At 40.0% G+C, this 109,699-nt stretch overlaps 4 protein-coding genes and 1 long non-coding RNA gene across 6 annotated transcripts in view; all 5 read right to left on the bottom strand.

Moving 5' to 3' along the window:
• Positions 1 to 12,950: 12,950 nt before the first annotated feature.
• LOC124148443 lies at positions 12,951 to 14,885 on the bottom strand. Its single transcript, XR_007223248.1, has 3 exons — positions 13,936 to 14,885; positions 13,280 to 13,428; positions 12,951 to 13,189 (listed from the first exon to the last, which is right to left on the bottom strand). It is a non-coding gene; the product is annotated as an uncharacterized LOC124148443 (long non-coding RNA).
• A 1,201-nt stretch (positions 14,886 to 16,086) lies between these two features.
• On the bottom strand, positions 16,087 to 22,970 carry LOC124148457. The gene is made up of 4 exons (XM_048403493.1): positions 22,738 to 22,970; positions 19,295 to 19,433; positions 17,901 to 19,074; positions 16,087 to 16,784 (listed from the first exon to the last, which is right to left on the bottom strand). The coding sequence occupies exons 1-4, from the start codon at positions 22,886 to 22,888 to the stop codon at positions 16,188 to 16,190; spliced, it is 2,061 nt and encodes a 686-aa protein (XP_048259450.1). The 5' UTR covers positions 22,889 to 22,970; the 3' UTR covers positions 16,087 to 16,187.
• Positions 22,971 to 25,319: 2,349 nt separating this feature from the next.
• On the bottom strand, positions 25,320 to 39,922 carry LOC125384307. Its single transcript, XM_048403232.1, has 10 exons — positions 39,504 to 39,922; positions 34,429 to 34,496; positions 34,071 to 34,178; positions 32,978 to 33,124; positions 31,989 to 32,136; positions 30,142 to 30,325; positions 29,058 to 29,106; positions 28,501 to 28,603; positions 28,225 to 28,338; positions 25,320 to 25,456 (listed from the first exon to the last, which is right to left on the bottom strand). The coding sequence occupies exons 1-10, from the start codon at positions 39,835 to 39,837 to the stop codon at positions 25,320 to 25,322; spliced, it is 1,392 nt and encodes a 463-aa protein (XP_048259189.1). The 5' UTR covers positions 39,838 to 39,922.
• Positions 39,923 to 46,676: 6,754 nt separating this feature from the next.
• Positions 46,677 to 73,934, bottom strand: LOC124148456. Of its 2 annotated transcripts, none has more exons than XM_048403540.1 (17): positions 73,539 to 73,934; positions 70,870 to 70,986; positions 69,650 to 69,913; positions 62,782 to 62,920; positions 60,097 to 61,270; positions 58,132 to 59,332; positions 55,850 to 57,261; positions 54,982 to 55,675; positions 54,711 to 54,827; positions 53,946 to 54,259; positions 53,744 to 53,851; positions 53,321 to 53,477; positions 53,029 to 53,212; positions 50,162 to 51,765; positions 48,752 to 50,035; positions 48,124 to 48,630; positions 46,677 to 47,378 (listed from the first exon to the last, which is right to left on the bottom strand). In XM_048403540.1, the coding sequence occupies exons 1-17, from the start codon at positions 73,861 to 73,863 to the stop codon at positions 47,113 to 47,115; spliced, it is 9,867 nt and encodes a 3,288-aa protein (XP_048259497.1). In that variant the 5' UTR covers positions 73,864 to 73,934; the 3' UTR covers positions 46,677 to 47,112. The 2 variants fall into 2 exon arrangements, with proteins under 2 accessions (XP_048259497.1, XP_048259498.1); XM_048403541.1 differs by having other exon boundaries at positions 55,859 to 57,261.
• Positions 73,935 to 99,871: 25,937 nt separating this feature from the next.
• The window catches only part of LOC124148453, a 14,367-nt gene continuing 4,539 nt past the window's right edge, over positions 99,872 to 109,699 (bottom strand). Inside the window, exons 4-14 of the mRNA XM_048403231.1 lie at positions 108,623 to 109,699; positions 107,747 to 108,440; positions 107,476 to 107,592; positions 106,646 to 106,959; positions 106,444 to 106,551; positions 106,034 to 106,190; positions 105,728 to 105,911; positions 102,840 to 104,443; positions 101,430 to 102,713; positions 100,802 to 101,308; positions 99,872 to 100,561 (exon numbers count right to left, since the gene is read on the bottom strand). The exon at positions 108,623 to 109,699 is cut by the window's right edge and continues 323 nt beyond it. Coding sequence (XP_048259188.1) covers positions 100,293 to 100,561; positions 100,802 to 101,308; positions 101,430 to 102,713; positions 102,840 to 104,443; positions 105,728 to 105,911; positions 106,034 to 106,190; positions 106,444 to 106,551; positions 106,646 to 106,959; positions 107,476 to 107,592; positions 107,747 to 108,440; positions 108,623 to 109,699 — 6,315 coding nt within the window. The 3' untranslated portion in view covers positions 99,872 to 100,292. The remainder of the gene's footprint in view (positions 100,562 to 100,801; positions 101,309 to 101,429; positions 102,714 to 102,839; positions 104,444 to 105,727; positions 105,912 to 106,033; positions 106,191 to 106,443; positions 106,552 to 106,645; positions 106,960 to 107,475; positions 107,593 to 107,746; positions 108,441 to 108,622) is intronic.

Below are 109,699 nucleotides of genomic sequence, written 5' to 3'. Positions count from 1 at the left end.
TGCTACGACATGCCAAGATTGACAAGAAATTAGCGACACCAAGCCCGTGGACAATTGGAAGCTGCACAAACCGCCGACACTACAGATGACCGACCACGTAGCGGAAGACCAAGGGTCAACACCCGACGTCAGGATCGTCAGATTGTGCGACAGCATTGTCGAGATTGCTTTGTTACTGCTGCGGAAACTGCTCGACAGACCATGGGGACACACCAGCGACACATTAGTGCGGACATCGTGCGTCGACGATTGACGAGCAGACACCTCCAATGTCACAGGCCACACCGAGGACCCATTCTGACACCACGTCATCGCCGGGACCGTCTTCAATGGGCAACACAACACCAGCATTGGCACCACCAGCAGTGTAGAAGAGTCCTCTTCTCAGACGAGAGCCGTTACTGTATCTCAACAGCAGATGGCAAAGAGAGAGTCTGGCGACGCCGTGGGGAACATTACTCAGATGCATGTGTTATTGAGAGATGATGCTCGTGGGGTGGTCCCAGCATCATGGTGTGGGGTGGAATTGATCTTGCACAGAGGGTCGGCCCTGTGGTCTTCCAGAACATCGGTCCAGAAAGCTCGGTACATTGATCAAGTCTTGAGACCACACGCCATACCTCATTTGGCAACCACGAGTTTCAGCATGATAACGCCCGTGCCCACACTGCAAGAGCAACAAGAGACTTCCTCCAGGAGAATGGCATCAGAACCTTCCGATGGCCTGCCCTCAATCGATTTAAATCCCAGTGAGTACCTGTGGGACGAGATTCAAAGACGGCTGAATGACGTCCGATCAAGGCCAACAACTGCAGCTGAACTGCGTCAGGCGTTCCTCAGAGTGTGGGCGTCGAGTGCCTATGGCCTTCATCAACCACCTCATCCATTCCATGTATCGATGTTGAACGGCAGTCATCAATGCACATGGCGGACACACGAGATACTGACTTGCGATGCCATTTTCTCAGAGACTAGTGTTGTATTTCACTTTAACAACATTTGACACTTTAATTTCAACTGATGATCAGTTTTGCCAAGTTTCATCTTTTTAATATATCTCAAAGTATGTTTACAGTGTTTGGGCAAATTAGGTTTCTCATATATCTATCCATGGTGACGTTTCCGTTGCGGTTCAGTATATAAAACACTCACAGTTGACTGAACTTCTAATTATGTACTGGCAGTGATTCGGTCATCAGTGTCAAGTGCGTTATGGTTGAAGAGCACACGTGTACATGTATTATATCTAAATGAAACACGTCAATAATTTTTTAAGAGCATATGTTTCGTTTAAATCGCAAAAATGATAATTGTAATTACACGCTGTAGAAAATATGATAAACATAATACCCACTTCCATATGAAACCGGAACACGTGAGTCTAAGTCATATTGGGGGGTCATAATTTGCTTTACAGATTTACGTCCCTTATACATGCCAGAAACCCATAGTCGTGGGTTCGAATCCAAGATACTCTCCGGTTATGTTTTGTTTTAAGCTATCTTCTTGGGTTTCACCATATTGGTACACGTTTAGGACCGACCACACTACACTGCATCAGCTGACAAGCTGTGATACTGTTCAAAGCATTCTGTTGTGTCAGAAATAACATATTTGATCAACTCGCCATTTCGTACATGCCTGTTCTCTCTGTCGTACAATCATGTTAAGTATTACTTTATCTTTCAAAAGCTTTGAATGGAAAATGTTTGTATTCTATTTACCAGATTGAGCCATAAATCTTATTTTAATGTGTATACGAGGTAGAATGAAGAGGTACAGGCTACAGCATAACACAAGGTTATCAGTAAATCAATAAATTCACTAAATGGAGTGTGTTCAATGGCCTAGTGACGTCGCTTTGACTGTAAGAAGGGGCTTCGAATATCAACGTTGATTTAAGGTTTGATTTATACATACCTTTCCTGAGCAACGTGGACAAACAGGGGTGAAAGATCAACACGTCATTAGATTCACGCTTGATATCGAGGGTAGAGTGAGTTTGGTTGGTTTGTTGTGTAACGCGGCACTCAGCAATATTCCAGCTGTATGACGGCGGTCTGTAAATAATCGAGTCTGGACCAGACAATCCAGTGATTGACATCATGAGCATCGATCCACGCAATGGGGATACAATGACACCAATTTAGCGAGCCTCTTACGACAAGCATAGTCGATGTATGTCATCCTGATTGTTTAGATCGATTCTCATGATGTCAAATACTGGATAGTCTGCCCAGACTCGATTATTTACAGACCGCCGTCATGGCATTAAATATAAAAAGTCAATGCAAGAAACGTCAACGTCCAGATTAATGGCCGAAACAGATTCCATTGGGCGTGAAGGCCAAAATAGTTGTGGAAATTATATGAAAGGACCACTGAAAAGCAATGATGACACCAGGTGTTCAAGAATAGGGTTAGCATGTCTTGCCCTACCGTGGCAACCACCATTCACAAAATGTGCATACATATGTAAGTAATCCTGCCATGCGACGTCTGCCTGTAAATAACCAGGCAATCAAGTGATCGATGAACAAGAAAACCCAGCCTCGATTTTTTTTAAACTAATACAAACGATACGAATTGCGTTTGCTGTGTACAAGGGAAGAGATTCTGTAGCCTTAAAAAAAGGAAATACGTTTCAGAAATATATCCATTCAGCAACAAAGTGGTGATAAAGTCGGAGATTTCAGTCTACCTCCAGAAACATCGACCTTGTTCAAGTAAATATAAAACGTCAATGTTAGCGAATAACCAGTCCGGAGTATTCTCCGAAAACAGATTCCATTTCTCGTAATGGGCAAAACAGCTGTGTGAATTATATGAGTGAACCATTACAAATCAGTGATGACATCAGGTGTTCACGAAAACAACGTTAAAAAAAAGCATATCACAAGAGTGCAATTTTCTTTCGACAATACTAAGCATAACACATGACGGAGAAATATTCTGATTCACATTAGCATTTTGCTTGGAACGATTATGCATTCGATACTTTGTGTTTATGTGTCTTGGTGTTTTCATTGTGGCATCCTTTTACGTGTAAAACATGATACGATGGATGAATCTATTCTTTATAACAATTAGGAACGACGTTTCGGGGTAGGTTCTAACATCTTTATCGAGCAAGTTATGTACAGAGAATGGTTGAAAAACATATATACGAGGCAGTATTTATACAGTTGCGTAGATAGGGGTGTAATTACAATATCATGTAGACAATGCGGGTGATGTAAGGTAAAATCTATAACAGGTGAAACCAATAGTATTGAAAAAATGGATAAGGACTTATTAGAGTCTTTGATGAATTGATGGTGAACAGGAGGTATGTAATAGCCTGTATCACGGTTGATTGATGGTTAGAGTCTTTCGATGTGGATTGCTTCTTGGAGTTTTCTGATTTTGAAGTCTTTAGGGTTAGTTGTAAATGCTTTTATTTTATTCCGTCGCTGTTTCCAATATATATACAATGCACTTCAATCCCGATCACGACCAGAAGAATCTGTTCTTGTAATACACTCTTCAGATATTTGCACAAGCTGGTATTCAGCAAATGAATTTTATCGATCTTTAATCCACGGTTGTCCTTAATCCCGTTGTCTAGTGCTTCACAACAGACAAAACACATCAATTACTTTGTAAGTGGCAACTGACCTATATATCAATTTTCAGTCACCATAATTTATTTATTGGCGAATACGCCTGTCAAAGTGATATAGTAGTTTTGTTGACAAACTACATGCTAAATTGTTATTTATACTTGTTCATTATTACATTCCTACAAGGGTTCTTACGTAAGTGTATATTATATTTTTCCATAAAATAGCAATATATTTGAAAATTATTAACTGCTTCAACTTATTTACAACGTTATATCTAGTAGTAATTCACATAAAAATAGAAGGTCAACGCCTGAAAACAACGAGTCTCGATGAAATTAAATACATCCTTTTTAGTAACACTAATCTTTTATTAAAATTAAGAGCCTGATCTGATGGCTGATACCTTCAATTTGTGGGTACTCGTAAGGCTTTAACATGTTATGTGTTATGTTTATTTGTTGTTTTATCAATATTCAAGCCTTACCACGGCATCCTGAAATTAGTCATCACATCTTGGCAAGAAAACTAGTGGCTGATATTATGAGCAACGTACCGCGTCTTCAGGGTACTGTGGCATGCAAGTAATCAAGTCACATCTTTAGTTGCCTCGGATGGTAGGCAAATATAGCTTTTAATGCAAGTCTTACAAATGAGTAATTGTTTTTCATACCTTTCAAAGAATCAGAATTGAATGTTGCAAGTGTCTTTAAGTTTTAAATTTATGCAAATTATTTCGGGCACATAGGTAATCTAAGTCATCTGATATGATGTAATATATTGCCTGCAATAACAGGGTTTTGTCGCTTTTATATATGAATACCGCTAAGTTTGGTCTCCTTTTCACAAGCCTGGTTATTCAACAATTTCAAATGTAAGTTAGAATATTATGATATTCGTGTAATGTGCCATTCATTTATCATATCATTGAACCTGTAAAACCGTCAAAAGGGCTACCCTTTGGGTCGTCCATATACAATAGGATGTAGATCTAGAACAAGACGTTCATTATCAATATGGTAGTGCACCGTACTCAGCGGAGCAATATATCAGTATCTGACACTGTGGTCATACAATAACGTTGGTTGCCCAACACGAGGTGAACAATGTGTTTACGTTCCCAAAAACACCCGACCACATGGATTAATATGTCAACGTAGATCAATGGGTAGATTATATCGTTACCTACCTGAAGTTAGCCTGTTCAAATAAGATAATACTGGAAAGGTACAATACAAGGGACACAGTGTCTATGTTTAATCACAAAATATGCGAGGATTATTTCAGAAACAAATAAGGGATTTATGTCACTGAAACTCACGAAAACATATAGACACAAGTGGAAACGTGGTCATCGACATCTGCCAAAACAAACCTATCAAGAATTGATATCATGGACTCCTTTTTTTCGATCGAACCACACAAGGATAACATTTTTTGCATTTCATAACCATATGCATTAGCCTTCGAAAGAGATTGTTTTATCATAAAGATATGAATCGAGAGGTTATCCCTTTGCTGTCATGATAAAACAGTTTGAGATATTTTCCAGTTAATACTCGATAATATTTCTACTTCACTGTTAAAAAGATCATCTCTGGTATCAGTAATCAATTTGACGTAACAGTTTTAACATTATTTCAAATTTTAGTCCAATTCTGTATATATCAGTCTTACAAGGTTTCCAATTTATAACAAAAGGTTAACCCAGAAATTGGTAACGCCTTTGAATGTCTTGACAGAGGCCTGTTTTCGCTCTTCAATGTAGAATAGTGATGTAAGCTGGAAGGAATTCGGTGTCTAGAAATAGGTATCCAAAGCGCACTTGGCAAGTAGATATGAAAGACATACCACTGGTTCGCTCTTGTTAAGCTACAGCTAACAGTTAGAAACTGTCCCACCAAGAAATTTCTTGCACAATCAAGTCTTTCATGTGCATGTACACTACAAGGACAAATAATTCTAATTCGAGTACAAATCAACAGAACCACTCGCTGCCGACAACGATAGCACTAGATTTCTTAACAGGAAGTTGAAACATTTGCTGCCACTTACACTGACTTAAAAAACATTTTGAAAAAGTCCCATCGCTAACCTCGTGCTTTTAAAATACATATGACAGGTGTACAACCCCATTAGTCCCCATGTACAGCCCTTACCAAACGTTGTCATTACAAACCGGAGCCGACAAAACTAATTGATTTGTTGCAATACATGCCCAACGGCAAATGATGTTCGGAGCGGTGACGTTTTGATGTTTGCAGCGTCAATAAATCCATAGCACTTCTGTGCAGGAAAATGAAAATTACTGAGTCGGAAAAAAATATGTATGCATTAGATCCCATTTGTAACCCTTTTAGCCTCGTGAACTAAGTTGAAACAGTAAATCAAATACATGGAAAATATCAAATAGGTAATTAACTAGCGCTTGCCGTGAAAGACTGTATTTGGAAACAAATATTGAAAACTCTCAACGCTGGGCTTATTCAATGACATTGCATGTAGAGATGATGTGATCACTGTGTGGAGTTTAAGAACTCTCGATGATCCCCAGCAACCCTGTTGCTAGGCTGACATCAGAGGCATTGTTTCGCCTGTGTGTCTGGCAACATCATTTTCACAAATTAATTCATAGGGTATTATGACCTGTTCGTAGACTTTGTAGTGCTAGATTCTAAAGGTAGGCCCTGGCTACTTTCACGTAATCTTATCCCGATCCAGTTGGGACGCTGGGAAGAATGCGTTCCCGGCATTGCATTCCTAGTCGTAAGATACGACACAATTGTGAACCCGGGACCGCTTCAGAGTGAAAACTGTAATAAATAAATCTATATAAACTGACGTCCAAAAGAAACATTACCAGAGTTTGAAATCACTCTTGCTCAAAAACAACAAAACAGACATGCATGAAGTAAAGTGTATTGAGAAGATCAATATATCAACATAATCAACACTGAAAATGACAATCATACCGCGACCGAGAATGACGTCAGAGCCCCCCAAAGTTGGGTGTGCTACAAAACTCGAGCTTTCAGATTCATGGACAATAGCAGAGTACATAAACAATCACTCACGTTCAATAACAAGTCATTAGTTGCGTGTGTGACCACCAAATGCCTCAATACACGCAAAAACTCTTCGACGCACAGAAAAAGTCAGTCGTCTGATGAGGTCACGTGGGATTTGACGCCATTCTTCTTGGAGGGCCAAGTGAGTGAGTGAGTTTGGTTTTACGCCGCTTTTAGCAATATTCCAGTAATATCACGGCGGGGGACACCAGAAATGGGCTTCACACATTGTACCCATGTCGGGATTCGAACCCGGACCTTCGGCGTGACGAGCGAACGCTATAACCACCAGGCTACCCGACCGCCTCTTGGAGGGCCAAGATCAGTTCTTGCCGGTTGGCTGGAGAGTGTGGTCGATGTCGAACACGACGATCCATCAAGTCCCAGAGGTGTTCTATGGGGGACATGTCGGGTGAGCGTGCAGGCCACGGTAGGGCGTTGACGTTGTTGGCTGCGAGGAAGTTAGTGGCAATTCTGGCTGTATGGGCTCTAGCGTTGTCATGCTGATAAATAACACCACGTGGCTGCTGTTGGAGAAATGGTAGGACAGCGGGACGAAGAATGTTCTCCAAGTAACGCTGCGCTGTCAAGTTTCCGTAAACGATGACCAGCGGTGTCCTCTCCGGCCCACAGATCCCTCCCCACACCATGACACTCCCTTCACCATATGGTACGACCTCCTGCACGTAACACGCCGCCGTTCGTTCACCCTTTCGGCGGTAAACACGTTGTGTACCATCAGCCCTTAACATACAGAATCGTCTTTCGTCAGTGAAGACAACCCTCTGCCAGTCACGTCGTTGCCAACGTCATGCAGTCCGGGCCCATCTCAATCGCAGACGACGATGTTGCGCTGTCAATAGCTGTCCTCTGTATGGTCTAAAAGCCCTGATTCCATGAGCCCTGAGTCTCCTGGCCACTGTCTGTCGACTAACCCTGTGACCTAAGGCATTTGTCGCCGATGACGTCACTGTCAGGAAACGATTTCGGAGATGCAAGGTACGCAAGTACCGGTCATCATTGGGCGTGGTCACCCTGGGTCTGCCTGTTCTTGGCCTGTCAGCGATCCGCCCTGTCTGTCTGTAACGTTGCATCAAGTTGGTAATGGCAACACGGGCGCAACCGAAGGTTCGTGCAATATGGGCGTGAGTGGCTCCCATCTGTACCATACCCAAGGCTCGTTCACGTTGTGCGACTGTGAGTCGTGGCATTTCTTTTGGTTTTTGTTTATGACTGTGGATGTCTGACTTGCCGTTGCAATCGTTTTATACCCTTACCCGCACGTGCATTTGCAGGTATCTTTTTCGCGTGTTATCTCGCAAACATGTAACAGACGATTAACATTTTCTGCATACACTATTGTTGTATTTAGGTTATGTGTTTCAGATAGACTTCATCGAACTAAAATAATACTTTGTCTGAAATTTATAGTTGGTAAAGTTTCTTTTGGACGTCAGTTTATTATATATAGGGTTGACCTTAATCCAAAACTATCAACTATCAACAACTATCTTATAGTATATTTATGTATTCTGTGGTATATGTTCATAGAAAAATATTATTGCTATGAAAGCGCAGCTTTCATTTCCATTTAACCAAGTAGGAATGAGGTCAAGGGAAATGTTCCCCTTCATTGGTCACAGAATCGATATCTAGAAACCTATGCTTGTCGTAAATTGATACGGAATGATAGCGTGTCATCGTTCCCGGACGGCTTGGATCGTCGCGCATAAAACCAATCGCTGGACTGTCTGGACTACCAGACGTCATCATAAAGGTGGAATATCACTACGTCCGGCTTTAAACAACACGCACACACGCACACACAAAACACGCACACAAACACAGTAATACGCGGGACAGGATTCAATTATTCACAGACCACAGTGATTTATTTTGAACGTGTAAGTCAACATCCACTTACGTAATTCAAGCATGAAAGCATAACATATTTCAAGAGATACTTTGATCAAATAATTTCAGCAAGAGACTATCTGGCCAATACAAATAAACATTTCTCAAAAACGCTCAAAGCTAATAATTCCTTTTTTATTGTTGCTCACCGAAAACAGTTGATACTGTTATTTCTGTCACACGAGTTTATGAGTGTGTATGATTTATGCCACTTCTGGCAATATGTCACATCACGAAGGGGGGCGCTAGAAAGGGTTTTTAAACATCATACTCACGTGGGGAATCGAACCAGGGCAAATTACGTGACGTGTGAACGCTACCCCGCAGCCGACTTCCGTCACAAGATAATACGTAGACAGTATGTGCAAATATAATGAACTCCTGGAGTTTTCATCTGATGTCTGAAGTATTGTAAGGTGGGGTTTATTCTACAATATCGATACAATGGCATGATGTACCTGCGCGCTCTATAATTAACCGTCAATTCATACAGATCAACCAAATGTCCTCAGGTGTATTTGATCAAATTATCTCCAATAACATTATCCATCAATACATATTTATTTGACTACTAAACAATGGTGGTATTGCTTATGAATATGTATTATTATTATTAACAGCGTCACGTCTACGCGGGAGATTAATTACACACACCAAAAGACCCAAAAGGATTACCTATGTCAGACTTCAAAGCCAAAGATCCGGTCTCTCACAGGAGGTCGTCGTTACGGAGCATAGTGTGTCGAAACTGGCCAGTAAGCCTTCTCACATATAACTGGTAGGGTTATTATTGTCAGTCATGTTTGAAGTGATTGCTCGTACAAAAGACAAGTAACATGTTTCACTCTTTTGCCAAGACTGCCTCAATGATTATAAACATTCCATATGGAGTTGTAATATCTTAGCAGTGGGAAGTGGAAGACGCATCGAAAATGCTTTCTTAGATATTTGTCTGTATGGACGGTTGTAACATTTATCTATAGTTTCCAAATTGCATAACTAGCACCATGTCCAGTATTGAATCATTGTATACCATGCGTCCTTTAACGCTAATTTAACACACAAGAGCACGGGATTTTTTCATGTCGATGACAGGTCTTGGGTCACCCATCTCAAACAAATATTACGAAGTTTTCAGACAGAGGTCTGAACACAGACACATGACAGGTAGGCATAGTGTTGTACAGCATCGTCGTCGTTGAGATCACTGCACACACCTGCGACAACGTCCACAATGAATTAGCAATCATCTAGCTTGTTATAAATGGCAATGTATTGGTCTTCTTTAGTTTCCCTTCTGTGAAAGATGTCATACATAATGGTGTTGCCTGACTATATGGATTGACGCCCTATACATTCGTTTTTGGTCTTCATTATGTTTATTTCTTCGTTTGTTTGTTTGTTTGTTGTTTAACGCAACACTCTGCAAACTTCCAGCTATTCGACGGCGGTCTGTAAATTATCGAGTCTGGATCAGTTGATCCAGTGATTAACATCATGAGCATCGATCCACGCAATTGGGATACGATGACATGCATCAACCAAGTCAGCTAGCCTGACCAACCGATCCCATTACGACAAGCAAGGGTTGCTGAGGACCTTTTCTTTACCAGGATCTTCACGGGTTCGTCTCTACTGGCTGGTTTTATAGTCGCGTGTGGACATTGCATCAGACGCAGAAGTGGGGAGAATCTGCCAGTCAGTGAGCTGCAGTTGTAAAGGAAGTGAGTCCCGTCATTGCAGCTGATGCTAACGATCCAAGTCGCAATATAAGCTCAATCATTTTGATCTCAACGTTAGAACCCAATTCATCTCACACTTACCGGCTGACAACCCCTGACCGTTACACAATGCGTAAAGAACAAGTGGACTAAAACGTTGACTATAAACTGAACATTTAAAAGGTTTTCAATTAATACCCAATCTCATTTTGCATTTTATTATGAAACATATTAACTTCCATTTGAGGATTAAAAACACATTGTATTCCTTCTTTGTATTAATATATGTGGATGTAGAAACTGTCATTCTCGACACCTTTGAGGTTTTTGTGATGGGTATGTGGCCTTGAAACTTTAGTTAATATATTATAATATCAGCAGTATAGAAGTTGTAGTTTTCGTAGATATAGAAATATACTTATTTGAACAATGCCCAATATATTTTTAATCAGTTGAAAGGATCAATGAAAACCTATCAACAGTTTTAGTCGCCTGTCTTTGGAAAGTATATTTACGGATTGATACTCATGTGGTAAAAGTGTTATGTAAAGGGAGAAAAATGTTTCACGTTGTTTTGGACTCTAGATATGTTTTCATTGCCTACCGTAAAGACAATTTAGCAAGCTAACTATTGTATATTACATTTGGAGAAATCTATGCGATACCAAATATTTATTTCACCATTGAAATTATCCTATACGACTACAAGTCGGCAAACCATTTATCACGACAATATCCTATAACCTTCAGATTATTAAAACTGACAGGATCATAAAAATGCAATACTGACAATATGGAAGACAACATGGACAACATAGGAAATGTGTTTCGATACAACAAATTGTATACATGTTACAGTCAATATGTGAAATGTGATTCACTTAGGAAGTTTACAACACGCCTATATTTCCTCTCCTAAAATAGAAACGGGTAGTATTCTTTCGGTAAACTGTCTACTGAGAGCACTTTTCGATTGCAACTCGAAATAACGCCATCGGACGTACGGAGGCTGGATAGTCTCAGTCGTAAGTAGCCTGATCGACATTTAAACACAACATACTTTCACGTGTTTGTGACAGATACCAACGGTATCGCCTAAGATCTGGCAAACTCAATGATCCCAATGCAGCTGAGGACAGGTTCATCCGGGTCTTCCAACTTCGTCATTGGACCGTTACAGCGACAGACACACCTCCAATGTGCCCAGTCTGCGTAGAGTGTCGTCGCAAACAATGTGTTTCGTGAGTTGGCAGTATTGCGGTACTATTATACGATTTAGTGATAAATCTCGTTGTTTCCTTCAAAGTCGAAATGAGCGAACTCGTGTCTACAGACGTAGAAATGAAAGTTTTGCTAAAACATTGTTGTCGGAGTGGATAGATTCGGAGGTGGCAGTGATTATTGGAATATCTGTTACAAAATACAAAACAGACACTTTCCATCTCATTAGACACAATAACAGAGGATGCGTCATATTCACTCAGTGTGTCAATAATACCTGATGATATAAAAACAAAGACAAAGAGTTACCATTCATCTTTACTGTCAAGAGTGACACGCGAGGGCTGCAAGAAACAGCCTTCACGATTGTAGAATGCTGCTATAGTTAAATGCTAACAGTATAAATATATAGTGAGATGAAGGTAGTGCTGAAATTTGACCTACATAAAATAGCTGAATTTGCAATATTTCATATGGCAGCAGGTACATCAAAATGACGAATATCGTTAGGTTCCTGTGGAGGGACCTGGAACTGGAGTATTGACATGCAGTACTATCTCAGATCTTATTGAAAAATCTGCTGGGCCAAGTCCTGGACATGTATGAGATGAAGCAGCCTATCTACCTCTACACTGGCCATGGGCCATCATAAGAGGCAATGTACCTGGGTCATCTAATACCATTCATCCTCACATCATGTATTTTCACTGTCGTTCTATTAGTGGCATGCAGTACTATCTCAGCTCTTCTTGAAACAAAGGTGACAAGTGGGGACAAACATTGTATCGTTGTTTTCTAAAACATCATTCACGATTATAGAATGTTGCTATGAATACATAGGTAATAATAGTGTTGCAACGTGAGATCTATGCACTAGCTGAATGGGCAATATTTCAGATGGCTACAGGAAACTTTCGACGTTCCGTTGGTGATACAGATGAGTGAGTCAGTGAGTGTGTAGGGTTTTACTCCGCTTTTAGCAATATTCCAGCAACATCACGGCGGGGGACACCAGAAATTGTCTTCACACATTGTGCCCATGTGGGGAATCGAACCCAGGTCTTCAGCGTGACGAGCGAACGCTTTAACCACTAGGCTACCCCACCGCCCGGTGATACAGATTACAGATGATGAGAAGTTCCTGTGGAAGGACCTGGAACTGGAGGAGGCACACCGCCTCGCTCATGAGAACGCCAAGGACATCATCGCTTGTGGATTTGGAATACCGATCTGGAATATCTTGGTACACAATAAGGGGCGGTCGGGTAGCCTAGTGGTTAAAGCGTTCGCTCGTCACGCCGAAGACCCGGGTTCGATTCCCGACATGGTTACAATGTGTGAAGCCCATTTCTGGTGTCCCCCGCCGTGATATTGCTGGAATATTGCTAAAAGCGGCGTAAAACCATATTCACTCACTCACTCAATAAATGCGAAGCACACTGGTTCTATTAACATATTCCATAACATTGAGGATACTTGTCGTCAAAAAATGTATAGCGCTACATTTTGCTTTGCTGTTTCGTCCCTCCTTTCCAGTTGATCGTGGGTTTGAAGACCTGTCAAAATGATACCCATGAATCTGAGATACTGGTTTGACACACCATAAGAACAATTACCACACCCAGATCCACGTTTGTGTCTTGGCAGCCTGGTACTTTTTAATCTGTAAAGAAAAACGTTGAACTGCTTAGCTTATTTGATAGGCTAAGTGTACCAGCAGACATATACAGTGTATCTGCAGTTGTCACTTTACCATGTCAGCAATCTAATTGTCCGAGTCCGTTGTAAGGTTGAAGATGTTGGGTACCCGGTGCTCGGCCCACTTCAGATCAGGAACAAAGAACGTTGAGTGAACCAGTAGTATTTGTTACGTTTCATCCGGGGCCGATGTCATCCGGAATCCTGTCAGCAAAGTAACACACACAGTTTTTTGTCACTATAAATCTTAAAGTGCGGATCTAAATATAGAACTGGTCGTTTATATTGTAGTTCAGGTGATTAAATCAGTCAAAGTGAATTGCTATTTGAACAATATTGCACGATATTATCTTCCTTTTTTATTTCTTCTTTCGTCTCTTGAATATAAAGTGACAAATATAAATCCAATAGAAATCTCTGCATAAGGGAAAAAGAAGAAGAAAAATTTCAACGATACAAATGTATTCTGTCGAATAATTAATGTTGATGGTTATGTTACAACCGGACACAAATCTTCTTTCGAAAATATTGATGACTTAGTAGATTGTGCCAGCTCTGTAAAAACTAAATTAACAATTGACGACAACACTTAAATCTATCAGGTAAATTAAAAGTATGATCACCGTACATAATCTCTAAGGATAGTGTTCACGTGCAATATGTCTTATTAGTATCTCATTTGTGATCAAATCATTACCACTTAAATGTTACCATATATTACTTCCCATCATTCAAGCAGGGTCGTCAACGTTTGATCCGCTTGGTTTCTGTCATAATCCGGGACCCGACAGTCAGGTTGTCCTCAAAATTGAATGTTAAAATTCATATAGGCGGGGCACACACGAGAGATCTCTAAAAGTAAGGATTGGAAGGATTTTAAAGGAAAAGAAGTTATTTAAATAATAACATTGCATATAAAATATTTGAAAAATATGTAAATGTCATAGTTTTCACATTGACTATTGTTGGAAAACGAAAGAGTGTAAGTATATGTGAAGTAATATATAAATTACACATGACTACAAAATTCATGGTATCTGGTCACGAAGGGGAGATTAGAATCAGATTGACGATCATCTGATTTAGATGCTGGTACGATTCATATAAAGATGCGTTTGTTAAATATATTCACGGCAAACCGATGTAAACAATAGCTTTTAGGACCGGCATTTGCTGTCGCAAACTGTCTGTAGTAGAATCATTCCGTATTATATCCGACACGGATACAGGATGTAAATGCAATAATACTTGACAAGAAATTTACATAGCAATAATTGGATATATATACTCAGCGCCCTTGTTCATGTGTGAACGTACCTGTATATTCGTGTGTGCAAGCGTTAATGTTTGAATACTTATAAATTACCAATGCTGTATTGTGTTCTCCCTGTCGTGATAAGTACAACTGCTCTGTTACATAACCTTAATGTACATAAAATATGGTATATGAATACATGAAGTATGTGGTATGTTGTAAGCATTTCAGATATAGCACACATATCATTTACACAAAAACACAACAAACCGAATACTATACACGATAGCCATTAGGAACAGCCCAGCAACAGCCTCGGATCTGCAAATAATCTTATTTGTATAATATTACTATTTTATACTCTGCTAAAAACATCGTACGATTCCGACTATACAATAAGCATGTGTTTATGAATCACTTTCAAGTAGAAATGATACGGGATAGTCGCGAAAAAGTGAGTGTCGTCTACTCCACTTATGGCACCCATCACAGACAAATGCAGAGGCAAGACAATTGTTCTCCGGAGAAAAGACGCGAACATAACATACAAGTAAATATAGGGAATGGCATCTGACATCATTTTTGTCCATTTTGAAATGTTCCTCACCTATCTATCATAAAACTATTTGAGACCTTGAGGGTATTATCATGATCAAACAGCTCTTGAGCAAGAGTTGTATGACGCTCTTTGAATTCGTGAAAAGAACATGCTTTTAGTATTGCTCTGCACAAAGCGCAAGTTGAAGTTATCCCTCTTGTCATACAGTTATGGAGAGTTTTGTCACTGTGAATCTTTACTCATAGATCTCAATATGAAACAGATGAGGCGGTTTCACTGGTCCCCTTTATTTCTAGTTGAGGTTATTAAATCAGTGGATGGTAACTGCCTATTTGATCGTTATTGAACGATATCAGACCATCGATATCCCTGAAGCACAACATCTAAAAATCAAATATCAGATTATAACTTTGTTCTTTTCCGCGTTTGCACAAATTCAAGCAAATTCTTTTAATATTTGAGAATACTAGTCTCAGATACTTTTTGTGAATGTAAAAATAGTTGTACCCGTCTTTGAACCTTCATAATTCGCCTCATTCTGACGGTCCGTTGTACTTACCTATCATAAAATATTGGCCAGACTTATGACTTACGATCTCGGATTTACTTACCTTCACTCATACAGAACCGACATCTTATGATCTGGTAATTATCACCGTACTATCAATCATCACATTCGTTCCATTCACAACTCATTCTCCTTTAAAGCTGCTCATTCACTTTTTAATACCACCATTTCAATGTAATGAAAAAATATTTTCTGTTTGCAACGTAACATAGAATACATTTGACTGCAGATGAAATTGGTAGCAAACCATGCAAGTCAGTTGTTTGTTTGTTTTCATGTCAAAGGGCAGGAGGCACTCTCTACTTTTACTTTTGACACTGGCAGATCTTTAAATAAGAAACCATTGGTATATATATATATATATATATATATATATATATATATATATATATATATATATATATATATATATATGCAGCAGATATTTGGAAATCTGAAAGGTTAAATATGTAAACTAACATACACAGTTAGTATGTGAAAATCAATATGTATTGTTATAGTTGATAGTTAATTTTCATAAGAGTCAATGTGAATTGATAAATTGGTAAAAACACTGACTTCTTGTTTTTACAAATTATTATTTACATTTTCAACTTACAGATAATCACAGCATTGGTTTTCTCAACATCAGTATCCTCTAGGTCTACAAACACACCATCAGAACAGACCGCGTCAGAGGGTTCAAGAGCATTGTTGATTGCAAGAACAGACGAGAAGTATTTTCCTCTTTTAGTGACGTTGAAACTGGTCCTTTGTGACTTGACAACCATGAACAGTGCATCATACTCTGGTATCTGTTTATTGAGTTGTTCAGCCGTCAAACAACGATTGTTTGCTAAGCTCACTATGTAATTCCGTATTCCACTTTCACGATCAAGGAATCCTTTCCAACTGACAATAACATTGGTGTCACTAGTATAATCTAGATCATGTCCGCTCATCACACCTTCCTGAATGATACCGATCTCTGCTGGAGTCACATCAACCAGCACGTCAAGATGTTCAAAACTTTTCAACAAGGCTCCATTGGAGAGAACAAGTGTGAAATAGTACAGTGTATTATGCTGTCCAGTGATGCTTTTATTTCTAACAAGTCTGTTGAGGCTTAGTGTGTAGTTCTGATACTCACACGGACCTACGTCTGGACAGTAACAGTCATCCCCCGGCGGACAATATCCCTGAAAGCATATGAAAGCGTATGAAATAATGTTTGCTGAGGCGCTATGTGGTATGTGATGATGCATGCCTATGACATTAATACTACATTAAAAGCTCGAGTCAAACTTTATTTATATTCTGATACCCAAAATTGGCGAGGTCGTTTCTGACTTATTTTAAGGACACATCGCTAGGCAACCTGACTTCAAAATGGCTCCAGAAAAGTTTCCTGTACTATTTTCAATTCCTGCAGAAACAGATAACAGTGAGTGAGTGAGTGAGTGAGTGATTTGGGCTTAACACCGCTTTTAACAGTATTCCAGTCATATCACGGCGTGTCAGCTTAATGTGGGAGGAAAGCCCAAAGTGTTGCAGGTCTCAGACGTTTACCACTTCGGTGAAACCCACGAGCACGGGTATGGTGTTGACAAACCTAGAAACATAATCGGGGCGAATCGAGATTCGAACCCACAATCATAGTTTTCTGGCGTGCCCAAGGGACACAACTCTGCATAGCGAATCGCGGCGACCTAGACGACTGGGCCACACGTGCCCCAGAAACAGATAACAATTGAAACCAGAAATAATTTGGTTTTGAACGGCATTACACATGAATCAATCCGAAAAAGAAATAGTAGGGTATGTTTGAATTATCTTCACAGTTGTGTGAATACATCACTATGATGCAATAGTGATACCCGTTTGAGCTCTCTGACATCAAATTGACATCAACAAATTTGCAACAATAACACTGTTAAGTATTAAGTATATTTCTAGTCATCTTATTGGATATTGCTTATTTTTATTGGAATGCAATTTCGGTAACTGTAACATTCAACCTGATACCTATAATGGTGTCATTAAGAAAAGGGATATATAGAAGTCTTCAGCAGATATGAAGGTGGGCAATGAGATCATATAATAATGAGCTGTGATTTCGCCTCAAACAATTGTAGTTCGTATTTCCCAACTATCGACAATACATAAAAAAATTAGACATGTTGAGTAATCCAAATAAAAGTTTTAAAAGCGATTGTGCTGGGCCGAAAGAAATTATCCGAATATTGGATGATCAGCTTTTAAACATATACAGTCACACACCTGAGGTAAAATGTATTACAACAATTTGCCATCACCTTATCCTGAAGTTTCATTACTGGTAGGGTCCCTGTTTCAAGATCCAATCCTGTATAATTTGAACCTAGTGCCCACGATACGGCGGAAATACCACTATGGACATCAAAACCACGAAACTGAAGAACCATCGTCGAAAGATCTGTGTTGCTGTGAACGTATATCTGACTCGTTCCATCTCTCACCAGCCAGGTATCAGCAATATCAGCCACACTCCTGTCTATGTGCACCACAACGGACTCCACTATGGTGTTCAGCATGATATCCTGGGCCTCAATCCACACTTCATATGTTTCACCATCCGTCAGATTCAGATTGAGAGTCAGAGACTGGTTGGTGAAATCTGGAACTGATTCCCACGGCGATTTTAAACCATTATTAAGGCACCATTGATACTTGAAATTTGTCACGCCGTGGATGCTCACAGTGCCCGTGACAGGTAAAATGCCCGTTAATTGATCGTATTCACCTGATATACCATTGCTTGTGTCTGGTTTTATCTGACAGAAACAATAATTATTTATGCAAAAATCATTATAATAACGTTCGTTCCAATCTAAAAGAATGTTCCGATGGTGATTTTGCCATGTATACCCAGACTCGATTGACGCAGATGTGACCCTCAATACTCGAGCTGTTCTGACCCCAAGTTTAGATGAGTTATCATACAACAGAAAACGCCGACCATATCGGATATTTCCAGCAACGTCATGAACTTCCAACTTTGTAACATACATGGCAGGTTCTATTGGGAGTGAGACTGTGATATTCACATCGTTTTCTATCAGTTTGTCTGAAGCAAACACATGGTTAGCGTAGTCCACCTCCAGAGTATCAAGGCCAATTTTCTTCATACCATAAACATCCACCCTAAAATACTTCACTCCTGAGGCTTGGTCTGGTGACCCGTCTACTGGCTGGGGATCTACCCAGCCTGACACCCCTACAGTGATGTTGGGCGATTTAGTGGTTCTGGTGGATAGACGCAGGGGACTGTCAGAGGAACACGAGAACCTTGAATCTGTTGTACAATGGACAGGGGCAACTTTGTCGTATCTGAAGCAGATGGTCTTGCTTTCGACAATGGGAATAAACCTCTTGTTGCCAAGGATGTGTCCATCGAAGCTCTTGTAATCAAATGAGCCCCCCGAGAAAACCTTAATTAGTCCACAAACCCTGAAAGCATAAGTTGAAATAGTTATTGTCACGTTTAGTGTTTGTTATCATTTTGGGATGATAATGTTTATGCGTGAGTTGGCTTTACATGTTGTCTAAGTGAAATCACTGGACAAGTTTCTATAAGTCAAGATGGTTTTATTCATATTTCATAATTGCCGTATGACACATCTGAAAGTATTACGAATATAGTTGTACACGATCATTGTTAGAAAGTTACCATTCTCCATTTTGCAGGGAGGATGAACCACTTAATGTGATGTTACATGAAACAAGCGCTGAAGGTGTGGATGATGACAGGGTCGTGTTGCAGTCGCCAGCTCCCCTCAACGTGGTGGATGACAGAGTTTGTTCTGTACCTGTAACATGTCAAAACATTGATTGAACATTTTGGTTTGTTTTCGCTTTCAAGGTTCACATATAGAATATTCACAATGTGTTTCCGCTCAGGTGAACAGCTGACTTGCCTTTGCAAGAGTTTGTGACCAGTGACACTGGTGGGGCAGGCTATGCTCACCTTTTCACATCACTAATTGATAAATGATTCATACACATGCTTATGATATAGTCGGAATTGAACGGGCTCAGATAAAAGCAGAGATAAGGCCTCAAATATAATAACCAGAATATGTAAGCATCACCTCTCAATTGTCTCACTAAAGAACTTACAGATATTACACATTGCCATTAATGTTACCAGTACGTTAACTGAGGAAGAAAACCACGCATCAACGCTGTGTACATTTTGACCCTAAAACATACAGACGTAGCTGTAAAACCTGAAGACATGGCCATCACACATTTTGTACTGGGATTCCAATACTTCATAAAGATATGTACAAAGAGGGATATATTGATCCCTGAATCCCTGTCTCAAAGACACCAAGTTCAGTTAAGGCAAAACATTTGATTTTGGACACCACTATCCCGTATTTCAAAAGTTTTGAAGTACAACCGAGAATGGTCAAAGAGTATCATATGACTCTTGTTCAAAATATGTTTGATTATGATTACAACGTTCAAAGCATCAGTAAATCTTTCAAAATGTTTCAAGGTGTTTCTTAATTTGATGCATCAGTGACCAAAATAACGTCCAATATAATTCCCGTTCTTGACTCGTTCCACATGTTCCTCGTCTTTTCAGGTGAACAATAGACTTGTTTTTGGTTTGTTTGATGTTTAGCGCAGCACTCAGCAATATTCCAGCTAAATGACGACGGTCTGTAAATAATCCAGTCAGGACCAGACAATCCAGTGACTGACATCATGAGCATCGATCCACGCAATTCGGATGCAGCAACCAAGTCAGCGAGCCTGACCACCGGGTCCCGTTAGTCGCCTCTAACGACAAGCATATTCGCCTTTTATGGCAAGCATGTGTTGCTGAAGACCTATTCACGGGTCCAATAGACTTGTGTCTCCATGTGTGTGATCGGTACCACTTGTGGTGCAGGATTCGCTCACCTTTTCGCAAACACCTGGTATCATCATTATTTGACAGTAATTCATAAACAAATGTTTATGATATAGTAGGATTCGTGTAATGGACTCTGCTTTCACCTGATCTATATTATTATTATGTAAACGGTTTTGTTGCTTTTATTTACCAAATCTTTAGTTGATATAGCATATCTAAATGTTACCTGCAAACCATCACAATGTGTCAAGTTCTTTGGACATTTATTACTTCCGCGTATAATAATCCGTATCTATACGTTTCTGTAATGATCATATGTAAACTGAGGGCCAAAAGAAACGTTACCAACATTAACTGATTTGCCACTTTGAAACAAATATGCCAACCTGTTCAAAAACAGTAAGGAACACATCTCACGAATACAGCCTTCATGTTCTCGGTCGTTCTTTGCACGTTCATTGCGGATTTTGGGAGATATTGGTGTTTTTCAGCAATTTTTTAAAACATTCTTTCCCAAATTATCTTATAATTTCCGGGTATAAATTACGCACGGATCTGTTCCCTATCATTGGTTGCGATGATTAATACCAACGAACATGCCAACACTGGCCGGTGTCCAGAGTGAGAGAGCGATAGGTATGCTGCAGATGGGAGCGACACAGAGAGAGGTTGCCATTAACATGAACTGCTCCAAGATGACCATTACCAGACTGTTCGCACGTCTCCGACAGACTGGCAGAACCGAAGACAGACCACGGAGTGGCAGACCAAAGGTCACGACCCCGCAGGATGACCACTTTTTACGGGTACTTCATCTGAGGAACAGATTTCTTACTGTGACGTCATCAGCTGCCTCCAGCTTAGGACATCCGGTCATCAGACAAACCGTGACAAGACGACTACGACATTATGGTCTCCGGGTTTATCGCCCTTTCAAGGGCATGACCTTGACCCGCCAACATCGACGTGCCAGATTGACGTGGTGCAGGCAAACTCAGCGATGGCAACAAAGGCAAAGGCGGCGAGTGCTGTTAAGTGAGGAGAGCAGGTTCCAACTCTTCAAACCTGATGGGCGGACGCGAGTTTATCGACGACGTGGTGAACGTACGGCTCCTTGTTGTGTCCAGGAGGTGGAACCTTACGGGGGCAGAAGTGTGATGGTCTGGGGCGGCATTTGCGGGGACGAGAAGACGGAACTTGTCAGCATCGAAGGCAATCTGACAGCACAACACTACATTGACAATATCTTACGGCTAGTGGTTCTTCTTTTCATCCAGCGTCAACAACGGACGGTGTTCCAACAAGATAACGCCACACCCCATAAAGCCCGTATTACTAGAGACTTCCTCAACACCAACAACGTGACTGTCCTGCCTAGGCCAGCTCGATCACCAGATTTTTCACCCATAGAACATCTCTGGGACCAGCTGGGGCGTCGTCTTCGGAAACGTCAACACGAGACAAGCGTTGATCGTTGCCCTCCGTGAGGAATGGAATCGGATACCTGCAGTCGATGTTAGGGCGCTTGTCAACTCAGTTCGACGCCGCATTTGAAGATGCATTGCCGCTCATGGAGGTCATATCCCGTATTGAACGGTCTGGGCCGTCGTCACCTTAAAGTTGTAACCAATGCTGTTGATCGAATACTGGACGAATGTCCCCTTGTCAAGAAATGTCCCAGTTGGAGGTCAAGGACTTTGTTGTTGAATTAGTAAATTCGCATTTTACTGTTCTAAATGACGAATTTCTACAATGCAATTGTTATTGCTGCTTCTAATTGTGTTGGTCATATATTATCCTACAAGTAACGTTGGTAACGTTTCTTTTGGCCGTCAGATTATATGAAATCATGTGGTATTATAAGAGGTTCAGATAATGTTCACGTACACCACGTTTAAATGTATATTATGCCCTGAATACTATTTGTCAAAAATGACATACTCTATGGTATAATCGTCTTAGTACATTGAAACAACTATATAATAATTTTGTTCCATACAAACACCATCACAAAGGTCCTTTTCGATTATGTACCAAAACAGATTCTATTGGGCGAAAAAGGCAACATTGTGCTGAAAATAATATGCATTAATCACCGTGGAACAGTGATAACCAGGTGTTCGCGAAAACTGTACAAATGTCTACCGGTAGCAACCGCCACTCACGCCTGTAACAAAAGCGACCATTTTCATATTTATAATAAATCCTTAATAAATGAAGAGTCATTTTGTCTATGGTCCATTTACCTGATAGGGTCCTTCGTGTAACTGTCACGTTGCTGTCCACGATACCGATATAGGTTCTACTGATATACACAGGCGGAGATGATGATACTTTCGTTTGAAAGTCAGCTTTGATGCTGAAGTACATAGACTCAGGCTGTATGTTGATATACATTTCTGCCAGTGAAGAGCTGCTATTGCCAAAGCTGTTGCTGTTCCCGAAGACACCTCTGTGGTCTGCTATTCTAACGTTGCAGATAAGCAGGTTTGCCTTCGTGGCAACTAGAAAATAAGGTAATTTATTAATAATATATACATGTATGATTAGCGATGACCGGTCAACATAGGGATATTATGAGGAATGATTAGAATAAATTCAAATGGTTGTCATAAGGTATTATTCCCTTTAGAATGTACCCATACGAAACATATTCGTTGGTAATGTATGCAGAAAGCATGTTTGCGTGATGCTGGCAACCATGCATTGTTGTGTAAAGTATGTGAACGGTAGTAAATTGTTGTGTTTCAGTAGGAAAATTAATAACAGAATCACTCAAATGTGAGGAAAATACAATATTAAGTCAGGAACTTCCAATGATCTAACCATATCAATAAGAATAATGTCAATGTTACCAATATTTCATAGGAAAACCACTGAGGTGAGACCATGATCGTGACTGACGTTTAAGAGGCGACCGACTCTGAAGACCGCAAATTGTAACTAATTCCTTAAGGGAGTTTGGGGCTTGCTCCAACTGTTGTGAGTTGCAGAAAATAAAGTCTTTACTGTGTATGAATTGAGTGGGAACGACGTAAGAGCGTTAGTGAGTTGTGGTCTCGGTGTCACCAGGCTAAATGGTGATATCTCTACTTTACATATGTCCGGAGTCATGTTTGGGGATGTTCTTATATACGAGCACTTCCAACAGCGTACTATAGCACAACATGGCCGATATGGTGTGTGCTGAAACCACCTCCAACTACACGACAGACCTCATCCATCTTGATGGGGGGCACTAGTGGCCAAGTCGTCTAAAGCACAGCAATACGCTATGTAGAGTTGCAACCCTTTGGCACACCAGTAACCCATAATTGTGGGTTCGAATCCCTCTTCGCCACGATTTTGTTTCGAGGTTTGTCAGCACCATACATGTGCACGTAGGTTTCACCAAAGGTGTAAATGACGGAGACCTGCATCACCTCTTCAAACATAAAGCTGACATACTGTGATATGACTGGAATACTGTTCACAGCGATGTTAATCCCAACTCACTAACTAATCTGAGGTTTTGAAGCCAGTCACGGTACCATTTTCGCATTGGGTCACCGTCAGTTTGAATTCAGATTGAATAACGTCCATCAACACATCCTTGATCGTGTGTGGGATGAACGTGTGCGACAACGTTCTGTACCATTATCCAAAACAAACCCTAAGACTTCAGCCAGTATTCCAATTCCAATAGTGTCACAAAATTGATTTACATTTAATTCATGTTATCCCTTGTTTTCTTGTTACTTGTTTTAAAGGATATCTAGAAAGTCACTCACATTGAAAAAACTGTTATTAAACGACTTCAAAAATATTCTATTGGTAGAGTTTGGCAGCATTCAATGAACAGTATCAACTATTTACGCAATTAAGTAACGTATGCAGTCTGGTTCGTTTAGTACGGGTTAGAATATGATCTATGCAAAACGGATTGACAGTGTCAGTAGTTTTGTAACAATATGAGTAAGAGTCAAGCTCCTGACCACAAACACCGAGTGGCACAAGCAGCTAGACAGGCTAACATGTACAAATTGAGTCCAACAATGACACGTAAGAAAAGTGTAATGAACGAATAACGCACACCAACCACAAGAAATTAACGTTTTATTTGAGAACCTCTCAGATGGGCTGCAGTTATTAAAGAAAATGATTACTGTATGCTCACTGATTGTGTGCGCATGTGCATCCTGGGCAGCCAGTTTTCAAAACCAGTACCACTACTACTGCCACTACCACTAATACCAAAATAAGGACACGTGAAGGTCCATTGTAGAATATGTCTTCAACAACCAATGCTTGCCGTAAAAGGCGACTGCACTTGTCGTAAGAGGCGACTAACTGGATCGTGTGGTCAGGCTCGCCCAAGAAGAAAAAGAAGAAGAAGAAGAAAAAGAAGATGCACATATGCGGACTTCAATTACGAAACGTAACCCTTGAATATCCAGGACGAAGTTGTCTCACTCTCCTTAGTTCTCGGTGACTTAGATTTAGTACCTCCCAATCGAGTACTTGCCAGGAACACCACTCTTCCGACAAGCTGGTTAATGCAGAAGGCTCAATGTTGGGCAGTCTTCACATTTTCCGAAAGTTCTTGGTTGGTTCGAGTAGGCAACGCTTCCTGGGAGAAGTCACATTCCCTGTCTGGGCTGCGTGTAGAGGGGGCTTGAGTCCTGAGCTGATGATAAGACCTAACACTCTTCGTTGCTTTTATTTATTTATTTTATGCTAGTTTCTGTAAAATACTATAACACATTGATAATATTAACCTGCTGTGATCCCTTATATATTTGTCATGCTTAACGTACACCGTGACCACTGATTTCAAATGTTCAAAACATTAAATTGTAAAACACTCACTGTCACACGTGGACGTCCCTGACTTCCTGAATCCACTATCACACGAGCAGGATGTCAGAAGACCATTGTAGCAATTGCCAGGCCAGCACCACCTGTTGCTTACATATGAGCAGACAGCTGGAATATAGATAAAAGTTAACTCTTCTTATTGAATTAACAAAATTATTTAAAGTAAATATGGATCTAGACGGTATACTTACAGTGCACATTCGATAGAATTTTTTATGTCTGATTTTATGTTTTATGTTTTGAACAACATTATTGAGGATCGAACGTCTGCATGAGTCCCAAATTCGTTTGATATAAAATGCTCAAAAGCAAGAAAACCTTGCTGCACCACTGGGTTTCACTATTATTTCTAGTTCAGGGGGGTAAATCAGTGGAAAGGAATTGGCTATTTCACAAATTTTGAACGAAATCGGGGGCACGGGTGGCCAAGTCGTCTAAGGCGCCGAGATTCCCTGTGCAGAGATACGTCCCTTGGGCACGCCAGAAACTTATGATTATGGGATCGAATCCCAATTCGCCCCGATTATGTTTCTAGGTTAGTCATCACCATACCCGTACTCGTGGGTTTCACCGAAGTGGGACCTGCATCACTTCGGGCTTTCCTCCCACATTAAGCTGACACGCCGTGATATAACTGGGGTACTGTTAAAAGTGACGTTAAACCAAACTCACTTACCTACTCACTTGAACGAAATCAAAACATCCACATATCTGAAGCTTAACTTGAACTTCTTATTAATCTTCCATTGTTTTAATTTTGCATGTGGGGATACCCATTTCTTGCCTAAATGTCCTATCCCAAAATTCAATATAAATGCTATCAATGTTATCTAGGGGTTATAATAGGTGAGGTGAGGTGAGGTGAAATTGGTTTTATTGTACTTATACACATGCACAAAAGTTAAGCGCCACCATATTCATAGTCTATTGATTTTACGTGTGGGAATCAGAAATACGAAATATGATGAAGTATGACTGAATTAGGCTTCCATAGTTTCATGAACCCAAATTTGTCCAGATACCACAAGGAAAGCGTGCTTTACGTGTTGCTGCAGTTCCCCTACCCTATAAATAGTGAAATTCAAATTTCAGACACGTGGTTGCATTTTGCTCCTGTGTGAGATTCCCCTTCCAGTAGAGGTTGAAAATCAGCCATGGTGAGGAGAAAATTAACAAACGCTGATAGATGGCAAGTGATAGGCATGAAAAATGCTGGCATGTCATGCAGGGCCATTGCAAGACAAATGGGTCGTCATTACAGTGATATCACTCGTTTGATTGTCAAACATGGTCAAACCAATGATGTCAATGACGGGCATAGGTCTGGTAGGCCAAGAAAGACCTCTAACAGAGAGGTTAAACGTCTTTTCAAGATAGTCAGACGAAATTCATTTGCCACTGCAACAGATTTAAGGCTGCAGTGGATTACCCATCAGAGACTCTCGACGATGACCGTAAGGCGTCGTCTCAGAGCGGCTGTTTAAAACGCCAGAATCCAAGTAAAACGTCCTAAACTGACTGAGAGGCACATGCGGAATCGTCTGATATGGTGTCGTGCCTGTCGATGGAACTGGAGAAGGATCCATTGGTCTGACGAATGTTGAATGCTGCTACGAACTGTTGATGGTCGAATACGTGTTAGGAGGCAACGTAACACTCGTTTTGCACGAAGGAACATCCGGAAGACCTTAGCATGTGGCGGGGGGTCGGTCATGATATGGGGTTGTTTCCTTCGGCTGCAAACCCTCGCTGTTGACAATTCGTGGAAACCTGAATGGTCAATAATACCAAGATGCCGTTCTTCGTCCAGTGGTAGTCCTTCATTTTGACAACCATCCTCTTCAGACAAGACCTGTTTACATGGACGACAATGCTAGACCACACAGATCTCGGGCAGTTTGGGCTTATTTGCGTCAAGAAGCTATTACCACTCTTCCTTGGCCGGTCTGTTGTCAGGATCTTAATCCGATTGAGCATCTCTGGGACATTCTTGGCCAGAAAATCAGACATCGTGATCCCCCAGTTCAAAATCTCGCTGGACTTGAAGCTGCACTTCATGAAGAATGGATCCGTTTGCCTCAGATAAGCATTCAACGACTTGTAATGAGTATGAGGCGTAGGGTTGAAGCTGTGGTGAATGTCCGTGGATCATACACACGTTACCGACGTTTTTGTCTTGCAATAGACTCTGCACTCACTAGGGTTTCTATGTGACACCTGATATGGTCTGCTGATATCATGACAAGAACAGTTTTTCAATCCTTCAATTTCTGGTCTTCGGTAAAATTCTTTTCTGCTCATATTCTTTTGGAACACAAGATAAACTTGCTTTGGGGCAACGTTTGCATCACATGAGGTTTACATATACGGCTTATAACAATCGTACATCTCGTTATAATAGTCATCATTAAGTGCCAAAAGTAACAAATCACAAATATGGTGGGTGGCGCTTAACTCTTGTCCATGTGTATATATAGCGACGTGGATGCACGTGTGTGTGTGGGTGTATGTGGCTGCTTTTACTAGTCCGGACTGATGCCGATTTATAGTGCTAGCCCACTGAGATACCATGCCGCAGTTTAACATGAATACCCAACTCAGACACAGGATACTGACTCCGAGCTGACAAGTCCTTGTTTTAGCCCCTTAATGCCGAGCGCCAGACAGGGTAACAACAAGTACCATCTTTTAACGTCTTTTGGTATGACGCGGCCGGGGATCGAATCCCGGACCTTCCGCTCTCCCTCTAGACCACGGAGGCGGTCGGGTTATAACAGGAAATTATGAGTGGTAAACATTGAGATGTTTAAAAGAATGTAACTGATGTCTCTATTTTTACGAGTCAATAACTGCGTATCCTTAAATTATAAACTCACTGTCACATTTGACTTTGTCGGCAGATAATCTGAAATAAAAATCCTTTGAGGGCGACTGGCATGCTGTACAGGTACGACAACGCTGCGTTGCACAATTTGATATGGACGGACAAGCTGGAAAGGAAACATGTTAATCACATATTAAATATGACAGACACAACTGGGGTTATAATATTTGTTAAACTTTGTTTCATACTGAAAGTACAGCTTTTATTGCTTTAAGTATGAACTATATATGATCTTAATGCTAGTATCATATATTAAGTGTGTGCCTACCTGTGCTATGTCTGAGGTCTTTTCCATTGTTATTGTCCTCTAACCAGCAACTACATCCAAACTCGTATGTTACACCCGGTTCAGAAAGTTCAGAAATACGCACCTGTTAGAGAAAGGAAATGTCAGAGATAGTTCAACCAGCGACCTGTACTACGTGTATGCACAAGTGGTACTTACTGAAAGGTACTAATACTTCCCGGAAGCCTTCTCGGGCCATGCAGGTAGTTTTCACAATGTTTTGTTAAGTGTTTTGTCAGTGCCGAAATGCAACATTCTATATGTCACATACTTTTATATGCACAATACCATGCAACATTTATTTGTTGGTGAAGTCATTTTCCTTTGATCTTGTGCATAAAAACACAAAGCTATCTTGTCGTGGAAGAGCTCCTAAACGTCCCTGCCAGAAAACTTATACACATAGTTCAAACCTTGTTTGTCTCCTAATACAAGTAACTTTGCAATGATGCAACAATGTGGATACAAACCTACCACTATTCACAAGCGGGTGTTAATAAAAACTCTCAAGGAGGCTAAGAATACAATACAAATATTACCCAGTCCAATTTCCAGCCAGCATTGGTCCCCCTGTTATTATGCCATATCCTGAAACAAACGATAACTGAAGTAATAATTATAACCAATCATTTGACAAAAATCAAAACAACCCCAACGTTATTAGGCCCCACCGCCAAAAGAGCATCAGCTGTGGCACATTTCTGGTCCTTACTGGTAACTAAAACCGACACACAGCAGACTCCATTGTTCGACTATCTTTAACTGCGCAATGGAGATGGCAGCAGGTGTACACTAAGGCGAGACTATCCTGCCTCACCGTTTGAATCCAACACTGATGCGTCTATTTTGAAACATTGTGAAAACTTTACTAAGCGATTGCATGCTGTGACCCTGATAAAACAACGTGTGAGTAAGAGTAGTATGCTGGATTGCTTCTGGAATATCGTATGTCATTGTGACTGACTGTCTGATCACGGGTAACTAAATAAGCCCATGTTTACAGCATAGACTTAGATATAGACATAGATAGTGTGTCGACGGACTGCCAGTGTTCACGTGAATAGGTTGGTATGATCTCCTTGTATTCTGGGCATTATTGTGTCCCTGCTTGGGAAGCATTGATGTATTATAGGTGAAAGAATAGCATAACCACATTTTATTCTTACACACACTCAAGTGTTGGGAACAGAATCATATCATCGTTGTTCATTTGTAATTTGTGTACTGTAATTATGTATGACGCTCTGTACCGACTCAGAATGTCCCTCCCACCTGTACAAACTGGAGCATTACGCTCAATTAGTAATGTGCTCTATGCACTTTTATGTGATTATGGAAAGAGTTTTGTCGTTTTTATTGATCAGTTACATTTGGTGGGCAGTCATCCCCAAGCGTGACTTTTATCTTTTCGTATATTTCTTCTGGTGCCTTGTCCTCTTTACCCGGTATTTAATCACAGCTTGTTTCTCAGTTTTTTCCTTTTAAGCAATTTCTCTCACCAGTGTCAAATTCTCGTTTTCGCAAAGGAGCAGTCATTAGTTTGTAAAGCTTGCCTTCCAAGAATTGAACGAACGTTTCAGTTAGCTTTCATAATCTGTTTACACAGTAACAGTTATATATTACCTAATGCTGCGTATTCTTCCTATTTCATTGATACTTCGCATACTTGTATCAACATCTCCGCTCTCAAAACTTCCATCCATGTCCATGCTGCGTGAGCTGCCTTTGTCACCGTAAATTATCATACTGACGGTGGCATCAGTACCAGCATAGTTGCTGTCACTTGTTTGGATAAGAATCTGAAGATCTGGTAAGAAAATGGTAATGTTCAGGTATAAATGGAACTTGCTTCCCGTCAGTGTGGCAAGGTAAAAATTTCACAATTGGTACTAATTACAACGGGCCTCTGACCGCGAATGATATTCCCCTGTATTACATTTGAAATTTTCTTTTTGAATGTACTGTCGAGCATATATAATGTATACCGGGATCTCATGGTACTCTGTTGTATTGTTGATGTATACGAAGGATGACTTTATTTTAATGCACTTGATCAGTTAATAAGTTTGTCATCTTGCAATGGGTACTTAAATGTCAATTCAATTATCTCTCATCTTGCATCAAGTTGCTACTCGTGAAAGGTTCATGTTTTACGGTACACCATTTAGCTTAGGGTCTATATTATTTGATCTATAGTAGTAGCCGTGTGTCATTGCTTCCCTTCTCCTTAGCAGGTTTATCCTTTATCTAAAGTTCAACATTATGCTAAACGACTTTTCGCAGCTGTATGGGAAAAGGATGTTAGACTGCATACAGCAAGCACAATTAGAACCAGAAAAATATTACTCAACAAAAGAGAAACGCAATACGGATAATTTTGGCAATAAAAGCAAGATTAACGGACCAAGAGGTGCAAAATGAAGCGGTTTAATGTGTTCTGGTGTCAGTGACAAATTTACCGGTCAAAATGATCACAACAAGGACATGCAAACCATTTGTCGGGTAACACTTACGATTCGGAAAAACGCACCATGTTCATTAACAAAAGGGACATGGATCTGCACGTACTGCACATGCAGCAGCACTATTGTCGGTCTTAAATTGCAGGGTTTCTTATTGCGTAGCATCTGCGTCAATCGAATAGTGACAGTTCAACAACATGCCAAGATTAACAGAAGTGCAAAGAAACAACGTCATAAGCCGCTTGCAGGCAGGGGAATCCCGATCAGCAGTAGCCAGGGTTTTCAATGTTGCGTCCAGCATCATCACAATGGTGGTTTCAGCAGCATGGGTCAACAAATGATCGGCCAAGGTCGGTCGACCAAGAGTTACCACTCCCGCTCAAGACTGCGCCACCTGCGTGAATGGACGACCACAGCCACCTCAACCGAATCCCAATACCCAGACTGCACAGACTCTCCCACGAGACCGTATGAAACCGTTTAAGAAGGTCTACCAGCAAGACGTCCTGTTTGACGCGTCATATTGAGTCAACAACATCGTCTACAACGACTGCATTGACGTCGTCAAAACAGAGTATTGCTTTAACTGCGGTGTAAAGATTTCTGGTTCAGCGACGATTCAAGAATTCTCCTCCTTCGAGGGGATTGGAGAGCACGGGTGTACAGATCGGGGAGATCGTTACGCCGGAAGTTACTGTGTTCATGGAGTGGACAGGTTTGGTGGGGGTAGCCAACGGAGGACATAAGCGTTATTGATCGTAGCTGACCTTTTACCTTTGACGTTTCCTATGTACCTATACCTGAGATGGCAACAATCACCAAGTGTTCTCTCCACAACATTTTTGCTCAATACCTTGTACGGTTCCTTGTATAAATGTATTTTCCTATCTCACACATTCTGGCTTTGCGTCTCTTTTTTTTAGGAGTATATTATTCCTCTCCTTGTTATAAGTTTTACAAACATACAACTTTAAAGAACCAGAGGAAGTTCAGGTATACATATATTACCTCGACTGGCCCATCGTCGGTGACGAAAAATGCTGGGATGCTGAATATGTGACATCTTTCTTGAACAGTGTAAGTGTGAATACTGGTCACTCACATCGAGGTGTTCTGGGACCCACTCATACTCTACCAGTCTTTCCTTCTGAGAAACCTGCAAGTTTAAATCTATTAATTGTCAATAAACAATACACTTATACATTGGGCGCTACATCTTAATAACACGTGTTACATAACGGATGCAGCAGTCGGCATTTGGCTAACAGACATGAATAATAGCCAATGTATTATTGTTATTGGTACACAGTACACAGTTTCGAGATAAGATATTTTGTTCAGCTACATCTCAAAACCCAGTAATTAAGCCTATGACCCTAGATGCTTATAGAAAAAAATAACTTGCAACAATGTCATTTTTGTGGCAGTAAATTTATTTTTTCTCAACAGCCTCAAGCAGAATTATTTTTTCGGGGACAATATATTTGCTTTCATATAATCCCCCACCACCCAAGCATATCAAATTACCGGCCGCTTATTTACGAGTGACAGTGGCAGCAACAAAGCCTAGGTTTTGGCAAAACAGTCTCACAAACTGTGACGTGATGTCTTTCATACTACGATGCTTCGACTTTCTATACAGAGATTATTTTTGAAGTCATCATGGTGGTGTTTCATTTTCTCTAGGGATAGCTGTTTGAATAATGCTTACATGATCCATGTGATGTGTCTTATTGACGTGGTTTAGGTATTGTAGACCTAATTATGGTTTGAGTTAATGAAAGCATATCATATTGATTCTTGTCATTGGTCACTTCCGATACTACCAAAGAGTTCCACTTGTTTCATTTTTAAAACTGTTTCATTGGCATAAAAATGTCAGTGGAATGGCAAAAGTTATCTAACTGGCTTTCCAGATGGGAGAAAAGCCAATTGTGATTTCAATGTGTAGTGTCATGCGAACCTCATCTTAACACATATAACTAAGTACACCTCACCTCGAGGAAGACGCTCCTTATTTCACCAAGGTATCCCCCATTGTAGATTACAGTTCTGTTACGAAGTAAGTCCCGAGAAGTAGACATGTGGTCCACCATGCACCCATCTTTACTGTAGACATTATGTGAGCATAATCTCAGGACTATCTGTGAAGAAAACACGAAACCTCAAATATCGGTTAACCATAGAACAAAGCATAGGCTCGGATCAGGTTGCCTGTTAACATACCAAAGCTGTATCTTCAAAGGTTAAGGATAAGTTGTGAGAAATGGAAGCAATTGTCATCTAAAATGGAATAAGAAACGATATTTGAAATGATGGACATGCTCATGGATAACATAAGACATTTGAGCAAGAAGTAGCCCCCACAAAACAAGGGAACTTGGCCAAGATGTGTATGATAAGCATCAGGTTTAAAGGTATGAACACAGAATGCCATTTAGAAAGGTGATCAGATATAATTAAATAATGGTCAATTCGCCAGCCACACCACCTCATCTGTTTCATACTTAGATGTATGCATGAAGATTAAGGGTGACAAAAACTGGCCACAAGACATTCCTTTTGTCAACGTTCCCTTTATGTACATACATATTACCGCAGCTTCATCCGTTGGTGTCCTTATTTTACAAATTTGGAGATACGATCGAGCATGCTCTTTCCACCAAGATTTAAAGAACGTCGTGCAACTCTTATTCAAAAGTTGTTTGATCGATGTTGCAATATTTAGGCCCGTTAACAGGCTTTGAAAACGTATAATTGTACATACGTGAAGGACATTTTCAAATTTGACGCATCAGTGACTAAAATGATGTCCGATGCAATTCCCTATTTTGACTTCTACCATAACGTTCCCGCGCCTTTCAGGTGAACAGTAAATTTGTCCTTCATTGTGTTTATTCTGTACGGGTGCCATCTGTGGGGCAGGATATGCTTCCCTTATCGGGAATGCGTATCATCAGCAGTACATAATTTACAAATGCTTACTATATTGTCGAAATCGTACAATGGACTCTTAGAAAGACATTTCTAATGATTATGGAAAGGGTTTTATTATTATTCAATAAAATATGTAGCTGCATTAGTACTTACATTAATTTCCTGGGGTATGTAAGTTTCCACAGTGAAAAGTTCATTCGCCAGCTGTGCTTTCACAACATGGAATCTACTGAGAGCAGCAGACTCTGGTTCACCTGCTACCTGTAAATATATTGGCAACACAATGGTCATGAAGGCAGAAGTTACCTATGGATTTCTTTTTCTTAATATCCATGAAAATTTCATTGACAATGCTTCTTGTATTTGTTCTCATTGAATATGCAAAAAAGGCTCGAATCTATTTGTCTGTCGACGCGAGTGTATATCATTGACAACAAATACTATCCTTGTATCTTCAAAACAAATGTCACCAGCATGCAAGAACACAGGATTGAAAACAGTGTTCAATTACCTGAGAAAGTATTTTCGGATATGTTTTCCTTGTGGAGACGCTGCAAGCGAATTTATAGGACGTAGAAGCTGAAACAACAATGGGTAATTTGGCATTGAATAGATAGTTTTCTATGTTACAACTGTTGCTGTTGGTTTATTGTTTAACACCGCACTAAGCAATATCCCAGCTATATGACGGCGGTCTGTAAATAATTAAGTCTGGACCAGACAATCCAGTGATTGATATCATGAGCATCGATCCACGTAATTGGGATCGATGACATGCATCAACCAAGTCAGACAGCCTGACCACCCGATCCCGTTAGTCGCCTCTTACGACAAGCATAGTCGCCTTGCACGGCAAGCATGGGTTGCTGAAGACCTATTCTATCCCGGATCTTAACGGGTCCTATGTTAAAACTGTCCATACCTACAGGGAAATTAGTAAAGTTTATGTCATGACCTGCTTGTTTGTTCTTGTCTTGACTTGAGGAAGTCCAGCATTTCACATAGTATTTTCTAAGTAAACTTCAGATGACATTTGCATTTATTTTTGATTAATTGTCCTGAACCACGGAATATAGACTATGTAACTATATCTATTGTCCCGACATCTAGTAATTAATGCCCAGTGAGTCGAGGAGTGAAGTATTTCCTTAAGTTTGTCATGTTCAAAGTTGAAAACTCAAACGTCTTGACAGAAGTGAAGTTGGTTCTTTTCTGAGATTGCAAGCATTCAAGTAAATCACATTTCCTTAGTAAAGTGAACAACCTAGATCGGTAAATCAACAGTCCATTAGTATCACGATTTACATCAAGTACATTTATTGGCACTATGATTTAAATCAACTTCAAACATTAAATAGAATCTTACGTGCTCTAAATAAATAAGATTAAAATAAAGGCAATACAGTTTAATCTTATACCATCGTATTGAAACATATCAACTATATGAAATGCTTGTTTGCTTAAAGGGTGCGTCACAAGTTTAGTTTATTATGAGGATATCCTTACAATGTATTAAAACTAACTCTGTCATTTATCTTCTGGTATTTATTGTCGCCATAGTCCCTTTGGTTTCTGGTGGTTTATAGACAGCGTTTAAAACAGTGAAAAGTATGTTATTGCGCTTGAAATATATACTCACACGCAAAGTCGAGTATGCAGTATACATGTTATTTATTTTCAACAGTAAAGACAAGAAATAATAATAGGGCAAGATTGACAAAAATTTGACTGAAGACAGTATAATGGATTAAAAGGCAGATGGCATTATTGTTGTTTTTTCAAATGTTAAGGGCTTACACAGTTTCGGGTCAATACCCAAAATGTCAGTCAATACCTGGTGTGACCACCATTAGCATTGATCACTGCCACACATCTCCTGTACATTGGGTGGATCAGACGATTTGTGAAGGCCCTAGGGATCCTCCTGCACACAACCAGAGCAGCTGTGCGTAGTTCATCGGCAGTTGTAGGGACTGGGCGCACATTGTGCAGACGCCTTTGAACCTCATCCCACAAGTGTACGAAACGATCACCTCGACGCCGCCAAATTCTGACTCTTCCGTCTGCATTGGAGACACAAAAGCAACTTTCATCAGAGATGACACGCCCCCACTCATGATGACGCCAATTGTGATGACCCTGTGCCCACTGAAGTCGTGCTTGTCGATGCCGTGGTTGGAAAACAGGACGACGTGCTGGTCGGCGACATCTGAGGTTGTTGGAACGGATCAGTGTCCCGGCTAATGTGTCGATTATGTGTTCCTATGGTCTGTCGAGCACTTTCACTTGCAGTTAGGAACGGATGTCGCTGGTGTTGACGGATAATCTGCCGATCTTGTTGAGGTGTGGTGACCCTAGGACGACCGCTCCGAGGAAGGTCATCTGTGGTCTGGGTAGCATTGTATCGATGCAGGAGACGGTAAATTGTGGTTATGTTAACGTTGAAATGATAGACTCTCCAGCTTCCAAACGTCCGATAGCCTGGTTTCTCTGATTTTGAGTTAGGCGTGGCATTGTAGGAGTGGTAGGTCATCGAATCGGCCACAGTTTTATACCCACTACAGTTCGTGACAGTTCGTGCATTCTCGATTTCGCGAGAAATAGATGCATGATACCCACATATTCATTAAAATGGTGCGTTTTGGCGATTCGTTTTTTATGTTGCGTTTTTACTCGGGGCTTCCACAATTCAACCAAAAATATTGATAATACCATCAGGCTTCACTACATGCTAAAACTCGTATCAATTTATGGTTCCGTGTTTGTTACCTATTTGCTTAAAACCACTTGCGTTTCTTTTGCGTGTGAGTATATGTGTGACGAACGCCAGACAAACAATCGTGAGGTAAAACAAACCCTTACAAGATTGAAGTGTCTGGTGGTTAACAACGAACCATGTTTATTCTTGGTTAGGAATTCCAGGGACTTAAATAATTCCCAAATAATATAGAAATAGCCAGGGAGGGTTTATGTCATTTCGACCCTCTCGTGAATAAGAAAAATGTGTCGTTCGTTACTTGTAACGTACAGTGGCGTGCGTATGTGTTATAAAGTGTAAAGGATCCTGATCCTTTACCATGGGTCAGTTAACTCACTCACTTTATGTCGAGCAATATTCCTGCAGCTCCAGCCCTTGGTGTCTACATTTCACAACTTTTGAGGTACAATCGAGCATGCGCTTTCAACGATAATTGCAAAGAGTGTCATACAACTCTTGCTCAGAAGTTACTTGATCACGGTTACAACAGTGACGAACGTGATATCCGATGCTATTCTCTATTTTAACTTGTAACTTATGTCAAAAAGAGGATTGCCTTTGGATGTGTTTGTGACGCTCACTTTTTCGCGAACACCTGGTATCATCACTATTGATAGTGATTCATGAACATATTCTCATGATATTATCGGAATCGTACAATCGACTGTTACAATCGAAATTTCTTATTAATATGGAAAGGATTTTGTCGCTTTTATTTATTAATTAATTGTTGTTTAGACAATGCGCAATAAAACATGTAATTAAACATCAAGAAAACTAGAGGCTGTTTTCTTCATTAGAGTTGTTGTTTGGTCAATCAACAAGAGTAATACTATTTAATGTTATTAATATCAAGCAACTATAGTTTGTAACAAATGTTATATTAGGGATTACACTTTCTGTGTAAAGTACAGGTTCTAGTACTTTTAAGTTGAGTCCGTCCGCGATTCAAACCCACACTGCCAGAGTGAGGCACCTAATCGCCAGCACACAAAGATTGTGGCATTGTGTGTTCATGGCAACTGGTGGGTCGAGCTTCTGTATCTCACACCCTAGCTATAGAATGGCCCAGATGTTACATTGGGTTCCATCTGTTCTAATGGCGAACCAAGGGATGGTCGTGATGGCGTTCAGCTGGAGGAACGATGTTGTCTCGCTCTGTCCCTGTGGATGGTTCTGGTTAGTAATTGGCATAGAACGAACGGATCAGGATGTGACGCCTGTACATGTCACAAGTCAGATTCCCCCGCACAATGATCAGGGGCAGTAGGGTAGCCCAGTGGTTAAAGCGTTCGCTTGTCACGACGAAGACAAAGGTTCGATTCCCCACATTGGTCCAATGTCTGAAGCCCATTTCTAGGGCCCCCCGCCATGATATTGCTGGGATGTTGCTAACAGCGGTGTAAAACCATACTCATGCTTGTCGTAAAGGCGATTAACGGGATCGGGTGGTCAGACTCGCTGACTTGGTTGATGCATGTCATCGATCCCAATTGCGTGGATCGATGCTCATGATATTAATCACTGGATTGTCTGGTCCAGACTCGATTATTTACAGACCGCCGTCATATAGCTGGAATATTGCTGGGTGCGGCGTTAAACAACGAACCAACCAACCAACACTAATGGACAATGATCATGTCAAGCTTGCAGTTATCGGACAGGAAACCTTACATCATGACTGATTTTTGAACGAATGTTTTGGAAACGTGTATGCCGTGTTTCTTTGCCGCCAAACACGACACGCAACAAGGACCTGCTCTCATCCAACAAGTGGATCTTCCTTATTGTCCTCAGGTTCCAGCCACGCCTCGACAAACTCCATGCCGCATTTAATCAGCCTCCTTGACCTCAAGACCCGTGAAGATTCCGGGGTAGAATAGGTCCTCAGCAACCCATGCTTGCCGTAAAAGGCGACTATGCTTGTCGTAAAAGGCGACTAACGGGATCGGGTGGTCAGGCTCGCTGACTCGGTTGATGCACGGGCATCAATCCCAATTGCGTGGGTAGATGCTCATGATATCAATCACTTGATTGTCTGGTCCAGACTCGATTATTTACAGACCGCCGTCAAATAGCGGGAATATTGCTGAGTGCGGCGTTAAACAACAAACCAACCAACCAACCAACCAACCTTGACCTCAAGTAGATTTATCAATGTCCGTGATTACGTTTGCCGATGTTTCTGGGCCAATCTGTTCATAACCAAATGGTGATAACTGAGCTGACAACTAACAGATTGAAAGGCCACACCCTGAATTAAGAATGCATTTCGCCACCCGTTGTTGTCAAGTAACCTCCAACGAGTCATGTTGAACACGAACTAAGACTACATTTCAGAATTTCAAATTTTTCGTGGATTTAGCGTCAACTGATAGTGCGTTTTTAACAAGTCACGTACTACATGCACGTGCAGTTCGCGAAAGAACCGCTAACAAATATTCACATCTTAACTATGGATAGTTAACTATCAGTTCGTGTCATTACCAAAATAATTTCACCAATTACATTCGCGGTCGTGCGACATTGATTAACCTTTTCAGAGGCGCTTAACCATTTTCCAGGTGTTTATATAATATATAATATGTCTGCATGTGTATCCTCTTATAAATTAACTAAGAGTAAAAGGAGCAAAGAGAAACAGGCCAGGTCCACGCTTTTTTACTACTTGTAGTGTGCAGACTCGGGGTGTGATATCGTTGTAATTTATCTTTTAAGAAGAACATATCCAAGTGCTTATTTCACTGCAGTCATGTTGAGTATAAGTAGTGAGAAACTACAGATAATATATATTAACTTCCTAAAGAAAATTAAAGTATTTGTCTTACCTTCTTGGCAGCATGTACTTATCCATCCCTGATTGCACCAACACAGACCAGTATTGTCGTCAAACTTCCCTCCATTCAGACAAAGGTTGTTGCACGTTCTGTGGGTGTCTGGGGCACCTGCATAGGACTTGTTGTGACATCTCTCCAGGCATGTTTCTGTAGACTCGTTGTCATGACAACACAGGGTCCTGTTTCTGGTTTGATACCCTCCGCCACATGATCTACTGCATTCTCCCCACTCTCCCACACTCCAGTCACAGTCTGCCACACATGTTCCACAAGCAGAGTTGGCCGCAAGTCTTGCAAGTATGAATACCAATAACAGTGTCGGCATTTTCGAATTAATGTCTGAAATGTCACTCGTACAGTGTCACTCGCATGTCAATGTGTTCGTGCATACGTTCAGACTGTTTTAGTTTGCTGTTATGCACGGGTTTGTCTTGGGCAAACGCTGTGCATGTTATCGTTGTGTAATCTTAGAAATCAAACGGCGACAAGGAAAGTAAAGTGTTATCACCTTGAATACGTCAATCACGTATTGTTAGACATGGGAAGACGGAAAACGAAACATTCCTCTGTTGGCAGTTCATTTAAAATTGAATCAAGGCTTTTGATAAAGTGCTCCAAATGTCAAATCTGCCTTGTAAATTAAAAATGCATGTGCTAAATATCGAAACAGTGTAACAACGATATTGTTCACTCACTAACACCACAGCGTTCCGTTAAATCAGCTCAGGTATGAAATTATGAATGCATTCTGGTAGTGATTCCATCTTGTAAAGTGCGTTATTGATGAAGAGCACACAAGCATCTGTCTTATATCTAAATGAAACAATGACGTATTTAAAGACCGTATGATTGTCGACAAGAGTTAAACTGCAGGCTGCACATTGTTGTATAGATTGCATAATGACATGCGTCTGCACAGCAAAATACTTCAAACACATTTTCAATATCAAGTTGAGATGTGGTGTACACTAATATCCTCTCCAATGTGAATGTGTTCTTATCAAGCACGGAACATTACATTAGGCAATATTTTATGAACAACCATCTGCAACTCAATATTTACTACATGCCTGTTCACATACATCTGTATCATACATCAATTTAAACGTTACAAGTAAATGTTGAACACTCCCTTGGCTTTACGACATGCCACAATTAGGGGAACAGGATATAATAAGCAAGCTTAGGGGGATATACATACTGTCAGTCACAGGATTGTCTGGTCTAAACTCGATTATTTACAGACCGCCGTCACATAGCTGGAATATTGCTAAGTGCGGCGTTAAACAACAAACAAACAAAACAAAACATACTGTGATTTTAAAGTAGAGATATCTTTAAATATTTTGTTAAACTAAGAACGTCAGAAATATTATATGTCTAAAGCGTACACTATTCAATTCCATCTTCAATTTAGAATGGTCCTATATGACGTCTCACAGGTTATTTTAACAACGGACGAGCTGTGAGTCGGGTTTTACGCCGCTTTTAGCAATATTCCAGCAATATCACGGCGGGGGACACCAGAAATGGGCTTCACACATTGTACCCATGTCGGGAATCGAACCCGGGTCTTCAGCGTGACGAGCGAACGCTTTAACCACTAGGCTACCCGACCACCTCTTTGGACAAGCTGTGAACAACCGTTCTTAGTGGTTGAAATACTGCCAAGTGACCTATCACTTAAACCACTTACTCACCTAAATATAAGCAACAAAACCTATTTTCAAATGTTAATATATCCCTGTCCAGTGCACACTTCCCACTGTATCATAAGGCTTCGTTTATGACACAATATCAAATATCAGTAAGAAATCTATCGTATTTTGTCAAGTTTAAGTGCATGATATATCGGCTGATGCGTTAACCTTTAATCTGTTGATTTCATGAAGGTACGTGTCTTCTATATTTCTTCGTTATTTAACGTCTCAGTCCATTCAAGCCATATCACGAAAACCTGTAAATAAACAAGTCTGGTCCAGACACCCCAGTGATTGTTGCTATTAGGAAGAAATTAACCCCACACCTTTAGGTGCCACCGGTGGGACTGGATAAGCTCACCGTTTCGCCAACACCTGGTATTTGATTGTGATTCATAAACACATGCGCATGATACAGTCAGTTTCGTCAAATGGGCTGTCATTTTAGCAGAGATTTCATTCGAGTGTGGAATGCCGTTTTTATTTACATTATTATATAATATTGAGAGCATGGTGCATGTACACGATACTGCTCAACATATGTGTGTGTAAATGGCTTTATGATGCATTTCTGATACACACACATTGCCACACTCTTTACATTCCCAGTTGACATGCATGATATAAATGTCCTTTTAATTGTTAAATAACTAAATCAACCATTCCGTCGATGATGCTTCACATGCTTGTCATTGTGATCTGAATTTAACACCCTGTATTCGTTTGGAAGATTCCCTTTTTTTCAGATGGAGATAAACTTGTAACTATCTCAATCTTATTTCGCTTTGATATTGTCCTAGATATTTAGCCATATTTTTTGTAGGCTTGAATATGAAGATAATGACATCTTATACAACATTTAATTATCATATTAAAAAACGATAATTTTAGTAGTGAGTGAGAGAGTGAATATGGTTTTACGCCATTTTAAGCACAATTCCAGCAATATCATACGGAGGACACAAGACATAGACTTCACACATTGACCCTATGTGGAGAATCAAACCCGCGTCTTGGCGTGGCGTGCGAACGCAATAACCATAAGGCTACGCCACCGCCTGTATAATGTTAGTGACGAGTAGGAAAAACTTTAACTTTTAAATCCTTATAAGGGTTATCACATGTGCTGGTCAACATACTTGAGCATAAAGAGTTAACAACAAGACGTTCACGATCAACATGGCAGTGCACCACACACACCGGAGCAATAAATCAGTACCTGTCACTGGGGTCATGCAATGACGTCAGTTGCCAGACACAAGATAAATAATGTGTTGACGTTTGCGTGAAACACGAGGCGACATGGATCAATATATCAAAGTAAATCGATAGACTATATTGTTATCTACCTGAAGCTAGCCTGTTCAAATAAGATAATACTCGTAAATTACAATGTACCCGAGAAACTATTGAGTATGAAGGACATGTTGTGTTTTCATATAATCACATAATATGCTTGGATTATTTAGAAACAAATAAGGGAATGATGTAACTGAATTTCACGTAAACATGTAAACACAACTAAAAAAGTCATCATCGACATCTAATGCCAAAACTAATTCTAACTGAAAGATCTCTCATTTTCTCATTTATATTGTTTATGAATTGAACCACACTAGCGTAAGAGATTGCAATTTGATCCTCAATACTTGGAATATATGTATGAAACGAAATTGTTTCATGGTGTATGAGGGCAGTCGGGTAGCCTAGTGGTTAAAGCGTTCGCTCGTCACGCTGAAGACCCGGGTTCGATTCCCGACATGGGTACAACGTGTGAAGTCAATTTCTGGTGTCCCCCGACGTGATATTGCTGGAATATTGCTAAAGTTGCGTAAAACTAAACTCACTCACTCACTCACTCATCGTGTGTGAAAACGTTTATATCACTTTTCAAAATTAAAAACTTTGCTCATATACGATAGTATACGATCGGGCATAACGAAACGATGTCATTTTGTTAGAACGTTTCTTCAAGTTCAGGACATGCCTACCCTTTTCGCTAACGCCTTGTACCCATGCATATAAGTTTCCCCCTTATTGTGCCTTTTATATCAAATGGAATCATTCTCGGCAGATTATATTGACTAATAATTCTCTGGCGTTGACGGGTTTCTTTTTCTATTATAAGTATCAGGGGGCGCGGGTGGCCCAGCCGCGATTCGCTGTGCACAGCTGAGTCCCTTGGGGACGCCAGAAACCTATGATTTCGGGTTTGAATCTCGGTTCGCCACTATTATGTTTTTGGTTTTGTCAGCACTATGCCCGTGCTCGTAGGTTTCACCGATGTGGTAAACGTCTGAGACCTGCATCACTTCGGGCTTTCCTCATACATTAAGCTGACACCCCGTGATATAACTGGAATACTGTTAAAAGCGGCGTTAAACCCAACTCACTCACTCACTCACTCACTCACTATAAGTATTAAATACAACTAAAGCTATTTCTGATTCTGACATATAAGGGCGACATTGTATTTACTTTGAAAATTATTTATTTCAATCTGATTTTATTTAAGATTTTAGGAATATGAAAAACCCATAGCGAACGTTTGGTCTGACTATATATTTTGAATAGCTGTACAATCAATAGTGTAAATCCGTACACATGCTCTCAAGTGAGTGAGCAAGGTTTAGAGCCACTCGACTTTTCATAACAGGCGACACCAAGCACGGGCGTCCTTATACAATTAGGGCTTAATCTTCCTATAGATAACAAAAATATCACGTACATTTCCTCTATCCTTATTGTCAGATCATAAAGATTAATTTCATATAATTTCACTTCATATCCTCACCTACAAAACGATAATCAATCAACATACTATATAAATGTATTATTAAGGAATGGGAAAATTGCTTGCTTGTCTCGTGTTGTAGGTATTTCACACTCACCGCTAAATTTATAATATTCAAAAAGACAAGTAATGTCAAATTCTATCTTAAAAGACAACAGTAAGCTCCTGTCTCACCCGGAGATGGTCCTCATAATATAGCATAGTAAGGTGGCACTTAGTCGAAACTTAGGAAGCCTTCTCGCATTTCGGGTTCTAACCAGAAGAAGAAATACGTGTGTTGGCTGGGACTTGATGATTGGATAAAATAACAAGTAACACATCAGGCAAAAAGCCTTGGGAAGTGTCTTGAACACCGATTTTCCCTCAATCTGTATACATTTCATTTAGTTGTAATTTGTTGTCATTACAGTGTAATCTCTTAGCAGGACGTCAACGTTCATCGGGTTGATATAAGGGTCCAGTGTCACAAGGCCATCTGAGCTGTTGTTGGCATATGATGATGTGAAGGTGTTAAAACTGTCATAACGCTTAGATCATAAAAAAAATTCATACAAACTACTTAATTCAGTAGGAGCAAATTGATCAGCTGTATCACAATACCATCCATATATCTAGAATTGTTTGCAACGTCAGGCTATTTTCGCTTCCTCACAAGTATAAAGGCAGCCCAGAACACTGTTTGGACGTTTACTAAATTAGGGTTGATTGGCCAACTCTTGAATTTCTGCTGCCAAATGTTATAGTATGAAAACAAAGACAACATACTAATTGTTCAGTATTTTGTATATTTGACAATATTGATAAAATGCTCTTTGGTCCATTTCGTCATTTTAACACACTTCATTTGAGATGAAAAAGGTCGATACATTTTGCTGTGAGGCCCTTTTATATGTAACCAGATGACATAGTTTAAAACAAAAAATCTGTCATTGTGTTGCAACACGAATACATTTCTTATATGTTTTTTAAAACTTGTAAGCAGCATAATATCTGCACTTGTACAAAGCAGACGTAATTCAAAATTAACACAGCGTTTTTATTAGTTTCACCAAAATCAGTAAACACACTATCGTGCACTGGAATCGGTTTGGCAGGACATGCTTTCCCTTTCTGCGAACACCTGCTGTCATCACTGATTTTCTGCCTATCAGTTAGACGTATCACCAAGTACAATGTAAACGTGTATGTCTCTTCGGCAAAATGTTCTCCGTTAGCGTTATCATAATACTTCTGAAAATCTATTTCAATCTCCGAGTTTAAGTAAATAACATACACCCAGAATAGTGTTACTTGAATACCCATTTTTCATTTGCTTTGCACCCCGTGCAGATCAGTGTTTTATTTAGTCTTTAGCAACCCATGCTTGTCATAAGTGGCGACTGACGGGATCGAATGGTCAAGTTTATTCACTGGTCCGCCATACATCCGGAATATTGCTGAGTACAGATTTAAACAACAAACAACACTTGCTTTGCACCTAGCTATGCAACACCTCTCCTCTCAAATCCTGAGTTCTGCAACAAACTAGAGAGATGAGCACTGACAATGACATACTAACATAGATCTATGTTACATCTTCATAGTTTAAGAGTTACCGAAAAGTTACTGTTAATTTGGTTATGGCGTAGTGGCAGAATAAATCGTTACGACAATAATGTTGACCATTCAGTCTGGTCCTGGTATGTGCTTCTAATGTGATGCCCATCCGTACATTGTACTGGGTTCCAATGTACCATAAACATCAATACAATGAGAGAATTGCTGGCTCCAGCAAGTGTACCCGATAATCCATGTCTCAAACATAATCCGAGTTTCAAGCAAGTAAGTCCGAAACCGCATCAACATCCTAAATCGCATGGTATGAAAGTTATACACGGATATATGTTTGATAATTGTTTGATAAATCAGTCAGCTGTCACTTATATTTAGAATTCATGAATATGAGGATCACGAAAAATGTCATATTTGATGAAGTGTTTTCTCATATCAACGGATAAGAGACAAACAAGTTAAATGCATCTACTATTTTACCCAATCTGCAAAACTTGCAAATGATTTATTATTCCCTTCACGTTCAGGGGGCACGGGTGGCCCAGTCGCCTAAGGCGCCGCGATTCGCTGTGCAGAGTTGCGTCCCTTGGGCACGCCAGAAACCTATGATTGTGGGTTCGAATCCCGGTTCGCCCCGATTATGTTTCTAGGTTTGTCAGCACCATACCCGTGCCCGTGGGTTTCAACGAAGTGGTAAACGTCTGAGACCTGCATCACTTTGGGCATTCCTCCCACATCAAGCTGACACGCCGTGATATAACTGGAACACTGTTAAAAGCGGCGTTAAAACCCAACTCACTCACTCACTCACCCTTTACGTTCATGTCTCCTGTTTTCGTGAAGAGATTGTGGCACCTAAGCCAATCGAGGGCTTTTCGGAATCTGTTTAAACTTAACTCGAACAAGTTTTGCATTTGAAAACTTTTCTGGGAAATGACATGTTGTCATATACATGTAAACGTGAAGTTTCTCCAGATTTCGAAGACGTGCTGTGTCTTCAGCAGAACACATTGAGTGAAATGAAGGGGAGAGGAGATGCGGGGTTTGTCTCGCATTATGATATACCTGCCAGCTAAGAAGCTTTATATCTAATCTAATTAAGAAAAGGAAGAAACCAACTGTTACTCAATTTAATTTTAATCATGATTAAAATTATGTAAAACATTATTCGAAGATTTGATACACACACATATATTTTCTGAAATTACAAAGTATGACAGGTTCTAATCCTGTTTATAGAATCAATCCACTAAATATTTACCTTCTTGTAAATCACATCTACATTCATCAGATTAGATACTCTTCCCAGGCGATTCATGATCACACACACTGACATCAATAAATATATGCGTTTCTTCATTGATCAACAGGATATTTTTTACAACATATGTTATCTAAATATAAGCGAGTACATGGTAGTGTGGCGCAATATACTATGAACAGCAGCCATATTACAATAAAACAAGAACTACAGAATAATCAAATCTATGTTATATTGCTGGTGCTAAAATATATGATTAATACAAAACAACTATTCACTGAAATAACTCGATTATTACTTCCTTGTGAAAGTACCGGAATAGGATTCGTATGTGCCAACAGGTGCTTGGGCTGTTATTGTGGCATGAATCTCTGATATGGTGCCCGGCACGTTGACTGTGACGTCAGTGTGACTTGTAGTGTACAGCTGCATGTAGTCGCTGTAGCCCATGCTGGAGCCCACACTGATGGTGTAGGTGAGGTGGTTTCTTCTGGGATAAAACACATCTCCAAAGGATACCGTCACACTGTCCGAGCTCCAATGAACTAATGCGTTCCTTCCTGTGTGTATAAACATGAATGAAACTGATAGAGACGAAGGTGTGTATGATGTGTAAATTCAAAAAGTGTATTCATGTCATTGTAAATGTGTGTATGGTAATTTATCATCCAAAACTGGCTCCCACAGGAGATATCTCTTGGGTGAGACCAAGCGATATCTACATTGTAGATATCGCTGCAATGAAAATGCATCACAATGCTTTGCAGACCATTGTGATGTCATTTGTTACCATGGCATCAAATGACATCACTAATGGCTTTGTGACTGAAGCTGTTAGCAGTACGTTTTACACTTAAGCCACTGCATATTCAGCGTTAGAAATTGGCATTAGTACTGCAGGCCTTTCAAAAATGCCCAAAGGTAAATGTATCCTAAGGACTAGTAGAAATTGGCCAATTTTAAGGGTTTTGCTATATGTTATCATTATGGGGACTAGTGGACAAACACTGTTAGTTTCTAACCCTGCATATTACTGTCTACAAATTGAAAAAGTTGGAAGAATGATGTTGGATGATAAATAAAATCTCAACCTAGTGTCTTTTTATATCAAATATATGAACATGAGTTGATAAACGTGGAAAAGCTTTGAGGCTTGCCGCACACGCGGACAAAAGACACTCGGGTCAGATTCTCTATTTACTTCAGTCAGAATACTTAAATTCTAAAAATGGAACATATGCTTAGCTACCATCGCACGATTAGTGTTGGCACTATATGTAGTGATGGTACAAGGTTCAACGGTACCTGTCAGTACTGGTGCTGAACTGTCTGTAGCCACTGAAGCTGATATTACTTCACTGATTTGCTGGCGCATGTTTACAGCTCGAACCATAGCTGTATAGTTCTCCCCATCCTTCAGCTGCATGCTTGACATCTCACAGTACCTCAAGGTGGTGTTCGTCCATACCTCAATGCCTGTTACCCGACACTGGTAGTGACTGACGGACTCCCGGTCTGGCCATGTCCACTGAAAAGCAAGAGAGGACATAATAGATTGTGGCACATCTTTCCCATGCTGGCTGTAGCTGTTCTGCACCACAAAGCCAACACTGCTACCAGCAGCCGATGGTGGTCTGAAGAGAATTTGTAGTTCGTCTGATGCGTCAAGCGAGCCCAATTCGACGTTGTTGGTGCACTGAATGTTCATGTACAGTCGGAGTCCATGGGATGGATGTGGAACAGGTATCTGGCAGGATGTACCACTCTCTGAAGTAACCCAACTATGGAGATCAGATGCCAGTCTCGTGTGACCTAAAAACACATATCACGTTTTCAGAACAATATGTTGTCATGACACATCTAGATGGAATACTATGCATAGTGTTGGCATACACAAGTATATACATGGAATATATTACAACACAAACTTTACCTAGAGCACACCAGCATGTATCAATTCCTGATTCTTTGTCTTCAGTTGACCAGGATCCAGATGCGTGTGTTGTTTCAGAAGGTTTGCTACCTGAATAAAAAAGTAGGACTTTTACATCTGATATTGTGGGTGGAGTATGGTCGAGCACAATGGGGTCAGAAAGATAATGCGTCCTCAGTCCGGCACCATTCTCAGCTATGACTGTTGTATAAACTGGCGTTCCATGGGGGGCGGTGACCTCCAACAACTGGTGGAACCCAGCTTCTGCTCGGCGAAGGGTCTGTAGCTGAAACCCTCCTGGTGTTGTACCAACTCCAATCTCTATGTTCTTTAAGCCGCTTTCAGGGTCCATCAACCTTGTGCAGATACCTAGTAGTGAGGGCGTAAGTTGTCGTGTTGTTATTGCATCTGACCCTTGTGTTCTCTCTTTGTCTGTGCATAGCTCCATTTCTATATTTGCATCCTGGAAGGTTTCTTTACTCTGAATAGTAACTTCTAAAACAGCTGAGACGGGCATAGTTTCTGCATCAAGTGTAAACTGGTATTCAGCACAGTACAGTGTGTGATTATATCTCAGAACAAATGGGATCTGGATGTGGATGCCACTCACTGAAAACAGAGCCTCTTCATGATTAAGATGATCACGCTGAATGGAAACCCTCACACGATAATGTGAACCAGAGTCTCGAGGTAAAGCAACTTTAAATACATTCAGGAAACCAGATGGAAGATCATTTTTCTCATAGGTCATGTTGGTGATTGTGATATTTGTGAAGTTATTACACACAAATCCATATGGAGGAGTCGCATCAAGTAACGCGGGGAGGGATGTTACTTCGTTACTGAGATGTCCAGCAAAATCCTCTGCTACTACAGACGCTGTGTAAACTTGTCCATGTTCTAGATTCAAGGCATCAAAGACAATCGAGTTCCTGAGTGTCAATGTGGCGTTAGCTACAGTATTTGATGAGTTGTCCTCCTTCAGGTGAACATGATACTGCTTCACACTTGAGTGATGGTCTTGAAATCCATGCCACGAAACACCGAAAGATGAGTTATCAGACTGTGTCAGTCTACTTCGATGATTTTCAGTGTTGAAGACGTGTCCACCAACTGGAATGTCTGCATCCACCACAAAACCGTCTGAGATGACAGTGGCAGACATGTTTAGGGAGTTGATGGCGCGAATGCCCACATAGTACTTGGTACCATGAGTCATATTTACCACGGGTAAGGAGATATCTGTGGTCAGGCCTACACTCTGATATGGCAACAGGTCTGTACCTGGATAAAATAAAAGCTGTTATAGAGATTACGAAAATAAATACGCATATGATAATATGAACGAAACTGCTATATTTCTCCAAAACGACCAGTATTTATTATTTACCAATCACATATTGAACTTACCATATTTTGTAACACCAGCCCAGACGCTGTACTCCTCGATGTTTGTTTGCGTTTCCTGGAACAATCCTTGCCAACAGGCAGTTATGTCACTGTGATTGCTGTGGAAGATGTCAAAGTCTCTGTTGCACGTTGAATCTGAGTCCTTCAGCGCTCTCCCTCTTCTCACAGAAGGGGGTGTGTGGTCGACTCTTATACTTGGGGATGTGAAGACTCTGTATTCCGAATCTGAGTACCAGGCCCTAATGTAGATTACATAGTCTTCTCCATGTTCAAGAGCTCGACCATATGGCAGACAATGAACAGTCTCAGTCCTCTTTCCAACATCATACCAGGTACTTTCACCAGCTGTAAATATTCCAGCCCCAAATGGTTCGTTGAGCAGCCCCATACTCCATTCATATCGTTGTATGTCAAATGTTGTCTCCCAATGTCCAGCAATACAAGACAGAGAAGGTATAGCATAGAAGCCAGATAGGTTACGGGCTCCAGGATATATTCGGACATCCGGATGCTTGTGTGATGTACTATTAGACATATCGTGACAGTCTACGGGTGTAGAAGGTGGATTACATTTCCGCTCAACCACAGCACATGTACAGTCGTCAGTGCAGTAGTGTGTGTCACAGGAGTGGCGCTGTAGTTCCAGTATTCCTTCACGTCCAGTCTTGGTGTTTGTTGCTACGACTGATACGGTAACTTTACCAACTGGACTCAGTAGAAGTGCAGAATTCTCAGCCCAAATAGATAAAACGATTTTCCCGCCATGAAGTGTCTGTGTTAGCTGGATTGTGCTTGACTGCTCTTTCACTGATGGATCATGGTTGACTGTGATTGTATCATGTGTTAGCTCGCCACCTTCATACGATGTTCCCACATTTATATGGTAGCATGAAATGTTTGATTCTGCATCTGAAAAGCCATACCAGGTCAGATTGACAAATGTTACTTCGGATCCATTGATGCTCATGGTTTGCCACGTTAGTGGTGGCTTAAAGCCTCCCAGTATCGGAGAAGTAGAATCAATCAGAATGTCGTTGCTGTGTGAGGTTGTACACAACCCTGCTCGGTTACAAGAAGTCACTGACAGTTGATATTTATCTCCATTTCTAAGTCTCTTATCTTTCTGTAGAATAAGTAGGTGATTTGTCTGTGGTCCTAACGTAATCTGTTCTACTGCTACTGCTGACTCGTGGTATGTTTTAAAGGTAAGTATGTGCTTATGTATTGGACTGCCATCGTCAATGAACTTCCACTTCGAATACAGGAGACTGTTATCCCATTGTATAGTGATATTGTCGGGTCCATCTGGTGCTGTTGACATGAACACTGGTCTGTCGATGGCTTTTGGTGCAGTGTCATCAACTTCAAAACTGGGTGAGACAGCCTCGACAAACAGACCCACGGGGTTATACGCTCTTACAGTGACAAACAGAGGAACAGAAACCGGCAGGTGCAGCCCACTTGCCAAGTAGGAATCGGAGAGGGCTGTGTTTGTGAAATTCATAATGTCACAAGAATGTAATGTCTGTCCAATACAACACTCAAAGTGATGGATTCCTGTCTCTGCATCTTCAAAACCAACCCATTTACTGTGGACATATGATCTGCAATTAAATATATAAATATGTATTTTTATTGTTGTGTCGGTCATAAGAATTCCAATAACGCTTGCCCCTGTGCATAAACGTGACTAATATGGGAAGACAACGAAACTGTCTTCTTTTATTCTAAAACATTCAAAGGATTTGCTTGAGTTTTTGCAATGTCAGAGAAGAACCAAGTTCAACTCGGTCAAAACATGTCATTTTTCAACTTTGTTCACCACAATCCAACCTGAACGAAAAACCCAATTCCTTGATATATGGAACATTTATCACCAAACATGGTGACCATAGCTATATTTACATGTCTATCTTCAGAGATATCAATATTTATCTTTAGGACAATTTGTCAAAAAAAAGAAAGCAAATACCCTCTGAATTTCCATGAAAAAAAAATATGTGAAATCTATGTAACATTTGGGTGTAAGCCACAAAGTCAAAAAGTAGATTTTGCCATGCGCACCAGTTGTGCCTTCATTCTTGCTGATCTGTTTTTTTATGCATAGGAATCGGAATTTTTACTCAGATTGTCAAAACAAGGTAATTTGGCCAAGAAGTATTACTGAATCCTGTTTCTGTTTACCAATGATCTGAAATCGTTAAATAACCATCAACCTCCCTGGACTAGAAATAAAGTAGTCAAGTGAGGCCTCCTCGTCCAGTTCATATTTACATCTATGTGTAGAGATTCAGAGTGACAAACACTCCCCAAGACTTTATGACAGGAAGGATGATTTAAGCTTTCCATTATTCAACTTTTACTTTATGTGGAGCAATTTCGCAGCAGCTCCTCCAGCCTTTTACTTTTCATGTTCAATCGAGCATGCTCTTCCTACATTTAATCCAAATAGCGCCATACGTCCCTTTCTCAGAAGTTGTTTGATCAAGGTTACAACATTCAAGGACTCGGTAAAGCTTTTAAAAGGTGGACAATTGACTTGCCTTTGCATGTGTTTATGACAGTGTCACTCGTTTGGCTGGATACGTTCACCTTTTCGCGAATACCCGATACCATGACTTTTTGATAGTGATTTATGAACACATGCTCATGATATAGTCGGAAACGTACAATGGACTGCTTTTATAAGAGACTTCATATAAATATACAAAGGATTTTGTCACTTTTATTGTCCTTTGCAAATTGCATTTGTAAAAAAATGTTTAGATAGGGAGGCTGATGCATTTGATGATATCCATGAGTGAATATATAGTTGACACAATAATTATCTCACTTGATACACTATAAATTTTTTTGAATCAATTCACCTGTGACCATGATATTTGTTATGAGTGTCAGTGTGACCGACAATAACAACACCAGCTGCAGGAGAGGATCCATCCATAACAACGCCATCAGAAGATGCAGTAACACAGAGCCCTGCATTGTTACACGCCTCTACTGTGCTGTAATACTTCACTCCAGGGTTGAAGGCATGTGTCCAGTTATAACCTGAAACATTATTCATATACATTATACTCTCATGTGTGTTCACATGTTAACAGAAGCTATGTAATACATTAACAGTTAATTAGAACAACTTTGGTGTTCTATACGTACTTGTCCGAAGTCCAACAGACAGAAGAGGCTGAACATCCAAAACCCCAGGTGAAGTTCCAAGTCCTATTCTGTAGCCCTGGATCCCTGAGTGAGGGTCGTCAAATCCAGTCCAGTGGCAGCCCAATTCCGTTATACTTGTTTGATAGTCTACTTCATTCTAAGAGAAATGACAAATGACGAATTTTATTGACATGGTAAGAAACTGCATAAACAAATCAAGTGATGTTCCAGTATCTGTCAAACGGAAAGGATAAAAGTGGAAACAAAAGGGAAGTGGGAATAAATCTACGTATCTGAATGTAATGCAGAATGTACCTCAATAGCATGTGGTGAAGTGAATGAAGTAAACGCCTATTCAATTTATCATTGGAGATGGGCTATAGTTTTCTTATTGAAATGTGACACACTAAAACAGACCATCACCTCAATGCCATCATAGCCATCTCGAAGAACACCAGCAAGTGGTCGGGAGTTGTCAATGATGAATGCCTTGGATGTGCAGAGAGATTGAAGCTGGGCATTGTTGATGGCCTATAATTTAAAGAAAGACAAAGAGAAATGTGCAGCAACAACGGTGATGTTCAAGCTTCAACAATATGCTTTATAAAACTATTCTTACTGTTACCTTGATTCTAATTTCATAAAGAGTTCCCTCAATAAATGTATCATCAATATGAATGATTGTAGATTTTGTTCCAGTGCCAAAATGTAGATGTAGCGTCTCTGTGTTGACTGGGGTGAACATATTTAGATGGAAGGACTCGATGCCACTTTCAGGGTCATGGATATTTCTCCAGTGGATGTGAAGTGTCTTGGTCCCCAAAAACTTCTTGTGCGGGAACAGTCCTTCAACATGGATCTCACCACATACAGGTGGAGTCAGGTCGGCTATTATTTCAGGAGAAATACTCTCTGTCATATGACCGACATGATCTTCAGCTGAAAAAATCAGTTTGATGGATTAGGTGTTCTGCGTATACATGCACAAATGATATAATATTCCTGACTGAAGCTTATTCTAAAGTGACCTCTTATACAGTTTTATGAATTTCTGCAAGATTGTCGAACTGTCGGATTTATTTTATTGTCGTTTTCGCGAAGATCTTTTATCATTACTATTAGATCGTGGTTCATAAACATATGCTTGTCGTACGAGGTGACTAACGGGATCGGGGGGTCAGGCTCGCTGACTTAGTTGATGCATGTTATCGATCCAAATCGCGTGGATCGATGCTCATGATGTCAATCACTGGATTGTCTGGTCCAGACTCGATTATTTACAGACCGCCGCCATATAGCTGGAATATTGCTGAGTGCGGCGTTAAACAACAAACAAACAAATCATACAATGTAAAAGGTATATGGCTATTATTTCCTTCAGTATAATCACCTTTGATGGTGACATAGTACACTTCCCCAGTCTTGATGGAAAGCCCCTCTGCTTGAAATGATGTGCGTTCACCAATCTTTGTCCATGGCTTGACATTTTGACCATGAGGATAGTTGCCTTCAAACATAAGTTCAATTTTAAACTTTATTCAAATGCAAACAGACAACATAGAACAGAACTTTATTACACCGCTATCATTCCCATTCATTGCATTCTCCCTTAGATGAAATATATAACTGAGTATGTTTAAAATGTTTCAACAGCTTCATACCTATTGCAATTGAATATGATTTTATTGCGTGGGCGTAGAAGACTCCATCTGGCTGCTTGTCAGAGAATCCGGACCATGTGATGGACATATGTGAAGAATCTGTGATAAAGCCTAATACTGTGTTGGTTACACTGACAGAACCTGCTACAGGAGGAGTCTTGTCCATCACAAATCCATTTCCACAAATGGTAAAAGCCAATCTTGATTCCTTTTCCTTATTTCCATTGACACTGGCACAGATGTAATAGAATTCAGCATCGTCAAAGTCTATCCAGCCGAACCTGACAAATCCAGTTTGTGTAAATTGCCATGCCAGGCATGATTTATCCGAGTCACAGTCATACACTGGAACATGTTGAATGCCTTTCATGATAAACCATGTGATGTTACGCCCAGCTGTATTGGTGATGATAGAACTCACTCTGCTGTTGCGGTTGATGAAGTCAACATCTAGCTCATGCAGCAGTTTTAACCTTGTGCCAAGACGTTCACTGTGGAGAATATCCTCGACATTAGCCAGACGTTGATCATCGGCTGGTAGTTCAAACAGTGCATGCTCACTGTAAGACTGAGCGTATGGGTTCAATGTCAGCTCCACACATTTAGAACCAAACTGCCCCGATGGGCAGAACACTCGTACACAAGTAAACAGCTTTTGATATGAGTGGATTGGTAGCCTCAGGCATCTTGATGTCTGAAATCAGAAGAAATACTTAGTCAACAATTCAATATTAGCTTTTTCATAATGAGATATGACTTATGATACATTAAATCTAGTCACAGATTGTTAAGATATGTCATGTGCATATGCATTGTGCACTGTTTATTTGTAACTGAAATATCAATTATATGTAATCAGACTTAATGCCTTATCTACCTTGACATTGAAAGAGGCAGGGTCGACTTGCATCCACGTTGTAACTGGACTGGAATCAGATTCTGACTTGATGATTGCCCACTGCATGGCGCAGCTCCGTGATATCTTTCGAGACTCTCCACACTCAAAACTTGCTACCTCAACAGATATATTTGTACAATCTCCAGATTCATCCTGTATTACAGAGACGATATTCCCAATCACAGGAAGTACAGATATCATCACGCCATCAGACAATTCACTTGAGAGACAGATGTGTCCATAGCAAGGCGATATAGAAGCTAAATAATGCTGTCCAGTTTTCAGATTTAGTTCAGTTAAATGTGCCATGCCCCTTCCTGCTCTAACCGTTGTTTCTCTGATGATATTCACACATGTTTCTGAAGATTCATTGTTACATGTCCTTTGCAGTAGGCGGAGATGGTAATGGGTGGCAAAATTCAGGTATTCACCATTAGCCTGCCAATGCAGTGTGTAGGATGCCGTTGAGACCTGGTAGTCAACATCCTGAACACATCTGTACATATAAATGTTTAAACTGCTTCCATTTGATAAACTCAGTTGGAAATATGGAATTGTTGTAAGAGGAAAAAACTGCACATGATAAGTTGAATTATCTATCACGTTGCTTTCAGTGGTGAATACATCGTCGGACAGAAATGTGAATCCTTTTAAGGTAGTGATATTTTTAACTACAGCACTATAGTGATGTCCAAGATGCAGTGGCTTGTCGAATGTAACGTTAACGATCATATGGTGAGAAAGGTTATGTAAATCAAGATCGTTAACCAACATCTCTTCATTCAGTTCACATGTCGGACCATCAAAAACAGAGATGGAATTTGGGGCATCTGCCACAATCATAAATCCATCTGATGATGAAACAGTCTCTCCACCTGAACATTTAGCTCGTATTGATGTGAAGTACCTTGCAAACAATTTGAGAGAGGACGAGTTAATGCAGGCAGTGAGGGTATCCTGCCTAGTGACAACTGTGAACCCTACCACGTCATCCATACCTGCTGATGACCCAATGCCGATCTCAAAGGTAACGTTTCTGTGATGCTTGAATCCAAACCAGTGAGCACAAGCAGAATACTGCTTAAAGAAGAAGTCCACATCTATCAAGGAGTCTACATCCGAAGGATCTACATCAACGACCACAGCTGGACCAGGAGGGAACCGCGATGGAAGACGGATTGAGTCAGTTCTTACAGTAGTAAAGTGGCCTGCTGAGTTGTAAACATACAACTCAAAGAGACACGTCTTTCCGAGTTCTGAATCCTGGTGCTGCAGGGGAACCAGTGGATACTGAATACAGCCAGCATGTCCCTCAGCTTTACACATCTTACTTGCCCCAGAAGGACTCTGCAGTATTGGTGTCACATAGTCCTGCTCCATAACTGTAAGAAACATCATACAACCTCTATACTATGCAGTTATCAAATGACTTGTGACACATTTCACCAAGACACAGTTTCTTGCAGGTACATCCGATTTTTCTGTGCAACCAGAGAAGAACTTTATATATACATATATGAATAGTAACTTGGTACATTTTGAAATTGAAATAGTATTCTTAAAACATTGCCAACAAGGGTTAACATTTGAGTGTAGACTAAAACACACTTATTAAAGTACTTAGTTAAATTTGATTTCTTCTCAAATGTTCTTGAAATTACCTAATGATGTTGTACATATCCTACAAACGTTACAGTTCTCTTGGAACATGGTCATAATCACTTTTGATGGTTTTAAGGAAAGTTTTTTGGTGTGTTTTTTTCAAAACAGTGCAAACATGATAGTATAATCCTTTCTATTAATAAATCCAAATCACATTGTGGTCCTGGGCCAGTTACCTCAGCTATTCAAAAGTTGAGTTTCTTCATTGTTTTCAATATTAAAACTGAATGTGACGAAAGTCATATTTTATGTTGCTAAATATTTATCCAGATGTTTTTAGGTTAATGCCAAAGTTAATGGACAGACAAACCATTGCAACAACACTGAAGCAATGTTGTGGCCATGTATGGGGGACAAATACAGTGAGGTCAAACTCTGCCCATATTTTGAGATGTTGTTTGTTTGTTTGTGTGTTGTTTAACGCCGCTCTAAGTAATATTCCAGCTATATGACGGAGATCTATAAATAATCGGGACTGGACAAGACAATCTAGTGATTGACATCATGAGCATCGATCCACGCAATTGGGATACAATAGCATGCATCAACCTATTTTGAGATGTACGTTCAAACCTGCACCTGATGCCTACCTGCTCGATATGTAACTGTGAATTGCTGATGTAGTTCTTCAGGATCATAGAATGTGTGATTAGTCCAGGTGACTCTGACATGATCCCCAACTATCTCTGGTACAAGTGTCCCGTGTACATCTGGAGGGGTGTCATCTATCATCACAGGACCGAGTGTCGCCACAGACGAGACACCAGCCTTGTTTTCAGTCTTGATAAATATGTAAAACTCTGTCCCACTGTCAAAACCAGTTTCATGACTGTGGAAACTTCTTTTCCTATGGGTAGGTTTATAGTCGGCCAGATCTGGTTTGCTGTATGTGGACACATCATACCCAAACCCTATGAAGGATTCGCGAATCTGGCTTTCACTTTCAATTATGCTCCAGTTAAGAACAAGCTTGTGAAACGGCACATACATTACAGTCTCATTCAGATATGGTAGATCCCTACACAGACTATCGGCTGTCTCATTGTTTATGTAACCTGCATGTACTGTAGGAAAACGCAAATTCCTATCTGTGTTGTAATCATGGCATCGTTCAAGGCACCGTGTCACCATTGGAAGCCTAGCCATTGTCATGTTAGAGTTGATTAGCCATATGTGATTACCAATACAATGGAGACTTGAAAGAGAGGCTGCCTGGTGGAGACTGATGTTTACAATGATCGGGGGAGAGAGATCAAATGTGATGCCATCTGAGCAAATAACAACAGAATAATCTAGAGCATTGTTAACGGCAACAAGTGAAGTAAAATATCTACCTTCTGTTGGGAAAACTAGGGATAAGCTTTCAGTTGTTGCTTTTTGAATGATGTTATGACTGGCATTTGTTTGCTTCTTCAATTCATGAATTGTAAGACATCTGTCTGCTAACCCTACGATGTAATATCGGATACCACTCTCATGATCTATGAAACCTTGCCAACTGATCTGTACATGTCCCTCACTGGTGTAATCTATGTCTGGACCGTCAATGCTTCCCTCTTGAACAACGCCAACCCGAGGAGGAGACTCATCAACCAGCACATCCAGGTGAGCAAAACTCTTTAGCCAGGCCTCATTAGTTATGGAGAGGGTGAAGTAATACTCTCTGTTGTGTTGTCCTGTATTGGTATTGTTGGCTTTAAGAGTGGTGCTGCCTAAGTTCAGTGTATAATTCTGGAATTCACAAGGCCCAACAGATGGACAGTAACAATCTGGCCCTCGTGGACAGTCCACCTGAAACCAGAAATATATAGATTAGCTTACACATGTTACCTAAAGAAGATACAAATTATGTAGTTTTGAATATACGGGATGTCTGTGATGCCCCATATGTTGTCTGATGTGATGTATGTACATGGAGAAAATGTCCATGACAGACATGGACAGAGATGTTTTCCCATTTCATGGTGACACATGGTCCTATGCACAGCGCACAGGTCACATGTCAGGTAAAGTTAAGAAACGTCGATTGAGTCCTTGAATGGGTGATTGCGTTTCAGCAGATTGGCTCTTGAGAGTTTTTAGGGCTTCGGTCCTGCCCCTAACTGAAGAACATGTAACACATGTGGTGTCTCCTTGGGCAAGTGACTAAGTTCGAAATGTGCATGTGTTCACCCTGCAGTGGATGGGTACCCGGTATGATGAGACGGCAATGTGGTTTGTAACCTTCTGAGCCTAACAGGCAGTTTTGACTGTATACTCCCCGGGGAGCTGAGAATGATTGTTGAGTGAACACTTATCAGGTGACTGGGGTAATAATAGCGCTTTGAGCATGCCCCTGTGTGGTGTGGAAATATGCACAATATAAATGGCCCATTATTATTTGCATTAACACATCTGATCTGCCTGGTTACGAAAATGCATGATAGAGCCAAATAAGGCAATGTCGATTTCATCGATTAGAATGAAACTCTAGATAAAATGAATATGAATCCCAAGAAAAAACATTTCACTATAATCCCATTTCATTTGTTTCCACAGTGACAAATTTGCATTACCTGATCATGTAGTTTCAGGACAGGAAGCGCCCCGTTTCCTAAATCTGATGCCGCATTAGTTGTCCCAAGCGCCCATAGCACAGATCTGAGCCCACTGTGGACATCCCATGCTCGAAACTGAAGAACCATCGTCGAAAGATCTGTGTTGTTGTGGACGTATATCTGACTCGTTCCCTCTCTCAGCAGCCAGGTATCAGCAATATCAGCCACACTCCTGTCTATGTGCACCACTACAGACTCCACTATGGTGTTCAGCATGATATCCTGGGCCTGAATCCAGACTTCATATGTTTCACCATCTGTCAGGTTCAGATTGAGACTCAAAGACTGGTTGGTAAAATCAGGAACGGATTTCCACAACGTTTCTGAACCATTGTTGAGACGCCATTGATATTTGAAACGTGTGATACCGTGGATATTCACAGTACCCATGACAGGTAACATGCCTGTAACTTGATCATATACACCTGATATTGCTTTGCTTGTGTCTGGTTTCACATGACAAAAATAATCATTCGTTATGTAATGATCATTATGATAACGTTCGTTCCAATCTAACTGAATGTTCCCATGGTGAATTTGCCAAGTATATTTGGTGTCCATTGACGCAGATGTGACCCTCAATACTCCAGTTGTATTAACCTCAAGTTTAGATGTGTTATCATACAACACAAAACGTCGCGCATATCGGACATTTCCAGCAACATCATGGACTTCCAAATATGCAACATACATGGCAGTTTCTGCAGGCAGTGGGACTGTAATATTGACATTGTTTCCTGTCAGCTTGCCTGATGTGAATACTTGTCTATCAAAGTCCACAACCTGTGTGTTCAGATCCAGGTGTTTCATACCATAAACGTCCACCTTGTAGTACTTCACGCCTGAGGCTTGTTCTGGTGCCCCATGTTCTGCGTAGGGGTCTACCCATCCTGAAATTCCTAAAGTGATGTTAGGAGATCTAGTGGTTCTGGCGGATAAAAGGAGGGGACTAGCAGAGTGACATGGGAACCTTGAATCTCCTTTACAGTGAACAGGAGAAATACTGTCATACTTGAAGCAAATAGTTTTTGTTTTGAGAATTGGCGTGAACTTCTCTGTGTCCAGATGATGCCAGGTAGAGGCACGGTAATAAAATGCTCCTCCAGAGTAAACATTCATCACTGCACATAACCTGAAAGTATATGAACTTTATACAATGCCATTTTCACAACATCCGCGGTGTTAAAAAGAAACCTGTAATGAGCGGTGCCCTAAATTGAAACTTCACGAGCAGGGCTAACTGATCAGCTGTTCAACCTAATTGTACCCTTACGTTAAGAGAAATTTACGTTTTAAACACAATACAACATCACTAAAATGGGTTGTTTATTACTTAAATAGGTCAATTTCATTATCCGGTTTTATATTAAATTGCTTCAAGTTTACCACGTGAATCAAAACGTGCATTGTGCATTGTGTGGCCAAGCTAACATGTAAAAATGGACGAAGTTTGGTGTCGCTGGTTATTGTGAATTTATGTGCTTTCTGTTGCATCTTTGTTACTGCCACTAATGTTAGCAGACTGCAGCAACTGTGAGACATGAATTATTGAGCTTACCGGGTGAACAACAGAAGCCGTTTTGTTTGACTACCGGATTTTGTTAAATACCTTAAGCTGAGTAACAGGTGAACATGTGTTTATGAAACTTTTCAAGGATTGCTCATTCCAATGTCCTGAGAGACATACATAATTCGTAGGGCACGAACGCCCGCCTAGGACAATTTTGCGACTGCTGTGGCGCGAACACCGTTGTCTAAGATATGGTAGACGGACACAGTGGCATCAGAGATGATAGACATAATCTTGCCTTATTTCTTCCCAGGTAATAATATTAAAAATTTCGACACGTTGAAAGAAACCTTTTCACCAAAAATGGATGTGGATGCGCCATGTTGTATGACAATAATGAAAGAACAATTTTACCAAGGATACGTTTCATGACGGGGGAGGTAATTTGAACAGTGCCATGACGTGACTCAAAAAGTGTACAGTAAAGACGGCGCCTTTAATCTTTTAGCGAAGTATCTTAGAAATTAGCATTAAAGTTAAGTGGCACAGCTTTTTGAGCATGTAAAAGGAGGACACGTCTCTTTCAATCAGAGGTTGCCTGATAAGATTCAGTTCATAACATGAAGGTGACTCTTTCAGAGGTATTCATACACACTTTATACTATGACAATCGTGATTATACACAATGAAGTTGATGCCTAGATTGGTCTGTTTCTTAATTTCAATTCCAGGTGACATTACATAATAATGGTCCATAACAGCATGTAAAATTACATACTTAACACGCACACATTCAATGTATTTTGTCAAATTACTATGATTATGTCCATATAACACCGCCACCGCTGATATGTTCAGAATAACCAGACTGTGGGCAATACTCAATATGACTGTTTTGTAGAATTGATAAGGATGTTATGTCTCAAAAGTATCATAAGGTACAATCGTCCCCCATGCACCAGCATGGTAGTGACACGTCAGTGACATATGAATCTGGCTATAAAGATTATCACATGTGTATTTTCTTCTTACCAATTGCATTTATAATGTCATTGCATCAGTAAGTAAGTCTAAGCCTAAGTTTAAACATTTAAGTAGTACCTGATACCTTATTATTTCTTAAGAAAACAAACCGTTCTCCATTCTGTAGGGAAGATGTTCCACTCAACACTCTTACGCATGACATATGTGTTGAAGGTTCAGTTGATGAGAGGTCCTTGGTACAGTCACCACCCCCTCTCAATGTGTTTGATGATAGAGTATGTTCCAAACCTTCAACAAATGGAAAAAGAGTAAAGGGGTATATGGCAGGTTAAGGATTCAAGTATTGGAGCAGACATTCAGTAACTCCGGGTAGGTCTTAAATGCTATTTAGAAAGTGGTCAAATGTAACAAATGTTATATTTGGGATAAAACTTTCTTTGTAAAGTACAGAATCTCGTTCTTTTGGGGGTTGAGTCATGTTTGGGATTCGAACCCACGCTGCCGGAGTGATGTACCAAAGAAAGTGTTATCCCTTGGATGCAAACAAGAGCCAATCGTTCACAACCGCATCCGACTATCACATGGAACAAGTTCAACCTGCTCTCGTTGTTGTATCCTTGACCAATCACGTTGCTGCCAATGTCTCACAGTTTGAGACCACTGACATCTTATGTCACCTTTCTACAACTGGTTCTGTGTCTCCGAAATTCTGCTGCATGTAACACTGCAAACACGAAAGCGTCCCTTTTCACCGGATATGGGCACTGAACGACCAGAGAGAACGATGTTATAAAGCTCCTCTCTTTTCTTAAGTGGCATTGTCAGTCGAGCTACAGTTGCGGCCAGCATTTCTATTTCTCTAGCTTTAATTGCTCAGCTCTCGCGTGTTAGATCACATGCCGTTTTACCGCGTGCTCGTAGCTTTTAGTGGAAATGCTGAATTCTACAATTCTAGGCACATCTTCTACTTCCTTGTTCGATTTTGCCATTCTACTACGCGTACTCGATTTCGCGGATGGTTTGCGGCACATACTTGATGTAACAATGTAAACAGTCATAATTTTAGGACCCGTGAACATTCCGGGCTAGAATAGGTCTTCCGCAACCCACACTTGACGTAAAAGCCGACTATGCTTGTCGTAAAAGGCGACTAACGGGATCGGGTGGTCAGACTCGCTGACTTTGTTGATACATGCCATCGATCCCAATTGCGTGGATCGATGCTCATGATATCAATCACTGGATTGTCTGGTCCAGACTCGATTATTTTACAGACCGCCGTCATAACGCCGGAATATTTCATTTTCCAAGAGAGCCACAGCTAACATAAAACTGTAGTTATTATGTCACTGTTTTAATTCAGTAAACAATATATTATTTGTTCATCAATAACAATTAAGATGAACATTGAATTGCAAATAACAATAAGTGAGTCAGTGTGTTTTACACCCCAGCCAAGGAAAGACCAACGCTGTCCGGTTAGATGGACAATCTACCAGGTTGCCGATCCTCATTTAAGTTCCCTGTTGATATTCATGGTGACGAAAAGGTCCATGTATCTGAAAATTTGGTTAATACATTCATAGTTAATATGCTTTTTATGCCCCCAGTTACCGTTCAGCTCAAAATGTTCAATGTTATGTCCATCAGTCCCCTACTTACACACTGATAATAAAATTCAAATGGATACTAGAACACTGTTCAGTTTAATGCTTTAATCTCTACTTGCCAAATCATTCTAGACTTGAGTTGGATTCCTTTTATTTAATTTATTCTCTTGGGTCTGGGAGACAGACATGTTGTACATGAGAAAGGTCTAACCGAGTTTGTAGTCATATTTGAGTTTAGGCAAAGCACTTCTATCAAGTTCCGTGATTATGCCCATACATATATATACAGTGTATAGCAAATACCTTCTCATGGACCCCGTTCATCGAAAGACGCCTGCTTTGAAAGATCAAAACCTACAGGGCTGACTTTCATGATGCAACATGGGTAACGTGAAGCGCTGACCATGGAACCTGAAGTGTCAATAACAACAAATGTCAACAGATATCAACATTAACAAACGAATGAATGTAGCAAACATTTGATAAACATCATTGGTTGTACACTCGTAGGAGTTTGCTTTGCATGAGACTACAATTTTTCATTTTGATGCAAAGGTACCATATGCCATGGTGTCTGATGCCCGTTGTTGTTGGGAACTGGTGAAACCGAAGGAAATGGTGGAGCTGCGAAACACTTGATGCACAATATCAGCTAACCAAAGGGACTGCATTATATGTTCAGTTTTATTATGATATAAACTGACGTCCAAAAGAAACTTTACCAACTGAAAATATATATTTCAGACAAGGTATAATTTATTTTCGATGAAGTCTATCTAAAACACATAACCTTAATACAACAATAGTGTATGCAGAAAATGTTAATCGTCTGTTACATGTTTGCGAGATAACACGCGAAAAAGTGAAAAACACGTGCACCACGGACAACTGCAAATGCACGTGCGGGTAAGGGTATAAAACGATTGCAACGGCAAGTCAGACATCCACAGTGATAAAAAAAAAACACACAGAAGAAATGCCACGACTCACAGTCGAACACCGTGAACGAGCCTTGGGTATGGTACAGATGGGAGCCGCCCACGCCCATATTGCACGAACCTTCGGTTGCTCCCGTGTTGCCGTTACCACCTTGATGCAACGTTACAGACAGATAGGGCGGACCGCTGACAGGCCAAGAACAGGCAGACCCAGGTCACAGGGTTAGGGATAGAGACTCAGGGATAATGGAATCAGGACTTTTAGACCATACAGAGGACAGCTATTGACAGCGCAACTTCGTCGTCTGCGATTGAGATGGGCCCGGACTGCATGACGTTGGCAACGACGTGACTGGCAGAGGGTTGTCTTCACTGACGAAAGTCGATTCTGTATGTTTAGGGCTGATGGAAGACAACGTACCGCCGAAGGGGTGAACGAACGGCGGCGTGTTGCGTGCAGGAGGTCGTACCATATGGTGGAGGGAGTGTCATGGTGTGGGGAGGGATCTGTGGGCAGGAGAGGACACCGCTGGTCATCGTTGACGGAAACCTGACAGCTCAGCGTTACATGGATAACATTCTTCGTCAAGTTGTCCTACCATTTCTCCAACAGCAGCCAAGTGGTGTCATTATCAGCATGACAACGCTAGAGCCCATACAGCCAGAGTTGTCACTAACTTCCTCGCAGCCAACAACGTCAACGTCCTGCCGTGGCCTGCACGCTCATCCGACATGTCCCCCATAGAACACCTCTGGGACTTGATGGATCGTCGTGTTCGACAACGACCACACTCTCCAGCCAACCGGCAAGAATTGATCTTGGCCCTCCAAGAAGTATGGCGTCAAATCCCACGTGACCTCAGACGACTGACTGACTTTTTCTGTGGGTCGAAGTGTTTTTGCGTGTATTGAGGCATTTGGTGGTCACACACGCTACTAATGACTAGTTATTGAACGTGAGCGATTGTTTATGTACACTCCCTATTGTCCATGGTTCTGAAAGCTCGAGTTTTGTACCACACCCAACTTTGGGGTGGTCTGACGTCATTCTCGCTCGCGGTATGATTGTCATTTTCAGTGTTGGTTATGTTGATATTATTATTGACCTTCTCAATACACTTTACTTTATGCATGTATGTTTTGTTGTTTTTGAGCAAGAGTGATTTTAAACTCTGGTAAAGTTTCTTTTGGACGTCAGTCAATGTTATGATTTCGTTATAATTTTCGTTGCGTCTTCGTTTCATTTACTTCATCAACATTCACTTTTCCATAAGTACAGACCATTTCGATAACGCGTGTTCCTCCAGTTTTCAGTTGTGGTTGATTACGTGTAGGCGCTATGCCTTTCTGCTGTGTTATCATGCTAGGTTAACATAATGACATAAATTGTTATCACCAATGTAAGCTATATTTATATATCAAACAAGGTAAGTTAAATTAGAATTTGAATATGTACATTTTCAATGACTGATCCTTAATTTGATGACAGCTCGAGGTTGATCATTTCCAACTAAACGACCCTGCTAATTTTATTAAACTGTTAGCAGAGCTAACAATGCTGACCCACCCCATGACTGTATGAATGGACATTTATAAAATGTCAGCACATTCTAATGTTGAATGAATCATAATTTTACATAGAACATTGTGTACATATATGTGTGTCAAAATGCGAATTTTGAAGTAACTGTACAAAAGGTAAAAAAACACAACTTGTAGAAAACTCCCGACTAAAGAAATTGTGTCAACTATGTTTATGCTTTGGTAATACATAAAAACCTCATGACTGTTGTACATTCTCTGAATCAGTGTTGACATTGAAATGATATTTTCTTTTATTCATATATACAAAGCCATTTCCACGTCATAGTTTGAAGGGATGTGTGTATTTTTCGTAGATTGCTGGAGAACGAACATTTAAAAAGTGTGTCAGTACTCTGGTTCATACTACGTTTAGCAATACCCTGACTTAAAATAATATTATACAAAACGGATCTTGAAATCATGACATGAATTTGAACCTGGCTCTCTGGTATCATAGAAACACTATAGGCTAAACGTCATAACCTGTTGCAGAAAAAAAGAGCCAAAACCACAAATAGAGACAAAGAGGAGACCCTTAACATTTGAATTGTTTGTTGTTTTCTCTAACGCCGCACTCAGCAATATCCCATCTATACGACGGCGGTCTGTGAATAATCGAGTCTGGACCAGACAATCAAGTGATTGACATCATCAGCATCGATCCAGGCAATTTGGATACGATGATATGCATCAACCAAGTCAGCGAGACTGACCACCCGATCCCGTTAATCACCTCTTGCAACAAGCATGGGTTGCTTAATACCAATTTAACCCGGAATCTTCACGGGACCCTTAACATATGAATATACTGGTATATGCATATGGACATATAAATGGAAAAGGTCAAATGACGAACCACATGTAGTTATTTGTTTCACTCCATATAATATATATCGCTGTATTTGGCATTTACGCTCAATAGAATATATTACGTCGGATACTCGAGATCCGGTATTCTCTGACGTTGATGTTACAATAATAAAGCCCAACCCCCTTGTAACAAAAAGTACTTTTTAAGTGCAGCATTATTACTTTAATTAATCAGGGTTTTAAAAGATCAACGCCGACATAACCTATACACCAGGGATGAAAAACAAATTTGTCAAGATGCAAAAACTGATATGTTTAGCAATCGCTAATAGACTCTCAGAATTTAAAATTCTAGACTTGCAAAACAATTATAGACTTATACTCGACACCTGTTTACACCTATCACCTACTACTCACAACTCATTACTTCCCTTACACAAAGAAAAATATAACGAGAAATGCGGAAGTGTATACTTCTTAAACTGCAAAATTATTATTTTAAAACAAGTAATCCCGTGTACACAAGCAATCACATATTTGATTGTGGTTACAAATTGTGTCGTAATTGTGTAGCTTCTGTGGAGTTACGTAATAATTGTCACGAAATAGGCGTGAAATGAAATACTTAAATACACTTCGCACGTGATTCTATGGGAAATGGGGGGTAAGGGTGTCGGGTAGAAAAGGGTGGTATTTGTAAGGCCACCTGTTACTGTTGCTTGAACTGATAGTAATTTTGGATATTCCAAGGCTAGACAAGACTAGAAATAACGTCATCGGGCGTATAGATGCTGGAATCTCTGTCCTTGACAGATATGAACGGTATGGGTCTACACGAGATCGGTCAAGATATAGCAGATCAGGGGCGGTCGGGTAGCCTAGTGGTTAAAGCGTTCGCTCGTCACGCCGAAGACACGGGTTCGATTCCCGACATGGGTACAATGTGTGAAGCCCATTTCTGGTGTCCCCCGCCGTGATATTGCTGGAATATTGCTAAAAGCGGCGTAAAACCATACTCACTCACTCACTATAGCAGACCAATGATGAGTTCACCTGTGTCTTCCATCTACGTCATCGGACCGTTCGAGCGACTAATACCGCCTCCGACGTTTCGGCGCAAACAATACGTAGTCTTCTTCTTGAGTTTGGTCTTCGCTCAAGAAAATATTTTTTGTACCAAATGACATCGTATATATATTATGTACAGTACAGAACAGCCCAGTTCGATTGATTATCATAAGCTGTCGATCAGTCAGCAGTGTTTTTCACTACTGTCTACAGAAACAACGTAAGCATGCTGATGTAGACACGGCATGTGAGAACGTCAATGTATTGTTGTGAACAAGATTAGTTTAATGAATATTGTAAAGGAAATTTGAATAAGAATAAACACCTTCAAATCTGACACTTGAACCATCATTTCGTGAATGGAAGAGATTCGGGTTTAACCGACTTGTAGCTCGCAAGGTTGATACAAGTACATATTGAAAGTTCATATGTTTTATGTTAAATATATATTTCTTGACGTAGAGACAGTGCGTGTGCCTACATTGTGAGAATGTTGTATGAAATATGTTCATTAGATATCGAAATTGCTAGATAACGAATGATACATTATTGGGATTTTGCCTTTTTTGTGCCTATTTATTAGGGGGTTTCATCGTTCAATATCCGGGACTGTATCAGCCTGCTTGAATAGTGAAAAGAGATACTGTGATCTGAGCGCATTGTAGGGGTGTGCACGAAGGGAGTTAACTCTGCTCTCATTCGAAACTAAACGTGTTGTAGAGAATATGTATTGCGTCCATCAAATTGTATAATTACTATTTTATGAATTTCAAGTAATTTTCATTTACTTTAAACTCGCTTAGTGAGACTATTTCTCAGGTGATTTGGGTTGTTATCGCAGTTTTTTGGACATGTCGAGATCACACGATTGTGTGATTTAATCACAATGTTCCACTGTTGACTTCATAGAACAGTACAAGCTTCTAAAAATACAAGTAGATAACACTGAAGAGAACGTCTAAAACAGGATGGTCGTAACATTTGTACATACAAATTGTGGTATCTACCTGACAGACTCCTCTTTGTAACTGTCACCCTGCCACCCACAATGCCGATTAGGGTCCTGGTGATATACGCAGGCTGAGGGGAAGATATTTTCCTCTGGAATTCAGATGTGAGGCTGAAGGACACTGTCGTAGGCTGTATGTTGATGAAGACGCCTGACATGGAGTCACAGGCAGTGCTGCTGTCACTGCTGGTGCTGTTCCCAACGTTCTTGTGAATGTCTTCTATTCCAACATTGCAGGTGAGCAGGTCTGCCGTTGCGTTAACTAGAACATAATTGCAAGTGGGATCTATGCATTGTGATGATAAGTATTTATAGCTGGAATGCATAGAGACAATAGTGCACAAAATATATCACCATAATTCGGCATGATATCACAGCAAGGCTACATTTCTTTGATACCATTTCATTCGTACTTTAAGCCCCAATTATATAACTGGCTAATTTGCACGAGTAGGTGATCGATTTTATTGCAAATTCGTTCTTAATGTTCTCAATTTTATTGCAAGTCGAAGATAACACAATTCAACAGACTAATAATGATGATAATGTGTACGTATATTGCGCTAGCCTCCATACACTCGGTGCATGTCCAAAGCGCTATAGCTGAACAATAACAATCAATCTATGTAGATAGAAACGTGAAGCGGTACGTGACTGATAAGTGTCAGGTATGCTGGTGCAAGGCTTGTTGACAATTGTATGTAGGAGTGCGGTCGGGTAGCCTACCGGTTAAAGCGTTCGCTCGTCACGCCGAAGACCCGGGTTCGATTCTCGACATGGGTAAAATATGGCAAGCCCAATTCTGGTGTCCCCCTCCGTGATATTGGTGGAATATTGCTAAAAGCATCGTTAAACCATACTCACTCACTCACTCATTTGTATGTAGGACAGAGAACTTCATAGTCGATCCTGGACTACATGGCACATAATGCATTTCTGACTATGACTGAACCTATTGTGTTTGAACAAGCCGTACAATTCAGCCATAAATATAACGACTATCTATGGCTAGGTTTATTTATATTGTTTATATACGGTGCAGTGAGCGGCTAGAACTATATGCATTTACCGCTCAACCAATCCCTCGTGGCCAGAGAAGGCAGAAACTGAATTGGATTAATTACTAAGAAAGACATAGTCTCATATAGACCTTTAAAGCATACGAGAATACCAAGACGTCCGCTGGTAACTTAAACCAAAACTGTAGAGTTCTCTTACTGTCACACTTGGACTTTCCTGACTTCTTGAATCCACTCTCGCAAGCGCAAGACGTCGTTAGACCGTCGTTACAGTGACCTGGCCAGCACCATCTATTGCTGATATAGGAGCAGGTAGCTGAAGTGTAATACGAAATGCTTAATTAAATGCGACAAAACCAATTCCTAAATCTATACATAAAGCAGAGTCCATTGTACGAGTCTGACTGTATCTCAAACACGTGTTTATCAATCAGTATAAAATAGTCACGATACCATGTGTCACCGAAACGATGAGCGTATCCTGCCCCATCGGTGACAACCGTCACAAACAAAGAAGGGCAAGTAAATTGTTCACCTGTAAAAACACGGTTGGTTGGTTGGTTGGTTGGTTGGTTTGTTGTTTAACGCCGCACTCAGCAATATTCCAGCTATATGATGGCGGTCTGTAAATAATCTGGACCAGACAATCCAGTGATTAATATCATGAGCATCGATCCACGCAATTAGGATCGATGACATGCATCAATCAAGTCAGCGAGCCTAACCACCCGATCCCGTTAGTCGCCTTTTACGACAAGCATAGTCACCTTTTACGGCAAGCATGGGTTGCTGAAGACCTATTCTACCCCGGAATCTTCACGGGTTTAAAAAAAACACGTAAGTAACGTTAATTACTGAGTAAGAAAATAAATTGGTTACATAGAAACAAACATTTTCTGAGGTGAGGTGAAATGGGGTTTAACGTCGAGTTCAAGATTATTAATCTTATATAGGTGTGCGTGTGTGTGTGTGTGTGCGCGCGCGCGTGAATGTGTGTCTGTCTGTGGCTTCTTGTGCAAGTCAGAAGTAATGCCGATGTTATAGTACTAGCCCACTGAGATACCATGCCGCAGTTTAACATGAATACCCCACTCAGACACAGTATACTGACTCCGAACCAACCAGTCCTTGTTTGAGCCCTGTCATGCCGAGCGTCAGGAAAGGTAACAACAAATTCCATCTTTTAACGTCTCTTGCTATGACGCAGCCGGGGATCGATCGCGAGACCCCGAACTTCCGCTCTTCGGGCGGACGCTCTGCCACTAGACCATGAGGATGGTCGACATTTTCTGAATGGAAATGCAATGAATTGCGTAGCGATGATAAGACAGACATTACAGATAACAACCATAACACTCTACTCATCCACTCACTAGTTTTCATCTATTAGATGAGGAAATGTAATTGTCAGTCCGCCTAGATTCCCTTCGTGTGCTCTTTCACTATCTTCTGCAGCATCACACTGATTAAACTGATAATGTACAGTTTAGTGGTTAGCGTACTCGTTGATATATGTTTTTATTCTGTTTAATCTTGCTGAATAAAATATCATTATTCATAGCAGTTCGAAAGTACATACATGTACCATGAACTAAACAATTTCACTATTTCTCTTCTCTTTGGTTGTTTTTCCCCTTTAACGTCCCTTATGTTTCATCCCTAAGTCGCCGTCGTATGGCAGGAGTACTGCTGCGCGGCGTTAGGCAACAAACATTTACTCTTTATGGAAGCTGTGTGGGTGAATGTGTGCTACTGGTAGAACAGGACATGTTTACCCTCTTTGCCAACACTTGGATTCATCACTAATTTTCAGTGATCTATTGATTTAATAACATGTCAACTTTGAATCAATATTACACATAGAATCAATTGGTCAAAAACATTCCATCACGGCCGTAATATAATAATTTTAAAACAAGCAATTAGTAAAATGTATTTTAAAGTTATGATACAGGCTACGGTGAGATATTTGAAATTTGACGAGAGCTGACAATGTCAGTGTGTTTTCATTATTATTTGCTGCTGAAGTCTCATCTGTCTTTGCGTTTTACAGCTTAAAAAGAAAATTCGTATTTGGGAAAGTATTTTGTGCAGATACTGGAATGAAAATTGATTTCACTAAAACTAAAATTGCCTTTCGAATTGGCGGGGTACCATCCGCAGAAAATAATATGTTCCTGAATAGAAAAGAAATAGAAGTTGTCAACATAAATCTTGTTATGGTTTTCAAACAAAGGCTCGAACATGTGTAGTAGCTCAAGTGTGAAAAGGAGTATTCTCAATCAACAACTACCAGAAATATTTTTGGTGTATTGATCTTTATGATCTTTGTGACGTGTCTGATGCTGTGATTACACGTATTCCGTGCTACGGGTCTGAGGTATGGGGAACTACTTATTGTAGCACCTTTTGAGTGTGCTCACTAGATGCTACAAATCATTTCTGAAAGTTCACAAATATTTCATCAACAACATGGTCCTGGGAGAGTCGCCATGCAGTGTCATCGAGATCAATCAAGTACTGGTCTTCCCATCATATCTCCACACTCATACACAAAGACACATACACCCACATACATATATATCATTATATACACACACACACACACACACACACACACACTCACACACGCACTCACCACCAATCATATAAAGTGATGAAGGATTCTGGATGACAATGATAAAAGTACATGGACAAACGTTTGGTTTAGGGTTGGAAATAACGTCACTAAAACATATGCACTTTACAGCAGATGCTTCATGACTAACTGTTCAAAAGCAAATGTCTAAATGTTCTCACAATACAGCAGTCATACAGTATGCCGCTGAGATACCTACATCGGTAAAACATTGTAAAATGTCGTCTTACCTTCCTGACAGCATGTACCTGTCCATCCCTCTCTACACCTGCACCGGTCACCATAAGTACCACCATTGTAGCATATTTTGTTGCATGCTCTGGTGTCGTCTGGGCCGCTTGCATAAGAGCCGCTGTGGCACCGCTGTAGACAGTTGTCAAAAGACTCGTCATGATTGCAGCAAAGATGCAAGGTCCTACTTTGAGACCCACCGCCACAAGTCCGGCTGCATTCGCTCCAATCGCCTGGTGTTAACCAGGCACAGTTAGGATGACAGTGAGAGGTTATCTCAAGACTTAGTGTTGAAATAATAAAAATTATCAAAAGTAGAGTCATTCTAGTATTGACAGAAACATATGCTACGTCAAAATCAGCATTAATCGTACGCGAGTGATAGCTGTTGTCCCTAAATGTTAACTGTTGCTTTTGTACGCATAGGCCTTTGGCCGCCTCAGCACACGTGATCGCTGGGTTTGACTCGTTATCTACCGGCTTAGTGCAGTAACTCGCACACCGAATCAAGGGACAGCCTCAAACAGAAACTGTGGACGCTGTTGTCAATTTCAAATGTTTTAGCTATGCCTTAACGATCAGAATTATTTCCTTGTATTTGGAACTATTATTGACTTTTACTCCAATAGTTTTCTGTTGTCATGTCAGTTTAATTTATGCCTCTTACATATCAAGTGAGTTGCGTCTTCAAACAGACCCATGCGCACGAGTATTAAAAATATATTTCATAGGTTAACGTAGGATTCTGTTACCCTGTTAACTACTTAGCATCGAATCACTGAATATAGTTTCACCTACACCCTGTCAAGATGACGGATAAATGTGTTTATATTAAATCGATTTTATTACTTGTATTATGGTGTGGCTAATGAGCTGAGCTGGTGGGAACGTTTTTTGTCAGATACCGTCAGGTATTACCATAGGAACAGGTTAGATTCACGAAAGCGTGACTGGGTATGGCTGAGAGCTGAGAGCTGAGGAGTCAATGGTATAACAATATAGAGGTCAGGGGTATCTTGGGCAATCGAGGTCAGTTTAAATATATTAGTTTCATGTAGGATTGTGTATACAGAAGATATGATTTTTCAAAGCTATGTATTGTGTTATATGGCAGTGCATTTTATTGTGAAACAATGATTGAAACTGCATTACATTGATAGTGTAGAATGAGATGGTAATGTAGCTGTTACCTTTCTAGCGCCTCACAGGCAGCTTGGGTTGTAGACTCCCCAGGGAGATGAATGAACATCGAGGGCATACTGATCCATTGACCGGGGTAATAATAGTGTAGCGCTGTGAGTATCCACTTTGTGAATGTGTGAATTATTATTTTTAGTAGTAGTAGTAGTAGTAGTAGTAGTAGTAGTAGTAGTAGTAGTTTTTGATAGTTTCAGTTAATATTCGGTAGAAGCTCATTGCATTGTATTTGGACAGTGATTAGTTGTAAGGAATGCAGTTTTGAGGAAGTCAGTAAATGCTAGTGTTGTAAAATTACAGTAATAAGTTCATAAAAAATAAGTTCGTTATATCTGGCAGTCCGTTATAAGCGTGTTCGAGAGCAGATGAGCCCTTTGAATTTATTTGAGAGTGGGTGAAGTAAGTGCGTATTGTTGTCATTGGTAGAGTCCACACCAACTGTCATCCAAAATCTGAGTGTCTTACATGAAACGTCTGTAGTTGTTCTTACTGACAAGGCCTCAAATAATCATCATATGTAAGCATCAGTACATAAATTGTTTGATCAAAGAACGTTTCTAACCTTTCAAACCTTAATAGCAACCCAAGAAGAGAGTGATATGTTGGACATGTACAGACAAGCCCTGTCTTAAACATTAAACATAATCCGTAATACTATCGCGGAAGTACTTTCTTTATATTCACAGGTAGAGGTAATACCTTGTAGATTCACACAAAAAAACAATCAAAGAATGTGCTTGAATCTTGCAATCTCAGAAAAGAATAAATTTCAATTATGTCAAAACATTTGATTTTTTTTGTTAACTTTGTACCACACCATCCCGCATGACAAACTAAGAGGAAAACGTCTTTCTTCGATCTGTGGGTCATTTGTGATCCTATATGTAGGTGCATCTTTTTCTTCAGAGATTCAGGGCAATTTGTCAAAAATGAAAGCAAATGTCATCTGAAGTAAACACTGTGTGAAATTCTGATAGATATTCTGAAAGATATTTCGTTAAGAAGAAGGGATCGTATTGATCTGTTTCTTTATGCACGTGAATCGGAATTTGTTTCCTCTTGGCAAAGTCAAAACAAGGTTATTCGGACAAAAAAATTTAACTGAAACTTCAAGTATAGCGATAATCTGATATCATTCAAAACAGTAAAAAAGAGCTCATTCCCTTTCACTAATTAACGCAACGGAACTAGAAATATAAGCAAAACCACCTCATCTATTTCATATTTAGATCTGTGCATAAAGATAAGAGGGATGACTTCAACTCTCCAATACTCACCTTTCCCTTTTATTATTCAACAGCTCCAGATTTTAAAAGTTTTTTTTGCTCATGTATGTAAACAAATGTATAACACGCTTCATGCCAATACGTAATGAGAAGATCTCCATAATAAATCATAGATGACTTAAATGGGGTACTATCCAGCACGTTAAGCTAACAAGCCGTTCATTAAATGGGCTCTTAAAAGTTGCTTGAACTCCATGGGTGAGAAAATTATGTCCGGTGCAATTTGATAGGGATTCATAAACCATTGCTTAAGATACATTCGAAATCATACAATTGACTCTTGACAATTGTCATGTCAATGTGATTCATTCGAGTGTTATACGTCTTTAATACGTCTTACCGCAGACATTTAGCCATTTAAATTGTAGGGAAGTGTTCCTTATTTGTTATTGTATTGCACCTTAATGTTGTAAATAGGAAAGACACAAAGGGTGTCACATTTTTCGTCAATTAACTTGAGTGTGAAGAGTTTACAACACTCAGTCCGCTATCACCATATTAGTGCACCGAGCAATATATCAGTATCTGCCACTTGGGTAATGCAATAACGTCAGTTGCCCAAAACAGGGTAATTAAGTTGCTGATAATCCCAAAGCGTTTGATGTGTCAAAATAGATCAATCGGGGGATTATTTTGTTACCTACGTGAAGCCAGACTGTTCAAAAATAATAATACTTATGAAGTACAATGTACCTGAGTAATGATTAACTGCATTTGCATATGCTTGCCGACATATAGATGGAATACTGCAGAGTGCGGCGTTAAACAACAAACAAACAATAAGATAAGATAAGAACATTTGATAATATATGCATTTATAATGCGCCAAATTCCATTCACTAAGTGGATGCTCACAGAACTACACTATTATTACCCCGGTCAATGGATCAGTGTGCACTCGATTTTCATTCTCAGCTCCCTAGGGAGTATACAACCCAAGCTGCCTGTGAGGCGCCAGAAGGTTAACAGCCTCATTACCATCTTATCCTACCATGTACCCATTCACTGCCGAGTGAACAGAGACACATTTGGAACAAAGCCACTTAGGCGACACCACATGTGCTTTATGTGCTACAGTGTGGGCCAGAAACGAAGCCCCAGAAGTTCTCAGGAGTCAAGCTCCTGAACGCGGTCACCAATCCAACTACTCCCTGAGACCGAACTTCCTGAACTTCGATAACGTCGCCGTAAGTGTCATACGTTCAATTTGAGTACAAGATTCATTTTCACACATGGTGAGTGATATCTCATCAAACGATTAAAAGTCATGTTTTCTGAACTGTGTTCTCACACCTTTGATTGCTGAGAAGGGTACTGATATGTAGGATTGACTTTCTGGCCTGAATAGAAAACAGTTTCAGGAAATTCTTCCCAATATTCGTATTCTTTTGCATACAACATTTACGACATCTGCTCGGTTGTGTTTCTTCGAGCTTTTTCATAAACATTTACCCTCGTGTGTAAGTGAGAAAAGCCATGGCACAATAACCTTTTCCTTTGAGTATATATATTTCCACCTTAACAGAGCACGCATCTCAAAACAATACTGCAATATATATTATGTGGACAAATAAAGAATACAGATACAGCTTCACTTTTGAAATGGCATACTGCTATTAATGGTTATTCTGACACTATGTTGAACTCTTTCAGTAGACCCTCAACAATGCTCCACAACGAACCATCTAACATAGTGATCTTGGCGTTCAGGTCAAAGTGACTACCAAACTCTAAATACAGATAAGATAGTAATGCTGATGTCTATTCGTGCAAATTGTGACTAATTGTAAATTTTAAGCCGAAATCACCTCGATCTTCCCGATGGAGTTCACAAAGCCTGCCATAACACTCGAGTTCCAGCGATCATGTTGTTACAGTATGTGACCTGGGTCTCTGTGGCAAAACGTACCCCCAGGACCCCATTATCAGCAGTAAGGTGCGGCTTAATAGGGAAATCGTGTAGATAGAATTGGTATGTCGTAATAGTCGACTAAATGGATCCGGGTGTTGAGGCTCGGTATACCCCGACGGCCGGTGTCCGATAAACTTTTCTGAAGGCTTTTTCGAGGCATTGAATCTTGCTCCCCTGAGCAAGAGTCGAATGAGAGTCTTCGCAGAAAGAGCATGCTCGAGTGTACACCAATTGCTGTGTAATGACGCACTGCAAACAATGTATATTACAAGACTCCTCGATAAATTAGTTTGAGGAAGAGACAACCTGGCGAGATTTCTCTAAAAAGCTCTATTCCTTGTTGTTTTCGAGGGGTTCCTGAAAACAATTCATAATGGTATGTCTGTCGAGTGAGTGAGTGAGTATGATGTCATGGCACATGTAGCAATAATTCAATAATATCACTGCGGGGTGCCACAAGAAATGGGTTTCACGGATTATACCCTTATGATGAATCGAATTCGGGCATGACGTGCGAATGCTTTAACCATTAGTCTGACCCCACTACCCCTTCGCCAAATGAAAGTAAGTGCATTATCCGCCGAAGTAAGAACCATAACATGAAGTATATTGTGCTCTCATCCAATAGCTGACGTCTGAAGTCTTGTTAAGTGGATGCAATTTGTTTTTAATCTACATGATATATCTGTATCCTCCATGATTAAATGTTACTTCATAACGACCAACCTTATATCCTCAAGAGTATTGGTTTATATTATTTACAATAAGATCAGCTATCAACATACAAAATATTTCCATAACTAAACAGTGGTGGAATTGCTTACAAGTACAGCCGTCTCACACCTACGTGGGAGATTTCTTACACACAGACACAAATCCATTTAAAACACTTCAAAAGGCTTACCTATAACACAGTCTGCAAAGAGAACGATCCGGGTTCTCACAGGAGGTCGTCGCTACGAAGCATTCTCTGCTGAAACTCACATTTCGGGTTCTATCCAGCAGGGGAATGAAATTTTTTTGTAGCCACGTTAAGACTTGAATCAATAATATCAAATGAACAGATCGTGGGAACGTTGCGTTTCCCACAAAATATAGACATTCCATATTACGCTGTTGCTTCTTAACTGTGTGAAGTGGAAGACACATGCATATGGATGTTTTTACATAGGTTTCTTTGATTATTGGGAGAGGTACCCAGATAATCCCTGTTGCCTAGTGTTTTACAACAAACACATTTCCATTTGTTTGGATGACAGGCAACAGCGAGAAGAGACAACCATTAGTTAGTGGGCTTTATGAAATACATCAAAACGAAGATTCCGGAGAACGAAATTTGTTATCTATGCAATTTATATGGCAGATGTCCTAAACCGGGTAATTGAAGGTGGGCGTACAGTCATGACATCACCTGGTTTTTAAGTTAAGAACTGCACCAAAACATAACAATTTAGTGTCTTACAATTTCGGTTTTTCATTTGATTATTGACGATGTTGTCGCAGATTGTGGATGTTTCTTACATGGAACACAATGCTCGGTGTATTGGCGTGTATCATCGCAAAATCAGATGTAAGTTCCTGAAAAATATCAGAAAATATCTAACAAATTCATAAAGCCTTTCGCAATGTCAGAAGCAAACGGTGACATGCATAAGGTTTGTCAAAAGTTGTAATATAAATAGAAGCAACAGGTACTTGTACCTGCCCTGTAAGTAACATGTACATATCCTGAAAATGGATGTCTGTATACGTATTTTGTTTGCGGAACTTTCGGAAGGACAATTATGATTTGTTGAGGATGGCTTTCCATGATTTTTTTTATTCAGAATATACGGTCTGTGTTGTTGTGGACATGGTTGAAATCTTACTTTATTTAATGTATTAATTTTCTTTTTTTCAAAAGTGTGAAACTTAACTATATTTTTCAAGTTTTTCCTGGGTCAAAGGGGCCGAAGCGACCAGTCCTTGGTTTCTTCCCTTCATGCCAAGTGCCAGACATGTACCTCTTTTGTCGTCTTTTGGTTTGCCGCGACAGCTGTCCGGGCAGACGCTTCATCAACTAGACGACGGGGGATCAGTATCCATACATTTTCAGGTAATTAGAATGCTCTTGTAACTGTCACTATGGATAAGTGACAGTCAGCCACATGAGTAAAATGGATAAGAAAAACATAGCATAAACATGAACACATCTTTATTCATATATTAGACATCAGTGTTTAATTAGCTCATTTGAAATGCCGTTATAAGAACGTAAACACGTTCACAGACATAGATGGGTTATGAATGTATTAATATGCGTAGTTGTTTCCGAGGCCAAACTTAGACATCCAGCAATGTTGCGGGTCTGCTCCACAAAGCTACAACTTCCTTATCCATAACCAGAATACCCGTTTTTCAGATCACCAGGAGACCCTCGTAAATGGGCAAATAATCAATAGCTACTGGATGTATTTTGATACGAGGATTCTAAAAATCGTCTTTTTAGTGTCGTAGCTTCTGACAACTATTACTTCCTTCTCCCTAATATTTTTGCTTCTGAAGGACTTATCCATAATCAGAATCCAGAATATTCATTATAAAGTCCCTATGGATGCGATCACTGAATTTTAAACAGTTATATTTGCACTTACGCCAAAGTTGTTATCATTCCGTGAGAGAAGCCCTGTGAATTCTGCTAAGTTAATTTGTAACAGCGGCTAGAGAGTTAGTGAAAAGCGAATTTACTATCCTGTCTGGTAGATAGCACGAATATGCGGAAGATGATTAAATATCACTTAATAAATTAGTATAATTGAGTACTTAAATCACAATTTAAAAATGTTTATGCAAACACATACAAGACATCTTTTGGAATGTATTTCAGTCCTAAACGGTGTAAACCATTATTTCTGTCAATCTTATTTTCATTCTACTTGTCATATGGTTGATTCATTCATTGTTTATAAACTATCGATGCGGCTTCTGCTGCGGAGCGCCCATGGGCGATTGGTATGCTGGCAACTTGCATTAGTCAACGTGCAGTGTTTCACAGTCTATGATTAGCAGACTATGGAACAGGTTCCAACAACCCACAATGTTCACGGTCGAAATCGTTCAGGTCAAACAACAAGAGTACAGAATCGATTGATTGGAAAACAGGCACAATAAATCGAGCGCAAAATGGCGATGCTACTGGAGTACGAGTTAGGGGAAAGACGATTAGAAATCACCTACATGAAGCCTTTCTCCATTTTTCACGACCACATGTTCTTGATGGACGTCCTTGATATTAACGTCCTTATGCAACTTCATTTGATAAATTCTCAGTTAAATGAGCACACTATTTTATTGCAAAGCATAATTTTCCTAATGTGAAGTCTTGACGTTAAATCATATATCAACGCCTGCTACATGAAACCTTCAGCATAGCTCTTACGTAATGTTATCAATGCTTGGACACCCTTTCTGTCAAGAGGTGTGACTGTCGTCAATCTTGGCATCCTTGTTATGAACATTACGAAATTCAAACCGTATGTTCTATTTGCAGATTTTGCTATCTGTTAATTTATTATAAATGTATTTCATAATACTGCATAGCTGTGATTACCATCTGAATTCCCTTCAAGCTTTTCACATCTTCCTGGTGATCTATGAAGATTTGAACCCTGCCTGCGGCACTGTAGGCCATCTCCTGCTCCACAGGGTCAATCAGTGGCATCGGATTCTTCTCGGAGCTGAACATCAACGCCTCAATACAACCTGAAGGCTCTGGTTGATAACTTGACCTCATCAACGGCAGTGTAACGAAGAAGTTACTCGAGGCATATACGTCTGTGCTGCAATTCTGTTGCTGCAGAAAAATGTGTTTACACTATCCCATGAAATAACAGATGGAAAACTAGCTGCTCAGTCGTGGAAAATAATTTAAAGTAAAATACAAAGCGAGAAGAATATAGATAGTTCTTTATCATCAAGTTTCCTAATATAAGTGATTTTGTGAATTTTGTGATTTAATATTGCATCCCATCTTAATGTACTTACTCATTACACAGAAGATGTTCTAGTCGTGTATACAATTCACTCTACTGTGTTGAACCTCTCAGGTGTGTCACAAATTTTCGTTCGTGAGTTCGAATCCCAGATGTTCCATGATTTTGATGTTTCCGCCAGTGAGCCTCTTACCTGTGTTCGTGGGTTTTATCAAAATTGTAAATATGTAAGACCTTCATTGATTTGGGATTTACGTCCACCGTGAGCTGACTGTGATATGACTGAGACAAGTTACATATACATTTAGCATCAAACAAGAACACCTTTTGATAAAACTGGAAGGTAAGGTATTGTTTCGCACCACCTAGATGACGAATTTCGCAGTTCCCTTTGTCAAAAGGATGAATAACATGACTACCTAAGAAAACAATGGTTGGAAAATGTTAATCATGCAAACATTAAATATTATCATTATAATGTTCAAAAACACAGGTTCACATTCGGACCTTTATGTGATATAAAATTGTAACGTGGTGTTATTACAGGATCATCATTTGGACGCATGCATATATGATGTTATACATTCAGTCGTTATATCTTTATCTCACAGTAAGCAATTCCTCTGTTATATCCAGTGTCTGCCTGTAGAAGGTAGTGTTCCCAGCATTTCAGGTACACAGGTCGAGGGGCGAGTGGTTGCAATTGATTGTCGAAATAACCTAGCTCAACATTGAAAACACATATGTTTGTATCCTAACTACACTCTGAATACTATTTGTCAATAATGACATACTCTAAGGTGTAATCGTCTCAACATATTGAAACGTGTTCACCTAACAACTTTTTGATAACCTTGTTCACGGAAACTGTACACATGTCCTGCGCCATGGTCCATTCTACCTTATAGGGTCCTTCTTGTTACTGTCACGTTGTTGTCCACGATGCCGATGTAGGTTCGACCGATATACACAGGCGTAGATGATGATACTTTCTGTTGAAAGTCAGCTGTATATGAAGTACATATACTCAGGTTGTATGTTGATATACATTACTGCCAGTGGAAAGATACTTTTGTCAATGTTGTTGCTCTCCCGACGATCTCTGGTCTTCTATTCCAACGTGATTTGCCTTTCTGTTAATATATATGATAAGCGATGGCCAGGCAACATAGGGATAGTATGAGGAATAATTAGGAAAAGTTCACATGGTGGTCAAAAGGTATGAATGTACCAATACGAAACATATTCGTGGGAAATGTATGCAGAGAGCATGTTTGCTGTGTAACGTATGCGAATTGTGTGAAATTGTTGTTTTTCCCCAGTTGTCACAATGGCAAGAAAATGAATGTCAGAAGCACGCAAATTATAAGGAAAATATATTATTAGGTCTGGAACCTCCAATGATCTGACAATATCAATAAGTATAATGTCAAGGTTATCAGGATATCATAGGCAAAATACTGATAGACGGAAAGACGAGACAGGCCGCGAAGACCGCCTAATAAAAAGTCGCAACTGTGCATGAATGGAGTGGGAGCGATGTACGAGCGTCAGTAAGTTGTGTTACTGGAGTCACCAGGTTAAATGATGATATCTCTGCTTTACATATGTCCGGAGTCATGTTTGTAGATGTACTTACATATTAGCACTTCCAACAGTGTACAATAGCACGGCACGGCATAACCGGGTTCATAAGGATCAGTGTGCACTCAGACTTCAATTTCAGCTGCCAACATGCCTATAACAGCCATATTACCTTCTCCTTCTACCGGACACCCATTCACAACTCAGTTAACAGATGTATACTTCGAACAAGGAGACACCGCACGTAACATGTTTTTCAGTGTTGATCGGGAGCGAAGCCCTAGAAACTCAAAAAAGTTAACTCAGGCTGATAGTGACGTGCGCCGTACACATGACTATTGCCAAGACTTAGAAATATACTGATCGGTAGGTAGTTTCTAATCTTCAAAAGCAAATACATATAACACGTCCCATTTTAATTCTGGAAACCCATATCTCCAGAAACTCTTCACTTTGTGGAAATTCTTGATCAAAGATAATTACAAATTTCAACATACTGTTTTCATGTGTACATACTAAGGAAGAAAACTTAAACTAACTATAATCTCCTTTGCTCAAAACGTGTGATGTGTCTACAAGTATGATGACACCTAATTCAACTTCATTTTAACTTCATTCAGCTACTTTATAAAGTCAGTAACATATTTCGGCAATGGCTAAAATCAGTTTGGCCCATGGGCGAGAATATTTTCCTTTAATATACTGAATAGCATTGAAAACGCACCAGCAATAAATCTTGAAATATAACAAAAACAACTTGAGCAATGACCGATTTTAATTAGAACAGACATAGACGGGTTATTAAGAAAGACGACAAAGGAAACAGGAATACCACACAGTAATTACATTTACGTCATCAGTGTAAGGAAGACACATAGGGTTAAAATGAAAAGTCAATATATGGTATGTCCGCCATTGGCAGCAACACAGGCCATGCAACGTCTTCTCATTGATCGAATAAGTCTGCGAATAGTGTTCTGGGGCATTCCACTCCTGACGTAGTGTATCTTCAAGTTCTCTCAGGTTCTGTACTTGCGGACGACGTGAGAGGCGTTGACCCAGGTGATCCCATACATATTCAATTGGCGATAGATCGGGTGACAGGGCTGGCCATGGAAGGCACATTAGTGTTCGCTAGGTACTGTGTTGAAACACGTGCTGTGTGCGCTCTTGCATTATCTTGCTGGAAGGTGTGCATATCCTGGTGCTGATGAAAGAATGGGATGACGTGATTTGCCAATATGTTATTCCTGTAGTAAAGGGCATTAACTCTTCCACGACAAACATGGAGCTCTGTTCGATGGTTATGACTGATGCAGCCCTACACCATGACACTCCGTCTCCCCCCCCTCCCCCCCCCCCCCCCCCCCCCTCGATCTGTCTGATCAACGCAGTCATTGTGGTAACGTTCTCCACGTCGACGCCACGTTAGCAGTCAACCGTCAGCATTCCGTAAATGAAAACGGGACTCATCAGAGAACAGCACACCATGCCACTGCCGCAATCTCCAATGACGATGCCTTTTGGCCCAACGTAGACGTTCATTTCGATGTCGATCAGTGAGTATTGGTCAAACATACGTACTTCATGATGTACACGCAATATAGACGTCAACGTACGTCAATATATACGTCGAGCACGTAGCTTCGCTGAGCGGAGACTTCGACGTACGGTGTCAGCGCTGATCAAACCCCGTCGGCCTTGTACGGTAACCGTTGCTGCAGTCCTCGTAGCCGGAAGTGTACGATCACGAAGATGCCGACGGACAATATGGCGATCCTGACGTGGTGTAGTAACACGACGTTGACCCGGACATGGTCGATCTCTGGTGTTTCTTGTCTGCTGGTATCTGCTCAGTAGCCTGAGGACTGTTGAATGATGGCATTGAAATCGTTGTGCAACGACTCTACTTGACGTACCAACTTGACGCATGCCCAAGGCACGTTAACGTTCCTCTGCTGTTAATCTTGGCATTTCTTGTGTCAGTACCCTTTACGTCTGCAGCAACAAGTGATGAGGCTTTTAAAAGTCTGTCTTTTATAGCCCTATTATGCATGCTTCCCGTGAAACAATACACGTTTTCCATAATGTACACGCAATTTGTTGCGTTTTGGCGATGTGGCTCACAAAAAAATTTGGAATGTGTTTTGACGAGCTGTTCTTCTTCAAGCTTCGTCCAGCACGTCGTATATTACTCATTCACTTATATATTTTCATATGACTTAAGCCCGGATAAAAATACATTCATTTTCATGGTGGTGCGTTTTCAATGCTGTTCAGTATATTTAAACTGTCTATAAGTATCATGACACATTATATAATTCAAATCAGTTAACTTAATTTAGCACATTGCCGAGTTGTAATTCATAGAATGGATCAGTAGTGTGAGTGTAAGACTACGCATGCACAATAAATTATCTGGTGCTGTCGCCTAGAAGTACTTCAAAATATCAATGATATTAAAGTAAAGCGAACAAGCTAAATAAACACTCCAGTTGTATCACGAGTCACATCAATGTTTATTTGAAAATATAACAACAATGAGAATAATGTACACTTAATAGGTGGATATTGAGATCATAAGAAGACGGCAGAACGGTAGGTTTAATGTCCATGTGGGGGTAGGTTTGGTAGCCTAGTGGTTGAAGCCGAAGACCCGGGTTCGATTTCCGACATGGAATATTGCTAAAAGCGGCGTTAAACCATACCCACTCACTCACTCACTAATGTCCATGACATAGACGTTACGAGTCAAAATGCGGGCGGGGGTCAAACAACAATGTCAAAAGCTCAATAACGGGTATACCGTAAGCAGCGATACCATGGTGCCGTTGTACAAAGTGATCTTAGCGCTAAGGTGACCGTAACTCCCATTCCTTAACATAGACTTACGACAGTCGTAGCACTAAGGTTCTTTTGTACAACGGGACCCAGAAATGCATCGCCGACGCATGGAGTCAATCAAATGGGCATGGATATATTGTAGAACGGCTTGCCATATTCTCTGCAAGTCTGCTGCCAATTCACGAACGACATCTGGCGGATTTGGTATACGGCGTAGACGTCGCTCCCTTTTTTTCATACCACACATGCTCTATTAGGGAAAGAGCCGGTGCATTTGCCGTGGGCGATCGGCAACTTCATTGTTGTTCTGATAACGTCTCAATAGCGCTGAAATGGTGTTTCGGTGGCTATGGACGTTGAGACAATCCCCCACGGACATTCCAAGTAGCCTCATGACGATGTCGTGAGTCGTGGCATGGTGTGCGTTTCATCAGTCGTTTAATGTTTTAAATGATCAAACTTCAAACAATTAAGTTTCCCCAAACAGAAGTTTTTGACATTGATGCGCTCCAAGCTGTTTATCGAGATCCACATGCACAAACGTGTTGCCCATGTCGAAACCACCGACATCACGAAACGTAGCACAAGCATATGTGTTCAATTCATTTCACTTATTACAGTGTTTACGTTTGTATCATGTAGTCCCAGTATATATTTTGATTTCCTATGTGAGCAGTTTCTTTTTAATGCTAGAAAATATTCGTAATTGTTTAGCACTTTGTTGACACGTTGAAAGTGAATACATTTATTGGCACTATACTTTAAATTCACTAAAACACTAAATAGATTTTTGTGCAACCACATATTTGCTCTTAATGAACAGAGTGAAACACGGGCAACTTAGTTTAATCTGTATCCCACCGCATTGAAGAAGATTTAAGAGCTCAGTAAATCAATTATATGAAATGCTTGATTGCTTAAAGGGTGGGTTGTACACCTTTGGGGTCACAAGTTTCATTAATTATGAGGATATCCTTACAACGTATTAGCGTGTGTTATTGAAGTGTGTTATTTATCTTCTGTTATTTATTGTCCTCATAATCCCTTTGGTTTCTGGTGGTTTATGGACAGCGTTTAAAACAGGGAAAAATATATGTTTGACAAACTGCCTTTGTCTTATTTGCCGTGTTGATGACGTGTTTTACTTCAATAACTCTTCATGGTCGCTATGCGCTGAAACAATGCATTTGAACTCATTCATTTTGTGTACAGGAAACAAATAACAGTGACTACACAGATAATTATATGTACAGCTATGTCTTTGCTGTATAATTTCATGATTGGTTAGCATGTACTCGCATTTATCAATTTGCACGACAAACAACACAGTATCATATCCGTGTTTGAAACTAAGCTTAGTGCCAAGTTGCATAGGTCTGTTATGTTGCCCTTCTTTGTTTCGTAATGGTGAAAATGAGTGAGTTGGAAATGGAGATATGGTTTTCTTTCTCTTTGGAATATATGCAGCAGTCATGATTAAAACTGACATGCATTTGTGATTCTATCTAAAAAACTGTCCTCGCGAGAGTTTTTATGAATAGATTGACATTATTACACAAGTAAGGGAATTATCGGAAACCGCTTGATATTCACATATTATAGCCCTCAGGTTCCCCAACACCTGGTATTTGATTGTGATTCATAAACACATGCTTATGATTTAGTCAGATTCGTCAAATGGGCTGTTATTTTAGCAGAGATTTCATTCGAGTGTGGAATGCCGTTATTATTTACATTATTATATAATATCGAGAGCATTGTGCATGTACACGATACTGCTCACATATGTGTGTTTCTGATACACACACATTGTCATGCTCTTAACATTCCCAGTTAACATGCACGATATAAATTTCTTTTAAATTGTTAAATAACTAAATCAACCATTCCGTCGATGATGCTTCACAAGCTTGTCATTTTGATCTGACTTTAACACCCTGTATTCGTTTGGAAGATTCCCTTTTTTTCAGATTGAGATATGCTTGTATCTATCTCAATCTTATTTCGCTTTGATAATGTCCTAGATATTCAGCCATATTTATTGTAGGCTTGAATATGAAGATAATGACATCTCATACAACATTTATTTATTATATTACGAAATGATAATTTTAGTAGTGAGTGAGAGAGTGAACATGGCTTTACGCAATTTTTAGCACAATTCCAGCAAAAACACAACAGAGGACACCAGACATGGGCTTCACACATTGAACTCATGTGGAGAATCAAACCCGGGTCTTGGCGTGACGAGAGAACGCTTTAACCAATAGGCTACACCGCCGCCTGTATAATGTTAGTAACGAGGAGGACAAACTTAAACTTTTAAATCGTTATGAGGTTTATCACATTTGCTGGTCAACATACTTGTGCATAAAGATTTAACAACAAAACTACCAACATGGCAGTGCACCACACACACCGGAGCAATATATCAGTACTGTCACTGGGGTCATACAATTGCATCACTTGCCAGCCACAAGGTAAATAATGTGTTATTTTTATCTTCCTGAAGCTAGCCTGTTCTAATACTCGTTAATTACAATGTACCTGAAAAACTATTGGGTATAAAGGACATGTTGTGTTTTCATATAGTGACATAATATCCTAGGATTATTTCAGAAATAAATACGGGATTTATGTGACTGAAATTCACGAAAACATATAAACACAAGTGAACGCATGGTCATCGACATCTGTTAAAACAAACTCAAACTGAAGGATCTCATTTTCTCATTTATGTTGTGTATGAATTGAACCAGACTTGGGTAAGAGTGCGCAATTCGACCCTCACAATTTGTAATATATGTATAAGATTTCAAAAGACATTGTTTTGTCGTTAAAGCCACTCGACTTATCATAACAGGTGTCACCAAACATAAACGTCCTGTTAAAGTATAATCTCAGTATAGATTGCGAGGGCACGTAGATAACCTCTATCCTTTTTGTCAGATCATAAAGATTAATTTCATATTATTTAACTTCATATCCTCATGTGGATTTGTTTAAATCACCTACAACACAATATTCAATAATCACATGCAAAATACCTTTATTACTGAGACATGGGAGTATTGCATACAATGAACACAGTCTTGGGCCTAAGTGCATAAGGTATTCTATACATATCTCTAAATTAATAATCCTCAAACGGATTAGCAATGTCAAATTCTATCATAAAATTCTCTGTCTCTCCCGGAGAATGTCCTCGTTATAAATCATAACAAGCTCACACAAAGACATTACGTGTCAGGAAGCCATCTCACGTTTTTCTGTCACGTTAAGAGTAGATGATTTGATAAAACTACAAGTAACATATTTGCACACTTCAGACAGGACGGTGATTTTAAAATGAATCAATATCATTATCTGCGCAAGAGTCTTAAACCCCGGTTACCCCTCAATCTGTAAACATTTCATATCGCATTGTTATCTCTCAGTAGGACGTCAACGTTCATCGGGTTGAGATAAGGGTCCGGTGTCACAAGCTCACATCTGAGCTATTGCCAGCATATGTTGATGTGTAAGTGTTACAAGTATCATAACGCTCAGATCATATGGAATTTTATACAAACTAAATTCAGTAGGAGCAAATTGATCAGCTGTAGCACAATACCACCCATATTTACTGTTTGCAATGTCAGGCTGCTTTCTCTTCAAGAAGAGAGGCAACCTTACAAACCATAAATCACTGTCTGGACGTTGATGAGATACGGGTTGATTGTTTTACTCTTGATTTTCTGCCAAATGCTATTTGGAGAAGGCAAAGACAACACACCAATTGCTCAGTAATATTTTATGTTGTCAATCCTGATAAAATGCATACACTCTTGTCCACTTCAGCATGTCAAAACACTTCATGAGAGAGGAGGAGAAAATGAAATGCAAAATCAATACATTTTGCGGTACAAGTGGTTTGTTTTAACGTGTGAGGCCCTTTTGTATGTACCCAGCTGATATAATTTTAAACCACTTATCACCAAAGTACAGTGTAATCTATTAAATCTACTTCAAACTCCGAGTGTCTGTGATTAACCCACATCCAGAAAAGTGTCACTTGTGTACCTGTTTGTCACTTGCTTTGCACCTCGTGAAGATCAAGGTTAGAATTAGTCTTCAACAACCCATGCTTGACGTAAAAGGCGACTATGCTTGTCGTAAGTAGCGACAAAAGGGATCGGATGGTCAGGTTCACTGACTTGTTTGATGCATGTCATCGCACCCCAATTTCGTAGATCGATGCTCATTGATGCCTATCACTGGGTTATATGGTCTCGTCTGGGCTTGCCTAAAAGTAGGGCCGGGTCAGACCAAGACGGGCCAAAGTTGTATTGGCAAATTACTCCATTATCGGTGACCATACCTACATATTATTGAAGCAACATACACACATGACATTAATGAATACACCAACCAAAAACGTGCACCATAATTAAGTGATTCTGAGTAAATCGTTTGAAAACCGAAAAGTGAAGCTGTGTGTAAGCGTCGCTGATCTAGGTAAGATGTAAAAGAGCAATCGTTAAACAAAATAGGATTTGAAACGTATCAAATACTTCTAGCTAACGTGATACAAATTTCCATCTGTCGGCATAGCGTTTACATTTATAGGATGGTACTATATCTAAGTAAATGCCATTTAATAATGTCACTGTTCATCGTATTTAAAGCAGACACGTTGGTTAAAGTTGACCTCTTCTTCCCATACTCTCAACAGTCTCACAAGTGTTCGGTCCGACTTGGCCCAGGCTGTCAAAATCACTTTTAAACACACAGATGTATCCTCAATGTGTTTACATCTATATACTAGTATTATATCTACCTCTATATCATTTTATAATGCCAGAGATCGCGGTATTTAAATTGTATTTGTCATTTTAACTGTAACCTTTTGGTCGAAATCCTATTCTTTTGAAAAACAAAACAACTTACCACGTTTATGTTGTTGTTGCATTAAGTGTTTTCGAGGTCGCCTTCTGCCTAAACAATTTGCACTGCCTGTCCCTCTTTGGGACTCCTGTGTGTGAGTTGGGTACACATATCTATTGTGAGTTTGGTATTCACATAATTTCTGTTTTTGTATTGATATGATTTCTATTTTCTTAAATTGATATAATTTCATTTTTATCCTTGGCTGCTCTGTTTATATACGTTCGAGTAGCTGTCAATCTCTCAGAAATAGAGTTAGTTTGGCCTTCGCAATTGCATCTCTTGCCTTTAGGAGATCTAACTGCAATTCTTGTTTTAACCTAGCCCGGGCTGGGGCATGGTCTTGACATTCTAGTAACACATGAGCTATGGTTTCAGCCTGATTGCAAGATGAACAAACCTTGTCATAGTGCTTTTTGTGACCGAGTCTGAGGCGTGTGATGGCAATTTCATTTTTCCTTTCATTTGAGTATGAGTTTGTTTGTTTTTTAATCTTGGGTTGAATTTTGTATAGCCATCTGCCGATCTTACTTGCGTCCCATTGGGCTAGTTCTGCTATAGAGGCTTTGATTTTGTTTTTTTCTCTAGTTTACTAAAGGGAGTCTGCGTTTTCATTTCCATGAATATCTATGTGAGAGGGGATCCAACACAGCTCCACATGTTGCCCTTGGACCGATAGTTTGGTATATTCGTATAGAATATTGTGTTTGGCTTGGAGTTTGAGTTTCTGCCACTGGTGGCTTGACGTGCACTTAGCGAGTCTGATAGGACGACTGCCTTTGCTTCCGGAAGTTCCGGTATGAGACTGAGTGCATGATGAATTGGTTCCAATTCAGCCGTGAATACTGACTGACAATCAGGCAGGCGAACCGAATGTGCTTGGGGTTTGGAGCTGTGGATATGGATCCCGTAACCAGCACTGTTGTTGATAGGATTCCTGTATCCATCAGTGTATATATGGGCCCAGCTGTTTGGATTTTAGTGATAGCTACTGATTGTAGTAGGGGTGGTTGATGTTAAAGCAGTGTCAACTTTGGGAGTTTTTAAAGTCCAGGAAGGGTGTAACCCTTTGTAATGACTTTCTGGAGGCTGAATATCATCTTAATTGTGGCTTTGGATAAGTTCACGTACTAATATCCCAGATGGCTTTAGTGAAGGATTTTTGCGAGCTAGGGCTTCATCTCGAATGTTTTTGTCTTGCCATATCTTTTAAACCAAAGGATTTGATGTTCGTCCCCAGAACGATAATATTGCCTGCTCTGTTCTTAGTTCCAATGGGAGTTCTCCCGTTTCTACTCGTAGTGCTTCTAGTGAAGTGCCTGTTGCTGCGCCTGTGGCCAGCATTAAGGCTTTGTACTGTAGTCTGTCAAGGCGGCTCAAGACAGTATTTGATGCTGAGTGAAAGGCCTCACAACCATAGTCCATTTTTGATCTGATAAGTGATTTGCAGAGGTCCAGCTGAGTGTCCCTCGATGTGCCCCAAGATGTGCCTGAAATTGCCCGTAATACATTCAGGTTTTTTGACATCTGTTTTCCACATATTCTCATCTTCCCGAGGCAAGAGAGTTAACTGACTTTAAAGTCCAATTTCCACCCTTGCCGAACTAGGCTGGAATTCCTGGGTTCGATTGTAGCGCCGGCTGTTATGAGTTATGTCCCTTCTAAGCCTCTCCTATGGACCAATCAGATTCCACCACTCGTGTTGAAGCTCATTAGCAAAACCAAAGTATTGTCTATTTAACTTCCGTTAACATGTCAGTCCTAAAATGCTTCCGGTATACTTGATAGTGTCGTGTCCCTCACAAATACGAAATAAAGTCATAACATATCGTCAATATTGGTATGAAAAGTTCTATTCAATGAAAACATACTATCACTGGCCACTGACAAACATTGGCAGTATTAGAATAATAAAATATAATTAAATACAGTATGACGTGTAAGCATACAGAAAAACCTAGAAAAACCTAGATAGGTAAACCTGCACAACTTACTTCGGTTTCTGGACTGTAATTGGGTTTTTTACGAGCTGTACCTCCTTTTGCATCCTGCGTATCATTCTACCTGTCGGATCGACTTGGCCCGGATGGTTAAAAACATCTTAAACATCACGACTGTGAAACAAAGTTGATAGATATATAGACAACTTTAATTGACGGCGTCTTTTGACGGCCCGTGAAGACGTCGGGGTAGAATAGGTCTTCAGCAACCCATACTTACCATAAAAGGCGACTATGCTTGTCGTAAAAGGCGACTAACGGGATCGGGTTATCAGTCTCGCTGACTTGGTTGATGCATGTCATCGATCCCAATTGCGTGGAGCGATGCTCATGATATTAATCACTGGATTGTCTGGTCCAGACTCGATTATTTACAGACCGCCGTCATATAGCTGGAATAGTGCTGAGTGCGGAGTTAAACAACAAACAAACAAAAACCATCACGACAATAATATTGAGTGGTCCAAGTCAGGTTCAGGAAAAGTGTGTTTTCAGAGTACGAGCTTTGTCGGAAATGGCTGTTCGGAGATGCAGCACGTATGGCAGATTACAACTGTCTGAGATAATCCTGTTTTCCTAAACATGCATAGATAATAGAAGCATTAAGCAGGGTTGAGGGAGAAGTTTGTCCTGAAATCCAAAGTGGCTCACCTAATCTTCTCCAAATGTTATCCAATAAAAGTGACGAGGTAGCTCACTGATATCCTATTCCAAATTTCACGATCTGACAATGACTGCATTACTTGTTGGCGACTCTTTGGTCAAATACGGGTCTTTGGACGGCACACGGAGACTGAAGGCATAGTGACGAGATCTCTGTCAGGAGCCAAGGTGGCTGTCGTTCCCGATCCCCTCTGGGACATTGAGAGGTTTAAGGTACGAAACGTCTTTATATCATATCTTTTAACAGTTAAAGGAAGCAACATTTGGCACATTATGAGGACTGTTCCACGCACGTAGTAATCAGTCATAATAAACTCACCACAATGATACTTGAAACCGGTTTTGATGGTAGATACAGACATTGTCTAAAAAAACATACTTCAAAAAACGTACCTTATGTTTGGGTTTCAATAAAAGATACATATGAAGTGACCGTTATTTTAACGTTGTTTTCAGTTCGTCATTGTCCATGTTGGGATAAGTGACCAGGCTTACATACCCAGGACGCCGCGGCAAGTCTTGCACGATTTCACCAAACTGCTCGGCTCATTAAAAGAAACGGAACCCACGGTATGTCATCATCTCCTGTCGTATACATTCCAATATTTGCATGTAAATTACGGGCTCTAAAGGTGACTTCGCAATGCACCGTCACACATAATCCATAACGTTATCAGATGACAACATTTTATAATAGGTTCGTCCGATTTGTTTGACTTGACCGGCAAAAGAACTGTTTTGGGTGTAAATAACGTCCAAGATATTTATGTTTGTACAGAGCTGTGGTATTCCTTTCCGGAGTCACACCGGTGGCGCCATGGCCAGGGCATTTCAAACCACGATGCCCTGAACAAGAAGGCCTACGCCCTAAACGAAGGTCTGAAACACATTTCTGAAGCGGAGCGACTAAAGTAGTAGGACACCCTGAATTCGTGTCAACCGGCACAGTGAGAAAGGATTTTATCGTGCATGATGGGCTACATCTACGACCACTAGTTCAAAAACAGCTGGCATCAGACCTGATCCATGCTCTTTCTGTCAGCCCGGGACAAATCGGACCGATAGAGATATTGTTGAGCAAATATAGTAAAAGTGCTTGAAAATAACGGACCAGTTTTCTTTAAATGCGATGTACTGTGACATTATACAGTGGTATATAGGTAGATATATTACTAATCTATAGATGTAAACACATTTGAAGATACATCTGTGAGGTCGATTTTGACAGCCCGGGCCAAGTCGGACCCAACACAAACCAAACACTTTTGATAGAAACTATGTTGAGAATGTAGAGGGAAAAGGGCTTCACTTTGAGCACGTTGTTTTCTTTAACTTCGATATACTGTGACATTATAATGTGGTATACAGGTAGATATAATACTAGTCTATAGATGTAAACACATTTGAGGATACATCTGCGAGTTTAAAGATGATTTTGACAGCCAGGGCCAAGTCGGACCCAACACAAGCTAAACACTTTTGATTGAGACTGTGTTGAGAATGTAGAGGTAAAAGGGTTTCAATTTGAGCACCTTGTTTTCTTTAAATACCGCGATCTGAGACACTATAAAGTGGTATATAGGTAGATATTATTATAGATGTTTATAGATGTGAATACATTGATGTTACATCTGTGAGGTTTAAGTTGATTTTGACAGCCTGGGCCAAGTCAGACAGAACACTTCTAACAGATATTTTCTGCTTGTCTTTAACGGACCGGTTTTCGTTTAATGCGATGTACTGTGGCATTAAAAAGTGGTATACAGGTAGATATAATACTAATCTACAGATGTAAACACATTTGAAGATACAACTGTGAGGTTTAAGTTGATCTGGACAGTCCAGGCCAAGTCGGACCGAACACTTTTGACAGAGATAGTGTTCAGAAAATACAGTAAAAGTGTTTGACTTTAACGGACCAGTTTTCTTTAAATGCGGTGTACTGTGACATTAAAAAGTGATATGTAGGTAAACATAATACTAGTCTATAGATGTAAATACATTTGATGATACATCTGTGAGTTTAAAGTTGATTTTGACAGCCCGGGCCAAGTCGGACCAAGCACAGACCAATCACTTCTAATATAGAACGTTGAGAATGTAGAGGGAAAAGGGCTTCAGTTTGAGCACCGTGTTTTCTTTAACTACCGCAATATGAGACACTAAAGTGGTATATAGGTAGATATAATACTAGTCCATATGTTCATTGCAAATTTATATTTGTCTTCTTAACGATTACATCGATCAAATACTTGTTTGTATGTGTGATATGCTGGTATGCTGTTTATTTATGTACCGATATATGTTTGTGTGTATTTGTGTGTGACTTATATATCATCATAATATTTGCAACAGTAGGTACAATTAATCTGAATTTATTATTTTATGTACAGTTTACTCTCATTAATTGTTAAATGTCCTTGGTAGGGAGAGGTGTTTAAATAGGTTGAACCTGTTCACCAATCCCATTCCTTTTTCTTGGAATTAAATATTGCTTAAATCATATAATACTAGTCGTTAGATGTAAAGAATGTTTAGTAACTTTAGAAGTGCTAGGACAGTTATTAACACGTGTCGTGTCAGCCCTATGACATTCGCGATATCCACTTCCAGAAAACATCCTGTGTTGGTTTAACATGAATTAGTAAAGGTTAATTAGGGATGCCCAACACGTTAATTAATGAAAGAAGAGTAGTGAAAACACTTGTCATTTCCTGCCCAGGACATCACACCCATACACGCTGATCAAACGTTGCAGTACTGTTTTAATTCCATATTTGTTAGTTATGTATAATAATATTTTGTCAGCGGGTAACTTTCCATCCGAATGGGCTAAGAGTGTCATTGTCCCAATCCATAAAAAAAGGAAGCTTTGACTCTGTTAACAATTATAGAGGCATATCTTTGATGGATATTTTTGGGAAGTTATTCTCCTCTATTCTAAATGCGCGTCTTAAACGTTTTTTTCTGATCACTTTAACAGTATAAATGAGGCCCAGGCAGGATTTAGGAAAGGCTGTTGCACAACGGATAATATTTTCACTCTGCAATGTCTTGTACAAAAGTATTTATCTAAAAGTGGCGGGCGCTTTTACTGTATTATGTAGACTTTAAGACAGCATTTGATTCTGTTAATAGGCAATTACTGTGTATTCAATAATGAATACAGGCGTTCATGGTAAATTATTCTCTGTATTGAGAAATATGTATTCGAATATAAAAGCAGCTGTAAGAGTATCCAACATTACTATTACTGAATATTTTGATAGTTTAAGTGGAGTCAGACAAGGTTGTGTTATCAGCCGTTTTTATTTGCAATGTTTATTTCAGAATTTCAATCCATGATGGAAGATGCAGATGTAAGAGGTATATTCACAGGTGCAGAATATTTGGAACTACTGTGATTATTGTATGCTGATGATTTATGTATTTTTGATGACAGTGTTATTGGTTTGCAAAGAAAGATTGACATTTTAAGTAAATATTGTAAATCATGGGGCTTACAGATAAATATGGATAAGACAGAAATATTAGTTTTTCGAAATGGTGGTTATTTACGACATTATGAGAAGAGGTATTTTGATGGCGAGCTACTAAAGACAGCAACTTATTATAATTATTTAGGTATTATGTTTTCTACCAGGTTGTCATGGACAGTGTATACAAATACTCTTGTTTTAATAGCCAGTAAAGCTCTATTTGTTATTAAGCAATTACAACATAAATACCCAAATATTCCTGTAAATATGTTATTTAAGTTGTTTGATTGTAAAATAAAACCTATTATGTTATATGGGGCGGAGGTGTGGGGCTTCCATGAAGGAGCTGTTATTGAAAGATTTCATAATAATTATTGTGAATATGTATCGCCGCCTGCGGTAGACACGGACTTTATAGAGATTACTACAAAAAACATGTAAGGTACTAGTGTAAATTGTTAGGAATGTCAGATGTTCGTTATCCCAAACAATGTTACCTCTTTCAGTGGCATTTAGAAGTTGGTGCGATGAAGTAAGACGAGTTCTATGGATGAACAACTTCTTTATCACAATTAGTGCGACGTTTCGGTGTAGATTCTAACACCTTTATCAAGGCTTGATAAAGGTGTTAGAATATCAAGGCTTGATAAAGGTGTTAGAATCTACACCGAAACGTCGCACTAATTGTAATAAAGAAGTTGTTCAGCCATAGAACTCGTCTTACTACTTATTAAGAAGTTAGATTTAGCAGGAAGGAAGACATGGGCACTCTGTGTAAGATTGTTGTTATACACGTATGGTTTTGGATATGCATGGGTTAGTCAAGATATTGGAGATATTCCATATTTTCTGTCGATGTTCAGACAGAGATTAGAAGATTGTGGAAAACAAAACATTTTTAGTATTATCAATGATTCAAAACGACTTGCACATTATAAGAATATTAAGTCATCGCTGACTGTGGAATATTATGTTACAAACATCAATGTCAGGGAATTAAGAAGATATATGTGTTTGTTGAGATTGCATGAACCGCCGTTGCGTTGTAATATTCGATGTAAAGAAGCTATAACTGTTAACCGAATTTGTAGGATGTGTAATACTAATAGCATTGAAAATAAACTCCATTTCATATTTGATTGCGAGAATTATGTATTGTTGAGAAATACGTACATACCGAAATGACATATTTCATCAAACATTTGTAAATTTCATAAATTACTGACTTCTAATGATGTGTCAATCCTGAACAAATGTGCTAAGTTCGTTAAAGAAGATCTGAAATGTAAATATGCTCTTGATAATAAGTATATTGTGTCATCTACCACCTAATTGCCATATCTGTATGATATTGTTGTATCATTTGTGTACATGGGCCGAAGGCATACAAAACAGAAAATAAACTTCCAGTAGTCTGAACACTGTCATTTCCTGCCCAGGACATCACACCTCTACACGCTTAGGTCGGTGAGAAACATTCACATCAAAGAAAACTCACAGTCAAGACACTGACTTTTCTACGAGGACTCACGTATGTAGTCATAATTAACAGTTTATTGCATTGTTGAAGATGCATTTTGATACAAACTCAAGTAAATGAGCACAACTAGACGTTTGTCGACATTTGAGGTCTGCCTAGCACGTTTCGCTTTATTATTCTGCAATCCATTAGCCGCTGGCCAGGCCGGGCCCGACTTTTCTTGGCCCGACTTTTAGGCAATTCCGTCTAGTCTCTATTATTTACAGACCGCCCTCATACAGCCGGAATACTGCTTAGTGCAGCTTTAAACAACGAACAGACAAACACTTGCTTTGCACCTAACTATTAACTTCCAATCTAACGTAATGCTCATTTCTAGATTGAACTGGATTCCAAAGCTCCATAAACATCCACACAAAGAGATTATTGCTGGGCCCAGCAAATGTACCACAAAATCCAGATCTCACAGTTTAATCATTATCCTAAATACATTAATATCCTAGATCGCATGGTATGAATGCTGTACATGTTACACAACAGTCAGTTGTCATTAATATTTAGCATTCATGAATACGAGGATCACGAAAAATGCATAATTTGATTAATTGTTTTCTCATATCAACGTCAACAGACAAACTTCGATGTTACCCAATCTACAGAATTTGCAAATCCTGTATTCTCTTCACATTCGTGCATGTCTCTCATTTCAGTGAAGAGATTGTGGGAGATGCATCTAAGCCGATCGGGGTCTTTCCGAAATCTATTTAAACTAAATGTATTGCATTTCAAAGCATTTCTTGGAAATGTCATAAACATGTAAACATCCGGTTCGTTTCTCTGTGTCTCCAGCAGAACATACTGAGTAACAATGAAGAAACGGGAGAGGATATACCTGCCAGCTAAAAACTTTATATCTAATGTAATTAAAAAGAGGAAGATACCAGCTGCTGCACAATTTAGTGTTTAATCATAATAAAATTATGTAAAACATAATTCAAAAATTTGAAATACGCACACATATTTGATAAACGCACATACATAAAAAGTAATACAGATTCTTATACTGTTGAAAGAATCAATCAACTAAATATTACCTTCTTGAAAATCACATGCACTTTCTATATTTATCAGATGAGACACTCTTCTGAGCCGATTCACACACACTAACATCAATAACAATAAGCGTTTCTTCACTGATCAACAGGATATTTGTACAACATATGTTATCTAAATATAATCGATAAAACAGTGCATCGTAGTGTGGCGCAATATACTATGAACAGCAACCATATTACAATAAAACAACAACTACAGGATAATATAATCTATGTAATATTACTGGTGCTGGCACGCGTCGTTAAAATACATGTACATGTTAAATATAAATCAACTATTCACTGAAATAACTCGGTTAGTACTTCCTTGTGAAAGTACCAATATAGGTTTCGTATGTGCCAACAGGCGCTTGGGCTGTTATTGTGGCATGAATCTCTGATGTGGTGCCCGGCACGTTGACTGTGACGTCAGTGTGACGTGTAGTGTACAGATGCATGTAGTCGCTGTAGCCCATGCTGGTGCCCACACTGATGGTGTAGGTGACGTGGTTTCTTCTGGGATAAAACACATCTCGAAAGGATAACGTCACACTGTCCGAGCTCCAATGAACTAATGCATTCCTTCCTGTGTATATAAACATGAATGAAACTGATAGAGACGAATGTTATCATGTCTTCATCGTGTATAATGTATAAATTGAAAATATTGTAAATTCATTCCATATTTTATTGTAATATTCTATTGTAAATGTATGTATGGTAATTGTCTTCAGTCAGAATACTTGTATATTCTAAAAATGGAACCTGATAAGCTACTATTGCACGATTAGTGTTGGCACTCTGTGTAGTGACAGTTCAACAGTACCTGTCAGTTTTGGTGCTGAACTGTCTGTAGCCACTGAAGCTGATATTTCTGCACTGATATGCTGGCGGATGTTTACAGCTCGAACCATAGCTGTATAGTTCTCCCCATCCTTCAGCTGCATGCTTGACATCTCACAGTACCTCAAGGTGGTGTTCGTCCATACCTCAATGCCTGTTACCCGACACTGGTAGTGACTGACGGACTCCCGGTCTGGCCATGTCCACTGAAAAGCAAGAGAGGACATAATAGATTGTGGCACATCTTTCCCATGCTGGCTGTAGCTGTTCTGCACCACAAAGCCAACACTGCTACCAGCAGCCGATGGTGGTCTGAAGAGAATTTGTAGTTCGTCTGATGCATCAAGCGAGCCCAATTCGACGTTGTTGGTGCACTGAATGTTCATGTACAGTCGGAGTCCATGGGATGGATGTGGAACAGGTATCTGGCATGATGTACCACTCTCTGAAGTAACCCAGCTATGGAGATCAGATGCCAGTCTCGTGTGACCTAAAAACACATATCACGTTTTCAGAACAATATGTTGTCATGACACATCTAGATGGAATACTATGCATAGTGTTGGCATACACAAGTATATACATGGAATATATTACAACACAAACTTTACCTAGAGCACACCAGCATGTATCAATTCCTGATTCATTGTCTTCAGCTGACCAGGATCCAGATGCGTGTGTTGTTTCAGAAGGTTTGCTACCTGAATAAACAAGTTGGACTTTTACATCTGATATTTTGGGTGGAGTATGGTCGAGCACAATGGGGTCAGAAAGATAATGCGTCCTCAGTCCTGCACCATTCTCAGCTATGACTATTGTGTAAACTGGCGTGCCATGGGGGGCGGTGACCTCCACCAACTGGTGGAATCCAGCTTCTGCATGGCGAAGGGTCTGTAGCTGAAACCCTCCTGGTGTTGTACCAACTCCAATCTCTATGTTCTTTAAGCCGCTTTCAGGGTCCATCAACCTTGTGCAGATACCTAGTAGTGAGGGCGTAAGTTGTCGTGTTGTTATTGCATCTGACCCTTGTGTTCTCTCTTTGTCTGTGCATAGCTCCATTTCTATATTTGCATCCTGGAAGGTTTCTTCACTCTGAATAGTAACTTCTAAAACAGCTGAGACAGGCATAGTTTCTTCATCAAGTGTAAACTGGTATTCAGCACAGTGCAATGTGTGATTATATCTCAGAACAAATGGGATCTGGATGTGGATGCCATCCACTGAAAACAGAGCCTCTTCATGATTAAGATGATCACGCTGAATTGAAACCTTCACACGATAATGTGAACCAGAGTATCGAGGTAAAGCAACTTTAAATACATTCAGGAAACCAGATGGAAGATCATTGTTCTCATAGGTCATGTTGATGATTGTGATATTTGTGAAGTTATTACACACAAATCCATATGGAGGAGTCGCATCAATTAACACTGGAAGGGATGTTACTTCGTAACTGAGATGTCCAGCAAAATCCTCTGCTACTACAGACGCTGTGTAATATTGTCCATGTTCTAGATTCAAGGCATCAAAGACAATGGAGTTCCTAAGTGTCACTGTGGTGTTAGTTACAGTTTTTGATGACTTGTCCTCCTTCAGGTGAACATGATACTGCTTCACACTTGAGTGATGGTCTTGAAATCCATGCCATGAAACACCGAAGGATGAGTTCTCAGACTGTGTCAGTCTACTTCGATGATTTTCAGTGTTGAAGACATGTCCACCAACTGGAATGTCTGCATCCACCACAAAACCATCTGAGATGACAGTGGCAGACATGTTTAGAGAGTTGATGGCGCGAATGCCCACATAGTACTTGGTACCATGAGTCATATTTACCACAGGTAAGGAGATATCTGTGGTCAGGCCTACACTCTGATATGGCAACAGGTCTGTACCTGGATAAAATAAAAGCTGTTATAGAGATTACGAAAATAAATACGCATATGATAATATAAACGAAACTGCTGTATTTCTCCAAAACGACCAGTATTTATTATTTACCAATCACATATTGAGCTTACCATATTTAGTAACACCAGCCCAGACGCTGTATTCCTCGATGTTTGTTTGCGTTTCCTGGAACAACCCTTGCCAACAGGCAGTTATGTCACTGTGATTGCTGTGGAAGATGTCAAAGTCTCTGTTGCATGATGAATCTGAATCCTTTAGCGCTCTGCCTCTTCTCACAGAAGGAGGAGTGTGGTCGACTCTTATACTTGGGGATGTGAAGACTCTGTATTCCGAATCTGAGTACCAGGCCCTAATGTAGATTACATAGTCTTCTCCATGTTCAAGAGCTCGACCATATGGCAGACAGTGAACAGTCTCAGTCCTCTTTCCAACATCATACCAGGTACTTTCACTGGCTGTAAATATTCCAGCCCCAAATGGTTCGTTCAGCAGCCCCATACTCCATTCATATCGTTGTATGTCAAATGTTGTCTCCCAATGTCCAGCAATACAAGACAGAGAAGGTATAGCATAGAAGCCAGATTGGTTACGGGCTCCAGGATATATTCGGACATCCGGATGCTTGTGTGATGTACTATTAGACATATCGTGACAGTCTACGGGTGTAGAAGTTGGATTACATTTCCGCCCAACCACAGCACATGTACAGTCGTCAGTGCAGTAGTGTGTGTCACAGGAGTGGCGCTGTAGTTCCAGTATTCCTTCACGTCTAGTCTTGGTATTTGTTGCTACGACTGATACGGTAACTTTACCAACTGGACTCAGTAGAAGTGCAGAATTCTCAGCCCAAATAGACAAAACGATTTTCCCGCCATGAAGTGTCTGTGTTAGCTGGATTGTGCTTGACTGCTCTTTCACTGATGGGTCATGGTTGACTGTGATTGTATCATTTGTTAGCTCGCCGCCTTCATACGATGTTCCCACATTTATATGGTAGCATGAAATGTTTGATTCTGCATCTGAAAAGCCATACCAGGTCAGATTAACAAATGTTACTTCGGATCCATTGATGCTCATGGTTTGCCACGTTAGTGGTGGCTTAAAGCCTCCCAGTATCGGAGAAGTAGAATCAATCAGAATATCGTTGCTGTGTGACGTTGTACACAAACCTGCTCGGTTACAGGAAGTCACCGACAGTTGATATTTATCTCCATTTCTAAGTCTCTTATCTTTCTGTAGAATAAGTAGGTGATTTGTCTGTGGTCCTAACGTTATCTGTTCTACTGCTACTGCTGACTCGTGGTATGTTTTAAAGGTAAGTATGTGCTTATGTATTGGACTGCCATCGTCAATGAACTTCCACTTCGAATACAGGAGACTGTTATCCCATTGTATAGTGATATTGTCGGGTCCATCTGGTGCTGTTGACATGAACACTGGTACATCGATGGCTTTTGGTGGAGTGTCATCAATTTCAAAACTGGGTGAGATAGCCTCGACAAACAGACCCACAGGGTTGTATGCTCTTACTGTCACAAACAGAGGAACAGAAACTGGTAGGTGCAGCCCACTTGCCAAGTATGAATCGGAGAGGGCTGTGTTGGTGAAATTCATAATGTCACAAGAATGTAATGTCTGTCCAATACAACACTCAAAGTGATGGATTCCTGTCTCTGCATCTTCAAAACCAACCCATTTACTGTGGACATATGATCTGCAATTAAATTATGTCATTTTAATATATAAATATGTATTTTTATTGTTGTGTCTGTCATTATATTTCCAATAACGCTTGCCCCTGTGTATAAACGTGACTAATATGGGAAGACAACGAAACTGTCTTCTTTTATTCTAAAACATTCAAAGGATTTGCTTGAGTTTTTGCAATGTCAGAAAAGAACCAAGTTCAACTTGTTCAAAACATGTCATTTTTCAACTTTGTTCACCACAATCCGACCTCAACGAAAAACAAAATTTCTTGATATATAGAACATTTATTACCAAACATGGTGACCATAGCTATATTTACATGTCTATCTTCAGAGATATCAATATCTATCTTTAGGACAATTTGTCAAAAAAAAAAGAAGCAAATGCCCTCTGAATTTCCGTGAAAAAACAATATGTGAAATTAATGTAACATTTGGGTGTAAGCCGCAAAGTCAAAAAGTAGATTTTGCCATGGACACCAGTTGTGCCCTCATTCTTGCTGATCTGTTTTTTTTATGCATAGGAATCGGAATTTCTACTCAGATTGTCAAAACAAGGTAATTTGGCAAAGAAGTATAACTGAATCCTGTTTCTGTTTACGGATGATCTGAAATCCTTAAATAACCATCAACCTCCCTGGACTAGAAATAAAGGAGTCAAGTGAGGCCTCCTCGTCCGGTTCATATTTATATCTATGTGTAGAGATTCAGAGTGACAAACACTCCACAAGACTTTATGACAGGAAGGATGATTTAAGCTTTCCATTATTCAACTTTTACTTTATGTGGAGCAATTTTGCAACAGCTCCAGCCTTTTACTTTTGATGTTCAATCGAGCATGCTCTTCCTACAAGTAATTCAAATAGCGCCATACGTCCCTTTCTCAGAAGTTCTTTGATCAAGGTTACAACATTCAAGGACTCGGTAAAGCTTTTAAAAGGTGAACAATTGACTTGCTTTTGCATGTGTTTATGACGGTGCCACTCGTTGGGCTGGATACGTTGACCTTTTCGTGAATACCCGATACCATCACTTTTTGATAGTGATTTATGAACACATGCTCATGATATAGTCGGAAACGTACAATGGACTCCGCTTTTATAAGAAACTTCATAAATATATGCAAAGGGTTTTGTCACTTTTATTAACATTTGCAAATTGCGTTTGTAAAAAGATGTTTAGATAAGGAGGCTGATGCATCAGCCTTTGATGATATCCGTGAGTGAATATATAGTTGACACAATAATTATCTTACTTGATACACTATAAATGTTTTCGAAACAATTCACCTGTGACCCTGATATTTGTTATGAGTGTCAGTGTGACCGACAATAACAACACCAGCTGCAGGAGAGGATCCATCCATAACAACGCCATCAGAAGATACAGTAACACAGATCCCTGCATTGTTACACGCCTCTACTGTGCTGTAATACTTCACTCCAGGGATGAAGGTATGTGTCCAGTTATAATCTGAAACACATTTCTATACATTATACTTTCAACCTGTGATATGTCATGTGTTTTTACATGTAAACATAAGCTATGTAATACAATAACAGTTAATTAGAACAACTTTGATGCTCTGTACTTACTTGTCCGAAGCCCAACAGACAGAAGAGGCTGGATATCCAAAACCCCAGGTGAAGTTCCAAGTCCTATTCTGTAGCCCTGGATCCCTGAGTGAGGGTCGTCAAATCCAGTCCAGTGGCAGCCTATTTCCGTTGTGCTTGTTTGATAGTCTACTTCGTCCTAAGAGAAATGACAAATGCCGAATTTTATCGACATGGTAAGAAACTGCATAAACAAACCCAGTGATGTTCCAGTCTCTGACAAAAGTAGAAACAAAAGGGAAGTGGCAATAAATCTACGTATCTGAATGTAATGCAGAATGTACCTCAACAGCATATGGTGAAGTGAATGAAGTAAACGCCTATTCAATTTATCATTGGAGATGGGCTATAGTTTTCTTATTGACATGTGACACACTAAAACAGACTATCACCTCAATGCCATCATAGCCATCTCGAAGAACACCAGCATGTGGTCGGGAGTTGTCAATGATGAATGCCTTGGATGTGCAGAGAGATTGAAGCTTGGCATTGTTGGTGGCCTATAATGTCAAGAAAGACAAAGAGAAATGTGCAGCAACAACGATCATTATCAAGCTTCAACAATATGCTTTATAAAACTATTCTTACTGTTACCTTGATTCTAATTTCATAAAGAGTTCCCTCAATAAATGTATCATCAATATGAATGATTGTAGATTTTGTTCCAGTGCCAAAATGTAGATGTAGCGTCTCTGTCTTGACTGGGGTGAACATATTTAGATGGAAGGACTCGATGCCACTTTCAGGGTCGTGGATATTTCTCCAGTGGATGTGAAGTGTCTTGGTCCCCAAAATCTTCTTGTGCGGGAACAGTCCTTCAACATGGATCTCACCACATACAGGTGGAGTAAGGTCGGCTATTATTTCAGGAGAAATACTCTCTGTCATATGACCGACATGATCTTCAGCTGAAAAAATCAGTTTGATGGATTAGGTGTTCTGCGTATACATGCACAAATGATATAATGATCCTGACTAAAGCTTCTTCTAAAGTGACCTCTTATACAGTTTTATGAATTTCTGCATGATTGTCGAACTGTCGGACTTATTTTATTGTCGCATTGTTTTCGCGAACATCTTTTATCATTACTATTAGATTGTGATTCATAAACACATACTTATGATAAAGGCATTATCATACAATGGGACCCGTAAAGATCTGGGGTAGAATGGTTCTTCAGCAACCCATGCTTGCTGTGAAAGGTGACTATGCTTGTCGTACGAGGTGACTGACGGGATCAGGTTGTCAGGCTCGCTGACTTGGTTGATGCATGTCATTGATCCCAATCACTGGATTTTCTGGTCGAGACTCGATAATTTACAGACCGCCGTCATATAGCTGGAATGTTGCTGAGTGCGGCGTTAAACAACAAACAAACAAACAAATCAAGGTATATGGCTATTATTTCCTTCAGTATAATCACCTTTGATGGTCACATAGTACACTTCCCCAGTCTTGATGGAAAGCCCCTCTGCTTGAAATGATGTGCGTTCACCAATCTTTGTCCATGGCTTGACATTTTGACCATCAGAATAGTTCCCTTCAAACATAAGTTCAATTTAAAACTTTATTCAAATGCAAACAGACAACATAGTACAGAACTTTATTACACCACTATCATTCCCATTCATTGCATTCTCCCTTAGATGAAATATAAAACTGAGTATGTTTAAAATATTGCAACAGCTTCATACCTATTGCAATTGAATATGATTTTATTGCGTGGGCGTAGAAAACTCCATCTGGCTGCTTGTCAGAGAATCCGGACCATGTGATGGACATATGTGAAGAATCTGTGATAAAGCCTGATACTGTGTTGGTTACACTGACAGAACCTGCTACAGGAGGAGTCTTGTCCATCACAAATCCATTTCCACAAATGGTAAAAGCCAATCTTGATTCCTTTTCCTTATTTCCACTGACATTGGCACAGATGTAATAGGATTCAGCATCGTAAAAGTCTATCCAACCGAACCTGACAAATCCCGTTTGTGTAAATTGCCATGCCAAGCATGATTCATCCGAGTCACAGTCATACACTGGAACATGTTGAATTCCTCTCATGATGAACCATGTGATGTTACGCCTAGCTGTATTGGTGATGACAGAAATCACTCTGTTGCTGCTGTTTATGAAGTCAACATCCAGCTCATGTAGCAGTTTTAGCCTTGTGCCAAGACGTTCACTGTGGAGAATATCCTCGACATTAGCCAGACGATGATCATCGGCTGGTAGTTCAAACAGTGCATGCTCACTGTAAGACTGAGCGTATGGGTTCAATGTCAGTTCAACACATTTAGAACCAAACTGCCCAGATGGACAGAACACTCGTACACAAGTAAACAGCTTTTGATATGAGTGGATTGGTAGCTTCAGGCATCTTGATGTCTGAAATCAGAAGAAATACTTAGTCAACAATTCAATATTAGCTTTTTCATAATGAAATATGACTTATGATATATTAAATCTAGTCACAGATTGTTAAGATATGTCATGTGCATATGCATTGTGCTTAGTTTATTTGTAACTGAAATATAAATTATATATAATCAGACTTAATGCATATCTACCTTGACATTGAAAGAGGCAGGGTCGACTTGCATCCACATTGTAACTGGACTGGAATCAGATTCTGACTTGACGATTGCCCACTGCATGACGCAGCTCCGTGATATCTTTAGAGACTCTCCACACTTAATACTTGCTACCTCAACAGATATGTTTGTACAATCTCCAGTTTCATCCTGTATTACAGATACAATATCCCCAATCTCTGGAATTCCAGATATCATCAAGCCATCAGACAACTCACCTGAGAGACAGATGTGTCCATAGCAAGGTGATATAGAACCTAAATAATGCTGTCCAGTTTTCAGATTCAGATGAGTTAAATGCGCCGTACCCCTTCCTGCTTTAACCGTTGTTTCTCTGATGATGTTGACACAGGTTTCTGAAGTTTCATTGTTACATGTCCTTTGCAGTAGATGGAGATGGTAATGGGTGGCAAAATTCAGGTATTCACCATTGACCCCCCAATGCAGTGTGTAGGATGCAGTTGAGACCTGGTAGTCAACATCTTGAACACATCTGTACACACGAATGTTTAAACTGCTTCCATTTGATAAACTCAGTTGGAAATTTGGATTTGTTGTAAGAGGAAAAAACTGTACTTGATAACTAGAATTATCCACCACGTTGCTTCCAGTGGTGAATACACCGTCGGACAGAAATGAAAATCCTTTTAAGGTAGTGATATTTTTAACTACAGTACTATAGTGAAGTCCAAGATGCAGTGGCTTGTCGAATGTAACGTTAACGACCATATGGTGAGAAAGGTTATGTAAATCAAGATCGTTTACCAACATCTCTTCATTCAGTTCACATGTCGGACCATCAAAAGCAGAGATGGAATTTGGGGCATCTGCCACAATCATAAATCCATCTGACGATGAAACAGTCTCTCCGCCTGAACATTTAGCTCGTATTGATGTGAAGTACCTTGCAAACAACTTGAGAGAGGATGAGTTAATGCAAGCAGTGAGGGTATCCATCCCAGTGACACCTGTAAACGATACCACATCATCCATACCAGCTGCTGACCCGATGCCGATCTCAAAGGTAACGTTCCTGTGATGCTTGAATCCAGA

This window comes from Haliotis rufescens, unplaced genomic scaffold, assembly GCF_023055435.1.
Source record: "Haliotis rufescens isolate VD_foot unplaced genomic scaffold, xgHalRufe1.0.p SCAF_3, whole genome shotgun sequence".
NCBI classification, from domain to species: domain Eukaryota; kingdom Metazoa; phylum Mollusca; class Gastropoda; order Lepetellida; family Haliotidae; genus Haliotis; species Haliotis rufescens.
Note: the sequence above shows the minus strand (reverse complement) of the source record. Positions and strands in the feature narration are given on the sequence as shown.

What these genes read in the sequence shown, in the direction of transcription:
- LOC124148457 (XM_048403493.1), bottom strand. Translation starts at nt 22,888, where the DNA reads ATGTATATCAACATACAGCCTGAGTCTATGTACTTCAGCATCAAAGCT. An exon ending in TACACGAAGGACCCTATCAG is followed by an intron (nt 19,434 to 22,737) that starts GTAAATGGACCA and finishes GACATGTTACAG; the next exon opens with GTACAGAACAAACTCTGTCA. An exon ending in TAATGAAACTTCAGGATAAG is followed by an intron (nt 16,785 to 17,900) that starts GTGATGGCAAAT and finishes ATATGCTTTCAG; the next exon opens with GGATATTGTCCGCCGGGGGA.
- LOC125384307 (XM_048403232.1), bottom strand. Translation starts at nt 39,837, where the DNA reads ATGCCGACACTGTTATTGGTATTCATACTTGCAAGACTTGCGGCCAAC. An exon ending in AAGTACATGCTGCCAAGAAG is followed by an intron (nt 34,497 to 39,503) that starts GTAAGACAAATA and finishes TTGTTGTTTCAG; the next exon opens with CTTCTACGTCCTATAAATTC. An exon ending in TAAGGAGCGTCTTCCTCGAG is followed by an intron (nt 32,137 to 32,977) that starts GTGAGGTGTACT and finishes TTAAACTTGCAG; the next exon opens with GTTTCTCAGAAGGAAAGACT.
- LOC124148456 (XM_048403540.1), bottom strand. Translation starts at nt 73,863, where the DNA reads ATGACTCTACTTTTGATAATTTTTATTATTTCAACACTAAGTCTTGAG. An exon ending in TCCCTACAGAATGGAGAACG is followed by an intron (nt 61,271 to 62,781) that starts GTTTGTTTTCTT and finishes ATATACTTTCAG; the next exon opens with GTTATGTGCAGTGATGAATG. An exon ending in TACATGCTGGTGTGCTCTAG is followed by an intron (nt 48,631 to 48,751) that starts GTAAAGTTTGTG and finishes ATGTGTTTTTAG; the next exon opens with GTCACACGAGACTGGCATCT.